Source organism: Oncorhynchus kisutch, linkage group LG17 (assembly GCF_002021735.2).
Source record: "Oncorhynchus kisutch isolate 150728-3 linkage group LG17, Okis_V2, whole genome shotgun sequence".
NCBI lineage: Eukaryota > Metazoa > Chordata > Actinopteri > Salmoniformes > Salmonidae > Oncorhynchus > Oncorhynchus kisutch.
The window spans coordinates 69,303,137-69,447,315 of NC_034190.2; the positions used below are offsets into that span (position 1 = coordinate 69,303,137).

Here is a 144,179-nt window from a genome sequence, read left to right on the forward strand (position 1 = left end):
TAAAAAGAATACTCCAATATTGGTGTTCAACATCAGGTATGATGGTACACTCAGATTCACCATATGACAGGACTCACGCGCAGAGATCCATAGCATGCACACGGAATAGGCCAAGAACATAAACAACAGTTGAGTGTTCTTTTCAGAGAGATGTGCTCTTATTTTACATGGAATTCATAAGACTTCCGGAAGGTGTAAATGGAAGACCATGCCGTAGCTACAACATTCATTTAGAAACACATGAAAAGGCACCATGCCACCTCTGTGCTGGTTATCACACAGGTCCAACTGATGGAGAACAAAATACCAAGCAAGGATGAAGGAAAAGAAACAAGACCACAAGCAGGGGGAAAGCTAGAAAAATCCTCCCATATTTACTAACCCACATTCACCAACTTGAGGGGGTAAATAATTACTGCATAGTACTCCCCCCCCCCACACTATAGACTGTGTTTTCACACTATTTTTCCTCATGACCTTCATTGAATTACACATTTCTGCCCTTCACGTACCAGAACTTAAATCTTTAGAATCAAATTGACAACTGTTTGCATTTATAACAGGGTAGACTTTTTTTTTGCCCTTTCTCTTCTCTCTAACTGGTACTTAAATTAATAGCGTTATTTGGTTTTGGAGATTACAGTCAAACTGAACTAGACCGGTAATAAGTCAAATCCAATTAATGTTTTTCACTCAATGTAGCAAATATGGCAAAATCCCAAAACAATCTCAGGGAAACCTTGAGTTGTTCGCCATCAACATTGGATGTGTGCTTCCAGACACCCAAGGATATGTGTGTGCTTATCCAAAATGGCACCCTATTCTCTAAACAGTGTACTGCTTTTGACCAAGGACCAACTTTGGTCAAAGGTTGTACACTATGTAGAGAATACGGTGCCATTTTGGATGCACACCATAATAGTAAAATCAGCAGAGATTTGATCAGTTCCACTGAGAAATGGAACTCCAGGGGGGTCACGTGTCATAACTTAGTAGATACTGCAAGATATTGGTTCCTTTGCTTTAAAGTTAAGGCTTGGCTGTGAATGAAAATTTTACATTTGCCTTCTATGAAAGATACTTCAAGTAAGAATAGGGGCATCCATCGAGGTAAATCTATTCCCTGTTAACCACACATCTGCCAACATTAAAAACTGTTCCTATAATAATTACAAAACCAGCTCTTACAAAGAAATAAACATACATTTTGATCATTGCCGACTTGTTACAAAGTCTGTCCAATTATAAATACTTTAACAAATCTTGCATCCATTCTTTTTTCCAGACTACCATGTCTGTTCTGATTGCTTTCCTCTTCCTAGTTTCCACCCTATGATCAGTACTAAGTAGTAATGCAAACCATTAGTCACCACTGATATTAGGACCTGTATCTGTGACAGAAATGTTTCAAATCAGAGCTTATTACCATTTTTATTTTACTTTCTAACCATGGCTATCTGGGTAAATAAGTCCCAACAAACACGACAAAGAAATGAGTTACTGACCAAATATGACTATTATGCTTGAAGGCAAATAAAGGTTTCTATGGCACTAAATGGATGTAGCTAGGTGTATTTTCCTTTAAAAAAAACAGGCTATCAATTAATGCAAAAAAATTAAAGCAACTACAGCGTAGTCTAATTTTCTGTTCAAAATATATTGTAAGGCTATCTCAATGGTATTAAGAGAGATGAATGTTCAAACCCTCTAACCTGCTGTTTCCATTGTCAATGCATGACAAACACATAGGGACCTATAGGTATAGCTCGATCACATTCAAGAGACAAGACCCATTACAGGAAGACTAAACTTACATGACAGTTATTTCATGCTGCTACTTGTATAATTTCATGAATGTCAGAGCAGTACTTCAAAAGGTCAGGAGAAAATAATTGTTCCAATTTGACCCCATATTCACATTTGCCAGTGAAGTCATGGGTCATATTTGGAGTCAGTGTGTACATTCCATGTTCTCGGAATGTATCTTTTTCATTTTCGTTTTTTAATCCAATGTACTTGGCAAATAAGGCCTTAACTGTGACCTAAGATTTGCACAATAACTCACGCAAATCTTCAATTGGTATGCATGTCAATTGTAAGTCGCTCTGGATAAGAGCATCTGATAAATTACTAAAATGCTTTGTTGGATTAGCTTAAATACAGTAGAAGGCAGTGCAATATTTGTGCTGCACACATTGTTCACACGCTCTTTATTGCTACAAATGAGAAATGTCCCATTTAATTGTTTCTTTAAAGTCAGAAGAATGATCTGAAGCTCCTTTATAATGAGTTCTCTGTCAAGCAATGGAACACATATGGATAGAGGTCCAGATGGGATATATGCAGGAGAACCGGTGCCATCTGCTGGACAAGGGCATTGCAAGAAGAAAACTATTTCTGACCTGCTAGCCAGACACACCTGTTGTTGGATTATTGATGTAATCAGTGTCTGTTATACAACATACAGATGTTGCTCAATGTGGAGTCATGGGAGGAGGATGCAAGCATGGTGAAAACAAGCCTAACTAAATCACTGGACTAACCAGAAGGACTAGTAACATACCCTGGACTGGCATCGAACAAACCACATTGTGATAACTGGATTTTGGACCATGTTGTGTGGACTGACCATTTTAGACCCTGAGAGTTTTGAAGTTAAATCTGTCAATAAAGCAACAGTACATACATACCTTGCAATCTTTGCCATGATCTGTTTTGCACCTCTTCTCTCCCACAAAGCAGACTTGCTCATGTAGCTACAACACATATGCACTATTCAGAGTGATAATGCACACGAAGACACTGAACGTGTTAAAGTGCATAACTACCTCAATAAGTGCCTTGGATCAGGGTTGAATGAATAACTATAGAACTGTATGCATATCACAAAATGTCAATATGACTTGCATGTTATCAATCCATGTGATATGCTTACTGGCTCCACACAGCCTGAGACTATTAAATGTTTACACATGACACCAAAGACTAAACACTCCCTTTGTTCCTCCTCTACCACAGAGAACACAGACTGTTGGGCACCACATGACTTGTTAGTCCATTAGATTAGGTCCTCATCTTTATCATCCTGAAAGAACTAAGGCATGTCATTTAGCTATCATCAAGAGATGTTATGGTGAAGCATTAAATAAATATGTGAAATGTAGCTGTCCACTGATGATGCAATAGAAATGGTAGTGTAAAAAATATTTAAATAAAGTTGAGCAATGAGCTCCAGTGGTCTGATACAATCTACAATGTAGTACCACCAGACAAGATACACGTATAACAAAAGGAATACCACGTAGCAAAAAGGAATTACACTTTTTGGCTTTACTAAAAACACAAGTACTACTACTGCCCATATGAGTGTAACATTTGTTTTTTCAGTTCATTCCTACAGTAACCCTGCCAACCTACCGGGCTTTCAATTATCTCTAGTAAGTCATAACTTCTATCTGGAGACATGACCAATCAAGCCCAACCAAGGAATCCTCTTCTTACCAGATTCACAGGTCTAATTAAGTGGGTGAGATCCTAGGGTTAGTCTTATTTTGCCATCCTGCATTCATACTGCCAAGATGTCATATGGTTCTAAATGAGATGCCATGGTGGCAATCAATTTAAATGTTTTCTTGGCACAGAAAAATGCCTTGACACAGCGACTACAGCCTTTAGTCTATAACAGATCATGTCCATGTAGCTAGGCCTAGTGTCAGAACTAAAATAAAGTGAACATCAAACACGATTACCAAGGAAACAAAAGCCCTTGAGACTATGATTGTCTTTTCAATAACGTTCAAATGCCAGAAAGTAAATATTGCTTATATTATACAAAAATGAAAGAGCATTTCAATCTCATACCAGGACTGACCATTGTACTAGTCAAGATACAAGCGTTGAGAGGAACAGTGGTATTGCTCCATCTCTTAATTTCTGAAGAACACCGAACAAAAATATTAAACGCAACATGTAAAGTGTTGGTCCCATGTTTCATGAGCAGAAAAATGAGATCCCCAAAATGTTCCAATCGCACAAAAAGTATTCCTCAATTTTTGGGCACAAATTTGTTTACATCCCTGTTAGTGAGCATTTATTCTTTGCTAACATAATGCATCCAACTGACCGGTGTGGCATATCAAGAAGCTGATTAAACAGCATGATCATTACACATGTGCACCTTGTGCTGGGGACAATAAAAGGCCATGAAAATGTGCAGTTGTGTCACACAACAAAATGCCACAGATGTTTTTTCAGGGACTGTGCAATTGGCATGCTGACTGCAGGAATGTCCATGAGCTGTTGCCAGAGAATTTAATATTAACTTCTCTACCATAAGCCACCAACATCGTTTTAGAGAATTTGGCAATATGTCCAACCGGCCTCACAACTACAGACCACGTGTAACCATCTCAGCCCAGCACCTCCACATTTGGGTTCTTTACCTGTGGTATCATCGGAGACCACACGTTGATGTCAACGTTGTGAACAAAGTGCCCCATGGTGGTGGTGGGGTTATGGTATGGCAGGCATAAGCTACAGACAATGAACACATTGTATTTTATCAATGGCAATTTGAATACACAGAGACAGCGTGACGAGATCCTGAGGCCCATCGGGGTGCCATATCTCAAGAATCTGTACACAATTCCTGGAAGCTGCAAAATGTCCCAGTTCTTCCATGACCTGCATACTCACTAGACATGTCACCCATTGAACATGTTTGGGATGCTCTGGATCTGTACACCCAGTCATGAAATCCACAGATCGGGGCCTAATGAATTGATTTAAATTGACGGATTTCCTTATATGAATTGTAAAATATGAATTTATATGACCTCAGTAAAATCTTTGAAATTGTTGCATGTTCGATTTATATTTTTGTTCAGTATAAATTCAATTTCAGATTGAACAAGGCCAAATTTGGGGAAATAATCCCATTCAATGTACCAAAGTCTTTTGAGAATGATAAGAAAAAAAAAGAGAAATCAATTGAAATGGCTGGTAAAATGACTGAGCAGTAATCTCAGAATACAAGAGAAAGTGCTCACAATACAAGAGGCTTCACTGAGGTGCAATGGGGCGAGCCCGCTCCCAAAGGCAAACTAAATTACCAAGGCCTCATTGCTACTACTCTCCCTGTCTAACTAAACGTTCAGCAGCTGCAAAATTATTTATCGAGGTATCTCAAGATCGATCTATCGTCTTTCTCTATACAGTACATCTCAAATAAATATTTTTGTTTTGCCATAGTAGTGATGATCACCTTTGGTCATAACTGATATGCTTTGAACCACATTCTAGCTTAGTAAACACAAAACTGTGTTGTAGACAATACTTCAGCATTGAGAATAAATTGATGCTAAAATCCCAACCCGAGCACTGTACTCCTTTGCAAGGAGACATGCTTACATATACATTTTTCAAACTTTAGCAGCTCTATGAAATTGACAAACTATTTTAGGCTAAAAGTTTAAATATAGGCTACTACACAAGGTACATATTATAATCATAAAAAAAAAAGTCAGAATAGATATATTTTAGCATTGCACTCTTGGGCAGGACTTTCTTCTGTATGGTTCCTTCATCAAGTCCTCTACCCTACTTTAACCCGTTTGATCATTCTCCTTTGGGGAAGGCTGTGCATTCCTATTCAAGGCCACCACTACTAGTCCTAGTTTCTGATATAATATTAAATACTGAATGATAATGAGAAGTGACTAAACAAGAGACTACAAACAAACACAAAAAGGAAAATAAAAAGTCCTTTAAGCTGTCAGTCATTTTTCCGTGCTGACAAGTACCTATTTGCGGGACATTTTTTAAAGGGATTGATTATTTAGATGATTTTTGTGGTTGGTTATTAGCAACCATTTAGGGACAAACAGCAGTATTCCAGTGACATTACAGAAAGAGAGATCAGTCTCTCTGTGTTAAGCACTAACTATTACAGAGCTGAGATAGATGCTGTGGGCTCTATTTGCATATAGGTTTGACTGCACTTCAGGAGAAGACCATACGCGCACACATACGCACAGGCGTGTAGGTGGGTGTACTCAAGGGAGTCACCCTGTGGTGGTGGTTGTAGTGGTGTCAGATTGTAGGTGTAGGATGACCTCACTCAGAAAGGCACCCGTCCAGGCCGATGGCGGCGCCATGGTGGTCTTTGACTTAGCCGTGGTGATGGTGAAGGCTTCCGTTGGGCAGGGGTGTGCAGGCTGCGGTGATGCCGCAGTGCTTCAGTAGGTTGAGACCAGGGGAGATGGAGGAGGAGACAGATATGGAGGAGACAGAGATGGAGGTGCAGGGGCAGGAGGAAGAGGAGCAGGAGCACGAGGAAGGGTCCAGAGGTGGGAAAGGTTTCATGGTAGAGAGGATCAGAGCCAGGCAGTCAGCCACGTCCTTGTTGGGGGCGCAGGCCAGGGCTGGAGTGTGGCCTGGTCAACAACAAAAACACCATCAGACCAGATACACTAGAAAGCTGTTGTCTATGGCCTATGCTCGAGGAGGAGAAAAAAGCCTAAGTAAGTAACAAATCAGAAATCAATTAGAAAGCCCATAGCATTATGTTAAAATGAAGACGAGGTTTTGAGAAAGATGTAATAGTGTCTCTCCTTACCCTCCTCATCCACTGCCAGCACTGTGGCTCCTCGACTCAGCAGTGCCTGGACCACAGTGGCCATACCGTTGCGTGCTGCTAGATGCAGGGGCATTTGCAGTGCAGCGTTGGTTGCATTGACGAGGGTAGCGTTATGGATCTCCCCCAGAATCAGCAGGGCACACATCTCATGAGCCTGCAAGACAAATACAGAAACATGCTTACATCAACCATCATCAATACATTCACTTCATTAATCTCCGTTCATCAGAGAGGTGCTGAAAGCTTGAATGCTATGTTATTATGCTCCATTTCTTTCTGAGCTCTGATGATATTGTGAGGGCTGCTTACCTTGCTGCAGGCCAGATGCAGGGCAGTGTTTCCATTGTCGTCCAGCAGTGTCAGGTCAGCCTTGGCCCGTTGCAGGAGGATGGCTGGGGACACCAGGGGAGAATCAAGAGATAAATGACACAGGATTCCTCTTTACAGATCTACCCAACACATAATGAATTCACTCCAATCAAGTGGTAGTTCATTCTTCTTCAGAGACTGATGAGAGAGAATCTGCTAAACTCTATCCTTTATCAAAACATCAACGAAAATGTGTTCCGTAGACTTACCCACGGTGCCACTCTGTCCGTTGTCAGCAGCAACCATGAGAGCAGAGCGCCCGGTGTGGTCCACGGCGTTGATCTCAGCGCCGTGGCGTAGGACCAGCTGCAGCCCCGACACATCCTCGGCGCACGCTGCGGCATGAAGTGGGGTCCTACAGGCAAAGAGAGGCAGCCTGACCTTGGTGAGCTCAGTCTCGCATGACAATGAAACAGGAGATCAAATCTAGAGTCCACACTGAGCACAGAGGTACAGCTCAGAAGACATGACAATGAAACAGGAGATCAAATCTGGAGTCCACACTGAGCACAGAGGTACAGCTCAGAAGACATGACAATGAAACAGGAGATCAAATCTGGAGTCCACACTGAGCACAGAGGTACAGCTCAGAAGACATGACAATGAAACAGGAGATACCCAGGTAAACATCTAGTAAGGTAATGACACCTTGCCCTCAATTGACTTACCTTCCTTTAGTATCCCTGGTGTTAACCATCTGTACACCAGCAGATTCCAACAGCATCTCTGCAGCTCCACTACGGCCATTCATTCTGCAGCATCACACAACATCAAAAGATCACCACATAGACGTGTTGACTGACAACTTCACAAAAAAATATGCGCGCGTCGATGTGGCCGGAAGGTGTGCGTTGTTACGATTCTGAAAGGTCAGATAGCTAGCAACAATGACAAGAAGCTGCCCTGTGGGGAATCATTGGTGGCTCGTTTCATCATTTTTGATACCATGTCTTGTTTTGAGGTGTTTTGACTGATGTCTATGCTAATATGGCTAAAATTAGCTACCTAGCTAACCAACAATTGTATTTGAGACAAGTGCTCATTGTGCAAATGTATTTATGTTTTCAATAAACATTTGGAGACTAAATATAGTTTACATGTCAACAGTCTAAGCCAACCCTGTAGTTTAGCAACTGTCAGTTTTGTTGCTAAACAACCAACCCATTTATAGAACCCATCATTACTGATCCTTTCCCAAACACATTGTCGTAATAATGTATTATCATGTTTAAAACATTGATGAGAGAATACTCACAGAGCACAGTGCAATGGGGTAAAGCGGTTTCCCTCTTGGCTACTACATGTTTTGTGTTCAAGTAAAACCTCCAAACAGCCTTCATGCCCTGATAGGAGAAAAAAAAAGTATGTTCATCTTGAATTACAAAGACACTACAAAACAAACTGTTTTCCCCCCACATTTCATTTATACATGTAATATACACCCTTCTTGAAAGAGGGTGTTTTGGGATGTAACCAATAACCACACAGACCTTGGTAGGCGGCCCAGTGTGATGGCGTGTACTCTTCGTGGTCCAATAGGGAGTCCAGAGGATCGGAGCGTGTGGCGGCACGCAGCAGACTGGCCAGGATGTCAGTGTAGCGGTGGGAGGCAGCGTAATGCAGGGGGGTACGACCCTGGCCGTCCCGACACAGGGCAGATGCCTCGTGATCCAGCAGGGCTGTCACACAGTCCTCACGGCCCACCACCGCCTATGGGACAGGTTCCAAAGAGTTACACAGCTATATTTCTAACTTTTACAGTGCTTTAATAATTATTTCAAACTAATGTTGCAGTGTTCCTCTGTACCACACAACAACCAGACAGGCTAGGTGTAGCTGAAGAATTTGACCTTTTTCTCAGCTGAGTAATGTGAAAAGCCTCTAGGCGTGTAGCTCACCCCTCTGTGCAAGGCTGTGCTGCCCCCCTTGTCCTTGGCGTCAGGCCAGGCCCCCTTCTCCAACAGCAGGTGGACACAGTCTGTATGGCCACCTAGCACGGCCAGCATCAGAGGGGTCCTGAGGAGGAAGACAGGGAAGACCACACACACACACACACACACACACAGTCATTTATATTACAACATCAACAACAATGCATTCTAGCAGACAGGATGTACGATTTTGTCAATCTTCCATGAACAACCTAAACTGTATTGCTAACACTGTATCTATATGGAGTTATTCAAAGTAAATAACACATTTACATTACAAAAACAAAGTTTCCTGCCAGGTAGCAAGAAAGAGAGACCACTCACTGTCCCTGTGTGTCTGTGACGTTGGTAAGGTCTGCCTCCTCCCCGCTTTCCACCAGCATGTGGAGACATTCCGTGTGGCCGTTGGCAGCTGATATGAAACAAATATTCAATCACACATTCAACCCTGACTGCTTTGTTTCTAAGCTATTCCATACCTGCTAATATCGAACAATATACAGGGACACATACTTGCATGTATTCATTACACATGGCAAATAAACTTTAACTCATTTCAACCCACATCTGGTTCTGAGGGGGGGACCGTACCTGCGACGTGTAGAGGGGTCCACATGTGTCTGTTCTCGTTGAGGAGGCAGGAGGCCCCCTGGGCTAGCAGGACCTCTACACAGCGGGCGTAACCTCTCTGGGAAGCCAAGTAGAGCACAGAGCGGCCCGAGGCATCTTGCACATCTACGTAGGCAGCAGTCTCTGTCAGCACACTCAGCGCCTGCCAGTGGCCATTATCAGCCTGAGGGGGAGAGGAGATGGGATACGACAGGAAGCTGTCATGTTTTGGCTGCTCTATATGAACATGGCATCTTCTCCATACGAAACACACACTCAGTCTCAAGCTACAAAGTAACAGAGAGGATTTTAGGAATGAAAAGCACACTTACAGCTAAATGCAACGGACTCACTGGAATACTGCTCTCAATGTCTCCTAGGGCATTAAAGGACATTTCCAGGAGCTAAAGGGACAAGAGTCACAATGTAATAGTATCCACAGATACAGCAAAGTCATGATGAAAAACAATTGACCTAAATGGCTGGAGCTATACAAGTTACTGAACACAAACAGAAGGACTTACCAGTTCCAGGTTCTGCTTGTTGCCGTGGGAAGCAGCATAATGAACAGCACTGTAACCTTTAGAGTTGACCAGGGATGGGTCTGCACCGTTGTCCAACAGATGCTCCAAGCAACTAGTAACAAAAACAGACAATAGCCACAGTCAAGTAGGGGTCATGAAATAAACAACATATTTTGAGTTCTTTAAATCAGTAGAAAATTATACAAATTTTAAAAAGATACAAAATAATGGTTGCAGACAGTAAACTAACAAATAGGACTCCTTATCTCCATCCTCCTCGCTCTGAAGAGTCCCAGGGAAATGTCGGTCCATTCTGGAAGTGCAGAATGAACACGTTTATTCACAAATTCAACACAGCTATGTTTCCTGAAAGCGTCTTGGTGTATTTGTCGATGGAGTGCGAGTTCCTACCTGCAGAAGGCCTGGGAGGCAGCAGAGTAGTGCAGGGGAGTGCAGCCTGTACGGTCTGGCTCATTGACCTCAGCGCCAGCACTCACTAGGGTCACAGTGCATTGGTACCTCCCATTAGCAGCTGCATAGTGCAACGGAGTCCTGAGAGACCAAGAGAAGGCCCAACTAATAATCAGTGCATCAATCAAATGTATTCATAAAGTACTTTTTACATTAGCTGTTCACAAAGAGCTTTTACAGTACCCAGGCGATCTCAAATTACTGACTATTCCATTTAACATTTACTATCTCGTACTCACACCAGCATGAGTACAAACACAGACAAAGAAAATAATCAGTGGCAAAAACTCACCTTCCCGATTGGTCCCTCTGATTCAAGTCAGTACCACTGCTTAAGAGCAAGTTGAGACATTCAACGTTTCTGTCAGCAGCGGAGAAGTGAGTAATAAGATGAGAATGACAGACTCATTTGGGTATATTATCCAATAGTTCAGAATGGGTCCAGTTTTGGAGTGTGGTTCTGTGTCTTACCCTCCAGAAGCAGCAGCATGTAGACAGGTCCTTCCAAAGTTGTCTGGAGTGTTTATGTCAAACCCGGCTGATAGTACGTGCTCCTTACTCATAGATGAAACAATACTGTACAGCTGACCTGAGGGAGAGGAAGAGTCAACCAGGAGTGATCCATCAAATACAGATATAATGTACACTACCGTTCAAAAGTTTGGGGTCACTTAGAAATGTCCTTGTTTTTGAAAGAAAATCTACTTTTTTGTCCATTTAAAATAACATAAAATTGATCAGAAATACAGTGTAGACATTGTTAATGTTGTAAATGACTATTGTAGCTGGAAACAGCAGTTTTTTTAAAATGGAATATCTACATAAGGGTACAGAGGCCCATTATCAGCAACTATCACTCCTGTGTTCCAATGGCACGTTGTGTTAGCTAATCCAAGTTTATAATTTTAAAAAGGCCTATTGATCATTAGAAAACCCCTTTGCAATTGTTAGCACAGCTGAAAAATGTTGTTCTGATTAAAGAAGCAATAAAACTGGCCTTCTTTAGACTAGTTGAGTATCTGGAGCATCAGCATATCTGGGTTTGATTACAGGCTCAAAATGGCCAGAAACAAAGACTTTCTTCTGAAATAAAAGGGTTTTCAAATGATCAACTAACCCTTTAAAATTATAAACTTGGATTAGCTGACACAACGTGCCATTGGAACACAGGAGTGATGGTTGCTGAAAAATGGCTTCTGTACACCTATGTAGATATTCCTAAATCAGCCATTACCAGCTACAATAGTCATTTACAACATTAACAATGTCTACACTGTATTTCTGATCAATTTGATGTTATTTTAAATGGACATAAAAGTGTTTTCCTTTCAAAAACAAGGACATTTTGTAAGTGACCCCAAACTTTTGAACGGTAGTGTATGTATGTAAGTACCAACCTGAGGAGAGTAGCTTGCGACAACAGTCTGAAAACCCATAGAGCACAGCCAGGTGCAGCGGGAACATCCCATGAATCCCTTGTCTGGCTGTATCTGCACCGTTGGTCATCAGAGTACTGATCAGTAGTTCATGGCCGTACTTAGCAGCAACATGGAGGGGGGTATTGCCATATTTATCCACACTGTCAATCTCTCCACCTAACAACAAACAAGAAACATAGAATCAGAGACCCAGTGGGACAGGACTTGTATAAAGCATCCTAACATGTCATTCAGTTAGAGGGGTTGTCATGGTTACCGTTTTGGATGAGGATCTGAGAGCGTGTGAAGCGTCCATGAATGGCTGCCATGTGCAGGGGGCTCTTCCCTGCATTACTCTAGCGAAGGGAGAAGAGAAATATGACAAACTAGTCTGGCAGAAAACAGATAAATCCTCCCATCGCCACCCATTAAACAACATATAAGGCTACTGATTGCATTAGCCTCAGAGTAGAGCTGCTGATCTAGGATCCGTTTTTCATTTTTAGATCATAATGAATAAGATTACATGGACAGGTGGGGACATAATACGAGATCAGTATTCCTACTCATTGACACTTTATGAATAAGGGCCCAGACCTGCTGGTTGACGTCGGCCCCATTGTTGACCAGCAGCTCCAGGCAGAGGGCCCCGTTGGTGGACACAGCGGCCAGGTGCAGTGGGGTATAGCCACTCCTGTTGGGCTGGTTGACGTTAGCTCCTTGGTTCACCAGCTCATTGGCCACAGCCTCTTGGCCTGTGTAGCAGGCCACATGCAGAGCAGTGTTCCCAAAGGCATTGGGCTCATCCAGCTGAAAGAGTACAAGATCACACAAGACATAAGGAGCAAGCTAAGCAACAAACAAACAAACACACAAAGGCGGAGGTTTACATAAACTGATTTGAATGACTCCAACCTAAGTGTATCATCCACTCCACAAATGTCTTGTTAACAAACTTTAGTTTTGGCAAGTCAGTTAAGACATCTACTTTGTGCATGAAACAAGTCATTTTTCCAACAATTGTTTACAGACAGATTATTTCACTTATAATTCCCTGTATCACAATTCCAGTGGGTCAGAAGTTGACTGTACCTTTAAATAGCTTGGAAAATTCCAGAAAATTATGTCATGTCCATCATTTGAGTCAATTGGAGGTGTACCCGTGGATGTATTTCAAGGCCTACCTTCAAACTCAGTGCCTCTTTGCTTGACATCATGGGAAAATCAAAAGAAATCAGCCAAGACCTCAGAAAAAAAATTGTAGACCTCCACAAGTCTGATTCATCCTTGGGAGCAATTTCCAAACACCTGAAGGTACCACGTTCACTTGTACAAACTATAGTACGCAAGTGTAAACACCATGGGATCACGCAGCCGTCATACCACTCAGGAAGGAGACGCCTTCTGTCTCCTAGAGATGAATGTACTTTGATGCGAAAAGTGCAATTCAATCCCAGAACAACAGCAAAGGACCCTGTGAAGATGCTGGAGGAAACAGGTACAAAAGTAACTATATCCACAGTAAAACGATTCCTATATCGACTTAACCTGAAAGGCCGCTAAGCAAGGAAGAAGCCACTGCCATAAAAAAGCCAGACTATGGTTTGCAACTGCACATGGGGACAAAGATCGTACTTTTTGGTGAAACAAAAATAGAACTATTTGGCCATAAATACCATCGTTATGTTTGGAGGAAAAAGGGGGAGGCTTGCAAGCCGAAGAAAACCATCCCAACTGTGAACCACGGGGGTGGCAGCATCATGTTGTGGGGTGCTTTGCTGCAGGAGGGACTGGTGCACTTCACAAAATAGATTGCATCATGAGGAAGCTAAATTATGTGGATATATTGAAGCAACATCAAGACATCAGTCAGGAAGTTAAAGCTTGGTCGCAAATGGGTCTTCCAAATGGACAATGACCCCCAAGCACAATTCCAAAGTTGTGGCAAAGGACAACAAAGTCAAGGTATTGGAGTGGCCATCACAAAGCCCTGACCTCAATCCTATAGAACATTTGTGGGCAGAACTGAAAGTGTGTGTGCGAGTAAGGAGGCCTACAAACCTGACTCAGTTACACCAGCTATGTCAGGAGGAATGGGCCAAAATTCCCCCAACTTATTGTGGGAAGCTTGTGGAAGGCTACCCAAAACGTCTGACCCACGTTAAAGAATTTAAAGGCAATGCTACCAAATTCAAATTGAGTGTATGTAAACTTCTGACCCACTGAGAATGTGATGAAAGAAATAAAAGCTGAAATAAATCATTATATTACTACATACTATTATTCTGACATTTCACATCCTTAAAATAAAGTGGTGATCCTAACTGACCTAAGACAGTGACTTTTTACTAGGATTAAATGTCAGGAATTGTGAAAGTCTGAGTTTAAATGTATTTGGCTACGGTATGTAAACTTCCGACTTCAACTGTACGCATATATATGGTCAAACTATCTCTATCTATATATATAGATAGAGAGATCTATAGAGATATCTCTCTCTATCTATATAGAGAGATCTATAGAGATATCTCTCTCTATCTATATAGAGAGATCTATAGAGATATCTCTCTCTATCTATATAGATAGATCTATAGAGATATCTCTCTCTATCTATATAGATAGATCTATAGAGATATCTCTCTCTATCTATATAGATAGATCTATAGAGATATCTCTCTCTATCTATATAGATAGATCTATAGAGATATCTCTCTCTATCTATATAGATAGATCTATAGAGATATCTCTCTCTATCTATATAGATAGATCTATAGAGATATCTCTCTCTATCTATATAGATAGATCTATAGAGATATCTCTCTCTATCTATATAGATAGATCTATAGAGATATCTCTCTATAGATCTATCTATCTATATAGATAGATCTATAGAGATATCTCTCTATATCTATCTATCTATATAGATAGATCTATAGAGATATCTCTCTATATCTATCTATCTATATAGATAGATCTATAGAGATATCTCTCTATATCTATCTATCTATATAGATAGATCTATAGAGATATCTCTCTATATCTATCTATCTATATAGATAGATCTATAGAGATATCTCTCTATATCTATCTATCTATATAGATAGATCTATAGAGATATCTCTCTATATCTATCTATCTATATAGATAGATCTATAGAGATATCTCTCTATATCTATCTATATAGATAGATCTATAGAGATATCTCTCTATATCTATCTCTAGATCTATAGAGATATCTCTCTATATCCATCTATATCTATATAGATAGATCTATAGAGATATCTCTCTATATCTATCTATATCTATCTATCTATCTATATAGATAGATCTATAGAGATATCTCTCTATATCTATCTCTAGATCTATAGAGATATCTCTCTATATCCATCTATATCTATATAGATAGATCTATAGAGATATCTCTCTATATATATATATATATATATATATATATCTATAGAGAGAGACAGTGGATTATCTTTGAATAGAATTCAATTTATGCATATATATATATAATTATATTCAAAGATAATCCACTGTCTCTTCTGGTAATGGTCAAACTAAAACTCAATTAATATTACTTCCTATGGCTATCTTGAGCATCCGTTTACCCATAAGGCCATATTGAGACAGCTCCCAAGTATGTGCATTGTCCAGCTGACTAATGACAAATATCACCTACGCTCACAGATCTGTATCTCGTTGACAGTGCCTAAGGCCCGTACAGAGCTAGGTAAAAAAGCATTCCAGTACCCTGCCTCCTCTACTTGGAATGAGCGACAAAAGGACTTGAAACTACAGGAGCTCACCCCCTAGAATAATTTTAAAGCCAGGGTAAAATCTTTGGTGGAAAATGAATTGGGCGGCAGTCAATGGTTTGACCCCTAGCTGAACTGCTCCTCCCAAAACCAATGTGCCTATTCAAATGTGTCAGATGTTTTTTTTTTAAATGTAGTACTTTGTGTTGTAAATGTTTGAAACTTTGTGTACTGCTATATTGGCCAGGTTTCTCTTGTAAAAGAGATGTTTAAACTCAATGAGACTAACCTGGTAAAATAAATACAATTTGACCTCTACACTCACCTCAGCCCCGAGCCTCAGTAGGTACTTGACTATGTCAATGTGTCCGCTGGCAGCGGCAGCATGGAGAGGGGTGTAGCCCTGCTTGTCCTTGCAGCCCTTGTCTGCACTCCGAGACACTAGCAGCTTCAACACCTCCAGATGCCCTATAAGTCACATAGGAGAGGCAGTGTGAGTACTGTTTTAATGTCACCCTCTAGTGAGGAGTACATCCATAATGTTCACCCAACTTAAAATTGGGAAACACTGAATATTTATCACCTGCCATTCAAGCCAATGTTATGAAATTCTGATAATTCAGTACTCTAAGAAAATCACGTGAAGAGTTTTCCCAGTGCAGAGTCCACCTCACCTAAGTACGCTGCCCAGTGGATAGGCTGTCTCTCTCTCTTATCATTGGTACTCAAGTTGGCCCCTTTATTCAGCAGCAACTTCACCATCTGAGGACAGACAAGAGGAAAAATTACATGTAAACAGAGTTTCATTATACACTAAAGCATCTCAGAGTAGGCATGCTGATCTATAACCAGGTTTTCCTTCAAAATTATAATGAACAAGATGGGAGAACTGATCCTAGAGTTGGATGGTGGTTGGAAGAGCACGCTTACTTGAAATGGAAAAGCGTTGCGGTAGCTTTTGATAAAGAATAACATGAAGATGAAGCAGCTGCTTTATAAGTGGGATGCAGTGTTGAGTGCTACAATCCAAGGGGTTCGTGCTGATTGTACACAACCTAGTCAGTTGTACACAACCTAGTCAGTTGTACACAACCTAGTCAGTTGTACACAACCTAGTCAGTTGTACACAACCTAGTCAGTTGTACACAACCTAGTCAGTTGTACACAACCTAGTCAGTTGTACACAACCTAGTCAGTTGTACACAACCTAGTCAGTTGTACACAACCTAGTCAGTTGTACACAACCTAGTCAGTTGTACACAACCTAGTCAGTTGTACACAACCTAGTCAGTTGTACACAACCTAGTCAGTTGTACACAACCTAGTCAGTTGTACACAACCTAGTCAGTTGTACACAACCTAGTCAGTTGTACACAACCTAGTCAGTTGTACAACTGAAGGCCTTCAACTGAAATGTGTCTTCTGCATTTAACCCAACCCCTCTGAAGTAGTGGTATGTGTTAATTGTAGGAGTGCCCATGGGGCTGGGGATCAGAAAGGTCCTGTGCGAGAGAGGTAGGATGATGTTTCCAGGGTTAGAGTAGTGCAGAAGTTGTCACATGCTGAGGCAGTGAATTAAGTAGAGGAAGATGGGTCAAGGGGGAGGGATCCTGAGAAGAGTGGTGTGAGTAGTGGGGAGGCAGGTAGCCTAGTGGTTAGAGCGTTGGGTCAGTAACCGTAAGGTTGCTAGATCGAATCTCTGAGCTGACAAGGTAAAAATCTGTCGTTCTGCCCCGAACAAGGCAGTTAACCCACTGTTCCTAGGCTGTCATTGTAAATAAGAATTTGTTCTTAACTGACTTGCCTAATAAAGGTTTATTAAAAAATGTATACAAATAATTGTAGATATGAACCAGTACAGAGGGATAAAACAAGTAATATATGTTTCAGTAAGATAGGATTTTTGGCGTTTATAGCTATGGTTATCAACTGTACTGCAGGGATGGAACGTAAGTCGCAGAAAATAGAGGTTTTGGTGGCAGCTGCAGAGGTATTGGGGTGTGCGAGACTTGACATCAGAAGAGTTACAGGGTGTGTTAAGTGGTGGTGTCCCATCCTTTCAGGTAGTTGGCGTGAAGTAGGACTAAATCGATTTAAATAGTGGAGTAGGGTGGGAATTTTTTGTGAGTAGTGTAGTATTTGTTAAAAAAAATTCAAGCAAAGTATAAGGGAGTTTTACTCCAGTCTAGTAGGTGGAGGTAATGCAACATATTGGATGCCAACCGCCTTAAACCTCATCAAAGTATAAGGGAGTTTTACTCCAGTCTAGTAGGTGGAGGTAATGCAACATATTGGATGCCAACCGCCTTAAACCTCATCAAAGAACTGATCTTAGATCCACAGTTCCACTCTGAAATGGTTTGTAAAAACAGCCCTGTTCCAAGAGCACACAGTATTGCCAGCCCTCACCTCCATGTATCCGCTCTGAGCAGCGTGGTGCAAGGCGGTTCTGCCAGTGCGGTCTGCCATGTTCAGATTGCTCAGCTGGGGGAGCAGGGCCTCTGCACAGCGCGTGGCTCTATTGGCAGCTGCAACATGCAGTGGAGTCTGCCAGAACTTGTCTCGTGCATTGGCCTCTGCTCCCTGCCGCAGAAGTAGCCCCACTGCCCTCTGGAGAGAGAAGGAATCAAACTGGCCTTGAGAAAACACTTCTTGTCAACACCCAAACAGTACCAAACATTGATACAGTGCTTTATAGTCTTCACATTAGAGAGATGATCAACACTGCTTACTTCATTCCGGGAGGCAGCAGCTCTGTGCAATGGAGTTAACCACACATGGTCCTTAGCATTTACATTTGCACCTATGAGTGTACAAAACAAGGAGCAATATTAGAGGGCCTTGACAAGTACAGTTGAGTCATTTCTTTCAAGTTTCAGTCAGACTAATGAACAATGAACAGACACTACACATTGTTACTACAACTGTACATAGACCAAAACCCCCTTTTCATTGAAAATATAACAGATCAGGCGTGGGGAGTTCTGTTTAGTTAACATAACTACCAGTGGTTGGTCAATTTTGGTCACAATCACCTGCATTGATGAGGAGGTCCATTATATGAACATCCCCCAAACAGGCAGCAGCATGTAGTGCTGTACGGCGCTCTTGGTCCTGTGGGAAAAGTTAAGACAAATGAACCATCTACATTAAGACGCAAAATCCATCTCCCTCTTACACTGGCAGCCACAAATAAGTATATTGATGAGATACTGGGCCGGGAGGTAGCCTAGTGGTTAGAGCGTTGGACTAGTAACCTAAAGGTTGCAAGATCGAACCCCGAGCTGACAAGGTAACAATCTGTCGTTCTGCCCCTGAAACGTATTAGCCCACTGTTCCTAGGCTCTCATTAAAACTAAGAATTTGCTCTTAACGGGCTTGCCTAAAAATAAAAAAAACCTTTAGGCCTTCTTTTGACATTCTACTGTTTGTAGATATATAAATTAGGTTTTAGGGAAATACAAAAGAATAACCTAATCACTTGAATTGGGAAAAGGATCCACCTGGCACCCCTCTACTTGCAATAACTGGAGAAATGTTGCGATACAGTAGCTAGCTATAACGTTACAATATCAACACACAATATACCAGAGCCAGTGCTGTGGCACCACAAACATACCAGTGCATTGACGTCCTCTTTCTTGTTGTGCAATAGTAGTTGAATTTCATCGGCATTTCGATTAAAAACTGCTTGGACCAGTGGAAGCTGGAGATAAGCACAGGAGAACGTCAGACTGTGTGGTTAGCAAGGAATCGCAGCTAGTTATTAACCGTTGGCAGACAGCATCAGGCCGCGCCGAGGTTTAGCTAACAATCCTACGACACATTGCTTGCAGATACTTGCATCAGTAACGTTATGGAACTGGTCAACTTTAAGGAAAATGCAATCAAAACATTTGATTAGCTAACTAGCCAGCCAAATAGCCAGGCTTTTCATCTAACGTTAGCTAGTTAGCATGCTAACTAATTGCTAGATCACCTGGTCTGTAATATTGTGTACTCCCATCTCCCAAAGTCAGCCAGGACGGAGCTCCTTCATTAGAGTGGAACTGCAAGGTATATTAAACGATAGTTAACTCATGTAGATAGTTAGTTATTAATACGAAAGTTCGTGATCTGTGTTTGCTGTCCGTCTCTGCTTGATGTTTGTTTGTTAGTTAGTTCTGCTATCACGCACATGCGCAGTTCCACGTCCCCCGTTTTGCCCTCCCAGACAATGTGAAAGCCTGGCAATGTTTGAGAAGAATTACAATTATATACTAAATGCATTTCAAAATAATCTCTCCATTTTAAAATTGTACTCGTTTATTATATAAGAAATCATTGCTTACTCCCAGTAATGTTCTTTGGGAGCAGGGCGGTTTGGGATTGTAATACCTCCGACACAGTTGGTGGCAGCAATGCACTGATAGGACAGTTTCTCTGTTTTAGAACAGTGTGTCCCTGGCCATGAGCCTGACCAATACCGGTGTTTACTTTACTAAACAGATACGGTCGAGATAAAGAGTTGTCGCCGTATGGGGAAAAACTTGAACGCGCATTTTATGCACCTTCAGCGTCCCAGGACATCGAGCTTGGAATAAATAAACGACTTATGTAAACGCGGCCTTTTTGGTTGCGTCTACTTGGATAAGTGAACTGAAGCTTATCTACACGGTGTCTGACGTTGATGGATGCCTTGAAATAGGACTGGGAAAGGCTTCAAATAGCTAATCCGAAATTGGCTAAAGTCGGTGTTTTAACAGAAACCTACAGATCCGGTCTCCGTGAACCGTTATTCTACTTGAGGTTCTGATAAAGTAACCCAAAATACAATGGCAGCAACTGCCCGGCGAATACAGATGGGTGTGCGGACATTCAGTGAGTTTTTGGAGATTGCTGTAGGCTCTGGGCGCTCACCATGTCACACCGCGGGGTCAAGAGAACATATGAGACAGACTATCAGGTGAGATTAATAAATTGATAACTTCATGTGACACAATTAACCAATCAGTGCTGTGCATGCGCATTGTGCTTATCTTTGAATCCCCTTTGGTGCAGGTTTTTGTTCCAGCAAAGCACTTACACATCTGGTTCAAATAGGTCCACACTGAAGAACATTCTGTTTTTTCAGAGAATATAAACAATTAGTAACTTGTGTTCTTCCTATTAATCATCAAATTGGCATTAAGGCCTAAAAAGTTCCCTTTTCAATCCTATCAATGTCACCATTGTTGTATATGCATATTGTGGCTTTCTTCGTGTTGGTTTCACTTTGTCAGTAGTGCTCTCTGTAATTTTGTCTATGACTGTAATTAAACTTTTTATGACTGTCACACAGTTATTTGTAGTGAGCACATTCAGACCCCAATAGCAAAACATGCCAGCTCTGCAAGCCACCTCACGTAACCTGACTGAGTGGGTCGCATTACACATAGTTCCATTCATGTGTTTACTCAGAATATAGTAGCTTGTCCTAGACATTGAAGGTTAGGACACTACTGGCAACCTTTTCCCCCTGCAGGCAATATATTATTTCTGCCCTGACTCTAAAGGCAGGAAGCCTGTCTGGAAAAGTGTGTGTGTGTTAGAGATGTTACACTCCAGTATTTTTAACATGATCCTTTCTCTCCCTTCCCTATCAGACACTTGTCATCATGTGGTATTGTAATGACTAGGACTCCCAGAGTGCTTTGCCATCAGCGGAATTGGGACACAATGACATCAGTTCCCCACAGCAGAACCTTCATGGGGTTCACAAATAAGAGAAAGGAGTACTCCGAGCGGAGGATACTGGGGTAAGATGCTACCATACATGAAATAGAATATATTGTCGGACTTGCTATTCCTGTATGTAGTTTTTAAAATTTATTTTACCTTTTATTTAACTAGGCAAGTCAGTTAAGAACAAATTCTTATTTTCAATGACGGCCTAGGAACAGTGGGTTAACGGCCTTTCCAGGGGCAGAACGACAGATTTGTACCTTGTCAGCTCGGGGATTTGAACTTGTAACCTTCCGGTTACTAGTCTAACACTCTAACCACTAGGCTACCCTGCCATTACAAGCTTGAATGAGAGCTTGAATGAGAGCTTGAATGAGAGCTTGAATGAGAGCTTGAATGAGAGCTTGAATGAGAGCTTGAATGAGAGCTTGAGAATGAGAGCTTGAGAATGAGAGCTTGAGAATGAGAGCTTGAGAATGAGAGCTTGAGAATGAGAGCTTGAGAATGAGAGCTTGAGAATGAGAGCTTGAGAATGAGAGCTTGAGAACAAGAGCTTGAATGAGAGCTTGAGAACAAGAGCTTGAATGCATAGATAGATTTCATATTAAAGGAAAAAATAGGGCTTAGCCTATTTGAAACACGAAGTGGAAGGGATGTAATGTTGTTTTCAAACTCCTTTTGCTATGCTGCTTCAGGTACTCTATGCTGGAGATGTATGATGTGGTAGCCAACGTGGATGACTACAAACTCTTTGTCCCCTGGTGTAAGAAGTCCCAGACCATCATGAAGAGGGCAGGCCACTCCAAAGCTCAGCTAGAGGTGGGATTCCCACCCATCGTAGAGCGATACACATCCATGATCAGCGTGGTGCGACCCCACATGGTCAAAGTAAGTCCCTCCTGTTTAATTATGGTTTAAAAATCCCAGTAACTTCCAGATTTCGTGCTTATTCCCTCCTGGTTTCAGGAATCTTCCAACTAGGATTTCTTGAAAACCTGGGATTCTTGAGAAAGTTACCAGATTTTTTGCAATCCCATTTAGTCCCGCTTAATTGAGGATTCATGAATTATGATGAGATATGTGATGATCATTGTTGGTTTGGTGATAGATTACTCTAAGTAACCCTTTCTTATTGGATTACATTTTTTAGGCGGTGTGCACAGATGGAACACTTTTTAACCATCTGGAGACGATATGGCGCTTCAGTCCTGGAATCCCTGGTTATCCCCGCACCTGCACTGTGGACGTTTCGGTGAATATGACAGCCCCAGCTTGCAGCCCTTCTGTTTATCTCATGCTGCCAACCTCTCAGTTTCTTCTAATCTTGCTCTCTATTTGTGCATAGACCTTGTGCATGTGAATAGTCTTAAGTTATATCCGTTAACAGAGCTTATCCTTTGCTTATCCTCTTTCTCTTTTGTATGTCTTCTCCGACTGACATTCTGCCCTCTCCTTCCTTCCTGCCACACAGATCTCGTTTGAGTTCCGCTCCTTGCTCCACTCTCAGTTAGCAACTGTGTTTTTTGACGAGGTGGTAAAGAAAAATGTGTCTGCCTTCGAGCGCCGGGCCGGCACGCTCTACGGCCCACAGACTCGCGTCCCACGGGAGTTAATGTTCCATGAGGTACACCAAACGTGAGGTCCATCTGCCATTGTGTGCCCTTGTCCCAAAACAGCCTGCACCTTCACCCTGGCTGTCCCCTGTATCACCTAGCTGGACCTGCATGACACTACACCACCAACCATCTCCATTGCCACCCAGGTGCCATTAGCCTGGTCCCAGAACTGTTTGTGCCATTTTGCCAACTCCTAGGGTCACACTGGCGTGAGACAGCACTGAGATCTTGGACCATCTGGGACCAGGCTAAGATGCCACTTCGTGCAACCTCACATCACAGAGTAAGGACCAAGCAACCAGTGTGGGCATCAGCCCAGCTAAACACCCTTCACAACTAGTTGAAAGTCCCATATCTTAGCCTGGATCATGTCTTGTAAAGATCTGCCATCTACCTCCTCACAAGGGTTACTCTTCAATGTTGCATTGGTGCTTGTGCACACTTTAAATAGAAGAATCCTTCTTCCAAATCTAGTTGTAAAACAAAAAAGCCACTACACATATTGGAACAGATTTAATGTATTGCTGTGTAAGCGTGAGTGAACAGGACACAATATTGAGTCAACCAATGACATGGACCATTTTGAGTCTGTCATACAGTATGTCTGTTGATGCTTCAGATTGTTGAAGAATGGATGCAGGTGCACTCCACTTACCTGCCACATTAAAGCCGTACATTCATGTCAAATTAATTTATCTTAGAAATATTTTAAATGTACAGTATTGCTTATACCAAGAAGTGCTTCTTTAAAATGTATTTGTTTTGAAGATATTGATTAGAAATATACACTGAGTATACAAAACATTAGGAACACCTACTCTTTCCATGAGAGTTTTCACCTGGTCAGTCTATGATCCCTTATTGATGGAACCTGTTAAATTCACTTCAATCAGTGTAGATGAAGGGGAGGAGAGAGGTTAAAGAAGGATTTTTAAGCCTTGAGACAATTGAGACATGGATTGTGTATGTGTGTCATTCAGAGGGTGAATGGGCAAGACAAAAAAGTGAAGTGCCTTTGAACGGGGTATGGTAGTAGGTACACCAGTTGGTGTCAAGAACTGCAACACTGCTGGGTTTTTCACACTCAATTTTCCGTGTGTATCGAGAATGGTCCACCAACCCAAGGACATCCAGCCAACTTGACACAACTGTGGGAAGCATAGGAGTCAACATGGGCCAGCTTCCCTGTGGAACGCTTTTGACATCTTGTAGAGTCCATGCCCTGACAAATTGAGTCTGTTCTGTGGGGGGGTGCAACTCAATATTAGGAAGGTGCTCCTAATATGTTATAACTGTGTGTGTGTGTACAGTCGTGGCCAAAAGTTTTGAGAATGTCTGTTTCAAAGTCTGCTGCCTCAGTTTGTATGATGGCAATTTGCATATACTCCAGAATGTTATGAAGAGTGATCAGATTAATTGCAATTAATTGCAAATTAACTGAAACCCCAAAAAACATTTCCACTGCATTTCAGCCCTGCCACAAAAGGACCAGCTGACATCATGTCAATGATTATCTCGTTAACATAGGTGTGAGTGTTGACGAGGACAAGGCTGGAGATCACTCTGTCATGCTGATTGAGTTTGAATAACAGACTGGAAGCTTCAAAAGGAGGATGGTGCTTGGAATCATTGTTCTTCCTCTGTCAATCATGGTTACCCACAAGGAAACACGTGCTGTCATCATTGCTTTGCACAAAAAGGGCTTCACAAGCAAGGATATTGTTGCCAGTAAGATTGCACCCTAATCAACCATTTATCGGATCATCAAGAACTTCAAGCCACTTCTCTCCAGGAAAAACATCAGGGACAGACTGATATTCTGCAAAAAGGTACAGGGATTGGACTGCTGAGGACTGGGGTAAAGCCATTTTCTCTGATGAATCCCCTTTCCGATTGTTTGGGGCATCCGGGAAAAAAGCAAGGCCGGAGAAAACAAGGTGAGCGCTGCCATCGGTCCTGTGTCATGTCAAAAGTAAAGCATCCTGAGACCATTTATATGTGGGGTTGCTTCTCAGCCAAGGGAGGTGGCTCACTCACAATTTTGCCTAAGAACACAGCCATGACTAAAGAATGGTACCAACACATCCTCCGAGAGCAACTTCTCCCAACCATCCAGGAACAGTTTGGTGATGAACAATGCCTTTTCCAGCATGATGGAGCACCTTGCCACCTTGAAGTGGCTCGGGGAACAAAACATCAATATTTTGGGTCCAGTGCCAGGAAACTCCCTAGACCTTTAATCCAATTGACAACTTCTGGTCAATCCTCAAGAGGCGGGTGGACAAACAAAAACCCACAAATTCTGACAAACTCCAAACATTGACTATACAAGAATGGGCTGCCATCAGTGGCCCAGAAGTTAATTGACAGCATGCCAGGGCAGATTGCTTGTCTTGAAAAAGAAGGGTCAAAAACTGCAAATATTGACTCTTTGCATCAACTTCATGTAATTGTCAATAAGCCGTTGACACTTATGAATTGCTTGTAATTTACTTCAGTATTCCATAGTAACATCTGACAAAAATATCTTAAGACACTGAAGCAGCAAACTGTGGAAATTAATATTTGTGCCATTTTCAAAACTTTTGACCACGACTATTGTGGTCACATAGAAATGTCCTTTCCTTTTTGTCCATTTTAAAATGGCATCAAATTGATCAGAAATACAGTGTAGACATTGTTAATGTTGTAACTGACTATTGTAGCTGGACATCTAGACAGAGTTGCAAAGAAAAAGCCAAATCTCAAACTGGTCAATAAAAATAAAAGATTAAGATGAGCAAAAGAACACAGACACTGGACAGAGGAACTCTGCCTAGAAGGCCAGCATCCCGGAGTTGCCTCTTCACTGTTGATGTTGAGACTGGTGTTTTGCAGTACTAGTTAATGAAGCTGCCAGTTGAGGACTTGTTTCTGTTTCTCAAACTAGAAACTAATGTACTTGTCCTCTTGCTCAGTTGTGCACCGGGGCCTCCCACCCCTCTTTCTATTCTGGTTAGAGACAGTTTGCGCTGTTCTGTGAAGGGAGTAGTACACACCGTTGTACGAGATCTTCAGTTTCTTGACAATTTCTCAACTAGTCTAAAGAAGGCCAGTTATTGCTTATTTAATCAGGATGACAGTTTTCAGCTGTGCTAACATATTTGCAAAAGTGTGCCATGTGCCATTGGAACACAGGAGGGATGGTTGCTGATAATGGGCCTCTAGAAATTCCATAAAAAATCTGACGAGTCATTTACAACATTAACGATGTCTACACCGTATTTCTGATCAATTTGATGTTATTTTAATGGACAAAAGTGTTTTCCTTTCAAAAACAAGGACATTTCTAAGTGACCCCAAACTTTTGAACGGTAATGTGTGTGTGTGTGTGTAATTAATATATATGTATGTATGTGTATATGTATACATGCATACAGTTGAAGTCAGAAGTTTACATACCTTAGCCAAATACATTTAAATTCAGTTTTTCACAATTCCTGACATTTAATGATTTATTTCAGCTTTTATTTTTTTCATCACATTCCCAGTGGGTCAGAAGTTTACATACACTCAATTAGTATTTGGTAGCATTGCCTTTTAAATTGTTTAATGTGGGTCAAACGTTTCAGGTAGCCTTCCACAAGCTTCCCACAATAAGTTGGGTGAATTTTGGCCCATTCCTCCTGACATAGCCGGTGTAACTGAGTCAGGTTTGAAGGCCTCCTTGCTCGCACACGCTTTATCAGTTCTGCCCACAAATGTTCTATAGGATTGAGGTCAGGGCTTTGTGATGGCCACTCCAATTCCTTGACTTTGTTGTCCTTAAGCCATTTTGCTACAACTTTGGAATTGTGCTTGGGGGTCATTGTCCATTTGGAAGACCCATTTGCGAGCAAGCTTTAACTTCCTGATTGATGTCTTCGAGACGTTACTTCAATATATCCACATAATTTTCCATCCTCATGATGCCATCCATTTTGTGAAGTGCACCAGTCCCTCCTGCAGCAAAGCACCCCCACAACATGATGCTGCCACCCCTGTGCTTCACGGTTGGGATGGTGTTCTTTGGCTTGCAAGCCTCCCTCTTTTTCCTCTAAACATAACGATGGTCATTATGAACAAACAGTTCTATTTTTGATTTATCAAAGTAGATGTTCTGACTTGGCAAAACTATAGTTTGTTAACAAGAAATTTGTGGAGTGGTTGCAAAACGAGTTAATGACTGCAACCTCAGTGTATGTAAACTTCCGACTTCAACTGTGTGTGTGTGTGTGTGTGTGTGTGTGTGTGGGCGCGCGCACACACACACATATATCAACACACAGTACCCGTCAAAAGTTGACACACCTACTCATGTGCATGTTTTTCTTTATTGTTACTAATAGTAAAGACATCACAATTATGAAATAACACATGGAATCATGTAGTAACCAAAAGTGTTAAACAAATCCAAATATATTTTATATTTGAGATTCTTCAAAGTAGCCACCCTTTGCCTTGATAACAGCTTTGCACATTCTTGGCATTCTCTCAACCAGCTTCACCTGTAATGCTTTTTCAACAGTTTTGAAGGAGTTCCCACATATGGTTAGCACTTCTTGGCTCCTTCTCCTTCACTCTGCGTTCCAACTAATCCCAAACCATCTCAATTGGGTTGAGGTCGGTTGATTGTGGAGGCCAGGTCATCTGATGCAACACTATCATTCTCCTTGGTCAAATAGCCCTTACACAGCCTGCAGGTGTGTTGGGTCATTGTCCTGTTGAAAAACAAATGATAGTCCCACTAAGAGCAAACCAGAGGTGATGGCGTATCGCTGCAGAATGCTGTGGTAGCCATGCTGGTTAAGTGTGCTTTGAATGCTAAATAAATCACGAACAGTGGCACCAGCAAATAACCATCACACCTCCTCCATGCTTCGCGGTGGGAACCACACATGCAGAGATCATCCATTCATCGACTTTGCGTCTCACAGACACAGCGGCTGGAACCAAAACTCTCACATTTGGACTCATCAGCCCGAAGTACAGATCTCCTTCAGTCTAATGTCCAATGCGTGTGCTTCTTGGCACAAGCAAGTCTCTCTTCTTATTATTGGTGTCCTGTTAGTAGTGGTTTCTTTGCAGAAATTCAACCATTTAGGCCTGATTCACGCAGTCTCTTCTGAACAGTTGTTGTTGAGATGTCTGTTTCCTGTGGCGGTCCTCATGAGAGCCAGTTTCATCATAGCGCTTGATGGGTTTTATGACTGCACTTGAAGAAACTTTAAATTTTCCAGATTGACTGACCTTCATGTCTTAAAGTAATGGATTGTTGTTTCTCTTTGCTTATTTGAGCTGTTCTTGCCATAATATGGACTTAGCCCTATTTGGTAAAATACCATCTTTTGTATACCACCCCTACCTTGTCATAACTGATTGGCTCAAATGCAAGAAAAAGGAAAGAAATTCCACATTAACTTTTTACAAGGCACACTTATTACTTGAAATGCATTCCAGATGACTATCTCATGAAGTTGGTTGAGAGAATGCCAAGAGTGTGCAAAGCTGTCTTCAATGCAAAGGGTTGCTACTTTGAAGAAACTCAAATAAAATATTTTGATTTGTTTAACAGGTTACTACATGATCCCATGTGTTATTTCATAGTGTTTAAGTCTTTACTATTATTCTACAATGTAGAATAATATAAATAAATTAAGAAAAACCCTGGAATGTGTAGGTGTCAACTTTTTACTGGTAATGTTGAGATATATATAAAAATAGCTTTCCTTCATTTTTGTGTGTGCAGAGAGAATGTTGTTCAAGTGCTTTATTTTTCTTGGAGAGAAAAAAAGGTTTTAAATGTAGTCTGCGCCTTTTAAATGTTGAGCTTGTATGTAAATATGGAGAAAAGGTGCTTTGTCGATATGCTGTGAAAATTCTATAAAGTGTGTCAAGATGGCTGTGTCAAGACAAGCTACCTAGCGCGTTCATAAATTAGACAAGACAAAGTTATTTTATTGCAGTATTTATGCATGAAAGATATGGCTACTTGTGTAGGATGTTTTCTTTTGAATTGTATTTGTTGGGTTTGCCTACGTTTTAATGGGAAAACAGGCACATATTTTAGTTATTGTGTAATAAAGGACTCAAAGTCTAACAGATCATGTGTAATGTACTGGTATGTATTTGCCATTTTGCTATGATGGTGGAATTTACTCTAGGAGGTCATGAAAGGTTAACATAGGAAGCTATTTTAAGTGTGTCTTTTAGATTCAAGACTATTCATTTGTTCTCAAGCAAGACTCACCAAGACTTAAAACCACTGTTGCAATACTTCAAAGCAACTTCCTTTTTGTATTTGTTTTTAATGTTCAAAAGCAACCAATAAGTTGCTAGTGGTCATCCAGTTTGATGTAACAGTATTGCACCTCCAGCCTTCCTAAGAACTGCTGTATTCATTGCTTTTCATTTTCTGTCAGGTGTTGATATAGGGCAATTGTATTTGTGTGCATGATGTGTGTATTGTAAATAAAGATGGAGGTGGAATTGTGAATCATGTTACTGTATTCCTAATTAGGCCTACCTTTTACTTATTCTGCCAATTAGATCTAAAGTGAGCAATAATGGACAAACGGGTGTTGAGAAGCAGTGTGAGCATATAATGTTTGAGTTTGGCGTGCTGATCAAATTGGTTTTACCTAAGTTAAGTTGTTTTTAGTGTTCATTTACACTTCTGTAACCATGGTATCAGTTGGAGAACAAACACTACTTGTGCTCTACTTTTTTTCTTTCAATTAGAATTTCAGCAAAATGTTACATTCTGGTTGACCATGAGCAGCTGGTCACTGCTCACTACAAAATCACACGTATCAATGCAATGGAATATTGGGAATGTGCATCCATACAATGTAGTCTAAATACATATTGCCATAACTCCTTATCGAGTCATTTCCTTCAGTGTCAAGCACAGAAGCTGAAGAGGGAAAAAAACTCAAATCGAATCACATTTTGTCACGTGCCGAATGAAACAGGTGAAGTGTGAGAGTGGTGGGGTGGGGGGGGGGGGGGGGTTCCACTATGTGTGGATGCTGCCTTTTCAAAGGGAAACCAGAGTAGGGTGGTGGTATCTGGGCCAGTTATTAATAACAGCACAGAGAGATGGGTCCTTTAACCATCTGCCAGTTATTACACATATCTCCCAAACACCACCACACCTATACAAATGAAATCACAACGTAAACGTAAAGACTACCACGTTGGGTAATACTGTAGTTAAACTGATTGTAGGACATTAACTAAAGTTCACTAAACAAAGCCCCACTTCCTTGTGATTCAGCTGTCTAGCCATGTATACAGAAACAGACAAGGCCTGGTGCAGTGGGGGCTCATGCAACAGCGGCTGAGTGGTTGTTTCAGTGTGTAACATTATCCCCGGTCTGGTCTCATGACTGCAGTTCTCCAGAGCCAGAAACAAGAGAGCCAGAGGTGAGACTGCTGGGCTTATTTGACATAAGGTAAGCTGGCTGGTTGTGTATTTTTATTTTTTAACATGCACAAGGGTATTCTCATTCCTTAATTTCAAAACCTGGAAATGCCAGTCCAAATATGATTATGTACAGTTCATCCAGGACATTGAGACAGGAGGACAATCTGCCAGGACTGGATTACCAGCGACTTTGCAATTTTCCATTTGTTATTGAAATAACCTTGTCAGTTTTCAACCTCTTTTCACACCATGAGTAAACATGAACATGACACCAAGTGTTAATAAAAACATTTATTGGTTTCCCATTTGTTCTAAGCGCCTTTCACCCATTTGACCCATCCAGTCTTCCCCTGGTTCCACACGTTCTTTAGACCCTCTATGATCAGAAATAACCACGCTCCACAAGACAAACCAAGAAGAATGAACACAGAAAAACATCAAGCCAAGAGGCGTAGAAATCGGAGGGGACTGACATCAGTGAAGTCTGACAGACATTGAATGAGTTGTTCCAGAAAGCAGTGGTAGAAGTGCAACAGCTGCTATATAGTATGTTGTGTTGATAAACATAAGCACAGGAAAAGCTGCTATGTGCCTGCAACCAATATCTGCTGCCTGAGAGCAAGCTTGAAAACAGTCAAAGCAAACACCCCCTAAACAGCAGAAAAAGCCCATATAAAACAGGCAATAGATTTATTTACAAGAATAACTTTCAAAACGACACATAAAACAGAAAGATGTAATGAGCGAGGTTGGAATCACACAGCTGTATGACTGAGGCAATACTTTTTGAAAATAGCTCATTCATTCAAGCTATACATAACTATATACAAAGTATACATTAAAACCACAAATGATTATCTTTATACATGAGAGGTTTATCATTCAACACCCAAAAAAGGACAAATCTAACAGAGGTTTTACTATTGCTAAGAACTAAGGATTCTAAACCAACAAGTGCTCATTTTGAAGTAGCAGCAGCTCGATCACTGAAGCGCTTTTCTGGGGCATTAGTAACATAACCCCTCAGGCCTTATTGCTTAAGTATAGTGTATGCTATATGACCATTATACTACGGCTAAGGGCTGTTCTTAGGCCCAACACAATGCCTATACAACAAACCACCAAGGTGCCTTATTACTATTAAAACTGGTTACCAACGTAATAATAGCAGTAAAAACAAACGTTTTGTCATACGCGTGATATACCACGGCTGTCAGCCAATCAGCATTCATAGCTCGAACCACCCAGTTTATCAACAAAATTAAGACAGGACCTCAACAGATACATAGCCCCGACTGCACACTTATGTCCAAGCTTGCATTCATGTACATACTAAAAATCAGAAGACATTCTCCTCCCAATCCTTCAAAGATGACAAGTCTGTTGTTATTAAATCAGGCCTTTTTTGTACTCCAAGCTTCAATTCAGAGCTCTATCATATACATCCTACCCACACAAATCCCACATTACAAAAGATGCCCAGACAGAAATTGAAAGGAAAGAATGTAAGACACAATTGAAAAACAAAAGGTTATTTTGATCATAGAGGTGTGTTCAAGGTTGAATCCATTGAAGTCAGGGAATCAAGCCAGACGAATGAATGAATGAAATCTATATATATTAATTTTAAATAAAGGGGGCAGCACCCTTTCTTTCCTGATTTGCATCCTTCTTCAGCAAAATTGAACATCTTCCGTGGAAGTTAAATACTTTTACAGAGAAGGACCTTTTTCTTTACTGGAGTGTTCTTGGGAGTGAAATCAGAATGGTTAGTGACATTGGGGGAAATGTATAGATACATGGGGTGAGGGTTTCAGGCAACAACAAAAAAATATGTTTCCCTGTTTTAGATTTGGCCAGGCTTTCCAGTCAATCAAAGCTTCAGCAACTAATACCAGCAGAATGTGACCGAAATTAAAAGTAACTTGCTTCCTTATTAATTGTGCTTGCTTTTTGAAGGGGTTAATCTTGATGTCAAACTACCACAATTTAAATCTCAATTGATGACCATTTGGCATTTGTCTATAACTCCCCACATAATTATATGTTTACGTAGTCTGGAAACCAAACGGATATGCTCCAATTGAAACAATAGTAAAACAGTATACGAGTTTGGATTTCATGCTACTTTTTATGCCCCTTCACATCTTCAATCTGTTGGTGGCCCTGTCCTCCCAGGCACATGGGGAAATCTGATGATGCTACAAGACCACATTAACCTACTGTGCTGTTATTGTCTTGAGTCAGGAACAGAGGTAGGTGGGAGCTCTGTAGTAATGAGGTGGAGTGACAGACTGGGCAACCCAGGCCAGCATACGAGAGGCATGGGGTTAGCAAACACTGGACATAAATTAAAGTATCTGTAATCTCTAGGCAGGTGAATTGTATATACACTGAGCGTACGAAACATTAAGGACACATGCTCTTTCCATGACAGACTGACCAGGTGAAAGCTATTATCCCTTATTGATTAACTTGTTGAATTCGCTTCAATCAATCAATGTAGATGAAGGAGATGAGACAAGTTAAAGGATTTTTAAGCCTTGAGACAATTGATACATGGATTGTGAATATGTGCCATTCATAGGGTGCATGGCCAAGACAAAAGATTAAATGCCTTTGAACGGGGTATGGTAGTAGGTACCCGGTGCACTGGTTTGAGTGTGTCAAGAACTGCAACACTGCCGGATTTTTCTCGCTCAACAGCTTCCTGTGTGTATCAAGAATGGTCCACAACCCAAAGGACATCCAGGCAACTTGACACAACTGTGGGAAGCATTGGAGTCAGCATGGGCCAGCCTCCCTGTGGAATTCTTTCGACACCTTGTAGAGTCCATGCCCTGACAAATTGAGGCTGTTCTGAGGGCAAAGGGGGGGGGTCAACTTAATATTAGGAAGGAGTTCTTGTTTTTTTACACTCAGTGTATGAGTATGTGTTTCGCATCTCTCTTCATCTTCCAAATGTGGAGGCATAGCGGGGATATATAATATAGGATATCTATGAATACCTAACTGTCTCACACCAAACAATGTAAATATCAAACGCCCTTTTTGGGGATTTTTGATTAATAATAATAAATTAAAAATGTGTACTGTCTCTTTGAATCTCTTTCATGGGGATGGGGGCGAGGTCAGCTTTTATTTGTTATTTCCTCCCTTCTCTCCCTCTTCAGCCTGACTTGTTGGCCCCCACCAGGGTCATGAGTCCGTCCGTGCTCATGGACTTGGGGCGTTCCAGGGGGAAGCCCAGGGCTCGGCTCCAGATCAGCTGGGCCAGCACTCCCAGGGCTCGGGACACGCCGAACAACACAGTGTAGTAGTTCATCTCTGTCATCCCATAATACTGTAGTGGAGAGAGGTCAGGGGGAAGGCCAGGGAGAGGTCAAATATGTTTTGTTACAGAGGGTCAACAAAAATGGAATGATTAAAAGACTAAACTAAAACACACAGGTGCTGTGTTTTGTGATGCTTATAATTGAAGTATAATTGTAATGCTGACTAGTCTAAATACATTTAGAATGCATTTTCAAATTCAACTTCCATCGAAGTTTCAGAATGGATCTGCATTACATTGCAATACGTAACATTACAATAGGACATTGCTGAGCAGAATGCCTGAATAAAGAATATTGCTTACCTGCAGCAGCACTCCACTGTGGGCATCTACGTTGGGCCAGGGGTTCTTGGCCTTACCCTGCTCTAGCAGCACTGGGGGCACGATCTTGTAGAGCTGGTGCACCAGCTTGAACATGGGGTCATTGGGCAGGTGCTTAAAGGCAAACTCCTGCTGGCATTGGTACCTGGGGTCAGTCTTCCTCAGGACAGCATGCCCGTAGCCTGGCACCACCTACGGCAGAGAGAGAGGGTGTGAGGAGTAGGGTTGAAAACTTCCCCCAAATCTCCTGTGTTCTTCAGAATCCCCGTTCCTGATTCCCAGGACTAGGGACTTTTTGGTAAGATGCGTCGTAATAGTGAAGCCAGACGCACTCTTACCCTGCCAGACTTGAGTGTGTTCCAGATGTAATCCCTCATCTTCTCATCAGACACCTCCCCTCCCATCTCCTTCTGCAGGGCCGTCAGCCACACCAGTACCTCCTGTAGGGCACACAGAAACACACTGTTATAACCTCAGCAAGTCTAAAACAGAAACTCTATAAAAGCACTGTTGTGCTAATGTTAAGGAAAAGCCAGTTACGCCAACATGATTATCGTTCTGTCCATCCATGTGACTGTGCAGAGCAAAGGACAGGATTGACACAGACCTGGTTGGCCAGCCCATGCAGAGGTCCAGCCAGCCCGTTCAGAGCAGCACTGAAGGAGAGGTAAGGGTCGGACAGAGCACTGCCCACCAGGTGACTTGTGTGGGCGCTGACGTTGCCTCCCTCATGGTCACTGAAACCAAAGGGTCACATTAATTTTAATGCATAGTAATTCATTACAAAATTGTACCTCACATTATTGATTACTACTAACAAACATTTATACAGAGCTATATTGAAAAACAGACTTATCCCCCCCAAAACTGTAGAATAATTCTAATGCAACATATAAACACTAGGGGGCAGAGAATTTTTATATTTGAGGGTTTCACAATTCTCAAAATTTAGTGGCAAAGGGGAAGGAACTACAGCCAAAAAAAGACAAAATGGCAACCCCCCCCTCCCCCCAAAAGTAAAATAAATCAATGACTTATAATGGTTAATAATATGAATACCTGGGATTTATAGAGTGCTTTTCAATGACCCAAAGGCACTTAAACTGTAATTATGCTTAATATATAAATCCTTCAGGGCTGGTTTCAATGGAGATTCTTCAGTGGAGATTCTTCAGTGGAGATTCTTAACCTGAAACTGGCCCATAGTAAAATACCTGTGGATGGTGAGGTAGAGCCTCATAAGTTCAGTGAACTCAGCAGAGTTGCTGTATCCCAGCATGTTGGCGAAGTTAGCGGACCAGTCCTGGTTGGAGTCAATAGCGCCAATGCTGCTGCCCTCACGGTACAGGTTACGGTAGATCTTGGCAGCAACACATGGCAACTTGGCAATTAAGTCCATGGAGTCCTCATAGATGAACTGGAATAGAGTAGATTAACTGAATAGATGAACAGGAATGGAGTAGATTAACTGAATAGTGAAGGGTAGGTGGTTTAATCAACAGTCAGTAGACTGTCTCCCACAGGATCTCACTGAAAGACATGATAAATCCCACACACGATTACCTCGGTAGGTGATTTCCTGTTGATGTTTTGGTCTGTGAGTTTTTTCAAGTCTCGGTTGAACTCTGGGGCTGTAATTCCCTGCTCTACACAAACAGTGTGGTTGTGTTTCTATTTACTTAAATTTAGCCTCATCTTTAACCAGGATGTCGAGGAAGAGATGAATATGCTCTTGTTCAAGGAAGACCTGGTGTGCGTGTTAAAATTCACATTTAAAAGAACAGACACTTGAAAGGTACTTTAAAATAAGTCAAGGTTTAGTGAAGATGACTCATTGATCTGGCATCACACACTGGTTTAATGCCTTTTACCACACCTCTGCCTGTACTGCATTGTCGTGTGAGGAATGCAGACCTAGGTTCAAATCATATTTAAAATCTTTCAAATACTTTGAGCGTCGACTTTAGCCTGCCTGAAGCGCCAGATGTGCAAGGTTTACACCTTAATGGCTATTCTGTTTGTTCTATTTCACCAGGCACGCTCAATCAAACACATAAAGTATTTTTTTAAATGTCAAATACCATTTGAACCCAGGTCTGTGAAGAATACATGCTGAGATCTGTCTGTGTGTGACTTACCTCCCAGTACTTGGCCTTGTTGACGCCCTCGGAGTAGGCCCGGGCAAAGCTGCTCTCACTGTTCAGAGCTGTGATAGCGGCGCTGAACTGGGACATTGGGTGAAGGTTGGTAGGGAAGTTATCTAGCATGGTGACGACGTGGGAGGGGAGTGCTGCCCGCTTAGCCCATTCTTTGGACAACCAGCTCACCTGGAGAGATGCAAACATGATCGGTGAGTACAAGTAGGGCCTATAAAAAAATTGAGCCAGGAAATATTCTTCAATCCCAAACATTATAAATCCCCATCACTTTGCTATGGTTGTAGAACTTCAATGCCTTCCTCCTAAACCATAAAGAGTAGGTGTGTCCAAACTTTTAACTGGTACCATAAAACCTGTAATATAGGAATTTCCTCCAGCTGAGCCATATTAGGGTGGAATTAGACCTCATCTCGTGGTGGCTTCAAGAAAGAGCTGCAGCAAACACCAAATGCCAAGGATGTGTGTTGGAGTTGAGTTGTTGCAGTAATACCCACAATTTGTGGCCCAAAAACGATAAGCTAGCTTTGTAGTGGGAACGGTTTGTCCAGTTGGAGCGAGTGGATTGGATGAAGGGAACCACGGGAACGTCTACTGTATGCAGTGCTCATTTAACCACAGAGGACTTTGATAGCTATAACCAGTGGAAGGCAGGATTCGGAATGAGTGACTGACACCAGGTGCTGTGCCGAGCGTGAATGTTGAGCCAGCAACCTCTGTTCCCTACCGGTACATCACGAGAGTCAGCAGTAATGAGATAAACCGGGTAAATTCAATGTGGATTTACCTCCCTATATCGCTATTGGATTAACGGACTCCCTCAGGCTGGTGAAAAGGCCTTTTCCTCGGCTCTTTTTGGTCATTAACTCAGCTGTCAATCGGTAAGTCTCCACGATCTATTTTATACAGTGGGGCAAAAAAGTATTGTCAGCCACCAATAGTGCAAGTTCTCCCACTTAAAAAGATGAGGCCTGCAATTTTCATCATAGGTACACTTCAACTATGACAGACAAAATGAGAAAAAAAAATCCAGAAAAATCACATTGTAGGATTTATTATTTGCAGATTATGGTGAAAAATAAGTATTTGGTCACCTACAAACAAGCAAGATTTCTGGCTCACAGACCTGTAACTTCTTTAAGAGGCTCATCTGTCCTCCACTCGTTACCTGTATTAATGGCACCTGTTTGAACTTGTTATCAGTATAAAAGACACCTGTCCACAACCTCAAACAGTCACACTCCAAACTCTACTATGGCCAAGACCAAAGAGCTGTCAAAGGACACCAGAAACAAAACTGTAGACCTGCACCAGCCTGGGAAGACTGAATCTGCAAAAGGTAAGCAGCTTGGTTTGAACAAATCAACTGTGGGAGCAATTATTAGGAAATGGAAGACATACAAGACCACTGATAATCTCCCTCGATCTGGGGCTCCACGACAAAGAATGCTGAGTTGCATCCAAAGAACACCATACCTACTGTGAAGCATGGGGGTGGAAACATCATGCTTTGGGGCTGTTTTTCTGCAAAGGGACCAGGACGACTGATCCGTGTAAAGGAAAGAATGAATGGGGCCATGTATCGTGAGATTGAGTGAAAACCTCCTTCCATCAGCAAGGGCATTGAAGATTAAACGTGGCTGGGTCTTTCAGCATGACAATGATCCCAAACACACCGCCTGGGCAACGAAGGAGTGGCTTCGTAAGAAGCATTTCAAGGTCCTGGAGTGGCCTAGCCAGTCTCCAGATCTCAACCCCATAGAAAATCTTTGGAGGGAGTTGAAAGTCCGTGTTGCACAGCAACAGCCCCAAAACATCACTGCTCTAGAGGAGATCTGCATGGAGGAATGGGCCAAAATACCAGCAACAGTGTGTGAAAACCTTGTGAAGACTTACAGAAAACATTTGACCTCTGTCATTGCCAACAAAGGGTATATAACAAAGTATTGAGAAACTTTTGTTATTGACCAAATACTTATTTTCCACCATCATTTGCAAATAAATTAATAAAAAAATCCTACAATGTAATTTTGTGTACCTATGATGAAAATTACAGGCCTCATCTTTTTAAGTGGGAGAACTTGCACAATCGGTGGCTGACTAAATACTTTTTTGCTCCACTGTATCTGTTAGATTTATATATTTTTTTCCTGCTTGTGCTAGAATAGTTGGTGTTGTTCTCTGGCTTACCACTTAGCTATGTTGACCGTGGTGGTTTTCCAACTAGACTAGTTAGCTGGCTATGCTAGCAAGCAGGCTAAATAAGTAACCTTAGCTGGCTGGCTAAGATAACTGCATATACGGCAACATTATTTGATAATTGTTTAGATGGTGTTATATTTGTTCAAAACTTGTTTACTTTAAATGTTTCTGTTAGCTAGGTGTTGATCGCAACTGGCTGACTCATGCAGTGCTAACCTAACGTTAGCAGGCTAGTAGGGCTAACGTTAGCAGGCTAGTTGGCTAGCATCTTTGCAAGCTGATTTCTATCAATAAATTCATATATTAATTGGGTTAGAATTTTTTTTTATTGAAACCAGTAGTTATGAAGGTGCAAACGATTTGATTTAATTTGAAGTTATACATTAAGTTATTTCTGTTGAAGTTTACATTATAGGGAATAGGCTGACTGGCTGGGTCCTCCATATAAAACGTCACAATCCACAAAAAACACTTTCCCGGCATGACTTCAGCATTCTGATCGGTTTTATGTAATAACTTAAAAAATATAAGTGAGGTCTAACATTGTATTAGAACTTTACGTGCGTATACTAATGCAAATCCATGTTACATGTGGTTATGTTTATGCTACCCTTTAACCTCCTTTCCACTTGACCAGACTAAATCTTTACATTCAGTTTAAATTAGCCCTAGCCCCATCTCACCTGTTCCTCTGTGGGGACCTGTCCTGTGACCAGCAGCCAAAAGAGGCCCTCAGGCAATGGCTCCTGACCTCCTGGAGCCTTGGGCAACAGCTGCTGACACTCTGGAATGCTGTAGCCACGGAAGCGGATGCCCTAAAGACAAATTTGACACAATTTAGTACTTTCAAGGCACTGACACCCCTTGACTTTTTCCACATTTTGTTGTCTTACAGCCTGAATTTAAAATGGATTAAATGTAGATGTTTTGTCACTGGCCTACACACACAATATATATAAAAGAGGAAATATGTTTTTCAAAATTAACACAATCATTTAATAAAGAAAAAACAAAATGTTATAAGTATTCAACCCGTTTGTTATGGCAAGCCTAAATAAGTTCAGGAGTAAAAAATTGTTTTTTTAAATTGCTTAACAAGTCACATAATAAGTTGCATTGACTCACTATGTGCAATAATTGTGTTTCACATGATATTTGAATAATCTCTTTACCCACACGTACAATTATTTGTAAGGTCCCTCAGTCAAGCAGTGAATTACAAGCACAGATTCAACCACAAAGACCAGGGAGGTTGTTCAATGCCTTGCAAAGAACGGCACCTATTGGTAGATGGGTAAAAAAATAAAAATAAAAATTAAGAAGACCCTTTGAGTATAGGTTAGTTATTAATTACACTTTGGATGGTAACTCAGTTGCCGGAGGATGGAAACTGCTCATGGCTGTCACCCTAAGGCCAAATGCTGTGATAGGAGAAAACTGAGGATGGGACCAACAAAATTGTAGTTACTCAACAATACTAACCTAATTGACAGGGTGAAAAGAAGGAAGCTGTACAGAATAAAACAATTCAAAAACATGCATCCTGCTTGCAATAAGGCATTAAAACCTCTTGAGCTTATGGGGGCGCTATTTCATTTTTGGATAAAAAGACGTTCCCGTTTTAAGCACAATATTTTGTCACAAAAAGATGCTCGACTATGCATATAATTGGTAGCTTTGGAAAGAAGACAGTCTGACGTTTCCAGAACTGCAAAGATGTTCACTGTGAGTGCCCCAGAACTCATGCTACAGGCGAAACCAAGATGTTTCTGCAACCAGGAAATGAACAGGATTTCTGAGGCTCCGATTTGCATTATCTCCTTATATGGCTGTGAATGCGACAGGAATGAGCCTACCCTTTCTATCGTTTCCCCAAGGGGTCTGGAGCATTGTGACGTATTTGCAGGCATATCATTGGAAGATTGACCATAAGAGACTACATTTTCCAAGTGTCCGCACGGTGTCCTGCGTGGAAATTGGTGCGCAAAACTCAGGTGCTGGTATTTTTCCATGGGATTCTGAGAAAAACCATGCTTCCACGAACGGCATATCAATGAAGAGATATGTGAAAAAACACCTTGAGGATTGATTCAAACAACGTTTGCCATGTTTCGGTCGATATTATGGAGTTAATTCGGAAAAAAGTTCGACGTTTTGGTGACTGAATTTTCGGTTCGTTTCGGTAGCCAAATGTGTAGTAACAAAACGGAGCGATTTGTCCTACACAAAGAATCTTTCAGGAAAAACTGGACATCTGCTATGTAACTGAGAGTCTCCTCATTGAAACATCTGAAGTTCTTCAAAGGTAAATTATTTTATTTGATTCCTTTGCTGGTTTTTGTGAAAATGTTATGTGCTAAATGCTACGCTAAATGCTAAGCTAGCCATCAACACTCTTACACAAATGATTGATTTTCTATGGTTCAAAAGCATATTTTGAAAATCTGAGATGACAGTGTTGTTAAGAAAAGGCTAAGCTTGAGAGCAGGCATATTTATTTCATTTCATTTGCGATTTTTAGAAATCGTTAACGTTGCGTTATGGTAATGAGCCTGAGGGTGTAGTCACGCTCCCGGATCCGGTATCGGTAGTTCAGAGAGGTTAAAGTAATACTAGAAAAAAAATATGTCAAAGCAATTACCTTTTTGTCCCGAATACAAAGTTGTTTGGGGAAAACCCAATACAACTAATTACTGAGTACCACTCTGTTTAAAGCTGCATCATGTTATGGGTGTGCTTGTAATTGTTTATTTTTTATCCTGAAAAACTCCCCAGTCCTTAACAGAATGAAGCTAAGCACAGGCAAAATCCTAAAGGAAAACCTGGTTCAGTCTGCTTTCCAACAGACACTGGGAGATTAATTCACCTTTCAGCAGGACAATGACCTAACAGACAAGGCCAAATCTACACTGGAGTTGCTTACAAAGACAGTGAATGTTCCGAGTGGTCGAGTTACAGTTTTGACTTAAATATACATGAAAATCTATGGCAAGACCTGAAAGTGGTTGTCTAGCAATGAACAACCACCAATTTGACAGAGCTTGAATAATTTTTATAATAATAAAAAGGGCAAATGGTGTACAATCCAGGTGTGGAAAGCTCTTAGAGACTTACCCAGAAAGACTGTAGTCTCTGCCAAAGGTGCTTCTACAAAGTATTGACTCGAGTGTGAATACTTATTTCTGTATTTCATTTTCAATAAAATGTGCAAAAATGTCTAAAAACATGTTTTCACCTTGTCATTAAGGGGTATTGTGTGTAGATGGGTGAGAATAATTGTTTTCATCAATTTTGAATTCAGGCTGTAATACAAAATGTGGAATAAGACAATGAGTCTGAATACATTCTGAAGGCACTGTAAGTAACCATATGGCTTATCTACGAGGGCCAAGAGTGCTCAGCTTGACACATCAATTATTCTGTGGGTGATACTGTTTAGTGGATTATTTGTGTTGTGATGGCAGGAAACACACCTCATCAGGATCCAGCACTGAGGTCTCATACACCAGACCCTTCATGCCCCTCATCCCACCATAGACCTATGAAACAACAGAAATTACACTCTGTACAGAAAGCTCAATATAGACTAGACTATTTATCTCTGATCAAAGTCCAGAAATAAGTGTCTCAATTCAAAATGTGTAAAGATGACCCTGATCTTAATTAATCTACATTCTTCATAGTCATAAAAAGGGTGAAGATGTCATGTGAATGATAAACATGTGGATGACGTTCACTGTAAGAGCTGAGGTGTGTGTAACCCTGGAGTGAGTCTGCTGTGATTTCTGGTGTGGGAGGCAAGAGCTGTGACTCAGCTTTATATTTTAGTTATTTTTTGTTGCATTAGTCCGCTGTTGGTACAGTCTCAAAATGTTTTGAATATCAGCAATCAAGTTTTCAAGAAGCAAAGTGTCATCGGACACATGTGGCTGTGCTTAGCTGGCAGGGAACAGGCTGAGTAGTGGTACATTACATGACCGTTAGTATGCTAAAAGGGGAATAGATGAGGGGCAACATCAGACCCAATCACGTAGCAGCCGGTTTATAATACAGTAATATGAATCCATTTCTACATATTGATAAACTAAAGACCCTCACCACACATAATTTTGTTAATGGAATTTAGAAAATTATTTTACCATTGCTTTTCTGATCTTTGTGGTGTGGTGGTTCATTTCTTTACTATCAAATGAGGAGACAACCTTATCACACAAGTCAGAGTTATACTTAAACTAAATCTTTAAACCACTTATTAATAATGGAGCATGATGGCTGGTCGACAAATCACCCTCAGATGATTCGTTGAGAGCCCCGAGACAAAAGTACAAAGGTCTTTTATAGCCAAGATAGACCCCTTTCAACCTACATGATGAACAGATGTATTGAATGGGTCACAAGGTTAAGATTTGTATAAAAGATACTTATAATTCACAGCAGACAGTATCTGCTGTAAAAACAGATTTCATTGTGTAGAGATCAGTGTTTTACCAACATTATGTTCTGAGATAATGAATATGGCTCAATTACTTACCATATCAACAGTGATCGATCCAATGTTGGTTTTACCATACTGCTGTTTGAAGCTCTTGATCCTACTTTGCTCTTTTGGGATGAGGTCTGATAGAACATCCTTTAAATTCTGCAAAAACACAGACATGTCTCTGAAAGCTCAGTCAAAATAAAATTTGTTGAAAACCAGCATATTAAAAAAAAAGGTCAACTACAGAGAACCTAGTGAAAACTGTGATAACACTGCCAAGTCTGTGTTAGTTAAACAACCAATATATCCAAAACATAGGTTGAAAAACAGGCTTATAAAGTTATCAGCATGGTCCATAATGGCAAAGAGAACAAAGAAGGAAATCTTTTGTCAATCCCTATTAATATCATGCTTCACCAACAATTACGTTAATAATGAGCAAACTGACAATGAGTGGCCTTGAAGAGGTGGTCAGAGTACTTACTGTTGATGAGCTGGCATGTCTGGATGCCACAATGACACATGAGGCATTCTGCAGAGAGGAAAATGCAAGTGTCAGAAAACATGAGCCTGAGGGAGGGTCTGTGGTCAAAACAGAGACTTGGTTAGCAGAGTGTAAAGGGGGTATTAGAGAAGCTTCAAATTAGCTGCGAAGGACAACTGCACTCTGATTTCCAATACCTGCAGCTAGACTACTAGAAGTAGGCCTAATTTAATCATTGAGCTGATATCAGTATTTCATGGTACTTTCTCGCCGCTTCTCAGTTAGCCTAAATATCCAACCCCATAGACTCAACATCCACGACAGAGTGGGAAGATCGGGTAATTGGTTCTGTATAGATAACTGCTATCTGGTCCGGCAATCCGCAATGTCTGCCTTCACTGCAGATAACAGCGAAGACCATTATACTGTTGTCAGAGGTAAATGGGAGCAGCTGGTATAATGATGAAAGAAAATGAACCTAGAGGGTTTATAGCAAAAAGCTAGCAATATTTCTCAATTTCAATTAACCATAATGTATTTGTTTCTCCAGCTATGGCAGATGACCCTAAGGACTTGGTCACTAGAACTAGGAGATTGAGTCGGATTAACAGGAATGTTCTTGAGTAAATAAATAAAAATACAAAAATCAGCCCAGGCAGGATGAAAGTTCTTGCCTGGATGCCAGTAATCTTGTAGCTTAGCAGGTGATTACTACCAGTAGTCTGAAACCAGACCAGAGAGGAAGAGGCGAAGCGAAAGGTTTCACTCTCGCAAAAATATGTCCAAAATAAGCCCAATGCGTTTCTATGGGTTTGTTTTTTTATTTAAGCTTGTCACCGGCCTTCCTGCCTTTGGGACAACGGCTCCCATTGTTAGGGCAAAGACATGAGCATCTCGTCATTATATACAGATCTCTGACCAGACTCAGTCAGATTGTCAAAGTCAATGGAAGGGGGATGGAGCCAGGGGGTCAACGCAAGGGACATCTGGCTACAAGATTCCCCAAAAAACACGCCACTTCGATACAGCCACAACCGGTGACTATTTCATAGTAGGTTAGGATAATTAAAGTTGGCAGATTAGGAAAAGTAGGTTAACTCTTTTGGGGTAGGGGGCAGCATTTTCACTTTTGGAGGAATAGCGTGCCCAGAGTGAACTGCCTCCTACTCTGTCCCAGATGCTAATATATGCATATTATTATGAGTATTGGATAGAAAATACTGAAGTTTCTAAAAATGGTTTGAATGACGTCTGAGTATAACAGAACTCATATGGCAGGCAAAAACCTGAGAAAAATCCAACCAGGAAGTGGGATATCTGAGGTTTGTAGTTTTTAAAAGCTTGGCCTACCGAATACACAGTGGGATATGGATAAAGTTGCACTTCCTACGGCTTCCACTAATGTCAGCCGTCTTTAGAAACTTGAATGAGGATTCTACTATAAAGGAGGGGCTCATGAGACCTGAGTCAGTGGTCTGGCAGAGTGCCTTGGTCTCATGATGTGCGCTCCCGACAGAGTTAGCTCTCGTTCCATTGCTTTTCTTCAGACATAGGAATTCTCCGGTTGGAACATTATTGATGTTTTATGTTAAAAACATCCCAAAGATAAGTCAAACGATGTATGTAGGAATCTGTTTCTACGACCTGTAACGGAACTTTGAATTGTCTGGACGAAGCGCCTGCGCCTCATGAAGATGGATTACTGGGCTGAACACGCTAACAACAAGTGGCTATTTGGACAGAAATGATGGACTTTATGGAACAAATCAGTCATTTGTCGTCGAACTGGGATTCCTGGGAGTGCCTTCTGATGAAGATCAAAGGTAAGTGAATATTTATGGCGTAATTTCTAACTTCTGTTGACTCCAATGGCGGATATTCCTCTGGCTGTTTTGGGTTCTGAGCACCTCTCTCAGATTATGCTTTTTCCGTAAAGTAAAAAAAAAAAAATCTGACACAGCGGTTGCATTAAGGAGCAGAATCTTTAATTCTGTGAATAACAGTTGTATCTTTTATCAATGTTTATTATGAGTATTTCTGCAAAATCACCGGATGTTTTCGAATCAAACATGACTGCACGTAACGCGCCAATGTAAACTGAGATTTTTGGATATAAATATGCACTTTATCGAACATATGTATTGTGTAACATACTGTATTGTGTAACATGAGCTCCTATGAGTGTCATCTAATGATGATCAAAGGTTAGTGATTAATTTTATCTATATTTCTGCTTTTTGTGACCCCTCTCTTTGGCTGGGAAAATGGCTTTGTGTTTTTTACTTGGCTATGACCTATCATAATCATATGTGGTGCTTTCGCTGTAAAGCATTTTTGAAATCGGACACGATGGGTAGATTAACAAGATGTTTATCTTTCATTTGCTGTATTGGACTTGTTAATGTGTGAAAGTTACATATTTCTAAAATATGTTGTCGAGGGGTTCCGCTAGCGGAACGCCTGCCCTAGAAAGTTTAAGGTTGATCAAAAAGGGTTAGGAAAAGTTTTAGGTTTAGCAAAAACCTGGGACGAAAAGTCACTTCCGGGCATAGCATGTGTTTTTAGGGAGTCCCATCTGGCTACGTTCCCATTAGGTGGAACTCTACTTCAGATGTGGGTAGCCTACCTTCCCATAGCAGCTATAATCCAACGTTAAAACAGTGATCAATCATTAGATTTTTAATGGAAGGCCAGCTTCCCGAAGTCACCTATTCACTATTGACGTTGAGACTGGTGTTTTGCATGTACCATTTAATTAAGCTGCCAGTTGAGGACTTGTTTCGGTTTCTCAAACTAGACACTAATGTACTTGTCCTCAGTTGTGCACCGGGACCTCACACTCTTTCTATTCTGGTTAGAGACAGTTTGCGCTGGTCTGTGAAGGGAGTAGTACACAGCGTTGTACGAGATCTTCAGTTTCTTGGCAATTTCTTGCATGGAATAGCCTTCATTTCTCAGAACATGAATAGACTGACGAGTTTCAGAAGAAAGTTATTTGTTTCTGGCCATTTTGAGCCTGTAATCAAACCCACAAATGTTGATGCTCCAGATACTCAACTGGTCTAAAGAAGGCCAGTTTTATTGCTTATTTAATCAGGACGACAGTTTTCAGCTGTGCTAACATATTTGCAAAAGGGTTTTAATAGTAATTTACTACATTAACAATATCCACACTGTATTTCTGATCAATTTGATGTTATTTGAATGGACAAAAAAACTAACAAAAAAATCAGCTTAAAAAAAATATGTAAACAAGGACATTTCTAAGTGACCCCAAACCTTTGAACTGTAGCGTGTGATTAATATATATATATTTTAATTTTTTTAAATGGCACAGGAGACACCCGTCTTAGTCACACCCATCTCAGTGAACTAATCCTTTGGAGGCCGCTTGGATGGCACAGTCCAAGAAGGGGACTGTACAATGCACATTCATTGTTTCATAAGTTAAGTGTGTGAATTGTTTGCTATCACCAGTAGTACATTTACCTAGTGGTTAGCGTCGGGCCAGTAACCGAAAGATCGAATCCCCGAGCTGACGAAGTAAAAATCTGTCATTCTGCCCGTGAGCAAGGTAGTTAACCCACTGCTCCCCAGGTGCCGAAGACGTGGATGTCGATTAAACCTGTTACGGCTAGACGTTCCGGAACATCCGGTGAAATTGCAGAGCGTGATATTCAAATTAAATTTGAAATATTTAACTTTCATAAAATCACAAGTGCAATACACCAAAATAAAGCTTAACTTCTTGTTAATCCAGCCTCCGTGTCAGATTTCAAAAAGGCTTTACGGCGAAAGCAAACCATGCGATTATCTGAGGACAGCGCCTCATCATACAAATGCATAACAAATCATTTTCAACCAGGGAGGTGCGACACGAAAGTCAGAAATAACGATATAATTCATGCCTTACCTTTGAAGATCTTCTGTTGGCACTCCAAAATGTCCCATAAACATCACAGATAGTCCTTTTGTTCGATAAATTCCTTCGTTATATCCCAAAATGTAAATGTATTTGTCGCGTTTGATTCAGAAATACACCGGTTCCAACTCGCCCAACATGACCTAATAAGTTAACTGTACACTTGGTCCAAACAACTTTCCTAATCCAACTTTAGGTATCCCCCTTTCCGTTACCATTAATTCCTAGAAAAGCTAAATATACACTAACTGTACACTATTTTTTATTGGTTTTATCACATTTGCAGCCGATTGTATTTTTCAGTTACAACACTTTTCTGGCATCCTCCTTCCGATACACAGTTGTTCATAGATGCTAGATTGCCATGTTACAGCGGTTCTAATTGGCTATATGGCCGTGTGTGAATCCTAACGCTATAAAAAGGTGTATTCATTTAACCTTTTATGAAAAATAATTATAGATTGTACAGTACAGAAGCAAACTTCCAAAAGGTTACCAAAACCGTATCGCAAGCAAGGATTATTAACGTGTCATGTCGACAAAGTGCTGGGACTATTGTACACAGTTCCACAATGTCATCAATGCTTCAACGGAGAAGAGGGAGCCCTCTTTGGTGAACGAGAGGTACATCTGTCTGAGGATTGAAAGTTAACAGTCCCTCAAATAAGAAGTCACAAGTTAACGTGATTTGTCAGCTATCTGGGCCATAGAAATCTGAGCAGGAGGGTAATTGGGTGAAGGCAGTACTGTAGGTTACAATCTAGTTACAGCCGGTGTTCCAAGGACACTCAGACAGTCTTACTCCTGACCAGGGAGGTAGTTGCTTGGAAACCCAATGGGCAAAAATGAGCATTTGAGTCAGGAAAGTTTCCTCACAACTTCCAGAATGTCAAATAAAATTAGATTTTAACATACTTTACCAGTTGTCCTTGCAGTTGGTCCTTTTGGCGGTCCACAGGAAAGTATAATTACATCAACTTTTGAAAGTGCTGGTAGTGCTCAGACTTCTATCACCTGAAGCATATGCACGAGCCTCATGTCTACTTGCCAAGCTCCTGCACGTGTTTACATGGTTCTGTACATGCTTCAGGTGATAGAAACCTGAGCACACTACCAGCTTTGAAAAGTTAATGTAATTCATATTTCTTGTGGATATTGCTTCACATTCCTACCGCCAAAAGGACCAACTGCACAGACAACCGGTAAAGTTTGTTAGAATATAATTGTATTCAACATTCAGGCTTTTAGAGGTCGTGAAAGGAAACTTTCCTGATTCAAAACACTCATTTCTGCCCGACATAGAATTCAATGCAATTTAACGTTGGGTTTCCAGGCAAGAGGTAGCAGTGGCACCCAGGAATCAACAGACCTCTGTGGAATGCATGAAATCAAGACAGAATTCAAATCAGTGTGTGTTATTGAAACTTCAGTGTTGCACATGCATAGACTTATTACATAATTGGATAGTTAACTGGCTAGTTATACTGAATAAAGATCAACACAATGTGCAACAACTTCAAATATTTTACTGAGTTACAGTTCATAAGGAAATCAGTCCATTAAAAATAAATTAGGCTCTGATCGATGGATTTCACATGACCGGGAATACAGATGGTCACAGATACCTTCAAAAAAAAGTAGGGGCATGGGTAGCCTAGTGGTTAGAGTGTTGGACTAGTAACCGGAAGGTTGCGAGTTCAAACCCATGAGCTGACAAGGTACAAATCTGTCGTTCTGCCCCTGAACAGGCAGTTAACCCACTGTTCCTAGGCCATCATTGAAAATAAGAATTTGTTCTTAACTGACTTGCCTAGTTAAATAAAGGTAAAATATATATATATATATATTTTTTTAAATCAGAAAAACAGTCCGTATCTGGTGTGAACACCATTTGCCTCATGCAACACGACATCTCCTTCGCATAGAGTTGACCAGGCTGTTGATTGTGGCCTGTGGAATGTTGTCCCACTCTTCTTCAATGGCTGTGCTAAGTTGCTGGATATTGGCGGGAACTGGAACACGCTGTTGACACATCGATTAAGAGGATCCCAAACATGCTCAATGGGTGACATGTCTGGTGAGTATGCAGGCCATTTTCAGCTTCCAGGAATTGTGTACAGATCCTTGCGACATGGGGCCGTGCATTATCATGCAGAAATATGAGTTGATGGTGGCGGATGAATGGCATGACAATAGGCCTCATTATCTCTTCACAGCATCTCTGTGCTTTCAAATGGCCATAGATAAAACTGCAATTGTGTTCATTGGCAGTAACTTATGCCTGCCCATACCATAACCACACCGCCACCATGGGGCACTCTATTCACAACGTTGACATCAGCAAACTGTTTGCACATAACATACATGTTGTCTGCGTTTGAGGACAGTTGGACGTATTGCAGAATATTTTAAAATGACATTGGAGGCAGCTTATGGTAGAGAAATTAACATTCAATTTTCCAGTAACAGCTCTGGTGGACATTCCTGCAGTCAGCATGCCAATTGCACACTCCCTCAAAACTTAGCATTGTGTGACAAAAACACCTTTTAAAGTAGTCTTTTATTGCCCCCAACAAGATGCACCCATGTAATGATCCTGCTGTTTAATCAAGTTCTTGATATGCCACACCTGTCCGCTGAATGGATTATCTTGGCAAAGTAGAAATTCTCACTAACAGGGATGTAAATACATTTTTTTTAAAATAAGTGTCCACATAATTTGAGAGAAAAGCTTTGTGCATATGGAACATTTCTGGGATCTTTTAAACTCATGAAACACAGGACCAATACTTTACAAGTTGCGTTTATATATTTTTTTTCAGTGTAGATTGTGACATAAATGGAGACTTGGCAACAATACAGCACCCGGAAATGAACAAACCTAGATAGCCAATACAACAGAAACGAATAGTTAGGACATGTACTTATGAATGGAAATGTTAGCACTGAAGGTCAAATGAGGGGAAGTGGAAGAGCAGGTTAGCTAGCCAGCCAATTAACTTGCCACTGCTGACAGTAGGTAGCTAATATAAGACTATGCATTATTTTGGATGATCTAAACAAGCAGTTTAAAATAACTTCCATGTGAGAGGTGGGATAGCTAACTAACGTTAGCTGTCAAACGTCAACCTCCTGCACAATCAATATCCTGTTAACGTTATCCGTCACTGTCAACTGGCTAGCTCGCAGCTAACCTAAAAAACGTCGAGAAACAGTAGTTCCAACGCATTTAAAAGATAGAGGACCATCGTTGGTAAGCTTCAAAACAGTCTGGCGATGTGTAGGAACTAGCATACATGAATGCGCTTGACTACAACCGACATTTTTCCTGGAGAGCGAACAAGCCGGCTAGCTAGTTGTTGAAGTTTACTTGATAGTTTCTAGCAAATTAACGTTTGCACTGACGCCCACTCTACTTCGAAGAGGCTCCTTGCCTCGGCTTACCTTTGACTGAAGGAGTCTTGGCGCTAGCCTGCTGATACTGGTAGCCAGAAACGACATGATGTCTGTGGGAAAATATATTTATTCTGAAAGACAGTGCCCAGCGAAGCTAGTTGAAGGTGCCCCTACAGAAAAAGCACGACTGAAGGTTGAAGAGGGATTCGGGCCCGCAAGTAGGCGTATCGTTGATTGGATGGTGGTTGCAGGAAAATGTAACCTCATTGGCCAGTTGAGCCTCGTGTGTCTCTATCACTCGAAACGATTGGCTAAGGCAAACGGAAGACTGGGATGGAACTCATTTCCGTTTCATTCTGTCACACAATTTAAATGAATTGTTTCTGGACATGACCATAAAAATTACAGGTGTAGATCGGAAATAATTTGATAAATATCAGCAATATTTTACTTTTGATACTTAGGATATTTTAGCGATTGCATTTAGTTTTGATCCTTAACTATATTTAAATCCCAAATACTTTTAGTGAAGTAGTATTTTACTGTCTGACTTGGTTGGCCCTGTCCGGGGGTATCGTCGGACGGGGCCACAGTGTCTCCCGACCCCTCCTGTCTCAGCCTCCAGTATTTGTGCTGCAATAGTTCATGTGTCGGGGGCTACAGTCAGTCAGTCTGTTATATCTGGAGTATTTCTCTTGTCTTATAAGCTCTCCCTCCCGGAGGACCTGAGCCCTGGGACCATGCCTCAGGACAACCTGGCCTGATGATTCCTTGCTATCCCCAGTCTACCTAGTTGTGCTGCTGCTCCAGTTTCAACTGTTATGCCTGCGGCGATGGAACCCTGACCTGTTCACCGGACGTGCTACCTTGTCCCGGACCTGCTGTTTTTCGACTCTCTCTACCGCACCTGCTATCTCTAACTCTGAATGCTTGGCTATGAAAAGCCAACTGACATTTACTTCTTTGAACTTCTTGGCCATGTACTGTTATAATCTCCACCCAGCACAGCCAGAAGAGGACTGGCCACCACTCAGGTCCTGGTTTCTTTCTAGGTTCTTGCCTTTCTAGGGAGTTTTTCCTTGCCACCGTGCTTATACATCTGCATTGCTTGCTGTTTGGGGTTTTATGCTGGGTTTCTGTATAGTACTTTGTGACATCGGCTGACGTAAAAAGGGCTTTATTTGAATGATTGATTTTCACTTTAGTAACTTTCTATTAAGGTGTCTATACTTTTACTCAAGTATGAGAATTGGTTACTTTTTCCACCACTGGACATATTGCACTTATCCAATTCTTGCCAAATCTATTGGGTCTAGGTTAAAAACACCTGGTACCAACGAGACCGGTTCAAGAAATTATACTTGACACAACAGACAGTTATTCATTCACTATTTCAATTCTGATACTTTAGCCGAGGCTCCACCTTTCCTCTCCAAAGCAGCCAGTGATGGAACACACACAACAATATTTCTGTAAAACAAGGAATTGATTCTTTATCGTAAAGGATTTAGTAAAACAAAAAAAATGAAAAATGTAAAGTTGGCTATTCAATTGCAAACAGACTACATGCAGTGCACCATAGATGTTCCACAACTTTGATTGGGAGTCCACGTTGCTGGGGGAGATGTATACTTTTCAGTGAGGTGTTAAGCTTTTGCAGCACACATTAAGAAAGTATGCGTGACTATCAAAGGAAATTAATTTAAGAAAAAACTAAAACATAACTACTGAAATAAACTTCTAACAAATGTGCTTCATATTATATTTACTTGGGTTTGTTCATTCTTATTATATCCATCCAAAGTTACCAAATACAACATGGAACTGTTGAAAATAATCATGCAAGAGGCATACAGTCTATAAGTCCGGATACATCTCTGAATTGGCATGGTGAATACACTTGTAAACATACCATGTATTTGGCACATTAAAAGTGACACTAAGTCCATAACATATATGTGTTACATAACAGCGTAGCAGGCTGATTTTAGCTGTAATAAATTAAGCAAAGTTAAGATATGCAGGATAACGAAACATAGAAGAATGCATTGTAAACCACTCCGCTTCATGCAGCCATTACGACATGCATGTTCAGGCGATTTTGTAAACTTTAAGAAGAATCAACATTTGGCCTGGCCATGGTCACTTCTTGGATAATGGATCCACACAGTGTAAACAATCAGGGACAACACAATTCAAACAGTACAAACAATGGTGGGAAGAAATTGTATATTTCCAAAGTTGCTGTGAACTGATAACAGTAGGCTATGATCTGATATTCTTGGTCCACACTCCCGTGGTCTTGTGTCTAGTCAGTGGCTGTGGGAAGAGACTAGTGTTTAGTAGTAGTCTGACTGAGTAGTCGTCACTTCTCAGTATGTTTCTCCAGTGTCAGAGGTGGGAGTACTCAGTCATCCTCATCTGGCTCCTCTATGGAGGCCAGGAGGGGGTTGTGTCTCAGGCAGGTCTGGAGGTAGTGCACCAAGGTCCGTTGGGAATGCTGGATGCTGCGCCGCTCCTTCAGGATGTGGCCCTCATCTGGGTACAGCTGCAGGGAGTAGTTGGCCTCCACCTTCACCAAGCGGCTCAGGAGCTCTGCACTGTGCTGGAAGTGGACCCGTGCTGCGTCACCCAAAGCCAAGAAACACACACATAAGACATAAACAAACACATACAAGTTATTATTAATAAGTTCAGCAGTTGAATTGCATATTGATAAAAAAGGGGACAAATTTAGCTGTTAAAATCATAGCCAAATCTCACCGTCTGCAGTCCCATGCAGTAAGAGGAAATTCTCGTCTTTAAGCTTGTGAACATCTTCCAATACAGATGCAGTCTGAGGAAACAAAACAGAGAGAGAAAGCCCTTACAATAACCTATTGCCTTATGCTTCCTACCATGCATGATCACACGAGGTATGAGGATCCTCACCAGGTAAGTGTGCTCCTCCTTTGCTGGGAGACCTAGATACCTCTCTGAGAAGGCAGCACCTATACATGAAAGCAAAATAGATTACTTTTAATGGTTTCCTTTTCAACATAGGCTCTTGTGTGTTTTTTCACTATTGTATAGTCTTCACTTACTGTAGAGTTTGAAATCTGTTATGGGAGCCACAGCGGCTGCACATTTAAACAGCTGATCAGTCGCAGCTAGCATCTTGAGGGATAAATAAGCACCAAATGCCTGTAGGGAAAGACACAAGTGCCATTAAACAGAGAGTCTTTATAATATATGCTTTTGCAACATTATACTTTTGAAACTCATGTGATCACGTGGTCGTGGCCAGAATATAGGTCACTTGTTGCCATAGTAAACATAATAGTAACCTTGCCATACAGGGCAATCCGCTGATCGTCAATGTAAGGCAATTGCATCAACCACCTGTGGAGAAAAAACAAAATAGGTCATACATTTATTTATGGATAATTTCTACAATATGTCAACAAAATGTAATGGCCAATAATAACACTGTAGAAAACTAACTCTACGACTCCTAGTTGATCTTTGACTCTGAGGGAGCTGAGCTTGCGGGGATCCACACTGCTGATCTTCTGCCCCCGGCCGACCCCACTTCTTCCATCCACCCAGGCTAACGCCATGTCATGTGTGCTGGCGAGCACCTCAGGCCATCCCATAGTAAACTCCTCCGTCACCGACTGACTGCCTGGAACTCCGTCTCTGCATGACAACAGGAGGAACAGGATCAGCTGAGCAAAGGGCAAAGGTTAAACAACTAAGCCGTGGTTTAGCCTGCTGGTAAACTATGGGGAAATCAATGTCTGTTAAAAGTTATGTAACAGGCCGTAAAACTGTCAAAGTGAATCCTTGATATAGGCTCACATTAAGAGGCTTCATACAATGGCATAAGCATGTTATAACACGATTGATCAGCTGTGTTTATAACTTACACAATGATGAGTAGAGGGAGAAGGTGGGCTTCATAACCCTGGGGCAGAGACAGCTTCAGGTGTAGATCTAAAAGGAAAACGAACAGAGGGCCCACACTCAGTCTCAGATAAGATATACAGTGATATACACTGAACCAGAGCTCATCAGTATTCTCCGCCTGAAACACCTGTAGGCATCAAACTAAAGCACCAGTAAATGAGCTCCCCTGAGTCCTATGCGTGACACTTAAACAATGAGTTAACAGTAGCTCATTGAGAATGTGTAGGCCTACAGTTGACACCCACACACACACAAAGCACACATACATGTGCGCACGCACACACTTTGTTCTCCTCCCAAAGGAAAAGTATGAATCATGCTCTCGCTACCATGGAGACCTAATCACTAAATGAAACAATTACTTTCTTTATGGATATGCTGCTATATTTGGCTTGTTATTTACATGCCTGGCCAAGCAGAACCAGTCTGTTCTGTGACTGTTTGAACCCAAAGCAGCCTCTGTTCTGTGACTGTTTGAACCCAAAGCAGTCTCTGTTTTGTGACTGTTTGAACCCAAAGCAGTCTCTGTTTTGTGACTGTTTGAACCCAAAGCAGTCTCTGTTTTGTGACTGTTTGAACCCAAAGCAGTCTCTGTTTTGTGACTGTTTGAACCCAAAGCAGTCTCTGTTTTGTGACTGTTTGAACCCAAAGCAGTCTCTGTTTTGTGACTGTTTGAACCCAAAGCAGTCTCTGTTTTGTGACTGTTTGAACCCAAAGCAGTCTCTGTTTTGTGACTGTTTGAACCCAAAGCAGCCTCTGTTTTGTGACTGTTTGAACCTAAAGCAGTCTCTGTTTTGTGACTGTTTGAACCCAAAGCAGTCTCTGTTTTGTGACTGTTTGAACCCAAAGCAGTCTCTGTTTTGTGACTGTTTGAACCTAAAGCAGTCTCTGTTTTGTGACTGTTTGAACCTAAGGCAGTCTCTGTTTTGTGACTGAAGCGAATGTAAAATTATGTCAGTGAATGCTAATTATAATTTTAGACTGCTCTGTGTGTGTGTGGGCCCAGGGTGGTTTCACACACTTACCATGGTTGTCAGCTGCGAGTGTCTTGAAGACAGTCTCTGGGAGTCTCTTCCCTTCTAGGGTCTCAGAGAGAGGTGTGTTGTCCTCCAGAACTATGTATCCTAAAGGTGATCAAACAAAATACATTTACACAGTCTATTCACGGTCATGCAGCTATCCACCTCCTTTCTGAATTCCAATAACTGTCTGAAACTGTTCTACATTATATGTTCGTTTGCCCATGTTGCCCTCTACTGGCTATTGTTGAAAGTGTCTGATGGTAAAAAGTGGAAAAGGTTCAAGATTAAGATTCAGAGTGTTTAATAGATTAGTCAGACAAACCAGACTCACTGGTGGGGTCCTTCGTGTTGTGTACTGTCACCTTGGGGACTCCGGGGCCTAGGGAAACATGGGCCACAGCGATAGAAAAAGTATACATGTTTGATTATTGTTAAAATGCTGTTTTATTTCAAGCGGTAGGGTGTGTGGTGTGCGAGCATGCCTGCGTTTGAGTGCATGTGTACAGAGCTCCTACCTAGGCAATAAAGTGTGAAATATGTCTGATTGGGGCTGAACACGGCTTTGAAAAAGCTACAGTCATCTAGAAGGTTGCAGGTCAGACACTGGCGTTGGAAGATCCCTTCAAAGTCCGCACTGAAAGAAAGGAAGACAACAGAGTGACCAAACATACCTTAAAGAATAGTGGATGAGGAAGGTTTGGGTCTGAAACTATTTGGCTGTCCCAATCAATACATTAAGGTTGTAAATTACACCTTAATTAAACAAATAATACAATGATAGCTATGCTAAAATACATTACTGAGTTGACTCCTCAAACACAAATAGGACTGACTTCTCAACACAAATAGGACTGACTTCTCGACACAAATAGGACTGACTTCTCAAACAAGAATAGGACTCTTCAAGGGTGAAAAAAAGGCAACTATTTAAATAAAACCACTATCTCCGGCCTCTCAGTAACTCTCGCTCTCCAAGGGAAGTACCAAAAAAGAATGCACAGAAAATCACCTTTAAACCAGACACCAATCTCTCCCTCTACTCTATCATCTGGTGAGGCCAAAAGCAGACTAATTAAAAAACACAATATAAAACATAAGGCGAATGACTGGGGGACTGAGCACATTAATCACAGGTCGTGGATCAGTTTTTATGTCTGTGTCCCAAATGGCACCCTATTCCCTATATACTGTAGGGCAATATAGGGAATAAGGTGCCACTTGAGATGCTGTCGTTACGTCCCAGTGACTCATCCTCTAGCACAGCACCATCCCATCCACTGCGTTGGCTTGGTCACCTCTGATTAACATGTTAGGTGGTCTGCCTGGAGCGCCCTTCGAGAGGAACGGCTTCGGCTGCTGCACAATTTAACCCTTCAGCTCACGCTTCACTTCTCTGATCATCTACCTTCTCATGAAACCAGAAAATTGTTGAGCCACCATTCCTTTGACTTGAATTAGAAATAGATAGTTTTGTTTCATTGGCTGATAAACTAATATTTTCATCTTAAAAATTGGAAATTACATTCAGTAAAAAAAAGGTATGTTTCAGGAACTAAAATGTTTTGATTTGGGAGATAAAAAATTAAATTTTACTTCATCAGTCAAGTCAAGCACGCCTACGAAGGATGAAATTCTGGGTAAAGTAGTTTTGACAGGATGGCCTCACCTGTACAGGTGTCTGCTCTGTCTGGATTCTTCTGTGCTGAGGAAGTAGCTGCAAACAGAGAGGACAAAGTGATGCAGTCAATAGAAGACATTCAATCGAGTTGGTCCCCCTTTGCTACTATAACAGCCTCCACTCTTCTGGGAAGGCTTTCCACTAGATGGTGGAACATTGCTGATAGAACTTGCTTCCATTCAGCTACAAGAACATTAGTGAGGTCGGACACTGATGTTGGGCGATTAGGCCTGGCTCGCAGACGGCGTCCCAATTCATCCCAAAGGTGTTCTTTGGGGTTGAGGTCAGGGCACAGTCAAGTTATTCCGCACTGATCTCAACAAACCATTTCTGTATGGACCTTGCTTTGTGCATCGGGGCATTGTCATGCTAAAACCGGAAAGGGCCTTCCCCAAACTGTTGCCACAAAGTTGGAAGCACAGAATCGTCAAGAACGTCATTGTATGCTGTAGCGTTGAGATTTATCTTCACTAGAACCAAGGGTCCTAGAGAGAACCATGAAAAACAGCCTCAGAATGATTTCTCCTCCACCAAACTTTACAGTTAGCACTATGCATTCGGGCAGGTAGAATTCTCCTGGCATCCGCCAAACCCAGATTTGTCTGTCGGACTGCCAGATGGTGAAGCGTGATTAATCACTCCAGAGAACGCCTTTCCACTGTTCCAGAGTCCAGTGGTGGCAAGCTTTACACCACTCCAGCCGATGCTTGGAATTCCGCATAGTGATCTTAGGCTTGTGTGCGGCTGCTCGGCCACGGAAACCCATTTCATGAAGCTCCCGACTAACAGTTATTGTGGTGACGTTGCTTCCAGAGGCAGTTTGAAACTTGGTAGTGAGTGTTGCAACCGAGGACAGACCATTTTTATGCACTACGCGCTTCAGCACTCGGCAGTCCCGTTCTGTGAGCTTGTGTGGCTCACACATCTACACAATAACAGCATTTACAGTTGACCGGGGCAGCTCTAGCAGGGCAGAAATTTGACAAATTGACTTGTTGGAAAGGTAGCATCCTATGACGGTGCCACGTTGAAAGTCACTGAGCTCTTCAGTAAGGCCATTCTACTGCTAATGTTTGTCTATGGAGATCGCATGGCTGTGTGCTAGAGTTTATACACCTGTCAGCAACAGGCGGGGCTGAAAGAACTGAATCCACTCATTTGAAAGGGTGTCCACATACTTTTGTATAAATAGTATATGTTAGTTAGTCCATATGGACACTATGATATCTTTGATTTATTTACACACTTCACTCAACACATTCATGGGATTAGTTGATTCTCAGACAATGTCGATAAGGCTGAATTACAGAACTTTTCCAGTGATTTGAGTTTGACTCCATTGTCGAATCAGCAAAATTAGTATGAAAGCTGTGCTATATGAGTGTCTTGCTTGGAGGCAAACGGCCGTGCCAGCCACCACATGGGCAATTGGGACTGCCTGCATCCGTCCGGTTCCCATCATGCTCTGTGATGATGATGATGATGATGATGATGATGCTGCCACACACACCGCACACACACAACTCAATTTGTCTAAGCATGAAGGACTTGTGACTCTGCCCTGCTCAGTCTATGACCATCTAATCATGTCTTGTTCAGTTTCAGCTGACTTGCCCTGTGCAAAGTCAGATATTTTTTAAGTGAATACTACATTGCCTCTTTTAGTTAAGGATCAAGGGGTAGTTATTTTAAAAGGCAATAATACCTTTGTGTTTTTGTGTCTAAATCATCGTTCTACAACAGTAGCCTACTTGTCATTTCTGCTAATTATATCAACACACACAGTTGCTCTCCACATAGCATCACATGCAGAGGCTCTCTATATAGCATCACATGCAGAGGCTCTCACATACATTTTCCTATTGTCCTCATCCAGGGCACACAGCACAGTGACATCCCAGTTCCCGGACGTCAGAAAGCGAGGAGGGACAGGGGGGATGGCAGGCTGTGTCACATAGAATGAGAGAGAAAAAGAGGGGGGTGAATACAGAAACAGACAGACTGCCAGTGGAATGCAGAGTCATCCAGAGAAAGATGTAATAAGATGTGAAGGGCCTCCCGAGTGGTACAGAGGTCTAAGGTACTGCATCACAGTGCTAGCTGTGCCACTAGAGATCCTGGTTCGAGTCCAGGCTCTGTTGCAGCCAGCCGCGAACGGGAGACCCATGGAGCAGCGCACAATAGGCCCAGCGTCATCTGGGTTAGGGAAGGGTTTGTCTGGCAGGGATGTCCTTGTCCAATCGCATTCTAGCGACTCCTGTGGCGGGCCAGGTGCAATGCATGCTGACAGGGTCACCAGGTGCACTGTGTTTCCTCCGACACATTGGTGTGGCTGGCTTCCGGGTTAATTAAGTGGGCATTGTGTCAAGAAGCAGTGCGGCATGGCGGGTCGTGTTTCGGAGGATGCATGGCTCTCAACCTTCGCCTCTCCCGAGTCCGTACGGGAGTTGCAGCGATGACTGCAACTACCAATTGGATACCACGAAAAAGGGGTTAAAACAACACAAAAAAAAGATGTGAAGAGAGTAACCGACAGATACAGAGAGGGAGATGTAGATAAGAACATTGTCAGGGAAACAGCTATTCAGAAACAGTTACAGATACCTAAAATAATCACTGCCAAGACTTCAGCTCTCTGACATTAAGATCTGTATAATCACATGTTGTTTTATGCCACCCTGACCTTGCCGGATGAATCAAACTGAATTCTTCCACTGCTCTATGTTCGCTACATACTTCAGTCTGAGACTACCATCGTTGAAGTCATTTGTGGTGACGTCAAAATGACATGACCACAAACTAATCAGACGTACCAAATCTAATGACGAATTTTCAAAACGCTCACATGGTTTCTAGCTCTGGCCCAACCCATCGGTTCCTGTGACTAATCAGAAAGGTTAGAATATCTTCAGAGTGACACAGCAGTCTAAGGCACTGCTTCGAAGTGCAAGTGGCGTCACTACAGATCCGGGTTTGATCATGCTGTGTCTCATGCGGCCATGACTGAGAGACTCATGAGGCGGAGCACAATTGGCCCAGCGTAGTCCAGGTTAGGGAAGGGTTTGGCTGGCTGGCATGTCCTTGTCCCATCGCGCTCTAGAGACTCCTGTGGCGGGCCGGGCGAATGCATGCTGACACAGTCGCCAGTTGGACAGTGGCTTCCGGGTTAAGCAAGCGGTGTGTCTAGAAGTTGTGCGGCTTGGCAGGGTTGTGTTTCGGAGGATACATGGCTCTCGACATTCGCCTCTCCCGAGTTGCAGCGATGGGATTAGACTAACTACCAATTGGATATCACGAAATTGGGGAAATAATGGGGTAAAAAGTAGAAAATATAATATGTTTGTGTTCTAGAAATTGTTAGGGAGGTACTTGTATCCACACTCGTTGTAGAGAAGAAACAAACGTCAGTGGGCGTGGCAGAGTAAGGAGTTTGGGTAGCCAGGCAAACCCTGACCCTATTGAAGATTTAACAAGCAGTCTGGCATTAAACCATTGGAGGATGACACAGGGGTATAAACGTTTGAGTGCCCTCACACTGACCTGGGCTGGCAGACTGGCAATGTGGCGGAACTCCCCCCGGGCACCCTGCTTGGCTGGCAACGTCAAATAAAACCAAGAGCCATCAGATGAAAACAATGGCACCTCCTGTTGGACAAATGAGACAGGCATGGTCAACAATACCAATCCAGGAAATATCACAGGCCAATAAGACTGGGTCAGTATACCAGTTTCAATTAGTAGCAGCTTTTATGAAATGAGAAATGCCTACCTGTCGTTGGTTTTGCATTAAGTCCATGACCATTGTGTGTTTCTGTGGATTTGATATGGAGATACGAAATAAAGAAAACGTTTCAGCATAATTAAACAGCCAAAGTTAATATTATATAATGAATCCATAAGGACTGGCTGGAGAGAGATGGCAAATAAATGCTGCAGCGAATCATTGGAAATGTATCACAAGCAGTATAATTGACCTTATTTAAGCTGGAAGGGAGAGAATATGACATCTTAAAGGAAAAAGGTTGGTATTTGTTTCATTAGTCCCAAAATGTTCTCCTTGTCAGCAATCTAGTGTTCAAGCTATGCCAGTTTCAAAATACAGAAAGCAATTAGCATCATATGATGCTGTGTTTTGCATCATACGTGGATGATTTCTGTATTTTTTTAAAAGTGACATATGTTGAAAAGTTGAGTGCTGACAGGCAAAACATTTTGGGACTATGTCAACAATTGACTAATTAAACAAATACCCCCCAAAAAATTGTGGTGGAGTTTTCCTTTAAGGAAATCAATCCAAACACCCCAGTGTATAGCTTATGGGATGGAAATGCTATAAAATTAATGAATGGCAGAGAGAAGGGTCAGGACAACCACCCATTGGATTACTGTGGAGTAACCTTTCACCTCTCACCTTTGAGCATGCCCCAGTGGTGGCCTCACACACACAGAGCTCTGATTGGTTCTGGGCCCGGTTCAACCAACGTACCGCCAACTGAGTACTGCTGATCCATGTCACCATGGAGATGTAGCGGTCTCTAGGGAGACATTTAGGGAAACAGACAGAAAGAGAAAGTCTCTTGGATGGCACAACACAGATGTAAAGGGGATTTTCTAGGTGAAACAAATAGGAAAGCAGTCGTTGGTAAAGGCAATCAGAAATAAATCTGGTTTAATACAAGTTGCAACAGGGAGACAACCTCCAGCATGGGAGCATAGAAACATAACGAGCCGTCTCTGAGCATGCCCTTATTAAATCCTAATCTGTAAACACATAACAAAAGACATAACACAAGGTACTGAACCACACAGTCTCACACAATACAATAATAACCAGTGTATCCTCTGAACTGGCTCCTTTAAAGCCAATGTAGGCTTGATCCACAAATGTGGTCGGAGGCTCTGTGTGGAGGGTGTGACGCAATTGTGGAGCATCCGGGGGCATGCAGATGCCAAATCCAGCTCTGTACCGCATCGCTGTGCGCCTCCCAAATTTTGTAACAATGCGGAGGGCTCTATATAACTTCTTGAAGCGCTGCATTAACATAATTGGTTGAGAGTAGGTGGGTTCAGGAGGTCCTGTATAAACACAAACTCCCTTCCTTGACAACTTCCTTCACAACAGCGCTGCTCTGCTACAGGAAACTCAAGAAGCATGAATGCCCTGACTTTTTGTCACGCCCTGACCATAGAGAGCATTTTTATTCTCTATTTTGGTTAGGTCGGGTGTGACTAGGGTGGGTGATCTAGTGCATTTATTTCTATGTTGGCCTGGTATGGTTCCCAATCAGAGGCAGCTGTTTATCGTTGTCTCTGATTGGGGATCATATTTAGGTAACCATTTCCCCACTGGTTTTTGTGGGATCTTGTTTGCGTGTAGTTGCCTGTGAGCACTCCATGACTTCACGTTTCGGTTGCTGTTTTTTTGTGAGTTTCCTTTATTAAACATGAGGAACCCAAATCACGCTGCACGTTGGTCTGAGTAGATTTCCAGTTCGTACGACGATCGTGACACTTTTGCAGAGGCCGTATCACCGTAAATGCTGCAGAGCCTTTTAGACTGGCGCCAATATCATCAGCAGATAGGAGTCTAAGATTCAAATCTAGAATTCAAGTCTAGTGACCATCAACCTTGCACAAACAGAATCATGTGTATTACAGAAAGGAAAATGTCACGATCGTCGTATGGAATGGACCAAGGTGCAGCGTGGTGAGCGTACATTTTTCTTAATTTGCAAATGTCGCCAACAAAACAATAATACAACAAAAACGAACGTGAAGCTCCGTAAGGCTATACATGCACAAACGAAGACAACTACCCACAACTACCAACAGGAAAAAAGGTTGCCTAAGTATGATTCCCAATCAGAGACAACGATAGACAGCTGTCCCTGTTTGAGAACCATACCCGGCCAAAACATAGAAACAAACAGATTGCCCACACCAAATTACACCCCGACCTAACCAAATAGAGAAATAAAACTGCTCTCTAAGGTCAGGGCGTGACAGAAAAGTATAATACATTGTTTTAATCACTTAACTCAATATTAAATTAATATTCATCTTAAATTTCCCATTAGAACAGATAAAAACATTAATGACGATGTCAGTTGGTTAAATTTTGGATGTAGTACCTGGCCCTGACAGAGTCTGGAGGGATCATCTCTAGATTGTGAGCTGGACCATAGAGATTCACCACAAACAGACTGACAGTGGGGATGGTGGAGCCAGCCTGTACACACACACATATAGGATCAGAGTATTAGATTCGTTAGATAACATGACAGGCTGAGAGAACATAATCAGAGCATTCATACATTTTATCATATGAGATCAGTGTCGTTTACCTTGGGGTAAGGAAAGAACACATTGGAGGGATAGACCCCACCTAAGAAGTGAGGTATCTCCATTAGCGGTGTGGCAGAGTTGTTGATGGTGAGGTATGCCAAGCGAGCTCCATCTTTCGACCACCAGTTGGCAGAGAAAGTCAAGAGCACTTCCTCTATAAACAATTTTACAGATGAACAAAGCAATCATGTGTCAAAACTATTTCAAATACACATGTTACTCATGGAAGTCCAATTGTTACACATTGAAAATAGTGCAAAACATGTATCAAAGCCATATACTATCTGCAATGTCATTCATCTCAGGGAACAGCTTTCAATATGGAAAATCCAATTTAACCAACCAATCAGTGTCTATGTCATCGTGATAGAGGAAGGGTTAGAGTATCTCTTACCCTCATAAATCCAGTCACTCAGCCCGTTGACCACCAGCCCCGCTCTGCCTGTAGCTGTGAGGCGGAGAGGTTTACTGGTCACTTCTGTCTGGTAATAGATATCGCCTTCAAACACATAGGCCTGGCAGCAACAGAAACAGCACTAATCCATTAGCAAAGCAAGGCACACCGTGCTCAGTGTTGGCTGGCCCAATCAAATGTCTGATTGGCTCCAAGTGGGAATGCATCAGCCAGCTAAGTCACAAGTCAATACATCTCAACTTTCCACTGAAAGATTTTCATTGTTAGTTGAACACAAACATTGCACTGAAAAACACTTTACATTCAAAACACATAATCCAATATTAATCTAAAACAAACACTGTGAAATAAATCACAGAAAAAAATCCTTAGAACTCAAATATTAACCACCGCTGAATAAAGGCGTTATAGATTTGTGGTCTCAAATGCATTTCTAGCCCACCAGATATTGAGGTGGAATGCAGGATGAGTGAGTAAAGGTGTGTGTGTGTCTATGAGTGAATGCTGCAGCTGTACATAGTCCATCGGTAAATAGCCCACCCAATTTACCTACCTCATCCCCATACTGTTTTTATTTATTTACTTTTCTGCTCTTTTGCACACCAGTATCTCTTCCTGCACATGACCATCTGATCATTTATCACTCCAGTGTTAATCTGCTAAAATGTAATTATTTGCCTTCCTCCTCATGCCTTTTGCACACAATGGATATAGACTCTTTTTTTTCTTTTTTTCTACTGTGTTATTGACTTGTTTATTATTTACTCCATGTGTCACTCTGTATTGTTGTCCGTTCACACTGCTTTGCTTTATCTTGGCCAGGTCGCAGTTGTAAATGATAACTTGTTCTCAACTAGCCTACCTGGTTAAATAAAGGCGAAATAAAAAAAATAAAAAAATGAGAGCAGCTGCCTTACCAGCTGGTTCCCCTGCAGTCCCCAGGCTGCATACTGTATCAATGCCTTCTCCCCCGCTGGAGGGTTAAGCTCCAACAGAACCCTGGGACACACACAGACACACACACAGACACAGTCCCTCAATTAGGATTCGACTGGCCTCTAAAGCCACACAAAAAAATGTAGAGAGAAGATCTGTCCATGCTTGTTTGTAAGCACTTGAGAGATGTCGTAAAAAAGACACGATGCAAATGCTAAAACCAAACAGACGGAGGTCAGTCATGCAATGGAATAAGACCTCTTTCAATCCATTGAAACAACACTCTTATCCTCTTAAAAACAGGCAGACATATTGCGACAACACATTCCCAGGCATTTCATATTTTGTTGGAGAGCAGGTCATTCTGAATTCCTTTAATTGGCATTAGTGCTCCTCATACTGTAGACCCAAGGCCCAAGCTTCAAATCGACAGACACAGGAGCGCCCTTCCTCACTGGTGGGCCAGCAGATAGGAATCTCTGATAGTAAACCTAGAATTGATGTTGACCAGCCAGAGAGGACAATTACTGTATAAGAGTAATGGATGTCTGACATAACAGATTAAGTTTATTCAGATGAAAGAAATACACATTTGGTGGTGCTTGGCCAGTCGAGGCCAGGGCCCAATTGCATCAGCAATGCACATGCCTAGTGCAGCCCATGCATTAGCATTCATGGCTCTACTGTACCTACCCTTTAGCCACATTGTAGATGGCATAAGAGGCTGTGAAGGACTGAGAGAAAATCTGGAAGAAGTGAAGGAGATGATGGGCACATTGGTCCCAGAGTTACACAAACACACACACACACACACACACACACACACACACACACACACACACACAGCCCTGAAAAACCATCATTAAATGTACAGTTAGACCATAAGACAATCTAAATATGCACATTAACAACAATTGGAAGTCAGTGGCTAGTCCATGAAACCAGGTCAGCAATTCCATCAATCGCATTGCATCATCACAAACTTCAGTTCTGATTATCCAATCGAACAGCGCAGACATTGATAACCCAGTCTATACTAACAGAGAACAGGAGACATTAGAGGCATGATGTCATGTGAGGATGAGAGAGAAAAGGGGGACAGAGAAAGACATCCTCACTAAGTAACATCATTACAGCCAATATCCCTCCAATTGAGAAAGATTGAGAGTGGCAACTCAGCTTGACCAGTGGTCAGCTAGGCATGTCGAAAAGTAGACCCAAATCAATGAGCGTGCCCTGAAAGTATTTTTTTAAACTGCACTATTGGTTAGGGGCTCATAAGTAAGCACTTCACTGTAAGGTCTACACCTCTTGTATTCAGCGGATGTGACTAATAAAATTGGATTTGAAGTGTAAACTAACTCTTTGTGTGTGTGTGTGTGTGTGTGTGTGTGTGTGTGTGTGTGTGTGTGTGTGTGTGTGTGTGTGTGTGTGTGTGTGTGTGTGAGAGACATTCTATAGAGGACATTCTATAATTTTTTACTTAATCTGTCTAGTACTGTCTTTTTGCTAACTAGGGCCATCTACTCTAAGTGCTGCCGTCTTCCCAGTAGACTACTTGGTGTGTGAACTGCTGACTGCTCATGACTTGCAGATAGTTGTGTTTTCTGACTATGTTTTCTCTCATAGTCCAAGAGCATCTGGTCATCGCACCAGTGGCACAGGGCTACTCATTTCTCCTAAGTGGAGATTTTCTCTTTTATCCCTCTCTCACCAGTCCATTTCCTCATTTCAATTTCATGCTTTCACTGTCACTTGTCCACTCAAGCTTAACACTGTTATCATCTATTGCCCACCAGGTGCCCTTAGAGACCTCCTCAATGAGCTTGACACCTTGATAAGCTAATTTCCTGATGATGGCTCACCACTCTTCCTTCTTGGAGACTTCAACCTCCCTAGCCGCTCAGGCCCTAACCAGATGGTCATGCGCCTTCACAATCTTCACTCTCTCTCTCCCACTACTCTCTTCTCTTCTATTCCATCAGCTCTCCCTTCTGCTAAATCCTTCTCCCTCATGTCTCCTGATTCTGCCTCTTCGACCCTACTCTCCTCCCTTTCCGCATACTATGACTAGCACTGTCCATTTTCCTCCTGGCTGGGTCATCCCTACCCTCCTTCTCCGTAGCTGAGTGACTCATTGCAGAACAGGGCTGTGGGCAGCTGAGCGAAAAGGGAGGAAAACTAAACTTCTGGAAGACCTATTATCCTTTCACTCCCTCCTCTCTACCTTCTCTTCCTCTGTATCCGCTGCTAAAGCCACATTCTATCACTATAAATGTAAATATTTTGCTCTAACCCTAGGAAGCGCTTTTCCACCTTAATCCTCCACCCCCCCTCCTCCCTTTCTGCGGACAACTTTGTCAACAACTTTGAAAAGAAGGTTGAAGACATCCACTCCTCATTCACTCAGTCTATTGGGTCCACTGGTCCCACTTACACAGAACTCCCCTACGCCTTGACCTCTTTTTCCCCTCTCTCCAGATGAAATCCTGCGACTACTGCCGCCCGACAACCTCCTCCATTTTCCCTCATCAACTCATCCCTGAACACTGGCTCTATCCCCTCTGGCTTCAAAATGGCAAGAGTCGCTCCCCTCCTTAAGAAATCAATACTCGGGGGGCCTCCAGAGTGTCGCAGTGGTCTAAAGCAGTGGTCTAACTGCATCGCAATGCTTGAGGCGTCACTAAAGACCCGGGTTTGATCCCAAGCTGTGTGACAACCGGCCGTGACTGAGAGTCCCATAGGGCGATGCACAATTGGCCTAGCATTGTCCGGGTTTGGGAGTGTTTGGCAGGGGGGGGGGGGGGGTCACACAGCGGTGTTTCCTCTGTCACATTGGTGCAGCTGGCTTCCGGGTGAAGCAGGCGGCTGTTAAGAAGCACTGTTTGGCGGGTCATGTTTCGGAGGACGCATGACTTGACCTTCGCCTCTCCCGAGCCTGTTGGGGAGTTGTAGCGATGAGATTGGAACGCAATTGGATATCACGAAATCAGGGGAAAAAAGGGGGTAAAATACACTACCGTTCAAAAGTTTGGGGTCACTTAGAAATGTCTTTGTTTTATAGAGAATATCTACAGAGGCTCATTATCAGCAACCATCACTCCTGTGTTCCAATGGCACGTTGTGTTAGCTAATCCAAGTCTATCATTTTAAAAGGCTAATTGATCATTAGAAAAACCCCTTTGCAATTATGTTAGCACAGCTGAAAACTGTTGTTCTAATTAAAGAAGCAATAAAACTGGCCTTCTTTAGACTAGTTGAGTATCTGGAGCATCAGCATTTGTGGGTTCGATTACAGGCTCAAAATGGCCAGAAACAAAGGTCTTTCTTCTGAAACTCGTCAGTCTATTCTTGTTCTGAGAAATGAAGGCTATTCCATTCCAATTGCCAAGAAACTGAAGATCTCTTACAACGCTGTGTACTACTCCCTTCACAGAACAGCGCAAACTGGCACTAACCAGAATAGAAATTGGAGTGGGAGGCCCCGGAGGGTCTGAGCCAGCGGAGTTGACTGTTATTCGTGTGTGCGTGTGTGTGCATGCATGTGTGTGTGTGCATGTGTGAGGGTGTGTGTAGCATACATGCATGTGTGCTACAATTTGTGTGAGTGGGTGTGTATGAGTGTCTGCATGGCCTTTTAAAACTCAAATACACTACAAGTTTGCATGTCCTGCTGTGAAGGAAAATTCTCAGCAACAAAAGGGTGATCAAATTAAGATCCTACATCTGCTCAACCTTGTGTGTGTCTAAGAGAGAGAGAGGGAATTAATTCTAATGTGGAGTAATAAATCCTTCCCCATTGTTCCACCAGGTTCTCTGCTTGTCTCCCCCCCATTACTACAGTGGGGCAAAAAAGTATTTAGTCAGCCACCAATTGTATTTTCCACCATAATTTGCAAATAAATTCATTAAAAATCCTACAATGTGATTTTCTGGAAAAAATGTTTTTCTCATTTTGTCTGTCATAGTTGAAGTGTACCTATGATGAAAATTACAGGCCTCTCATCTTTTTAAGTGGGAGAACTTGCACAATTGGTGGTTGACTAAATACTTTTTTGCCCCACTGTATATCCCCAACTCCAAATGGAGGAGCCACGCTGTAAACAGACCAGAGTGTGTGTGCTCACGTGGGACATGGCGACAATGGGACAGCAATGGAGATACAACCGTACTTGTACGAGGTGAGATATTGATAGGTATTGTTGTGCTGCAGTACACACCATAAATAAGGATAGAGTTCTTCCCCCAGTCCATTTTTTGTGCAAAACATACATTTCTCTCAGGTAGTGCCTCAACATGCTGTACAGTCATGGCCAAAAGTTGAGAATGACACAAATATCAATTTTCACAAAGTCTGCTGCCTCAGTGTCTTTAGATATTTTTGTCAGATGTTACTATGGAATACTGAAGTATAATTACAAGCATTTCGTAAGTGTCAAAGGCTTTTATTGACAATTACATGAAGTTGATGCAAAGAGTCAATATTTTCAGTGTTGACCCTTCTTTTTCAAGATCTCTGCAATCCGCCCTGGCATGCTGTCAATTAACTTCTGGGCCACATCCTGACTGATGGCAGCCCATTCTTGCATAATCAATGCTTGGAGTTTGTCCGAATTTGTGGGGTTTTGTTTGTCCATCCGCCTCTTGAGGATTGACCGCAAGTTGTCAATGGGATTAAGGTCTGGGGAGTTTCCTGGCCATGGACACAAAATATTGAGTTAGTTATCACTTTTGCCTTATGGCAAACTGTTCCTGGGTGGTTGGGAGAAGTTGCTCTCGGAGGATGTGTTGGTACCATTATTTAGTCATGGCTGTGTTCTTAGGCAAAATTGTGAGTGAGCTCACTCCCTTGGCTGAGAAGCAACCCCACACATGAATGGTCTCAGGATGCTTTACTGTTAGCATTACACAGGACTGATGGTAGCGCTCACCTTGTCTTCTCCGGACAAGCTTTTTTCTGGATGCCCCAAACAATCGGAAAGGGGATTTATCAGAGAAAATGGCTTTACCCCAGTCCTCAGCAGTCCAATCCCTGTACCTTTTTGCAGAATATCAGTCTGTCCCTGATGTTTTTCCTGGAGAGAAGTGGCTTCTTTGCTGCCCTTCTTGACACCAGGCCATCCTCTAAAAGTCTTCACCTCACTGTGCGTGTAGATGCACTCACACCTGCCTGCTGCCAATCCTGAGCAAGCTCTGTACTGGTGGTGCCCCGATCCCGCAGCTGAATCAACTTTAGGAGACGGTCCTGGCGCTTGCTTGACTTTCTTGGGCGCTCTGAAGCCTTCTTCACAACAATTTAACTACTCTCCTTGAAGTTCCTGATGATCTGATAAGAGGTTGATTTAGGTGCAGTCTTACTGGCAGCAATATCCTTGCTTGTGAAGCCCTTTTTGTGCAAAGCAATGATGACGGCACGTGTTTCCTTGCAGGTACCCATGTTTGACAGAGGAAGAACAATGATTCCAAGCACCACCCTCCTTTTGAAGCTTCCAGTCTGTTATTCAAACTCAATCAGCATGACAGAGTGATCGCCAGCCTTGTCCTCGTCAACACTCACACCTGTGTTAACGAGAGAATCACTGACATGATATCAGCTGGTCCTTTTGTGGCAGGGCTGAAATGCAGTAGAAATGTTTTGGGGGGATTCAGTTCATTTGCATGGCAGAGAGGAACTTTGCAATTAATTGCAATTCATCTGATCACTCTTCATAACATTCTGGAGTATATGCAAATTGACATCATACAAACTGAGGCAGCAGACTTTGTTAAAATTTTTAATTTGTGTCATTCTCAAAACTTTTGGCCACGGCTATATGTTATACCAGCACCTAGTTGTCTGTAACTGCAGAGCAGACTCAACTCTCCATTTTCTTTTCCCTTCTCTCTAAATTGCACAGTCTTACATTTACATTATATTTTAGTCATTTAGCAGACACTCTTATCCTGAGCAACTTAGAATTAGTGCATTCATCTTAAGATAGCTAGGTGAGACAACCACATCACATTTTCTCTCTTGGCAGTTTCCACCTGTCTAACTCCTGTTGCATTTCCTCATCTCCATCCTTCCTCTCCTTCCCCTCTTTTTGGGTAAAACAAAGGGAATAACTCTCATAAGCACTGACGCACACATGCATATGCACACGCCTAATTAGTCTAACTACTGATGTAGGATCTTCATTTGATCATCCTGTTCGGAATTTTAAAACCTGTAGTGTATTTGAGGTTTAAAACGTCTTCTGAAGTTTACGAATTCACATTTCCTGTTTTTATTTTCCTGCCATAGCATACTGGATCAAATTAAGAACCTACATCTAATCACACACAAAACCAATTTGTCTGACTATTGATGATTTTAAGGAGCAATTTAACCCCTCTGCTACATAGGAACGCTGTTCTCTCCCATATGCAGCCCCCACCATCCCTACTCCTAACTATATCCCCCCCTTTCAAAATAAATGTATTTCCATCCACTAGGCACAAATCTCCCCCAAAGCCCCACCAGCTACATCTAGCTAATATGAAATCCAGGGGAGAAGCCTTTCAACTTAACAAACAGCCCACTAATCCATTTCCCACCACTGCAGCCCTCTCCATTTCCCACCACTGCAGCCCTCTCCATTTCCCACCACTGCAGCCCTCTTCTCTAAGCATCCATCCTCCTGATTCTTTTACACCCCTTCTGATTGACTTCCATTGGACAGGATGATCTAAGGGCAACTGGTGCGTTTCACATGTTTTTATCCCCTATCTCTACTGCGTCTGTCTCTCTATTCTCTCTGTCCCTCTCTCTCACTTTGCCATTCTCAGCGGCATACAGATCCTCTCCCCAATAAGAAAGCCGGTGCTTGCTGCATACTGCTTCAGTCAGCAGAAAAACCCCAGAGATAGAGAGAAAAAAGTGAGTTATAGATAGATAGAAAGACTTGAGGGAGTGAGAGAGAAGCAAAGCAGAAAGAGAGCAAAAGATAGAGAAAGACTGAAGGTATAACCCCGCACATCCACCACAGACACCACACTGTTCACAAACATAAAATTGCACATGTAGCCAGGTGACATACAAGTGTGCATACATTTACTCACTCAAACTCTGTGCATATAGATGGGGATGGAACATCCTGCTGATGCAACAGTAAAAATGCAAACAGAGAATTGTAGACAAACCAACACACAGGTACTGTAGCGCTAAAACCTATTGATTCATATATATGAAGCATGTACTGACGCATGTACTGATGCATGTACTGAAGATCATCAGTTACTAGATCGTTTAATCAGACTGAATGAGCTCTGCTATCTATATCTCTCGAGAGGTGCATCGGTCCAAGGCACTGCTTCTCAGTGCTAAAGGCGTCACTACAGACCCTTGTTCGAATCCAGGCTGTATCACAACCGGCCATGATTGGGAGTCCCATAGGGCAGCGCACAATTGGCCCAGCGTAGTCTGGGTTTGGCCAGGGTAGGCCGTCATTGTAAGTAAGAATTTGTTCTTAACTGACTTGCCTAGTTAAATAAAGGTAAAAGATATACATACACACCATCTAAAAAGCAATATTAACGTGCAAAAAATTATACTTGTGTTTTTGCTTCCCCATTTTACAACAGTGCTAATCTGATCAACTACTAAATGAGGAGAACAGATCCTAGAAGAAAAAGAGAACGAGAGAGGGGGAGAGAGGATAAGAGAGAGGGGAAGAGGGAGAGAGAGGGTAAGGGAGAGAGAGGGGAAGAGGATAAGAGAGAGGGGAAGAGGGAGAGAGAGGATAAGGGAGAGAGAGGGGAAGAGGGAGGGAAAGGATAAGGGAGAGAGAGCAGATTGTATACAGTCAGAACAGCCCGGCTGTTTTGACAGGAATTTTTAATAAGGCAAAAATTGTGCTGAGGGCTTATTTTTTTCCTAATCATTTTTTCCTCCTCTCCCATTACCTGTATATTACACCATTTGCTCACTCCTTTGGGGAAACAGGAAACTATGTATTAAGCAAAAGGTTATTTACAGAAGGAGTAGGTCAGTTGGGGAGACAGAGAATGCTATCATAAGGCAAAGAGAGAAATGGGAAAATGCATGTGTTGTTAGAGGTGCTTGTTATGCTGGAGTTTGCCTCAAACCACCTGCAAGTGTGCATTAGACATTAGGCTCTCATAAGCTTCTCCTTTACTTTCCCCGCAGGGCGATTTCATTACCGCATGCAGCTCCAACTTTACCACGCTATCTCTCCCTCCCCCTGCCCTGCTATCTACATCAAACGCTCTCTCAGCCATTCATACCCTCCATCCTTCTACACCCCGTAGCCTAGTGGTTAGAGCATTGGGCTAGTAACCGGAAGGTTGTGAGTTCAAACCCCCGAGCTGACAAGGTACAAATCTGTTGTTCTGCCCCTGAACAGGCAGTTAACCCACTGTTCCCAGGCCGTCATTGAAAATAAGAATGTGTTCTTAACTGACTTGCCTGGTTAAATAAAGGTAAAATAAAAAAAATAAAAAAAATTTACCCAGTCTGAAGATTGCCAGTAATTTCACTAGTGGCTGTTGTTTGAATAGCATGTAGAGCAACAGACTGCTGCAGTACTGTAGCAGCATCACTAGTTTCCCTTTCTCTCTCCATATTTCTCCCTCTCCATATTTCTCTCTCCCTCCCTCTCCCTCTCCATATTTCTCTCTCCCTATTTCTCTCTCCCTCCCTCTCCCTCTTTCTCTCTCCCTCCCTCTCTCTCTCCCTCTCCATATTTCTCTCTCTCCCTCTCCATATTTCTCTCTCTCCCTCTCCATATTTCTCTCTCTCCCTCTCCATATTTCTCTCTCTCCCTCTCCATATTTCTCTCTCTCCCTCTCCATATTTCTCCCTCTCCCTCTCCATATTTCTCCCTCTCCATATTTCTCCCTCTCCCTCTCCATATTTCTCCCTCTCCCTCTCCATATTTCTCCCTCTCCCTCTCCATATTTCTCCCTCTCCCTCTCCATATTTCTCCCTCTCCCTCTCCATATTTCTCCCTCTCCCTCTCCATATTTCTCCCTCTCCCTCTCCATATTTCTCCCTCTCCCTCTCCATATTTCTCTCTCCCTCCCTCTCCATATTTCTCTCTCTCTCCCTCCCTCTCTCTCTCTCTCCCTCTCCATATTTCTCCCTCTCCCTCTCCATATTTCTCTCTCCCTCCCTCTCCCTATTTCTCTCTCCCTCTCCATATCTCTCTCCCTCCCTCTCCCTCCCCATATTTCTCTCGCTCTCCCTCTCCATATTTCTCCCTCCCTCCCTCCCTCCCTCCCTCCCTCCCTCCCTCCCCATATTTCTCTCTCTCCCTCTCCCTCTCCATATTTCTCTCTCTCTCCCTCCCTCTCCCTCCATCTTTCTCTCTCTCTCTCTCTCTCTCTCCCTCCATCTTTCTCTCTCTCTCTCTCTAACTGTTTCATAAGGGGATTTACTCTAAAGGCTGGATTAGAATGCATGGCATCATTGTACTACAGTCACAATGCAGTTGGGAAAATAGACCTGTCATTAGTCGCAAACGGAAACAGATTTGACTCAATTGATTTTCTCTGATGGTCTGGAATCAGTTTGTGGCGTTGCTGTGTAAAACTAATGTGTTCAATGAAAGCGAGTGTGAAACCCTTGTTGCAATCAAATAATCTTTGGTGTCTTTGGAGAATTGCTTTGACAGTGAGTATGATTATTGATAAAGATTTACACTGTAAAAAGATGGTTCTTCTGAGCATTTTATTTGGTCATAACCAGAGTCACTCACCGGTTGAATGTTGTATGCCAACAGGACAAACCTCTTGTCTGCAGACACATGGAACTTTGTGTAAGTCAAATCCTGTAGAAAACATGGTAAGATAAACATGTCAACAACATCCCTAGATCTAATATGAGACTTAACCTTCAAGAACAACATCCCTGGAGCTAAGTAGTTGTAGATAATGTCAGAGATAGGACTGCACTTGGGAAGCCATGGCCATAGTTATAGTAGGTCTGCATATATCATGAGCAGAATGCTAATTACTGTTGTAGGCTTACAGCTACAGTGTGGGATTAACATGGCAACAGAGATGATACACCAAGTGAGAATCTGGCGAGAGCCGGAGAGGAGACAGCATCTCCCCATCTTGACAACAGAACCCTGCTTAGCTCCTAGGCAATGACCCACATAAGTCTGTCAGTGTCGCACAGAGCCAGGCGGTGTTGTTCAAAGTGAGGCTCTTGCTTGAAAAATCTCTTTGAAGCCGTATGTTGAAGGCTTCAAATGAACAGAGAGGGAACCAAATAGACCCAAAAGAGCTTAAACTGTCACTGCATATCTATATAACTGTATAGTTACTACTGCTCTCTACTGGTTTAACAGTCGTTCTATAGTTCTTTCTCCATCTGGGAGGACCACTCAGTCTCTATTGAATTTGCCTGGTTGACTCCGTATATGAGCCGATCAATAGTGGAATACAGCTCCTCTCCTGCAGGGCCGTTACGGCCGTTACTCACTAAAGAGCTGTTGTCCAGCAGGGTAGCTGTGATGTTGGAGTGGAGGCTGTAGGACAGGACATGACCCTCTCTGGTTCTGAGCGCAACCTCATTCTCTGGAAGGGACAACACAGGCCGAAGGGAAATGGTTACCTTTTGGTTGGTTCACTCAATATAACATGAATGGGAGCTTGCCTTGGCTTCCCTATACATGTTCTATCTCGTTCCCCCGCTTTAGGGTATCAAGGCTCTTACCATCCAACCAGGTCACACAGGGGTCGTGAACTGTATACTTCTCACTTTCCAGATCATCCATGGTGAGACGGGATCGCAGAAACAGGTGAGAGTCATCTTCCAGAGAAAGAGAGAAAGCAAGAGAAATGAGAAAGTGGGAGAAAACAAATGGGCAAAAACACTCCACTTGTCATTTCCACCCGGAATGAACAAGAGGCTTCCTCTATTCACACAGAGCCAAGGCACAGCTGGTGCTGCGGCGGCTCAGCTTGTTCTTAGCATAGCACTGGAGTCTCGTCTTTTGTCTGAGTCTCTTTTCATTGCAGGGGAATTTTGTATTTGTCAGTGTTGATTTGTTTTGTCAAATTGTGAATGTCATTGTTGATATGTTTATCTGATGGAGAGTCTCTGTTCTCACTCCTCCCACTGCATCCTCTCTCCTTCTCTCCGTCCCTCTCTCTCTTTCTCTCTCTCTGTTCTTCAAGCCTCCTTCTCACTCACCCCCTTCACCCCTCCTTGCCTTTATTCTCCTTCTCACCCTCCTGCATTCTTTTTCTCTATTTGTTTCTCTACATTTGTATTTTTCTCCCCATTCCTTCTCTTCCCTCCCCCATTCCTTCTCTTCCCTCTCCCATTATGTGTTTCATCTTACCAGGTGTGAGCATGATGACTGAAAGGCTGACCAGTGATAGAACACCAACGATCACCATCATGGCGATTGCAATGCCCTTCCAGTTCCGAGGTGGACCGGCTGAAGCATGCATGTCCTAACAAGAGAAGCACACAGACACACACACACATACAGACACACAGTGATGAGTGTAATGTCCACACACACAGCCGAGGGAGAGAACATTAGTGCCGCTTCATTTCCACAGCCTCACAGTGAGTATTTCGCTCTCAGACAAGCAGATCTGCGGCATAGGCAACAGGCAGTCTCTGGGGAAATAACAGTTTCGTACAGCCTCTCACTATGACAGAAAAATGTGTAATTTAGACTTCTCCTTTGCCAGGGAAAATGTTTAATTAATTGCAGACTATCATTTCTGTCATGGTTTAATTTCTCAAATCTGTCGCCTCATTTCACCTGTAACAGCTTTAATGGGGCACATGGTAGGGGTTGGGAGGAAGAGTGGAAGGGTGCACGTTCTTGGGCACAGCGGTCTTGGGCACAAGGACTATGGTGGTCTGCTTGAAACATGTAGGTATTACAGACTGGGTCAGGGAGAGGTTGTAAATGTCAGTGAAGACACTTGTCAGCTGGTCAGAGCATGCGCTGAGCCTGCGGCCTGTTTAAAAGTCTTACTCACATCGACAATGGAGATCGTGATCACACAGTCATCTAGAGCAGCTGGTGCTCTCATGCATGGTTCAGTGTTGCTTGCCTCAAAGCGAGCATAGACGAAATTTAGCTTGTTTGGTAGGCTTGCATCACTGGGCAGCTCTCGGCTGGGTTTCCCTTTGTAATCCGTAATGGTTTGCAAGTCCTGCCACATCTGAAGAGTATCAGAGCCGGTGTAGTATTTGGTATTTTATTAGGATCCCTATTAGCTGTTGCAAAAGCAGTAGCTACTCTTCCTGGGGTTCACACAAAACATGAAACATGATATACTGTACGTGTGTTGAGTATTCTCTCAAGATTAGCCTATGAAGTGTGGAACTATGTACAGATATCATTCCCTTTCTGGTTCTACTGGTAACAATAATATGCTCCATGGCCCTTTTCTTGTTGTTATGTCAACTGTTTGATTTGACTTTTATGATTGTGTCTTGTGTGATTGTGGTTTAAGTTTTTTCAGTATGCAGATAGGTTGAGAGCATGTGAGGTTGTGGATTGTACATTGCATAAATGGAGATGTGTGTGTGTGTGTGTGTGTGAATGCAACAGTGGCTGTATAGTGGTGGTTCGGAGACAGCTGGTGTAACACAGGGCTGGATGGAGGATCAGCAATATGTCAACCAGCAATCCCCATGGCTGTTCCCGTCCTCCATCAAGGCCTGCGGGAAGGTGAGGGTGATGGAAAACAGCAGCCGGCCATGGCTCTGTGGCTTTGAGGACAGGGCCAGGCCATGAGGTTTATGGCTGCATTGTGATTGCGCTCTCACACTCCAATGAATATAATGCCCCGGTGTCTTGTCTCAGACAGCTACACACTATATATGAGGACTCTGGAATCGTCTGCAGTTGTATTTAATCGTGACTGATACTGTGGCTCCCTTATTCCAGTAGAGCTTTGAGGAGCATTGGAGGAGAATATACAGATGTAATATTCCTACAGCAGCTGTTTCTTGTACTGTAATGTTCCATCTTATTTATGTTTCACCTTGTGTTCTTGAGCTTTTTGTTAAATTAATTCCCATCATCACACCTCATCATGTTGGTCTTCTAGGTAGCTAACTCACCTTTCATGGAACGTGCACCCTTCCACACAGGTCCAGAGCTCCAGACCAATAAGTCCTCCCCTGATGTGCTCCTTTCTTTGACTGTACAGTGCCTTGCGAAAGTATTCAGCCCCCTTGAACTTTGCGACCTTTTGCCACATTTCAGGCTTCAAACATAAAGATATAAAACTGTATTTTTTTGTGAAGAATCAACAACAAGTGGGACACAATCATGAAGTGGAACGACATTTATTGGATATTTCAAACTTTTTTAACAAATCAAAAACTGAAAAATTGGGTGTGCAAAATTATTCAGCCCCTTTACTTTCAGTGCAGCAAACTCTCTCCAGAAGTTCAGTGAGGATCTCTGAATGATCCAATGTTGACCTAAATGACTAATGATGATAAATACAATCCACCTGTGTGTAATCAAGTCTCCGTATAAATGCACCTGCACTGTGATAGTCTCAGAGGTCCGTTAAAAGCGCAGAGAGCATCATGAAGAACAAGGAACACACCAGGCAGGTCCGAGATACTGTTGTGAAGAAGTTTAAAGCCGGATTTGGATACAAAAATATTTCCCAAGCTTTAAACATCCCAAGGAGCACTGTGCAAGCGATAATATTGAAATGGAAGGAGTATCAGACCACTTCAAATCTACCAAGACCTGGCCGTCCCTCTAAACTTTCAGCTCATACAAGGAGAAGACTGATCAGAGATGCAGCCAAGAGGCCCATGATCACTCTGGATGAACTGCAGAGATCTACAGCTGAGGTGGGAGACTCTGTCCATAGGACAACAATCAGTCGTATATTGCACAAATCTGGCCTTTATGGAAAAGTGGCAAGAAGAAAGCCATTTCTTAAAGATATCCATAAAAAGTGTCATTTAAAGTTTGCCACAAGCCACCTGGGAGACACACCAAACATGTGGAAGAAGGTGCTCTGGTCAGATGAAACCAAAATTGAACTTTTTGGCAACAATGCAAAACGTTATGTTTGGCGTAAAAGCAACACAGCTCATCACCCTGAACACCATCCCCACTGTCAAACATGGTGGTGGCAGCATCATGGTTTGGGCCTGCTTTTCTTCAGCAGGGACAGGGAAGATGGTTAAAATTGATGGGAAGATGGATGGAGCCAAATACAGGACCATTCTGGAAGAAAACCTGATGGAGTCTGCAAAAGACCTGAGACTGGGACAGAGATTTGTCTTCCAACAAGACAATGATCCAAAACATAAAGCAAAATCTACAATGGAATGGTTCAAAAATAAACATATCCAGGTGTTAGAATGGCCAAGTCAAAGTCCAGACCTGAATCCAATCGAGAATCTGTGGAAAGAACTGAAAACTGCTGTTCACAAATGCTCTCCATCCAACCTCACTGAGCTCGAGCTGTTTTGCAAGGAGGAATGGGGAAAAATTTCAGTCTCTCGATGTGCAAAACTGATAGAGACATACCCCAAGTGACTTACAGCTGTAATCGCAGCAAAAGGTGGCGCTACAAAGTATTAACTTAAGGGGGCCGAATAATTTTGCACTCCAAATTTTTCAGTTTTTGATTTGTTAAAAAAGTTTGAAATATCCAATAGATGTCGTTCCACTTCATGATTGTGTCCCACTTGTTGTTGATTCTTCACAAAAAAATACAGTTTTATATCTTTATGTTTGAAGCCTGAAATGTGGCAAAAGGTCGCAAAGTTCAAGGGGGCCGAATAATTTCGCAAGGCACTGTAGCTGCTATACTCTATCTCTGTAATTCTCTCTGTTCTCTCAACACAGTGCACAGTCCTGTGCTGTACAACAGTGGACCCGATCAACATCATTCCCTCTGATTGGGTGTTATGGAAGATATGGAAGAAAAGAGACCCAGGCAGGCAGACACACACAGGTTAATGTAATTTCCCTTCGCTCTTCTGATTCGACCACAGATATTGTTTTGATTTCAAAATCCTTCCCTAATTACTACTGCATGCAACACTCTGCTGAAACATCCCCTCTAATGGGATGCACCACCACATGAAGCACATCAGATAGAGCGGGAGAACCCTGTGCATGCTGGCTGGGGGAAGAGGGAGTTATGTCAAAGTTGCAAATGAGACACAGATACAGGAGACGGGAAGATAATCTCAAGGGTGGAAACACACAGTCACCATATTCTGGGTGGGTTTCAATAATGGCGACACTACATCTGAGGAATCAAGGATTCAGCACAGCACTGATTGCCAGAAGAGGTGGACAGGTGAGGGGTTAGATTGACATGTGAATATCACCAGTGCACACTTTTTGGTGACCCGATAAAAGGAATCAGGACAATAAAACAACTGCAATGTATAATACACTGCTCTGTGAGCCATCCATCCGAGAGAGAGTCAAGAGGAGCCTATGATAAAGCTTTGATGATGCTGTCAGTCAAACCAACCCACAGGCAGTCTATACTCTAGTCTATAGACTAAATGGAGCTTCGTACTGTATGTGCAACCAAACATGTATCTCTTGGGGGGAGACCTCTGCAAACATTTGCAGTGCTGACTACGTTTGTAGCGTCAGTGAGAGATAACAGAGTTCCCCTCCCACCATGGCCAACAGACAGAGCAGACCGAGGGAATTCCCCTCAACCAACCAAATAGGATCGGTACAGTGTGCAGCTGAACAAGGTCCAGCGGGAAACAATTCATAGAAAGCGAGCAGCCGGTAAAATGGACTTGAGATGGGTCACTAGAAAGCCTCTCTCCCCACAAATTATGACACATCCTTGTGTAATCCCTGGTCCGATAACCTGACCCCTTCTTCATTGAGAAACTCAACTAACGGTTACAGATAAAACACATGCTGAAACACATACTGTATGTAGACTGTAATCAAAACACCTTAATTGTATGGTTGGCTACAGACTTTAAAAGGGAAACCACACAAAATAGAATTGCTCAATTTGCTCCCAATGCACCAGAGGTAGTTCATAAATTAGACTCTGGGGATCTCCTTGTCTGTCTGTCTTTGGAACATGCGGTGAAAATAACACAATAAATCATCGGGAGCAGAATCACAGCTAATGAAGCCATTGTTGAGACATGCTGACTGACTCTCATCTACATATCCAAATCCCACCAGCTACATAATTCTGCAGCAAGCAATCACTAGTAACCAGAAAGAAAAACAAGATGTACCAAGACATGATATTTGACATGACATTTGAAGATCAAGCAAGCCAGTCAACCATTACATTTTAAGAGACAAAACTGTAATAGGAACTATTTTTTGGAAGATACAATAAGCCTACCAGCATCTTGTTTTAACGACTCACTGTAATTGATCGCACGGGACAAAAGCAGATGAACCATTAACACATAACTTTTATTTGAATGCATTGCCATGTCAATATCTCTTTGGTACCTCAGTTAAATAGTAGCCATTATGAAGCAGTTTCCCACTTTCTGACTGGTTTAAATAGATATAACTGGGGTGATGTGCAAGGACCTCAACAGCACTGCCAGTGCTCCGCTATAAACTTCAAAGGATTTGAAAGCTGTATCGCCACGCCATGATTGACGTGACCTTTTGGATAATAAAATGTAAATAAACACAGTGCCGCCATATATGCCACCATTTATTTGGCAGAATTTTCTCACTTGCCTCTCACATCCTAAAAGGTTGTAGGTAGTAGGCTTTGGATTTGGGTTGAGGAGGATGCCACTTTTGCCCTAATATCATATACTCAGCAGCACCTGCCACAGTTGCATGGAAAAATCCACTGCTTTAAGCCTCCTCTGCTGTGAGCCCTGCAGCCCTTTTCTCTATTCCCTTTCATGCATCCCACCAAGCAATAGCAAATGACTGTACAAAAAGGCTCTCAGTACACTATATGGCTGCTGAACCTATCCCACTCCTCTACATAGCTGTGTCCGCCCTGGAGAGAAGGGAGTGTGATACTGCTGTAAACTATGAGGGAGAGGAGAAGTACATAAAAGGGATGACAGGTAGTCTAGCGGTTAAGCGCGTTGGGCCAGTAACTGAAAGGTCGCTGGTTTGAATCCCTGAGCTGACTAGGTGAAAAATCTGTTGGTGTGCCCTTGAGCAAGGCACTTAACACTAATTGCTCTGGAGAAGAGCGTCTGCTAAATAATTGATATGAGAGAGAGGTGCATGTTCTGACACAGGACTGATACAGTTGAAGTCGGAAGTTTACATACACTTAGGTTGGAGTCAATAAAACTTGTTTTTCAACCACTAACAAATTTCTTGTTAAACTTTAGTTTTGGCAAGTCGGTTAGGACATCCACTTTGTGCATGACACAAATCATTTTTCCAACAATTGTTTACAGACAGATTATTTCACTTATAATTCACTGTATCACAATTCCAGTGGGTCAGAAGTTTACATACACTAAGTTGACTGTGCCTTTAAACAGCTTGGAAAATTCCAGAAAATTATGTCATGGCTGTAAAAACTTTTGATAGGCTAATTGACATCATTTGAGTCAATTGGAGGCGTACCTGGGGATGTATTTCAAGGCCTACCTTCAACCTCAGTGCCTCTTTGCTTGACATCATGGGAAAATCAAAAGAAATCAGCCAATACCTCAGAAAAAAATATTGTAGACCTCCACAAGTCTGGTTCATCCTTGGGAGCAATTTCCAAACACCTGAAGGTACCACGTTCATCTGTACAAACAAAAGTATGCAAGTATAAACACCATGGGACCACGCAGCCGTCATACCACTCAGGAAGGAGACGCCTTCGGTCTCCTAGAGATGAACATACTTTAGTGCGAAAAGTGCAGATCAATCCCAGAACAGCAGCAAAGGACCTTGTGAAGATGCTGGAGGAAACAGGTACAAAAGTATCTATATCCACAGTAAAACAAGTCCTATATCAACAAAACCTGAAAGGCCGCTCAGCAAGGAAGAGGCCACTGCTCCAAAACCGCCATAAAAAAGCCAGACTATGGTTTGCAACTGTACACAGGGACAAATATTGTACTTTTTGGAGAAATGTCCTCTGGTCTGATGAAACAAAAATAGAGCTGTTTGGGCATAATGACCATCGTTATGTTTGGAGGAAAAAGAGGGACGCTTGCAAGCCGAAGAACACCATCCCAACCGTGACGCACGGGGGTGGCAGCATCATGTTGTGGGGGTGCTTTGCTGCAGGAGGGACTGGTGCACCTCATAATATAGATGGCATCATGAGGAAGGAGAATTATGTGGATATATTGAAGCATCTCAAGACATCAGTCAGGAAGTTAAAGCTTGGATGAAAATGGGTCTTACAAATGGACAATTACCCCAAGCATACTTCCAAAGTTGTGGCAAAATGGCTTAAGGACAACAAATTCAAGGTATTGGAGTGGCCATCACAAAGCCCTGACCTCAACCCTGTAGAAACTTTGTGGGCAGACCTGAAAAAGCATGTGCGAGCAATGAGGCCTTACAAACCTGACTCAGTTACACCAGCTCTGTCAGGAGGAATGGGCCAAAATTCACCCAACTTATTGTGGGAAGTTTGTGAAACCTAACCGAAACGTTTGACCCAAGTTAAACCATTTTAAAGGCAATGCTACCAAATACTAATTGAGTATATGTAAACTTCTGACCCACTGGGAAAGTGATGAAAGAAATAAAAGCTGAAATAAATCATTCTCTCTACTATTATTCTCACATTTCACATTCGTAAAAGAAAGTTGTTTTCCAAACTGACCTAAAACAGGGAATTTCTACAAGGATTAAGTGTCAGGAATTGTTAAACTGAATTTACATTTATTTGGCTAAGGTGTGTGTAAACTTCCGACTTCAACTGTAAATTCCTTGTTTAACCTACAAAATGTAATGGATCAATTCTAAATTGTTGGGAGACATAAAACATTCCCCACTGACCACTTCAGACAGGAAAATATACCAATGCAACCTAACACAGCACTGCCTAAAAACAATGTTGTTGACAGTCTGACACATGATTTGTAAACCAAATGAATAGTGCAGCTCTGAACTGAAAATGCCGTCACGGCTGAATTGTTGCTGTCGCTGAGAAGGTAATGGGTATTCTTAATTAGACTTGGCAAGGCTATAAAGTACTGCTGTAGTGGAGATGGAAAGCATATCGCAACACTAACTAATATCCAGGAGCAATGTATTTCTCTGATTATTAATTAAAAACAGTATGTATGCAGCTATCAGCAAGTGTCCACCAAGAAGCAACCAACTACAGTCACATTTGGTTACTTTTACATTTCTGGAGCGTCAGCAATTCTGCAACCTATTGACAGCCTGCAAGTAGAGATAGCTACATGCAAAAACTGTTGCAACTTCTCTGTTTGAATAGGCTCACAGAGCTGCTGAATGACCATGCAGTGGACATTATTCAGTACATGGGGGGAAATTAATATGACATTAAAAACAGTGACAAAAAGTGTGAAATGAAAATGCTGGTAAAATAAGGTCTGGTGTTAAATAAGTCAACTTTGCTATTCAGATTTTAAATCAACTTAATTGAGGCTATACACTTCACATAATTACAGAATACATTTGATTGTCCATCACCTGCTGCAAGTTGTGTGCCTCATTCACACTTCGATTGCAGATCTCTCTTTATCCACCTGCTGTGGGCTATAAATACATTTATAAAGTAGGCCTATATGCCCTTTGGCATGGGTAAGCCATGACTACAGCATTTTAATTGCTATAACCGCAACCGACACGCAGTATGACTTGTTTTAAAATATAGCCTACATAATTTAACTGAATCAGTTTACCAACAACAACAAAAAATCACTACATCAAAACAGTTTGCGATAGAAGAGGGGAATACCGGTATTGGGGTTACCACTGCGACCACTGCAGTGCACACAGAAGCTTGTTCAAGAGATGCCTGTATTGATTAGATATATTAAGTACGAATAAAAGAGCACAAAGGAAAGACAGATATTAATTGATAATCACATCATGTTGATTTAAATGTAAAAACTATTTCTGACTGGTCACAGAGATATAAAAATAAAAAACAGGCGCATTTAGACTATCCTTCAAATTCATACGCTCACATGTAGACACACGCACACCTCTGCGACTGTAATGTTATCGCCATGCTCATCAGAGAGATTTATGCAATGAGATAAACGCAGATCCTGCTCTATGATAAAAAATTCAAAAACAATCCTGGGAACATAAAAAAAAAAAATACGAAACAATATTTAGTAGAGCCATTTACCAGGTCCGTGCCCATGTTCTGTTGAGTAGTGGCAATCATCTTTGCTGTCTTCAACAAGCTTCTTCCTGGAATTAAATCATGCTCCTTTCAGCAGTTGATCTGGATGAATGCACTTGCGATGTTCACAAGTTGTCCAAATAAAAATGCTCTCGCTCTCTTTCTCTCTCTCTCTCTCCTTCTACAGTATCTCCGCGGGAGGGAGTGTATGTGTGTGTGTGTGTTCTGTTTATGGCCATTTGCTTGCTTCCTCACTGATTACAAAGTAATCAGATTACGTTACTGAGTTTGGCTAATCCAAAAGTTATGTTATTGATTACAATTTTGGACAGGTAATTGTGCCGGTGGAAAGTAACCTACCCAACCCAGTTGATAAACTCTGAAATTAATCAAGACACAGTCGTAACCTCTGGCTCAGCAATATTCTATGGCTGTAAGTAGTCATGTTGGAGCAACACATATGCCATGTAAATCACGGTTCTGACTAGATGGAGCACAGCTATGACCGGGAGTGACTTTTCGTAGCAGGGGAGCATTTTAACTAACCTTTATCCTAAACTTAACCTAATTATCCTAACCTGCCACGTTAATTCCCCTAACCTGCTACGAAAAAGTAACTTCTAGTCAAAACCATAAATCACAGCTACTGAGTTCAAATAGCCTAATAATGATAGAAATATCAATATGTTAATATGATATCAATCAATATGATATAACAAGAATGAGAATTCATGTTAATACTAATGCTCAATAATTATTGTCATAATATTCACCATTATAATGTAATATGGATTAGATTTTCCCAGATGTTCATAAATATTTCACCCATTTTATTCACTCTTGTATGCTGCATTTGAAGCTGATTTGAGTTTTGCGTTTTCCCATGAGAGAGAAGCTAAATGACTGCTCTGTGGGGAGGAAAGACTGGCCTGGTGGATACTGGATCAGAGCTAACATCAGTCGTTTAAATGAGGCAGTCGTCACTAGTTACCACAACCACAAGGCATTAACGCCACCTATTTAAAAATGTATCTTCATAAAATCTGATTTTAAACCCAACCACACTGTTAACCTTATGCCTATACTTAAATTAAGACCAATCTTTTTTTTTTACAATATAGCTAATTTTTACATTGTGGCTGTGGTAACCGCCATGTGCGCGTTGATTTACAGCTAGGTGAAAAACGTCAGTTGATATTCATTGGCTAGTGGGTAAATTTGAAATGCAACGCGCCTGCCTTGCTTCTTGTACACACTTTCAGGAGTTTAGTGTGAGATAACCCAAACAAAAGAATAACAAACTTGATCATCCAGTGCAAAAACAGAGGTCAAAACATTTGGCTGTGCAAAGATTTTTCTGTTTTGTCTGCCTTTTTTCATTAGTGTGGTGGACTCAAACGGTATGTAGTGGCAGCTAACTTTAGCATGCTAGTAGCTAACTGTTAGCTTTACAGTAGTTTTTAAAATTACACATCACCAGCAATGTTGGCTAGCTACTGTAGCCAGCTAACGTTAGCGTCTGAGCTAAATCTACTGTTGCTTTCCTTCCATCTAAATTGTATGTTGTATGTGCAGGTTTTAGCTAATTTGGGTGATTTATGTGGCAAATTTGGTTTGCTAATATTGGGAAATTGCATCTTTTATTTATTCTGTGCTATTTTTTGGATTAGGAAAAGACAGTTGATCTGTTCATCATAGTTGGCTATGATGAATTATCAGCCAGGGTTCACCACCACCAGACACTTTCGCCCATCCGCAATTAGCCTGGGGACGAGGTTATTCACCTATTGACATTTAGCAAACTTATTTTCAGAGGTTTCTATGTGCCCTTATTTTTCTCAGAAGATGGACGCTCCTGTGTTAAACCTACACAGCTTGTTTGACAATCTGCGGTCTCATGTTGACATACTCAATGAGAGCATTGAACCCCGTAAGTAATTGTATTTAATTTGATTTGACATGGAGATTAATAGTATAGACAATGCTAGACAATATATATTCAAAGCTACCACACCTTTATTGTGCATTTTCTCGTATCAGAGTTCATCCAGATGGCCCTCAACTTTGAGGACTGTCGTCGTAGATGGCTCAGGTTTGAGCAGGACCTAGGGTCCTACAAGGAAGTGCTTGCCAAAGCAGAAACTGAGAGGGGAGCCCTGGAAGTCAAACTCAATGCTCGCAATCAAGTCGACGTGGAGAGCCGCAGGCGCCAGAAGGCAGAGGCTAACTGTGAGAAGTTGGTGTGTATTCACAGCAAGTCTAATTCATATTTTATTTTATTCTCGTCACTGGTACCCTCAGACTGGTTCACTCTTCTCTGAAGAAACTGTTGAATGGCTTTAAACAACTCCTCTCACCTTCCTTCTCCCTGCGTTCTGTTGCGTTACAGGACCGTCAGATCCAGCTGATTCGGGAGCTTCTGATCACTGAGGGCTCCAGCAACAGCCTCCAGCTGAATGAAGAGCAGCGTTCTGCTCTGGCTTTCCTCAACGCTCGATCTCAGGCAGCACGAGCCAACCTTAACACCAGCAAAAGTTAATGATCCCTTGCTAGTGTCTTGCTCCTCTTCCAGAGTTTGAAAGCTTATCAAAGCATTTTCTGTTACTATAACACTTCAGATGTTGATATGTTATTTCATTTTGTTTTCCATAGATTGCAGACCATAGATGAGTCTGCCTCCATTTTATCAGACATCAGACATCAGCTACGATAAAACAGATGACTCTCTGGTAAGCTTGTATCTTTGTCTTGTCTAAATTCTTGAGCCTCTGAATCATCAATTATGTTACTCATAGCCAAACCATTAGCAGGGAGAAGGGCTAAGACAACCAATACAATATGTAATTGAGACGATAATGTGCTATATACACTACATGACCAAAACAATGTGGACACCTGCTCATTGAACCGCTCATCCCAAAATCATGGGCATTAATATGGAGTTGGTCCCCCCCTTTTTGCTGCTATAACAGCCTCCACACTTCTGGGAAGGCTTTCCACTAGATATTGGAACATTGCTGCGGGGACTTGCTTCCATTCAGCCACAAGAGCATTAGTGAGGTCTGGCACTGATATTGGGCGATTAGGCCTGGCTCGCAGTTGACGTTCCAATTCATCCCAAAGGTGTTCGTTGGTGTTGAAGTCAGGGCTCTGTAGGCCGGTCAAGTTTTTCCACACCGATCGCGACAAACCATTCCTGTATGGGCCTTGCTTTGTGCATGGGGGCATTGTCATGTTGAAACAGGAAAGGGCCTTCGCCCAAACTGTTGCCACGAAGTTGGAAGCACAGAATGTCGTGTGCTGTAGTGTTAAGATTTCCCTTCACTGGAACTAAGGGGCCTAGCCCGAATCATGGAAAAACAGCCCCAGACCATTATTCCTCCTTCACCAAACTTTACATTTGGCACTATGCATTTAGGCAGGTAGCGTTCTCCTGGCATCTGCCAAACCCCGATTAGTCTGTCCGACTGCCAGATGGTGAAGGGTTCATCACTGCGTTTCCACTGCTCCAGAGTCCAATGTCGGCAAGCTTTACACCACTCCAGCCAACACTTGGCATTGCGCATGGTGATCTTAGGCTTGTGTGCGGCTGCTCGGCCATGGAAACCCGTTTCTTGAAGCACCCGACAAACAGTTATTGTGCTGATGTTGCTTCCAGAGGCAGTTTAGAATTTGGCAGTGAGTGTTGCAACCGAGGACAGACTATTTCTACGCGTTACACACTAGGTGGTCCCGTTCTGTGAGCTTGTGTGCCTACCACTTCGCGGCTGAGCCGTTGTTACTTCTATACGTTTCCACTTCACAATAACTGGGGCAGCTCTAGCAGGGCAGAAATGTTGCATGGCTGTGTTTTAAATTTTAGACACCTGTCAGCAACGGGTGTTGCTGAAGTAGCCTAATCCACTCATTTGAAGGGTTGTCCACATACTTTTGTGTGTATATATAGTGTATTTGCAATAATGAACCCGTTCCGTTCGTTTGATTAACCATTCCAGGACTGGGACTCATCCATCATGAGAACTGTGCGGCTGAAGAAACGTGAAAAAAGGGTAAACAAAGTGTATTGGATGCAAAATATTTGCCAGCCATTTCTTGAACATCTATGTGTGGAGTTTTTAAGATGTTAGCCCTCTTCATTACAGCGCTCTACCTCTAGAAATTTCACTGACGGCCCCCCAAGTGCTTCCAAAAGGTCTCGATCAACAGGCAGAACGTCTGACAAGGTAAAGATTTTAGTTTAATTTCTATAGATAACTGAGAGCTGTTACTCAATATACTGTTGAAGTTTACAGTGACTTGACTGATGTTATGTTTCATGGTCGTAGGGAAATGAGTCTCTTGTGGCCAAAACCACAGTGACCGTGCCTGCTGACGGAGGACCCATCGAAGCCGTCTCTACTATTGAGGCTGTTCCCTACTGGACCCGGAGCAGGAGAAAAACTGGTAAGAGCTTTTACTCATTTACTGTGGATTTGATCAACTTTAAAATGGAGGATTGTATTTTACTCAGCGTTAGTATTGTATGTTGAAGCATGATAGGATATTCAGTTGGAAAGATGCAGGCAGCTAGGCTATATTAGTTTATCCTTGACAATGTGACAAATGTATGTTCATAACTCATCAGAACTGCATTGTCAGACTCTGATCTGTATTTGACCTTTGTCTGTCTGTCCTGTCTAGCTACACTGGAGTGGGACTCTGAGTCAGACAAGTCTGAGGATGTCATGCCCAACCGGCCAGAGAGCGACAGCAGGCCTCAGGAACCCAGGGCAACGGGAGCGTCCGTAATCACAAATTTGTCTCCAAAGCGGTAGGAATGTAATTTGTTTTCAGACAGAGAGGGTTAATGCATGGGTGACTTGAGATTAATTTAGCAAGGCAGAAAATGTTGGTTCTTATTTTCGAGTTAAAAGCTTTATTCTACCGCATGCACAGGTAATCAAGCCTGAGTCATGTGTGCCTTGTGGCAAGAGGATCAAGTTTGCGAAGATCTCCCTGAAGTGTCGTGACTGCAGACTGGTCACCCACCCAGAGTGTCGTGAACTCTGTCCCCTGCCATGCATCCCCATCCTGGGTGGCACTCCTGTCAAAATTGGAGAGGTAAGGGGAAAATTCCATTGTACTTCTCTTCTTGTATTCCAATACTTTTATTCTGATGTAAATCTGTTTTTCTTCAAAGATCTCATGAGTTTAGTTCAGTGGGATAAACATTCTCTTTTACTTTTATTTCCTTCCCAGGGCACACTTGCAGACTACGTCTCCCATGTCCAATCTCCCATGATTCCCTCTTTGGTGGTGCACTGTGTCAATGAGATTGAGCAGAGGGGCCTACATGAGGTGAGTGTTTTTGTCTCAATCTCACACTGGGCTGAATCATTACTGCCTTTTATGGCTTAGTTTGGGCGGCAGGTAGCCTAGTGGTTAGAGCGTTGGGCCAGTAACCAAAAGGTTGCTAGATCAAATCCCAGAGATGACAAGGCAAAAAAAATGTTGTTCTGCCCCTGAACAAGGCAGTTAATCCACTGTTCCTAGGCCGTAATTGTAAATAAGAATTTGTTCTTAACTGACTTGCCTAGTTAAATAAAGGTTAAAATATAATAAAAACAATTAGTTTATACAGTAGAATTTATAGCTTCTGTATTTCACGCTTTCTAAGGCTTTAAGTTTCACCATGCTCTTTTCACTCCCAGACCGGCCTCTATCGGCTGTCTGGTTCTGACCGCACAGTGAAGGAACTGAAGGATAAGTTCTTGCGAGGGAAGACTGTCCCGCTGCTCAGCAAGGTGGAAGATATCCACTGCATCACTGGCCTCCTCAAGGACTTCCTAAGGAACCTCAAAGAGCCCCTCCTTACTTTCCGCCTCAACCGCACCTTCATGGAGGCTGCAGGTAGGTGTTGGCTCTATAGCGATAAAACAACTTTATCAGTCTCTGGTTTGTTCGGCCAGTGGTCGACTGAATAAAGGTGTCTTTTGGTTGTTTTGCATAGCCATTTTGTGTTGGGGCACGCTGAATGTTTTGGTTAGTAATAGTTAATGTGGTATATTTCAGTGTTCATTCATGGTATTCTTAGTCACCAGTAACTATAGTTACTAAGTCTATGCAATGTCACATTATTCCTCTACAGTAAAACATTTTTTTCCCCTGCTACTCAATTTCTGTGATCTCTACATTGCACTCTTTGTCCTCAGAGCTTGTGGATGAGGATAACAGCATTGCCCTGATGTACCAGACCATCAGTGACCTGCCACAGGCCAACAGAGCCACCCTGGCCTTCATGGCCATTCATCTCCAGAGGTGAGCATCTGCTGTGCATTTAACTATGAGCTCTGCTTACTCACTTAATTGTATATGAACAACCAAGCCTTTCTTGACATGTCTTGTAGAAAGAGGCCATGCTTGTTGCATTCTGTGACGGGTGTTTTTCCCTACATCCTTATTGACCACCATAAACTCTTTCAGGGTCATGCAGTGCCTGACCCAGAGCCCATGACAATCATACAGGACACCAAACGCCAGCCCAAGGTAAGACACATTACAACAACACAGCTCTTGTTTTAATTGGCAGTATTTCTTCACAAAAACACATGGGCTGCAAAAGTGACAGTTTGCCATTTTTGTTCAAAAACAATGTCTTAGTTGTTAGATCGGTTTTGCCTGCTTGGAAGATGACGACGCAATAGGCTATAATTCGTTTCAATTCAATACAACTGTATTTTTCCCCTCATGAGTGATTTATAGTAGTTATTGTTTTTCTATTGTTACCCAGGTTATTGAGCGTCTGCTGGGCCTGCCGGTGGAGTACTGGAGCCAGTTCATGATGGTGGACCTTGACCAGCTGCAACCTGATCACATGATCATCAAGAACGCTAACTATTATACCCCTGACCAGAAAGGTGAGCGAGTGCTCGATTCCAGGATGTATCACATCCGGCCATGATTGGGAGTCCCATAGGAAGGCACACAATTGGCCCAGCGTCTCCGGGTTTGGCCAGGGTAGTCATTGTAAATAAGAATTTGTTTTTAACTGACTTGCCTAGTTAAATAAAAGGTTACACACACCTCATTGACCAAAAAGTTATATTGTGCATTTACATATGTCCCCATTACCAGTAAAACATAATTAAAACCTATTTCTTTCACTTACTTGCTGTTTCGTTGTTCATTTGTTTCCTTGTCAACCAGGATTTGTATGGAATGCCGTTTGGGTCTTCGCATGTCAAAAAACATGCATGTCAAATAACCTTGTTGACCAATCAGGACCTGAATATGACTGCACGTCACATAATTTAACGTGTTCAGTCATTTTTAAGTAGTTATTACACATTGATTGCACTATCACTCATATTTCATATGTCACAACGATTCATCAATGCGTATTTTATGATACTGTTAAAGTTTTCTCGCGCACCTACAGGGCTGGTCAGAAATAAAAGCTAGCTAGTTCATGGATGCAAACAATGTTCTTCCCCAAAAACATAGCAAAACGAAATCTGTTTTAGGAGCTATAGTTGAAGTCTGAGGTTTACATACACTTAGGTTGGCGTTTTCAACCACTTCACAAATTTCTTGTTAACAAACTATAGTTTTGGCAAGTCGGTTAGGACATCCACTTTGTGCATGACAAGTATTTTTTTCCAACAATTGTTTACAGACAGATTATTTCACTTATAATTCGGTGGGTCAGAAGTTTACATACACTAAGTTAGTTGGCTGTGCCTTGAAAAATCTTTGAAAATGCCAGAAAATTATGTCATGGCTTTAGAAGCTTCTGATAGGCTAATTTACATCATTTGAGTCCATTGGAGGTGTACCCGGGGATGTATTTCAAGGCCTACCTTCAAACTCAGTGCCTCTTTGCTTGACGTCATGGGAAAATCTAAAGAAATCAGCCAAGACCTCAGAAAACAAATTGTAGACCTCTGGTAAATCCTTGAGAGCAATTTCCAAAAATCCTGAAGGTACCACGTTCATCTGTACAAACAATAGTATGTAAGTATAAACACCATGGGACCACACAGCTGTCATACCGCTCAGGAAAGAGATGCTGTCTCCTAGAGTACTTTGGTGCGAGAAGTGCAAATCAATCCCAGAACAACAGCAAAGGACCTTGTGAAGATGCTGGAGGAAACGGGTACAAAAGCATTTATATAAAAGTAAAATGGTTTCACATCGACATACCCTGAAAGGCCGCTCAGCAAGGAAGAAGCCACAACTCCAAAACCGCCATTAAAAAAAGCCAGACTACAGTTTACAACTGCACATGGGGACAAAGATTGTACTTTTTGGAGAAATGTCCTCTGGTCTGATGAAACAAAAATAGATCTGTTTGCCTATAATGACCATCGTTATGATATTAGGAAAAGGGGGAGGCTTGCAAGCCGAAGAGCACCATCCCAAACGTGAAGCACGAGGTTGGCAGCATCATGTTGTGGGGGTGCTTTGCTGCAGGAGGGACTGGTGCACTTCACAAAATAGATGGCATCATGAGGCAGGACAATTATGTGTATATATTCAAGCGACATCTCAAAACATCAGTCAGGAAGCTTGGTTGCAAATGGGTCTTCCAAATGGACAATGACCCAAGCATACTTCCCAAAGTTGTGGCAAAATGGCTTAAGGAGAACAGTCAAGGTATTGGAGTGGCCATCACAAAGCCCGGACCTCAATCACATAGAACATTTCTGGGCAGAACTGAAAAGGCGTGTACGAGCAAGGAGGCCTACAAACCTGACTCAGTTACACCAGCTCTGTCAGGAGGAATGGGCCAAAATTCACCACAACTTATTGTGGGAAGCTTGTGGAAGGCTAGCTGAAACGTTTGACCCAAGTTTAACAATTTGAAGGCAATGCTACCAAATACTAATTGAGTGTATGTAAACTTCTGACCCACTGAGAATGTGATGAAAGAAATAAGTCTCTCTACTATTATTCTGACATTTAACATTCTTAAATAGTGGTGATCCAAACTGACCTAAAACAGGGAATTTTTACTTGGATTAAATGTCAGGAATTGTGAAACTGAGTTTAAATGTATTTGGCTTATGTGTATGTAAACTTCCGACTTCAACTGTATATAGCTAGCGGTCATCTGAAATAATCCATATATATATATATATATAAGACAGTTATTTTTTATTTAATGGTGGTCGGACCTATCTATGTGAAGCTAGCCACAATAGTGGACTTTGCGATTAGCTTTCAAAATAAAAGTATGTCATTGACAGTGATGCAAATGAATACGAATAGATCAGGTTGCAATGTTATATAAAATCAACAAAACACAATCAAAAGACTTTGTTAATTTGACAAATCTGTTGAAATCACACTCTGTATAGTACTTTAGAATTCCATTGGGGGCATACTTATTTCACTGTACAGCCTTACCTATGGATTGTGGATCAATGACATGGGGTATCAGTCAGCTCATATTGTGGGACTCTGAAACAACTGTGAATTGAGCCACATGTATTGGAAAACTGTTCCAGAAGGTAAAACAATACTGCATAGATGTTTTGGAGTCTGATAACTCTGAGGAGGACATTGGGAAAACATATATTGGGTATTGAGTAGACTGATACCTAAGGATTGGGGATCATTGAGGTAAAGCTGTACAGTGCAATATAAAAGTCAGTAGACACAATAGGCTGACTGGGTAGGTGATTTCACACAGTCCTGCAATAAGAGCTACAATGCTAATATTTGCGATGCAGCTTGCTGGCTGCTTATAACGTTAGCTTTGGGCAACAGGGTTAAGTAGCTGGCTAGCTATGTATTTTCATGAACTGAAGTTCAATTTCAATAGGTCGAACAACAAGTAGCTACCTAGCTAATACTTACTCACAAGGATTCCTAAATCATTGCAAAAAATAATGAAAATGACTGCAGTTTTTACTGGTCATTGTTTTCAGGCTGGTTGTATTGTTGCTAGCTAGATACCAAGCTAAAGCTAGCTAGCTACCCCAGAAGTTGCAGTCAAACAAATAATGCTTCATTACCAACGCGGTATTGTAAACACATCGTTTGTGGCCGGTGTTTGCTTGTTTACAGGCTTTTTTTTGTACAGCTTTGACAGTGCTACTAATAGTAGTGGTGGCGCTTGGCTTGCACGTGCAAATGCAGAACGCACAACACAACATTCTATAATAGAACTGTGTTATTTGACGTGTCAAATTAAAAGCTTATTTTAACGTGTCAAATAGTGTTATTTGACATGTATATTTTTCAACACGTAAATACCCAAATGGCGTTCCATAGTTGGTCGTGAAGCTATTACTGTGTAACTCTGGTAGGAAAACATCTGAAAAATAGCACACTTGGTAGTGTGTACTGGTGCTCGACCAGTCACGAAAGCCAACATCACCCACGACAGAGAACGGTTGATTTTCAAGGGCAATGAATTTCATTATCTTGGCTTTAATGGATTTCGCCTTTGAGTTGTCTCGCTGAAATTTTCTTACTCTTTCAAATGACTGCTAGGTTAGAAATTCTGTGTAGCGTCATTACGTCATGTACCTACGTTTTACATAGGTATGCACGTCAGCTTTGACATTGGTTTTGCACATCATCGTTAAACTAGACATCGGGGCGATACCAATGTTGGCATTTTTAGCTAATTTCGGCCGATTCCAATATGTTCACCGATATAGGATGCATCCCTACAAATCTCTATTAGGTTCTTGTGTTATTATGTTGAAGATTTAAGGATTTTAATTTATTTATAAGAACTAATGAAAATATACAGCTTGGTAACGTAATGTGACTAATGTTGACTGTGTTAATATTGTTCCAAGTGAGCATGCTGGGTCCCCTCACAACTCCAGAGCACCACCAGATGAACAAAACCCCGTCCTCCAGCTCCTTGGGCCAACGCATGAGGTCCACCCTGAGCAAGACCACGCCCAAGTAAGCACTCTGTGCTGTCATGCATTTAAATTATTCAGCATTTTGTGTTGTAGGTCACTGCAATGTGTATGAAGATCCTGTCTGAAGGACTTGAGTTGTCACTAGTCTCGAAGCAAACACCATTGGTCTATAAACCTGACAGTCTGGAGTACATTTTCACCTAATTATCAGCTTGTAAAGGTGAATGACATGAGTAAGTTTTTCACCCAAGTCTTAATTCACTTCCTTATAACTTTGGTTTCTGTTGACTAATGCTAATACTGCCTGACTAATATGTGTGTGGTGTTATAACTTTCAGATTTGGGAGTAAGAGTAAGTCTGCTGTGGTAGTGGGAATCCCCAGTCGCCCAGGAAACTTCTTTGCATCTCCGCTCCTCAAGTAATCCAAAGCAGCCGCAGGGCAGCTCTATTCACCTAATGGGAAATAAATGCAATACCTAGCAATAGATTGATAAACGTATATATTTTTTTTAAATTTTACATGACTGAGACTAATGCTTCCACAGACGCTGTAAACACCTATTTTGTGTTTTTATATTTCAAAATGCTACGGTTTTAGTATATAACAGGATATTTTTCCAACCAAAAGGGAAGGTCTCTTTTGGAGCTCTGATTTAAAAAATTAAAAAAATAAAAGATTAAATGTTAAATCAAGATTTAACATAACCTCAGGCAATGAAACCTACTAGGTTTGTAGATACAATGAGGTTTGCGGTATCTTTCTGTGATTTATTTACAAAGAATGTTGAACATTGGTTGAGAATACACACGTCTGAAATTTGGCAGGTGATTGTCTTATATCTAACACGCAATTTAACTTGCACATTACCAGTTAGAAAACAACATTCCATAGAGCTTTTTATGCCGAACTTGAATGGAGTTATTATTGCATGTGGCATTTAAAAAAATATTTTCCTGTTAATTTATATAATCACCTTTCGTAACGTCTACATGCTTAAGCAGTTTGATTGTACATGTTTCACTCAATTTGTCTTTTACATACTCAAGACTAGCCACAGTGTAGTAATATTAATTTGGCACATTTGATAAATGTCTGCAGCATTCTTTAGCAATAATCAACTAACTTTAAGGTAACCATGCAGCTGTATGCTTGGTGACTTGAGCAAATTTTGCAACTTGAGGATACATTTGAAAGAAATTCACCTTCCCTTGTTTCCTTTCCTGAGTGTTCTAAAAATATAACTTACAGTATTGGCCAATATGACTGTTTGCACAATGGGAGGTTGGTTCTGACTAATGTTCTGCACCTCTAACTGCATAGAACGCTTGAATGTTGCATCAGAGAACCAGAGTGTAGAAATAGTGGCATTTCAACAAGAACGTCAAATTTGCTTTGATCAAAGATTTTTGTGGACCAGTATTTCAAATGGTCTTTGTTTCATTATTGCATTTTCTGGTATTGCTGAAAACTTGAACAAAAGCACATGATGGTATACAGATCATTTTGAAGGCAGCAGGGGACCTGTCAGGTCTCTGCTCTACAATGTGTTCTGTTACACCAATCTTGACACTAGCTCCCAGGAAGGGAAAATGTCATTCTACAGTGTTAGGAATGAATTGGTCCTAGATGACATGCACAGAAACACTGTACAAGTAGGTCTACTGCATGAACTGCCTTTTTACATGCCTGGAATAGTAGTGTTGAGAAATGTTAAAGAGCATATGAATTTGCCTATGAACATAACAGTAAGCTATTGCATGAAAAGGAGTTTATATCAAAGCATTTGTTCCACATTTAGAATATCTGTCAAGACTGGGTGTTCTCTGAACAATGTTTCATACAATGAAGTTTTGGTGTGTGTGCTTTGAATGAGAGACTGTTGGAGAGAACCAGCACACTGGGTGCTTGATGATTAGTGGTCCTGTTCAGAAAGTTTCCCCTTGAGCCAGAACATCCTATTAGAAAGTGTGCAACATCAGAACTCGGGAATTGGCCAGAGGAGTGTTCTGGAAGGCAGAGTCTGAACCCCGCTTCTCCAGGATGGGAATGCCATTAACGTGACGCAGTAGGAACCAGACAAACAGAGGAGATGGCATACTGGGGACCCTTCATCACAGACGAAGCAGAGCCAGAGTCCAGACCACTGCATTATCTCCCCAAGGTAGTTAGGGTGCTGGCTGTCACCCCACAGCCCGCTCTGGATGCACTTTCCCTGGGGAGGCTGGATTGAGGCTATTCCCTGTGTAAATTAATATACTATAAAATGAACATACAAATACAGGAAGTTTATTCAATGTTTTGAGAGTGGTCGTGACTCCTGTTTACAGCACTTTGTAGTGAGAATGCATCCATGAGGATTATAAAAAAGTCAACCTCCCCTAAGGAAGCCCACCAGGCTGACTCGCAGCATTATCTGGGTCCCCTTTGAAGAGCCACTTGTGATGGCCTCTGTGACAAAGGCACGGCTCCATATCCCCCAGCCCAGATAGTCCCTCAGGCCCAAGGGCTCATCTCGCTGCTCACTGTTCAGCATGAGGGTGGGCAAGCGCGTCAAACACCCAGACAACTGAAAGGTAGAGGAATAAATAATTGACTAAACCATTGGTAGAATAGATCAAAGATGTCTAAATATGTTTTACATGTCAAGATTATGCACCTACTCAACAAGACCTTCACCTGGGACCAAAATAGAAGAAAACATTTGCAAAAGAGTACTGTATACTATCAGTGTGCAATGTTAACACTAATTTATGTTCTCTCCCATTTGGGCACAACCCTGATATCAGTGGCTATCCTAATCTCATAAATTTATAAGGAGCAAATAAGACTGAGCAGTGAGTTAAAGTGGATTCTCTAATGGGCTACATCGGGTTGCTTAAGGATGATGGAAATCACTGCTACTGTGGCTGAGTGAGAAAAATAAAAGTCGGTGACCATAATAATTCAAAGTACCTTGAACATTCCAGTACACAAAGAATATCCCTGGGCTGTCTCACATGGTTAAACCTGCGATCCTGGCCGTCCTTCACGATCCGCATGAAAAGGAATGTTCCAAGCCTGCAGAGGTTAGAACATGAGTACCGTTGTCACATTATCCCCAGCATTATTCATTAACCCAACCATAACGACTCACAACCATAAAGGGTTCTGCAACACTGTTGGCCTTAGCCTTGGCTAAGACTGCTGAACTGATACACAACTTTGTTGAATGAAAAGCAAATCAGCAGAGAACACTAAAGCTCTGCAGGTGTTTATAACTGTTTTGTTCTTCTCCACTGATGGGATTGGAAATTAGGTCACAGGAGGCTGCTGAGGGGAGGACGGCTCATAAAAATGGCTGTAATAGAGTGAATGGAATGGTATCAAACACATGGAAACTGTTGAAAGTGATATCATTCCATTCATTCCTTTCCAGCCATTACTATGAGCCTGTCCTCCCCAATTAAGGTGCCACTGGCCACCTGTGCACTAGATTGGAAACCCTTTCACCCCGACTCTGTCAAGCTTACCTTACTCCCCATGCTGTTACCAATCCAGTCTGCACATTTTGCCTCAAATGACAAGAGTCCCTCCCCAATAGCGACTCAGGTGGGCAAGTAATATAAATGTGCCAGACCCTAAAAAATAGACGTTTCACAGTAAGGCGTGTTCAATTAATATTTTACCCAGTAGCCTACAGACAGTGACAATTAGCTCCAAAGTTCAAGGGTAAAACTTTCAATGAGCACATACAGAGCAGAGGAGCAGCACAAGAAGACAAGTTAAAGAAGCTTGTCAAGAAATGCAATTAATTTGTTGCATTGACAAGGAATGCCCATTCAGTGTCTACAGGTAAGTTGCAGCGTTTCACATAACTGTAAAGTAAATAGCTAATTCTGAATGGCACATCCTGTCCTATCAGTTTTAACTTGCATTTTGACAGTTCATATGTAGACAGATCTGTTGTAACATATTATACTAGAATAAGGCAAAAGCTAACAATTGTCACATGCAATTGTCAAAATGCATGTGCCTACATGACTGTTGTTTTAAGGTTGTGACTGCTGTTTTTTGGTTTAAGGCAATTCCATGGTAACAGAGTGGTACAGTATGTTACAATATTGCTACGCCATTTTTGGCAAAAACATCTGCTATGGTAATGGCCAATTCCACGATAACAGAGTGATGCTGATACACCCCGATTTTTCACTTTAAAATGTATACCAAACAAAAAAGAATGATTGTGCATAGTTGTTTAACTTTGCAATGATTACTTTTAACAATTTCAACTGAACCTCTTGCAAAAACACATTTACTTGAAGAACAGTGCAGATTTAAAGTTTGGTAACAGAATGACAGTTTGCGGTTTGTGTTATCATAGGGTTACCAAACTTTGCATCAAAATAATGACACATGCAATAACTCAGTTCAAGGCTATCATAAAATGTTATGACAGAATGATGGCAAACTGTCATTATTACCAAATTTTGCATTTGTAAATGTGTTTTTGTACATTTTTCCATGGAAATTGTTAAACGTAGTCATTGTGCATATTTGTTTAGTTTGTTTAACTTTGCAATCATTCATTTTTGTTTGGTATACATTTTAAAGTAAACATCTGAGTTTCAGCATCACTCTTATCGTGGAATTTCCCTTTACCATAGCAAATGTTTGATGATCGACAAAGGGCGTAACAATATTGCATTGGTAAAATTTTAACATTGATCTACTATACAAAGTTAAGTCGGGTGAGCTACAGAGTAACAATTTGTGGTAAACATATCACGATACAAATTGACCAATCTCGCGCTACAATGTGGCAAATCATCTTGGACTTTGGATCATTGCTTTAGCATTCTTATTTATAGAGGCTTGCAAGGGTGACTAAATCAGTTGGTGGTAATGTTGAAGTAAACTGGGGTGTATTCATTACCTCTTGCAACGGAAACCGTTTAAATAAGTGGTTTTGTAACATTGATATTCATCAGATACAAAATGCTATACTTTCATTAATGGAAAAAAAATGCCTAATTCCATTGCAAACATTTGTTTGACCGTATTATTGTTGATTTAGAATAGGCCTATGCCCAAACCTAATAGATTCGATTACTTATTCAACCAATGGTTGAAATCGTAGCGATTCCCTGCAAACACGCCTCGGCATGAATTGGTGTGTTTCAAATCAACATGTTATATACCTGCTAAATCATAAAACTTCTCTGATTTGAGAGCTCCTGATATGGCCCATCCAGTCCACTGGATTCTCAGGTCTGTAGCTGCACATTTTGCTATCGTACTCCCTTTATCAGGTCCAGTAAATTATATAATATCAAATGGTATTCTGACATCGGACCAGCCCCATTATCTTGAAACAGTCCTGTGTAAAGTTCACTTCCATAGTATGTAGGCGTGGCCAACGACAATTTGATAAGACATAGGCGGCGTCTTCTTCTTTGGTGAGGTTTAACAACGGTTGGCATCCAATATGTTGCATTACGCCCCCAACTGAACTATAGTATAGCTCAATTACACTTTGTGATACAAAATCGTAAAGGGGAAGTGGGAAAAATGAAAAATATAAATACATTTTAATTACCCTACCAACTAACTCATTCAAACCCATCACCTTTACTTTAACCCAATCTTATCCTACCCCAGGCCAACGGCCTGAGAGGATTGGACACTACCACTCAGCACATGCTGTAACTCTTCTGAAGTAAAATCTCGTACTCCCAAATACTTTTCTGCAGCTGCCACCACAACATATTTTTTCTGTGATTTATGTTCAATTTCTGCAGTACAGTTGATAACCATTGCTATGAACGCTAAGAAGCCAACCTTACTGAAGCATACTGTATATCGTTCATTGGTCTATCCCTCTGTGCTAGCACAGATATCCACAGCAACACGTGCACCCCAATAGTTGACACACCACTTTATCCACCAAAACGACACAATCCTCTATCCCATGCCCTCCTGCACACTTCCCACATCCTGGAATTTCCCTCATACACACTGCTGTGACACGACTATAAATGTTGCACCTGAAACAGTGCAGTGGATTCGCCACAAAATCTTTAACAGGATAACTGATATATCCTATCATGACCTTGTCAGGTAAAGACTCTCACTCAAAAGGACTGACAGTGACTCCTCTGTTTCACCACACTCACCACCGGGTCTGCGGTGGGCGTCACAAACACCAGGAATCTTCAACTTCACCTCCACACTAAACACTACACCAGAAATAGCTCATTTTAATGGTGCCCTGTTCCTAAGAGCAAAGCAAGAAACAGATCTTGACCCAAGTTGTGTGACACGGAGTGCCAGCTAGTTCTGGTCAGAAAAACACAAACAAATATAACAAGTCCACTACAGTTTACCTTCACTGATTCAACTGCACCCAACTCTTTTCCCACCAACCCTGAAACCACAAATGGATCCACCAAAAGGCAAGGATCCACTTTATCCAGAAATGTCACTCCTACTGGACCAAATGTATCTTTATCATAACCATATGCATCAATGCAAGGCTCGGGCTCCAAGCTCCTCACAACAGCTTCTACCCCTTCCATTTCATCCCCAGAACTCAAACTGCCATCCAGCTCCACCTGTTTGAATTTGACACCAATCTTCCTTGACAACCTCTCACTTGTTATTTCTAGCTTCAACAGATTCAAACCCATCCTCTGCCTCCCTAGATCTCCTCTCTCTTTCTCTCCAATCCTCTGCCCTTAACCAATTACCCGACTCCTTCTGAAAATATTCAACTTTTCCAAGCTTAAAATCTATTTTTAGCATCGAGAGAGACATGCTAAGCCCTGTACTCCCTCCTCTTCAAACTCAAGCCATCACCAGTTCACCTTCCTTCCTCCCAGGCTAATAATGCAATACATTAATCAGACATAGGTGTGCTAAAAACACTGGGAACACAGGGGGACCCCCGAGTGGCGCTGCGGTCCAAGGCACTGCATCTCAGTGCTAGAGGTGTCGCTACAGACTCTGGTTCAATTCCAGGCTGTATCACAACCAGCCATGATTGGGAGTCCCATAGGGTGGCACACAATTGGCCCAGCATCATTAGGGTTTGGCTGAGGTAGGCTGTCATTGTAAATAAGAATTTGTTCTTAACTGACTTGCCTAGTTACATTTTTTAAATGTAGTCATTAAAACTGCCATACATGTTTGATGCACTTTTGATCTTGAGCCTAATAGGCATCCATCCCGACTAATGTCTTAACTTGCCTTTCCTCCACCTCTACATTTCCAGGGATAAAAAGCTCAACACCAGGGAAAAGGAGAAATTATGGCAGAGGGCAATGGTCCAAAAGGAGGCACTGGGGTCTTTGCGAAAAGATTCCAAAGACAGCTGAGCAGGGGCAAAGAGAAGGTATATTCTTTAACTTTCTCAATATAATGCACAATATTATTAAGTTGTTTGACATGTATCGTATTCCCTACTTTGTAGGTCTTGCAGAAGTTTGGAAAGACAGTGGAGACCAAAGATGAAATATTTGAACAATGCCTCCTAAATCTGAATGACCAACAGGTAGTCACCATGACAGTACAGTACTACACAGAGATCAGACCACACCATATGTATGAACCTGTAACGATAACCTTAAACGGATATGTGATTTATATTCTATAGAAAAGGCCTGTAAATGTGCCCCAGTAAATCCCATAGATGTATGTATAGCCTACAGACAAGATGAGTCACTCTATAATCTCTGTTTGCAGATTGATGGGAACCGGTTATACAAGGACCTGAAGATTTACCTTAGTTCTGTCAAAGGTAAACATTTGTTCAGTCCGTCTATGTTGTAAATTAAACGTGATCTGTATGATGTTGTCCATAAATTGCATGGTTTTCTATAGTTTTAGCACCATCAGTAGTGCCCCAGTCTGATAACATGTGATGCATGCTGTCGACTTTCCGCAGGAATGCGGGAAGCTTCCAAACGTCTTTCCCAGTCTCTGTATGGTGTCTATGAGCCGGACTGGGATGGAGAAGAGGAACTGGGGACCATTGTAGAGGTCAGTCATAGCACTGCTGTATTATTAAGAATGGCATGCATGACTGTTGATTATTATTATTATGCACATTTCTGTATAAAAAAAAACATACATTTTCTCCATATGCCAACAGGGTGAAGACCTCCTGTGGAATGATTATGAGGCGAAGCTGATAGATAAGGCACTTTGCACCATTGAGTCTTACATAAGCCAGTTCCCCGATGTCAGGGTAAGGATGGAAACACACACACACACACACACACACACTCCCTAAATATTTGATCTCACACGGGCATTATTCCTTTCCTCCAACCCCCCAGGAGAGGGTGGCCAAACGAGGCAGGAAGTTAGTCGACTATGATTCCTCCCGTCACCACTTGGAGGCGATGCAGAATGCTAAAAAGAAAGATGATGTCAAAATTGCTAAGGTCAGACAGACAAGATACCCCTGTCTACTTAATTTGCACAGCAATGATCATTTAAACAAAACTACAAACTCATCTCGTCATGGTGCTTCTCTCGGCACAGGCAGCTGAGGAGGTAAACAGAACCCAGATTGTCTTCGAGGACATCAACAGAGAGCTGAGGGATGAGCTCCCTACTCTCTATGACAGGTAACGAGTCAGAAGTCCGCATATAGCCAGATAGCAGAATGACAAATGCATCATCAGATCAAGTGTGTCAACAAAGAAAAAGTAGCGGACAATTTATATGAATAATGTTTTTTCTTCTCTTCATTTTGTTCCTTCCTGAAGTCGAATTGGATGCTATGTGTCAGTCTTCACAGCCATCTCAAATTTACGGGACACCTTCTTCAAGGAAATGACTACGGTATGTGCAGGTCATATTCTTCTCAATATCTGGGGTTGGAACACAGTGAAAAAAGCAGTTATGTGGGGCTTTGCTTTGGTTTATAAAAAACTTAACTGTTTTGTCAGCATTTAGGTAACAAAAGTCCTAGTTCTTTCAGTTTATATCTATTCTTAAACTGGTGTAATATCCTCTCTTTCAGTCCAACAGTTATTTACAGAATGTGATGAAGGACCTGAAGGATCAGCATCCAGACAAGGTGTTTGTCATCAAAGGGTTGAATCCGTAAGTTGGCTAGGATTTTACATCTCTCACCAACCCTGTTTTTTTTTTTTAAATGAACTTTCCTCCCATTTTGAGTCTATCTATGAGCTGTGGTCTGGGATGAACGAAATAGTGAGTTACATAAAGCATAACGGTAATTAAAGCAAAGCGTATCAACATGTAGTCATCCTATCCCTCCTCTCACATATCTTTCAGGACTGGCTCTCTGAAGAGGCGATCTTTCATGTCCCCCAGGTCATGGAGCGCTAGCTTCTCTGACTTCCATCAGAGTTATAGTCCGGGCAAGTCCGGCACCCTCACTAGAGACAGGTCCAGCTTCAGATCCCTTAGTAGTCCTCGCTACGATGAGTCATTAACCAGCACCCCTGCAGTCTCTCCACGGTCCCCACCTACTAAAGAGCCCTTTTCAGAGGCCCAAGACCTGGATGCAGACTCCAGTGAAGGCCCCACTGCAGAGAAGAAACCGGAATCTGAAAGCAGGGATAACACCACCACTAAAGGGGCCTCTGGCAGCGGCCAGAAGTCAGAAGAGAAACAGATGGAGGAAGAGAAGGATGTGAAAGAGGGAGAGCCTCCTTCAGACCAGTACTCCACCACCTCAGATAAGAAAGGAGAAGAAGAAGAAAGCTCTTCTGTGTTGACAGCGAGTACTTCCGATGTGACCAACTCCAATAACTCAGAGAACGTTGAGCTCCAATCCTCGGCCATAGACACACCCCAGCTGACCATAGAGAGCCCTGTGGCCCCTGAGGCCCACGGTGTGCAGAACGGAGCGGCTTCTGATGGCTCCGATGCTGACGTGCTTGTCCAAAAGGTGAGACACACACAACCTTTAATGACCTCTCGTATGTAGTACATTTGATTTACATGCCGGTCTACTCTAATCAAGACAGGCAGTATAATAATGGGATTCCATCGACTGCTGCTAGACCATTTGGATCTACTGGTATATAACTTTTCTTTTCTTTTACTTTTAGGCAGCAAAATTACATATCCAGGAGCAAGAGGGTGCGAAAAATACTGTGGTTTAATGAAGGATCTCTGAGGAAAAGGTTGTGACTGTCTAAAGTAACTGTAATTGAGTTATTATATTGAGTTTCTTATTTCCTGAGTTAACTGTCAAAATGTTTTGTATTTGTTCACAGAACGAGTTATAGTAATTAGGGAGAGTGGATGAATACTGCACAAGGGAAAATAGTATCAATATGAAAAGCCTTCTCAATATTACTGGAGGGATATAAGAATATCTCCTGTTTCCACCTGCTGTCTAAGATCTGGAAGCTCTTGCTTGTAGACAATATACTTTCAATACAAACGTTTTGTTTTTTAATTAATATAATCAATTGCACCTGAAAAACTTGATTTATTGATTAAACAAATAGCTTTTTATAATGTCTTGTTTAGTGTCAAAGCTGTTAATTGAAAAAATCTAATCAAATGACTAAATCAAACAGTGGTGTAAAGTACTTAAGTAAAAATACTTTAAAGTACTACTTAAGTAGTTTTGGGGGTATCTGTACTTTACTGTTTATATTTTTGACAACTTTTACTTTCACTTTATCACATTCCTGAAGAAAATTATGTATGTTTTACTCCATACATTTTCCCTGACACCCAAAAGGTACTTGTTACATTTTGAATGCTTAGCACGATAGGAAAATGATCCAATTCACACACTTCTCAAGAGAACATCCCTTGCCATCTCTACTGTCTCTGATCTGGTAAACTCACTAAACACAAATACATCACTTGTAAATTATGTCTGAGTGTAGGAGTGTGCCCCTGGCTATCCATAAATAAATAAAAACACAAATTGTGCCATCTGGTTTGTTTAATATTTGAAATGATTTATACTTTTACTTTTGATACTTAAGTATATTTAAAACCAAATACTTTTAGACTTTACTCAAGTAGTATTTTACTGGGTGACTTTCACTTGAGTCATTTTCTATTAAGGTATCTTTACTTTCACTTTAGTATGACAATTGGGTACTTTTTCCATCACTGAAATCAAAGGTGTCTTGATTAATTTCGTTTTTATATAAAATGTCTCAAACATCTTTGTCCCGATACGGTGCCTTTTATTTGTGAGCCTATAACTATGTTTCCGTCCATTTGGCACGGAAAACAGATTTTCATGCGAATATTATCAACAACAACAACAAAAAATACAGTGGGGCAAAAAAATATTTTGTCAGCCACCAATTGTGCAAGTTCTCCCACTTAAAAAGATGAGAGAGGCCTGTCATTTTCATCATAGGTACACTTCAACTATGACAGACAAAATGAGAAAAAGAAAATCCAGAAAGTCACATTGTAGGATTTTTAATGAATTTATTTGCAAATTATGGTGGAAAATAAGTATTTGGTCACCTACAAACAAGCAAGATTTCTGGCTCTCACAGACCTCCTCTGTCCTCCACTCGTTACCTGTATTAATGGCACCTGATTGAACTTGTTATCAGTATAAAAGACACCTCTCCACAACCTCAAATAGTCACACTCCAAACTCCACTATGGCCAAGACCAAAGAGCTGTCAAAGGACACCAGAAACACAATTGTAGACCTGCACCAGGCTGGGAAGACTGAATCTGCAATAGGTAAGCAGCTTGGTTTGAACAAATCAACTGTGGGAGCAATTATTAGGAAATGGAAGACATACAAGACCACTGATAATCTCCCTCGATCTGGGGCTCCACGACAAAGAATGCTGAGTTGCATCCAAAGAACACCATACCTACTGTGAAGCATGGGGGTGGAAACATCATGCTTTGGGGCTGTTTTTCTGCAAAGGGACCAGGACGACTGATCCGTGTAAAGGAAAGAATGAATGGGGCCATGTATCGTGAGATTGAGTGAAAACCTCCTTCCATCAGCAAGGGCATTGAAGATGAAACGTGGCTGGGTCTTTCAGCATGCCAATGATCCCAAACACACCGCCCGGGCAACGAAGGAGTGGCTTCGTAAGAAGCATTTCAAGGTCCTGGAGTGGCCTAGCCAGTCTCCAGATCTCAACCCCATAGAAAATCTTTGGAGGGAGTTGAAAGTCCGTGTTGCACAGCAACAGCCCCAAAACATCACTGCTCTAGAGGAGATCTGCATGGAGGAATGGGCCAAAATACCAGCAACAGTGTGTGGAAAAACTTGTGAAGACTTACAGAAAACATTTGACCTCTGTCATTGCCAACAAAGGGTATATAACAAAGTATTGAGAAACTTTTGTTATTGACCAAATACTTATTTTCCACCATCATTTGCAAATAAATTAATAAAAAAATCCTACAATGTAATTTTGTGTACCTATGATGAAAATTACAGGCCTCATCTTTTTAAGTGGGAGAACTTGCACAATCGGTGGCTGACTAAATACTTTTTTGCCCCACTGTATCTGTTAGATTTATATATTTTTTTCCTGCTTGTGCTAGAATAGTTGGTGTTGTTCTCTGGCTTACCACTTAGCTATGTTGACCGTGGTGGTTTTCCAACTAGACTAGTTAGCTGGCTATGCTAGCAAGCAGGCTAAATAAGTAACCTTAGCTGGCTGGCTAAGATAACTGCATATACGGCAACATTATTTGATAATTGTTTAGATGGTGTTATATTTGTTCAAAACTTGTTTACTTTAAATGTTTCTGTTAGCTAGGTGTTGATCGCAACTGGCTGACTCATGCAGTGCTAACCTAACGAATAATTTTGCACTCCCAATTTTTCATTTTTTGATTTGTTAAAAAAGTTTGAAATATCCAATAAATGTCGTTCCACTTCATGATTGTGTCCCACTTGTTGTTGATTCTTCACAAAAAAATACAGTTTTATATCTTTATGTTTGAAGCCTGAAATGTGGCAAAAGGTCGCAAAGTTCAAGGGGGCCGAATACTTTCGCAAGGCACTGTATCAATAAAACTGTTCCAATAAGGCATGACATAGATACAACATCCTGCTGAAACAAGGCTTGAATAATGTAGGTTGTAGGTTTTTGGCAAAGTGGGTGGGGTTATATCCTGCCTGTTTGGCCCTGTCCCGGGGTATCAGCAGATGGGGCCACAGTGTCTCCTGACCCCTCCTGTCTCAGCCTCCAGTATTTATGCTGCAGTAGTTTATGTGTCGGGGGGCTAGGGTCAGTCTGTAATATTTGGAATATTTCTCCTGTCTTATCTGGTGTCCTGTGTGAATTTAAGTATGCTCTCTCTAATTCTCTCTTTCTTTCTTGCTCTCTCTCTCTCTCAGAAGACCTGAGCCCTAGGACCATGCCTCAGGACTACCTGGCATGATGACTCCTTGCTGTCCCCAGTCCACCTGGCCATGCTGCTGCTCCAGTTTCAACTGTTCTGTCTGCGGCTATGGAACCCTGACCTGTTCACCGGACGTGCTACCTGTCCCAGACCTGCTGTTTTCAACTCTCTAGAGACAGCAGGAGCGGTAGAGATACTCTTAATGATCGGCTATGAAAAACCAACTGACATTTACTCCTGAGGTGCTGACTTGCTGCACCCTCGACAACTACTGTGATTATTATTATTTGACCATGCTGGTCATTTATGAACATTTGAACATCTTGGCCATGTTCTGTTATAACCTCCACCCGGCACAGCCAGAAGAGGACTGGCCACCCCTCATAGCCTGGTTCCTCTCTAGGTTTCGGCCTTTCTAGGTAGTTTTCCTAGCCACCGTGCTTCTACACCTGCATTGCTTGCTGTTTGGGTTTTTAGGCTGGGTTTCTGTACAGCACTTTGAGATATCAGCTGATGTAAGAAGGGCTATATATATACATTTGATTTGAATAGCTCTATTGTTGTTGAATTGACCAATATAAGAAAAATATATATATATTGATGAGGCAACAGGGTTAATCATAGGTATCTTCTGAGGATCAGGTCTTGACACATTCCTGAATAATAAAGCAACACCTGGGAGAATGGCATCTAAAACAATTAGAAAATCTTTAAGTGTTACAGGGATTTTGTAAAGTGATAAGAATTCCTTATAATTAAGTAAAATACCCTCTACATTTACATGTTGGCTCATCAAAAGGATATTATTATCAAATTGATTTGTTGCAGATACAAGGCTTTGCGTTATGAAGTAGTATACATAAACATACCTTTTGTGGTAAAAATTCCAAGTACCGAATAAAAAGTACAAGTTAAATGAGTTTTCATCGCATTTTCAACTCTACTGATGGTTTTCTGACAATAGAAAAATGTTGCGTTATAGAGCGAGTGACTCTGGTATTGGCACGTGCGGTCTCGCCAGCGCACATATAGCCTAGATCAGGGTTTTCCAATTCAAACCTTTTCCTGGAGAGCTACACTGCTGTAGGTTTTTGCTCCAACCCCAGTTGTAACTAACCTGATTCAGTTTATCAACCAGCTAATTATTAGAATAAAGTGTGCTAGATTGGGGTTATGTTAAAACCTAGAGGGCCGTAACTCTCCAGGAACAGGGTTAGAGTCCTGGCCTACATTATGCGACTATTATAATGGACCAAAAAGTGAGATTATTAGTATTTCTCAAACGGCAGCCAAACACCGATTATTATGTCACCAAAAGACCCTCGATATTCACCTTGCACGTTCACCACCCTGTGAAATGAATAATAATGTACTTCATTTGTAGCCTAATAAACGACATGCTTTCCCGACGAGTCGTAGTGGGACTGCAACACATGTCACGTGATTCCAAATTTACTTCGATGAAATGGTAATTATATCAATATTTGTGCATAAAAGTGTTTCCACCGACATTTCTCGCATAATACATTTTAACAACACAAAAAGGTTCCACCTTGTCTAGCGTATTTAGTTTAGTTTACATTTGGGTAGTTTACCGAAACTTCCTGTTTCCATCACAGCTCTCCTTTTTTAAATTTTTTATTAACAACAAATCAATACATAAAGCACATGAGGGAACACAAGCATACATAGATTACAAACAATGGACAATCGCGCTAGGGGGTACAATATCACATTACAATTACACAAGCTCTCGTGAATTCGTTTTTATACGGTATGGCGTCAGAAAAGGAATCGCGATGGGAACCTGGTTTGCAATTTCACGGGGGCGAGCACACATGAGTCTCACGAACGCGCAAGGGATTACAGGAAAGTTTGAGCTGTGAGAATACACGTCTGTTTTTGTTCGTTGTTGGTAGTTTGCTTTATCGACTGTATTTTTGTACCTGTTGTTATTTTTGTAAGGACAAAAGTCGTGTGCCTGAAGGTGACCAGCAAGCAAATATTTCTCTCAGCAGATCCAGCTAGCTAAACTACTTCCTCAGGTAAAATTTGCGTAGACAACTGTGTGATGAACAATGGCAGCATTACACGTGTGATGTAGCCAGTAAACAGGCTATGCCAGGCGACACCCTGATTTAATACATCAATGCTTGATACGTGGAAATGATGAGAATATTCTAGCCTTTACTGCTTTTTATTACCCGTATAGGGCGGTAACTAAGTCAATTGACCCTAGAGACGATTTAGCATAGATACAAGGGGAAACTGGTTAGTCCATTACTGGGCGTTACAGGAAAGCCCCATACATATGGGAGCATTTAGCTACTAAAACTCAATTGGAAATGCAAATGGTAATTATAAATGTTATCATGTTTGCAATTCCTTTTCCTTAAATGGGTATGTATTTGTTTTAAAAAAAAATGGAATTGCAAAAAGCATTAATTGCCAATTTGAAAAATAAATAGCAGTGTTTGATTCATTTCCATGATACTATCCAGTACAACACTGGCACATCCAAAAACATAGTTTAAATGATAAATAATTTCTCATGTTTGCCATTTCATTTTCTTGTTGTGATAGCATGAATTGTGACAAATACATTATTTTTTTTCAATTGACAATGCTTTTCCATACTCTGGTTTAAGATTGATCATTTAAATTATGACAATCAAATTCGATAAATCAATCGTAATGCTTAATTTCGCTATTTCGTTTCCTCATTTGCATGATCGTTTTTTCGACTTGTGTTGATTGTCAAACACTGGGTGGAGTTGTGCTTGCTGGCGATGGTCATGTTCGGTTGTAGCTGTATCGATTGTGGTGTGTTTTTAGGCTATCCCGGCAACTACAATCAGTGTGAAACCCCACAGAAGAACAGGGTGCAGGAGGGGACAGTGGGGACTAGTAGCTAGCTAATTGGCTATAATATGTAGCTAGCTACCGGTAGGTTAGATGCATGTCACGTGACATGTATCTAACCTAGCGAGCAATTTACCTTGTGGACACCCCTTCAAATTAGTGGATTCGGCCATTTCAGCCACACCCGTTGCGAACAGGTGTATAAAATTGAGCACACAGCCATGCAATCTCCATAGACAAACATGAAGTAGTACAGTGGCCTTACTGAATAGCTCAGTGACTTTCAACGTGGCACCGTTTATAGGATGACACCTTTCCAACAAGTCAGTTAGTCAAATTTCTGCCCTTCCAGAGCTGCCCCGGTCAACTGTAAGTGCTGTTATTGTGAAGTGGAAACATCTAGGAGCAACAACGGCTCAGCCATGAAGTGGTAGGCCACACAAGCTCACAGAACGGTACCGCTGAAGCGCATACCGCATAAAAATAATCTGTCCTCAGTTGTAACACTTACTACTGAGTTTCAAACTGCCTATGGAAGCAACGCCAGCACAATACCTGTTCATTGGCAGCATCCTTAAATGCGTTTCCATGGCCAAGCAGCCACACATAAGCCTGAAATCACCATGCGCAATGCCAAGCTGGAGTGGTGTAAAGCTCGCCGCCATTGGACTCTGGAGCAGTGTAAACGTGTTCCCTGGAGTGATGAATCACGCTTCATCTGGCAGTCAGACAGAATCTGGGTTTGGCGTATGACAGGAGAACGCTACCTGCCCGACTGCAGAGTGCCAACTGTAAAGTTTGGTGGAGGAGGAATAATGGTCTGGGGCTGTTTTTCATGGTTCAAGCTAGGCCCATCAGTTCCAGTGAAGGGGAATCTTAATGCTACAGAATACAATGACATTCTAGACAATTCTGTGCTTCCATCTTTGTGGCAACAGTTTTTCTTTGTGGCAACAGGCCCTTTCCTGTTTCAGCATGACAATGCCCCTGTGCACAAAGTGAGGTCCATACAGAAATGGTTTGTTGAGATCGGTGTGGAAGAACTTGACTGGCCTGCACAGAGCCCTGACCTCAACCCCATCAAACACCTTTGGGATGAATTGGAACTCCAACTGTGAGCCAGGCCTAATCACCCAACATCAGTGCCCGACCTCGCTAATGCTCTTGTGGCTGAATGGAAGTCCCTACAGCAATGTTCCAACATCTAGTGCAAAGCCTTTCCAGAAGAGTGGAGACTGTTATAGCAGGAAAGGGGGACCAACTTCATATTAATGTTCATTAGAGGTCGACCAATTAATCGGCATGGCCGATTTTTTTATTAGGGCAGATTTCAAGTTTTCATAACAATCGGTAGTCTGCATTTTTGGACGCCAATTACATTGCAATCCACGAGGAGACTGCGTGGCAGGCTGACCACCTGTTATGCGACTGCAGCAAGTAGCCAAGGTAAGTTGCTAGCTAGCAATAAACTTTTATAAAAAACAATGAATCTTAACATAATCACTAGTTAACTACACATGGTTGATATTACTAGTTTAACTATCTTGTCCTGCGTTGCATATAATCAATGCGGTGCCTGTTAATTTATCATCGAATCACAGCCTACTTCGCCAAACTGGTGGTGATTTGACAAGCGCATTCGTGAAAAAAGCACGGTCATGGCACCAATGTACCTAACCATAAACATCAATGCCTTTCTTAAAATCAATACACAAGTATTTTTTTAAACCTGCGTATTTAGTTAAAAGAAATGCATGTTAGTAAGCAATATTAACTAGGGAAATTGTCACTTCTCTTGTGTTCTGTGCAAGCAGAGTCAGGGTATATGCAGCAGTTTGGGCTGCCTGGCTTGTTGCGAACTGTGTGAAGACCATTTCTTCCTAACAAAGACCGTAATTAGTTTGCCAGAATTGTACATAATTATGACATAACATTGAAGGTTGTGCAATGTAACAGCAATATTTAGACTTAGGGTTGCCGCCTGTTAGATAAAATACGTAACGGTTCCGTATTTCACTGAAAGGGCAAACGTTTTGTTTTCGGAATGATAGTTTCCGTATTTGACCATATTAATGACCTAAGGCTCGTATTGCTGTGTGTTAATTATAATATAATAGTCTATGATTTGATAGAGCAGTCTGACTGCACGGCGGTAGGCATGGCTTTTTTACATGGCACATATTGCACGTTTACTTTCTTCTCCAACACTGTTTTTGCATTATTTAAACCAAATTGAACATGTTTCATTATTTATTTGAGACTAAATGGATAATATAATACATAAATAAAGATAAAATAAGTGTTCATTCAGTATTGTTGTAATTTTCATTTTACAAGTGTGTGTGTATATATGTATATATGTATATCTCGTCCGATTTAATCGGGTATCGACTTTTTTGGTCCTCCAATAATCGGTATCGGCGTTGAAAAATCATAATCGGTCGACCTCTAATGCTCATAATTTTTGAATAACATGTTTGACTTTTGTTCCTGTAGTGTAGCTAGCTGGCTATGATGCACTACTGGCTAACGTTATTTGGCTTGTGTTAGATAGCTAGCCCACTGGCTAGTCTAGCGAGCTATAGCTACCTTCACAACAAGACATCGTGGAACACTTTTAGGTAAGTGGCTTTTTTTGTCTTGTCATTTCAGAGGAAGGTGCATTGAGGGCTACAGCGATATTACAATGAGGGGATTTGATTAAGCTGGGCGTGTTGGTGCAAATTGCACCGGATGAAAAGTCATTGTTTTGAAAACAGTCTGCCTCTCGGGTGTGAGCCTGGATCGCCGTTCAAAGCTCACTGCGAAGTCTGCTCAAACAAAAGTGTAGTATGTCAAGAACATTGAAAATCAAATGTTTTTTTGTCACATGCATCAAATACAAGTGTAGACCTTACTGTGAAATGCTTACTTACAAGCCCTGTTCACATGCAAAGTGTTTTCTCTTGGTTAAAACTAATATGATATTTATCTGCCTTCACAAGTAAACTTAGTTTGAAAATTTTAACATGTACTTTGATGGAAAACGTATGTCTCTGAACGATGAACCATGCTGTCTTGTTGACAATAGGACCTGGTGGTGCAGATTACTTTTCGATTTGAGCAGGGCGCTCCTCCCTCACCACTTTTGCCTATTCACGTCACGGGCCATAGCCCGGCGCATCCCGGTCCAGCTTAATTAAACTCCCTCAATTTAAGAGCAATACAGATTATATTAATATTGTAGTCCTATGATCCTCCCTCACTGAGTTTGTCATTTTGTTTATTGCAAGTAAAGCTTTTGTTTGAATGCCAGTAAATAATGTTGACGTTGCAGTATTTCATTATTATAGCCCACATGGGACAGTACCAGAGATTATAAGTGGGCAGATCTGATATGGACTGGAATCAATGATTCTTAAGAGTTCCTGTTGTCTGATTTTAAAATAAATCCCTTTCTATATTAGCTAATTTGCCCCAGACATGACAGTGTGCCTTTCAACTAATATATTTTGTGTTCAAACCCTAAGGAAACTGATGTCATTGCTGTGTATGGGACACCGCAGAAGGTCCTCCAGCAGATGCTGCCCCTCCTGTCTTCCAGATGCTGCTGCCCACCATCAGACGGGTTAGAAAGCAAGGGCTGGAGGGGCACCAAAATGGCTGAAAGATGCCCCACACCACCTGTGCTATAATACCTAATTGAACTGTAAATTGGGTGAATGATTGGTTATGACATGCACTAAACCGGAGCATACAGTTGTTGTACTATTTAAAAAAACAGTAGGATATGTGAATTGTGACTAGTGTACTTATCATGATTTGTACATTGATCTGTGTTTTAGATTTTCATCTAATCTTTTAGCATAATTTGCACTCCTTTTTTCACAGGCAGTTCTGGCTGATGACCTGTCTCCATGGCTGATAGAAACTAAGAAGGAATATCGTCCCCAATGATACCAATATTTCAAACTTTACTGATGAGGACGAGGGCAGACTTATGTTGTCACTGAACTGCTTGAAGTGTTCAGTTAAAATTACAGTGCCACTTTGTTACCACATGTTCTTGCTCTTCAATGAGGTTCTGCCAATCATATGTTGGAAACCTACAGTAGTAACTTTTTTGTTGAACACCAGTGATTCTAAGAATAACTGTTACTTGTAGGACCATGTCTCATCACAGGTCACCAAGGGTACAGTACGGTGTATATCCTTAATAAAACAATTTGTGATGGTTAATTTTGCATCTCATTTTCCAGTCGACATGGAACAAATCAATATGCAATATAGTTTTACCTACAGTATGACTTGCATAACCAACTCAGTGCCCTTGTGGTTAGTGTCCTCGCTGAGATTTAAAGGTTGGACAGCTCTATCCCTGGCCTAGTCATACTAAAGACTGTAAAAATGGGACCTGATGCATCTCTGCTTGGCACTATAGATGGATAGATAGGGGAGATAAGGCCATTCGAAAGACTAGCATCTTGTCCTGGGATGTACCACTAGTCGTAGACTGTTCTCTATGCTACCGCACGGCAAGCGGTACCGGAGTGCCAAGTCTAGGTCCAAGATGCTTCTACCCCCAAGCCATAAAACTACTGAGCATCTAATCAAATGGCTACCCAGACTACTTGCATTGCCCCCCCCTCCTTTTACGCTGCTGTTACTCTGTTATTATCGATGCATAAGTTACTTTAACTCTACCCTCATGTATATATTATCTCAACTAACCGGTGCCCCCAATCATTGACTCTTTAATTATTAGTTTTATTTTGTATGTATTTTTCTTAACTGCATTGTTGGTTAAGGGCTTGTAAGTAAGCATTTCTATGTAAGGTTGTATTCTGCGCATGTGACAAATAAAATTTGATTTGATGGTGCCATGCCATGACAACTGCAGTTTTTGTAAATACTGTCCCACCAAGGACTAACTCAGACTAACGTTAATGGCCAAAGGGGCTGTTCTCCCTCGCTCTCTGTCACTGTCAAATATGTATTTTATTTGTTTAGACCAGAATCATTTTTAGTAGGTTGTCTCTGTTCATCTCTTAAATGTGTTGACTTGCCTCACCATGGCCAGCTAGCTAGCATATCTAACCTAGCTAGTAGCTAACAGTGGAGGCTCCTGAGGGGAGGACGGCTCATAATGTCTGGAACGGCGCAAATGGAATGGCATCAAATCATGTGTTATTTATTTGATACCATTCCACTTTTGCTGCTCCAGCCATTACCACAAGCCTGTCCCCAATTAAGGTGCCACCTGTGGTAACTACATATACTAGCCATCATATTGCTTGCAGCAAGCACCATGCCTGAGCTGTCTCCTCATTTCTTGCTCACTCGCTGTCCTGGCCAGCATAGCAAAGATTATCTACACTGAGTGTACAAACTATTTGGAATACCTTCCTAATATTGAGTAGCACACCCTTTTGCCCTCCGAATATCCTCAAATCGTTAGGGCATGGACGACAAGGTGTCGAACGTATACTACAGGGATGCTGGCCCATGTTGACTCCAATGCTTCCCACAGTTGTCAAGTTGGCTGGATATCTTTTGGGTGGTGGACCATTCTTGATACACAAGGGAAACTTGAGTGTGGAAAAACCTGGCAGCGTTGCAGTTCTTGACACGCTCAAACTGGTGGGCCTGGCACCTACTACCATACCCCGTTCAAAGGCACTTAAATATTTTGTCTTACCCATTCATCCTCTGAATGGCACACTTACACAATCCATGTCTCAAGTCTTAAAAATCCTTCTTTAACCTGTCTCCTCCCCTTCATCTACACTGATGGAAGTGGATTTAAACAGGTGACATCAATAATTGATGATAGCTTTCACCTGGGCTGTATGCCATGGAAAGAGGTGTTCCTAATGTTTTGTACACTGTGTATATATGTGTATGTATATATATATATATATATATATACGGAGTTATTCAGTATATAGTACAGCTTCGCCTCTTCCTCTTTGATCCAGAAATACTTGAAGAAATTAAGAGTATTTCTGTCTGAGCATAGCTAGCAAGCCCAGCCCAGGCAACCACTTTCGCCTCACATTACCAAAGCACCGCCCACCGTGTTTGACAGGTCTAACACACATCGAAAAAGCAAAGGAGCAATGAGGAAACTAAATAGCAAAGTTGAGCATTGATTGATTTATAGAATGTTATTGATCATTTGAATTTTGTCACAATTCATGCAGTCACAAGTAAATTTAAGCTTTTACATTTAATTTTTAAACGTGTCAGTGTTGTACTGTGGAAATTAAATATGAAACACTTTGCTATTTATTTTTCAAATCAGCAGGCATTATGCATACTCAATCATGAAAACGATAATGCTTCAAATTTTGTCATAAATGCATACCCATTTGGAAAAGGAATTAGTTACGCATAGATTTATATTTTGCCCATTTATAATTTTTTATATTGAATAAAGCCACTAATAAACTTCATACACACTAACTGCCACCATAGATTTTTCAACTAACCTGTTCTTGGCTGTACTTTCATCGTTCTCGATTCAGTGAAAAAAATTATTTGCAGTTGCAGATGGTTCTACAAAAAAATTATATTAAATCCATGTTTTGTACCCTGCCATCTTAGCTGCCGCACATCTAGCATTTCCCAGCAGCTTTGCAGGAACTACTAGTTTTTATGCGGCATGCCCAGGTGTAGCATTAGATGGCAGTTCGTCACACAGTGCAACCAAAACAAAGATCTACACACATGCAAGAGGCATATCTCACTCAATACAAAACATGGATTTAATAGCTTTCTGAATTTTCTATGGTTTTTGTAGAACCACCTGCAACTGGAAACTGACATTTCTAAGATACTTTTTTTTCACCGACTAGAGTTTGAAGATTAGTTGAAAAATCTGTGGTGGTTTGTGTAGGGCTTTCCTACAAAGCCCAGTAATGCACACCAAACATCTTTGGCTGTACGCCAGATAATGTGATATGTATCTACAGAATTTAGTACTGTGTTGGTTAGGAATACAGTGCCTTTTATGTCTGAGTTTGTGTGTTGTGTAAACAATGACTGTACTAAGTACTGTACTTTTCATTTGTTCCATAGCTTGTGAATCTGACATCAATCACCATGACTTCTATTCCCATGACAGGTAAGTGGGACGTCCTTTTTTTTGTGTTAGAGAAATGCCATTTTATATGGCACTTATTTCACAAAGAAGACAATATATGTTTATTTGAATTTTGAAGTCCGTGTGTCAATGAAATACTGTAACCATATTTTCCTCTATAGAGTTGATGACACACAACTCTTTTTCATGACGGCTCTGTCTTTACTTCTGATTTAAGGCACTGCGTTATGTCAAATAGATTAAACATGGGCTGGACCTGTTTAGCCGTTTTGTAAGCAGATTACTGTGTAATAAAAAACAGTTCAGATTTCCCTGCATTGAGAAAATGATGCAGTTTCTCATGTTTATACTAGCACAGCCTACAGTATGAAACGGATTGTTTTATGTCTTCAGCAACAGAGATGAGACCTACATCGCTTCCCAGTCATACGGACTCCTCTGTCATTGGAAGTAGGCCTGATTTTATTTTCACTTTTCTTTTCACTTCTGTATGATAAAAACAAAAATGTGCAAAACCCTGTTTTAAAAGTAGACTCCACAAAATGTTGCCACAAGTAGCACCGCAGATATTGAGATAGATGCAAGACTTCACTCTTAGTATATGCGCATGTGCGGTTTACGTTCTGCATCTACGTCATATCCCTGAGTCTACCTTTAAAGCGTATGCATCTATCCTTAGCTGAACTTCTGTCCCTATTCTTAAAGCATTTCTCTCTCTTCTATTCTCTCTCTGTAGTTGTCATCGTACTTGTTCTACTGACGCTAGCTGGCCTGGGTTTCCTTCTGTACCGGTACTTGTGCCACAACAAGGGTGCCTACAGAACCACAGGAGAACCTGCCCCGGGGGAGGACTGTGATCTGGCCCACGGTGACATCGTAACTGATGAAAAGAAGGAGTACTTCATTTGAACTTGATGACGAGGAGGAATGTGAGAACTGTGGGTGGGTGTTTAACAAAATGTTCTCTGCCAAACTGACAATCTTTGATGGACATCTACCATATGTTTGCGGAATTGAAGACCTACATAGATTTTACCCAAGAGAATACACTATCACGTATAAGCTGAGCAAGTGATGAGATTAATTAGTAAAAGTGTGTGCACACTGATGGTTTCACAATTTAACAGTTGTGTGTGTAAAGTAAGAGAACTGTTTTAACACTGGTGGATGGAGGACTTCATGAGATTCTTGTGGGGGAATGTCTAAGATGGCATCATATAATTGTTATCAATCTGCTCCCCTGTGTCAACTCTGAAGGGTTTTCATTTTCTGATTGTATTGGTAAAAAATATATACACAGCGGGGAGAACAAGTATTTGATAACCTGCATATTCGACAGTGTTTCCTACTTATAAAGCATGTAGAGGTCTGTAAATTCTATCATAGGTACACTTCAACTGTGAGAGACGGAATCTAAAACAAAAATCACATTGTATGATTTTTAAGTAATTAATTTGCATTTTATTGCATGACATAAGTATTTGATACATCAGAAAAGCAGAACTTAATATTTGGTACAGAAACCTTTATTTGCAATTACAGAGACCTTCTCCAGATCCTTCAGGTTTCGGGGCTGTCGCTGGGCAATACGGACTTCCAGCTCCCTCCAAAGATTTTCTATTGGGTTCAGGTCTGGAGACTGGCTAGGCCACTCCAGGACCTTGAGATGCTTCTTATGGAGCCACTTCTTAGTTGCCCTGGCTGTGTGTTTCGGGTCGTTGTCATGCTGGAAGACCCAGCTACGACCCATCTTCAATGCTCTTACTGAGGGAAGGAGGTTGTTGGCCAAGATCTCGCGATACATGGCCCCATCCATCCTCCCCTCAATACAGTGCAGTCGTCCTGACCCCTTTGCAGAAATTCATCCCCAAAGAATAGTGTTTCCACCTCCATGCTTCACGGTTGGGATGGTGTTCTTGGGGTTGTACTCATCCTTCTTCTTCCTCCAAACACAGTGAGTGGAGTTTAGACCAAAAAGCTCTCTTTCCATCTCAGAACACATGACCTTCTCCCATTCCTCCTCTGGATCATCCAGATGGTCATTGGCAAACTTCAGACGGGCCTGGACATGCTGGCTTGAGCAGGGGGACCTTGCATGCGCTGCAGGATTTTAATCCATGACGGCATAGTGTTACTAATGGTTTTCTTTGAGACTGTGGTCCCAGCTCTCTTCAGGTCATTGACCAGGTCCTGCTGTGTAGTTCTGGGCTGATCCCTTACCTTCCTCATGATCATTGATGCCCCACGAGATGAGATCTTGCATGGAGCCCCAGACCGAGGGTGATTGACCGTCATCTTGAACTTCTTCCATTTTCTAATAATTGCGCCAACAGTTGTTGCCTTCTCACCAAGCTGCTTGCCTATTGTCCTGTAGCCCATCCCAGCCTTGTGCAGGTCTACAATTTAACCATGATGTCCTTACACAGCTCTCTGGTCTTGGCCATTGTGGAGAGGTTGGAGCCTGTTTGATTGTGTGGACAGGTGTATTTTATACAGGTAAGTTCAAACAGGTGCAGTTAATACAGGTAATGAGTGGAGAACAGGAGGGCTTCTTAAAGAAAAACTAACAGGTCTGTGAGAGCCAGAATTTTTACTGGTTGGTAGGTGATCAAATACTTATGTCATGCAATAAAATGCTAATTAATTACTTAAAAATCATACAATGTGATTTTCTGGATTTTTGTTTTAGATTCCATCTCTCACAGTTGAAGTGTACCTATGATAAAAATGACAGACCTCTACATGCTTTGTAAGTAGGAAACACTGTTGAATATGCAGGTTATCAAATACTTGTTCTCCCCACTGTATATATTTTCCTGGGGGCTAAATGGGAAATTGTATTTCTTGATCAGTAGAAGGCACTGATATTTCTTTTCTTCTCATGCCATTATACATAATTTACCAGTTCAAAACTGGGCAGCTAAATGGGAAATGTTGTTTTGTATCTGTTACTATTACCAAATACACCATCTTGTGTTTGTATGATCTTACTGAAGTATCTGCCAAAGGCAGTAAGTGGCATGAAAGACCTCAATTTGAGACTGCAGGTCTGACATGGCAATAAAGCTTGTTAGTTTTTAATCACTCAGTGTTCAATGTCCTTAATCCAGCTAGCTATAAGCCATAGGTGTTTATGCACGAAACATTTCTTCACCTCTTACGATTTATACAGGGCTGCTTGAGTCCTAATGCATGACACAAATCTGATTTTATAAATGATGGAAAAGCACTCGGAACAGGTAGCATTTCAAATTTCCAAAATATCCTTTATTCTAAATTTGTCACCTTAAATGTTGTTTAGTATAAAAAGTTAACTGCACCAGAGTTTTCTTCCAGACGCATGTCTCAAACCAAAGTGACACTTAGTAATCTTAAAAGAAAGTACTGTAGTCCATCAAATCACTTTAATACATATCCATATTATAAAAATGTTAAAGAGAATCCCTGAACTATAAATGTCCATAAATCCTTCAACAGAAACGTTTACTCCACACTGGCTGTGGTTGGCATGGCATCTACTGGTAAGCATTACGGTACATCATATTGCTAGGTCTAAGCTGCGTTATAAACATGAGTCAGGTCTGGGACAGAAAGAAACTAAACAAAATTGTATGAGCCTTTTTTGTGTAACATTTTGAAAGCTGTGACCCCTTTTTAAACCCTATGATGCATCAGTGTGTTTGGGAATGGGATACACATTTACAGCTGTGCAAAATGAGTGACATGACAACCATGTTTGGAATGGTAGCTAGTCATATGATCAGTGTAACCAAGAGCAGATGCAGTCTGATGATACAATGAGCAAACAGGTTGCATGCTAGGCTAGCAGGTTTCCAGACAGCTGATCAACTGACCAAAGTAACCTGGAATTCACATTTCAGTGAGGACTACATGTTTTAATGGAGGGCCACAAAGATCAAATCTAGGCTATTAAGTCGGATACCCAGTGACACATGAATTTTGATCATAACATACAAGACATGAGTTGCATTACAATACGGAAAAATAAAGAAATTGCACTGAATGTTAATGTTTAAACCAAAATATCAAATTCTTGAATCTAGGCGTTTTCACAAACTGGATCAAACCTAGTGATAGATATGACCTAAAAAGGTTATACGGTAGTTTAATTAGCAGCGCACATAAGTGTATTGGAAAAGAAACAGTTGTGAGCTCGACTGACACAATGCGTATTCATAAATAATGAAATTAACAATTAACAAGTCGGGTATGGGGAACAATTAACAAGTCGGGTATGGGGAACCATTTGCAAGTGATTTGCTGCAGTCCTAAAACATTTAGGAATCTCACCCTGAGTGAAAAGACACTTAAATGAAATTCCTTCAATAAGTTGTACAGGAAAGAGTAGCCTTTGCCTAGCGCTGTATTTGCAGGTTATTAGCATTTGAACTAAAAACAAGTAGCAAAATCTATCATTTCCAGAAGTGTACATAAATTAAATTGTGGCATTTCTATAAAAATTAGCAATGATACATCTTCACAAAATTCAAAGTTGTACAGAGCAAAAGTGCAAAAAGGCATGCAGAACCACCTAGTCACAATTACATTAAACATTTAAATCACCCCCTTACAAAATACAGCAACAAATGCCAGATCGAAAGTCTTAAGTACCTTCAAACCCATCATCACTGTTTGATATGTTTCCTTTTAAAATGTGCCATATTTGAATTATTATAATTAAGTCAATCAAACATTTTGTAGTGCAATCTAGACCATATCTTTGGTACAACCATCTCCGTGGTTATACTTACAAAGTAAGTAACTAGTAATTGATTCAAACAAATCACTTGAAGATGAGACAGAAAATAAACAAACTAGTTATATTTTAATTTAACCCGCAAAGGCTTCATAACACTGCAGCCCTTAAAACCTACTGATCTTAGGTTATTCTACCCTACATGACAGTACTTTGTGTTTTAAGAACAGGTTGTGGGTGCCATTATTTTACTTAACGAAACACTGGGATGATGTTCAACTCTGGGTATCCGACTTAGGGGGAAAAATATATATAACTGCAAAAATGTAAAGCCAACCAACCCTTTCGGTGATCCAAATCTCAATTTGGAAAATCACACTGAATTTCGTTCTTAAGTATTTTAAGTTAATTCGCTTTTATTTAAGTCACGGTGCTGTTTGGCACCCGATTATGTTCATCTACAGTTGCCCAAGAAGGTACAGTAAACCACCATGGCATGTAATAGTCTGGTTAGAATTTTGTAATCCATTCTTGTTTGTTTTGGTTCTTGTTTAACATACCAGTATTCTATGATACTACAATCCGGTGGCCGGAGAAACTGATTTTTTAGATAGGCCTACTGGGCATATTCAACATGCCATGCAACATCAAAAAGAAAAGAGAAAAAAGTATATGTGATGCACTGCTTGGATCATTAGCACTCTTTGTGAGGAAGACATGAGGCCGAGTCCAAATAAACATGAAAAACGGAAATAATAAAGTACAAAAATGGTGACAGTTAAGAGTTTAGATCAATGTCATTCACTCAAAAAGAAAATCTAGCCACTAACATATGAAATGTGTTTTGACTGAAGACAGCAGCACTATCCTTGTAAGGTCAGGGAACCGGTTCAGAAGCCCAAATTATGAATAAGTAATTAAGACTGACTCTGGATCGAAAGTGGAGTACTGTACCTTTTATCGGGGCTCTAAAGTATTACATTCCGTTAAGTGATATCAGTATTGTGGCATGGCCAAGCAGCCCGAAAGGGGTTGGCGGATGGGACAGGAGAGGGAGTCATCATTTTGAATGAGGGAGAGGAGTATGGGGAGAAGTTGTGGCAAATGCTGGCTGTTACCAGATGGTGTACCCACCATTGGAACCACCCATGAAGAAGTTGTTCTTGCGCTGTGTCATCATGACGTTGGCACCCTGCATGGCGGCCAGCTGAGCTGCATTAGGCATGTGGCCAGGAGGTGGGGGCTGTGATGTGTTTAGGTGAGGGAGAAAGAAAGTCACATGCATGAGTAACTTTACCAATATCTGTTAATCAACAACACAGGCAATATACTTGGCTCCTCCCTTGTACTTATTATGGTTATCGATTACTTTCCTCTCACGTGGTTGTCTAAGTCTAAAGTAGACACAAACTGAAAGGAAACAACAAAAACCAGCAAACACGCCACCCACCAGGAATTGAGCTTGACACCTCTGATATAGGCATGGTGTTTTGCAGATACTCACAGGGATGGAAGCACTGTTGCTTTGACCAAATCGAGCACCAGCATCATATCCTCCCTCCACTAGCACAGTGGAGCCAGGGGGATACATGGCTCCCATGGGGTAGTATGCCATGGGGACGTTGTGGCCCATTGGTCCAACAGCCATGGACTGGGGCAGTTGCATGTACATCTGAGTGCCAGGGTACTGGGCCATTTGCTGTAGCTGGCCAGCCTGAGATGGGTGCACATACCTGGGCTGATAAATCTTTGGAGTAATGAAAAGAGGATGAAAGGGGGAGTGTTAGACAGTCTGTCAGTGTGTTTGTATTGATATGATTGTGAATAATCTTCACAAAAGTAGATAACACATTTATTCCAAGTATAAATGTTTACCTCAGAGTATGCAGGTGGTGCGTCTGTGTAAGGGGGTGCCTGAGGAGACACTTGCATAGCAGGGGGGTAGATGGGTGCACTGCTCTGCTGTGGGTACACAGCTTGCTGGGGATAGGAACCTGTGATACACAAAATAATATTATGCTATTATCACTACCAACACTTTGTTTTACTCAAACGTCACACAATTGCAAAACATTATTGAATGCCAGATTGTTAATCTACGACCACTCTTCGTGGGGTCGGAATAAAACAGATTTTTCCAGTTCAGGGATACAATATGGGCGTCACTAGTTAACACAGCCACAGTCATAAACACCGTTAATTTCTACAATTTATCTTTAAAATCAGAACCTAACCCATACACCTAACCTTAAAAAAATTAAATCATTCAATGAAATCGTACGATGGGCAATTTTGACTTTGTGGCTGTGTTGTCTAATGGGAACAACAGTATTTTCAACCAAACTTCCGTTTCCACTGAAACGGATGTGGGAACTCCGCTCAGGCGTCTTTTTACGCCTGCTACATTAGGTTAATCTACAACAGACCGTTCTAACAAAAGAAATGTACCCATGACTGGCTAACAGAACAGAGAAATACTTCCTTCGTCAATATAATGATTACAGTTGGCTAGTTAGCCACGTTAATATAGTCAGAACAATACAGTTAATCAATTTACATAAGTGACTATGACAGGTCCTACTGTTAACTCATTAGCTAAATGGTGTTGTATTCATGGTTGAGGTCAGTGTACGCGGCTACGCGCTAAATAGCCTGTAAAAAACGCTAGCTAGCTAACGTTACGTATTTGGCAACAGATATAAGCTAGCTGGCTACTTACCGGTCGACTCTTACAATTTAAACAACTGTAGCTATTTATCCAATTCATAATGAAAACGACGACGGCCAGGTAGACCGCGCAGTCTAGCTTGCAGCTAACTAACGTTAGCCGCTGTTAGCTAGCTTATTCAACAATGATTTTGGACGTTAGCTAAATTACCTTTGTTGTTCATTGTCCTGAATTGGTGTGTGGTTTTCTGAGTCGAAGACGATGATTCTGAAGTTGTATGTATTTTTCTATCAGGACCGTTTTAATACTAAAAACGGAGATAACAGTTCAGAGTTACGTGACCGTTCACTTCCTTATTTTTCTCTGGATTTTCTGATTGTTGTGATGTGGATGCAGTTAGCTACGTAATGTGGGCTCCCTTCAATGGGGGGGGGGGGGGGGAATTCGATTATCTGTCCCGGATTACCCAGTTTGGAGGTGTTTGTTTTGGGTGAATGTAATTATATTCGTGTTGGGGCCGGGATGATTCCCGGGTGTGAGCGGTGAGCCAGGTGTGCCCCGTACAAAACCCACGGTGAAATCGGCTCAAAACAAAAGTGACATAGCCTAGGCTTGATTAAGCACGTGGACTAATGAGTAGGATTCATTGTTTTCCCATGCAAAAGTGATTGCTTCTGATAAAAACGCGGTATCTGCTTTCCAAATTAAGAACTCTAGTTTAAAAATTCAGACATATTTTATGGAAAAGAGATTTATGTTTCAGGACGATGCACCATGCCGCCTTATTGACATGACCGAGCGACGCACATTCCTGTTCGAATTATGCCCGTTTACGTCACGGGCCATAGACCGGTACACCCCGGCTCAGGTCAATAGAACTCCCTCAATGGCTCCGTTACTCCCATTCAATTGGTGAAAGTGTGTGAGCTGATGTAAATTGTTTTACATTATTTAACTGGCTCAATTTTGTTGGTATAATATATTTACTGCATGTTCCATGGTATGAGAAACATGGGCACCTTTACCAGACCTAGATACAAACTGTTCGATAACATTAATGAGAATGAAAAACAAATATTTGCAATAGTCAGCAAGAAGGAGCTAATCGTGGACACAGTCGTAAAGTGTTGTTGTGAGTGGACCATGATAGTTCATTAGTGATGTGGACCAGAGGAACTTGAAGCTCTCGATCCGCTCCACAACCCCGTCGACGTGGTTGGGGCGTGCTCGGCCTTCCGTTTCCTGAAGTCCACGATGTCGTGTCTTGCTGAATCATAGTGGAAACAGTAAGAAAACATTAACGACGTTGCGTTGGTCAAGTAGACCTCAGTTTAGCTTCTTAGTCAGCTAACTGACGTTAGCAGCTGTTAGCTAGCTAGAGAGCTCTTTTGTCTTGCTCCTGATAATGACAACGCCTCTTCCCCCTCAGCAGATTGAACATATTCGGCATGGGCCTTAATATCCTTAATTCATTTTTTATTTATTTAACCTTTATTAAACTAGACAAGTCAGTTAATAAGACAAAATATATTATTTATAATGATGGCCTACAGCTGCCAAACCCGGACGACGCTGGGCCAATTGTGCGCGCCCTATGGGACTCCCAATCACGGCCGGTTGTGTTACAGCCTGGAATCAAACTAGGTGTCTGTAGTGACGCCCGAAGCACTGATATGCAGTGCGCCCCCTCCCACACAAAAAAAGTTATACAGCTGAACCATAGAGAGCATCATGACTCTTTAACTCACTGCTTGGAATAGCAACTGATTGGCATCTGACCGCAAAAGCTGATGCTACTGTTTATAATCAATTCTGCCACGTCATCCCTAAAAAACCCATTTGAAATGGATAGTTTATCAACATCATTTATCAATTGGCAATATCTCACCACATCAACACTAATGGGTGATGACATAGCATATTTATTGAAAATATTTGTTATACATAATTCTGATCATTAGGTGACCGGTAGTCAATTCTTGGTAGGAATATTTTAGCTTTAATGATAGAGGACATTGTGATTGAACAGACAATAGAGAGCACTGGCTATGGGTTTAATGAAAGATTTTAAATAATCTTAGCTCTCCCTTTGAGATCCAGTGCACTACAAATTCATAAGACGTTTTCTTGCTCAATACAGGTTCAGTGGACCCACTTATTGTATGGGATGCCTTTAAATGTGCCGTTAAAGGCTTTTCAATGACATTTTCATTCCAAAAGGTCTCGTCAACGGAGAATAGAACATCTAACATTAGACATCAATGGTGTAGATAGGCTAAATGTATACAGAAGCACTGAATAATCTAGACGCAAAACAAAAAGTTTGAGGAACTTATTCAGGAAAGATCTGGTTTAATTTATCTAAAAAACAGACTAAATTGGATGGGGAATGGCGAAAATTCACCAAGTTTTAACCTTCAATATAGAAACGCTACCAAAAAGAACAGATTTTTCCAGTTCAGGGATACAATATGGGCGTCACTAGTTAACACAGCCACAGTCATAAACACCGTTAAAAAGAACCTAAAAAATATTAACAAACGATGGAAAAATCCTTCTCTCTCCAACAGAGATTTTGTTCTCTTGTCAAGTTCATACAACCTCACTTGACGAGGAGTTTTGTGACATCCTTCTCCCCACAACAACAATAGATCTTATGCATGCCTAATTAATTGCACAATTGATTCATTTCAGACGGGGAAACCCCTGGTCTTGACAGCATTCCAATAGAGATATATCAAACTTTGTATGAACTACTGAAATATCCATTACTATCATGTTTTAATTACTCATAAATGACAAAATGTCAGACATCCAAAATGAGGGGCTGATTCATCTCCTACTTAAGCAGGAGCCAGGGGAGCAATACAAAGACCCAGTCTCTTTTAAAAAATGTGGAGGCTCCTCACCTTTCAATGTTGTGATGCAAATCAATATTGGCAAAATCTATTGCTCATAGAATAAAAAACATCTTACCGGACCTTATTCGTTAGAAATTAGAAAACTACTTGAAATATTGGAAAACTATTTTATGAGAATGCAGGGAAGCCAGGTATAATCTTTATAGTGTATTTTGAGAAAGCTTTTTATACAGTATGTCTAGGATCTGTTTATACAGTGTCACGACTTCTGCCGAAGTTGGTCCATCTCCTTGTTCGAGCGGTGTTCGTTGGTCGACGTCACCGGTTTTCTACCCGCCACCGATCCACTTTTCATTTTCCATTTGTTTTGGCTTCATTGTACACACCTGGTTTCCATTCCCATAATTATATGTTCCTTATTTAACCCTCTGGTTCCCCCATGGTTTTGTGCGTGTTTGTTTGTTGTAAGTTGGTCTGTATTTGTGAGCTTGATTATATTCCTTCTTGGAATATTTGTTGTTTTGAGTAAAGTTAAGTGAATTACTCATCTCTGCGTCCTGCGCCTGCCTCCGCCTTACCTGCTACACCTAGACACCTTACAGAAACACGCACCTGAAAATGGAGTCAGCAGGTGCACAAAGCCCTCCTTTGTTAAAAGAGGAGCGTGTCCAGCAGCACGCAACCATGTTGCATAGTCTCTGCACAGCCATGGATCGCGTGCTGCAAACAATGGAGCGATGGGAGAGAGGAGGTTGTTCAGCGCCCCATCATCATCACAACAACCTGTCCACCCCTCCTTTACCTGGTCCCAGTGGGATTTGGCTTGCGCTCCCGAGGGAATATGATGGGACGGGTGCCAGGGGTTCCTACTTCAGCTGGAGCTCTACCTGGCGACCGTCCACCCGGCTCCTTCGGGACGTGAGAGAGTGTCCGCCCTCATCTCCTGTCTATCTGGGAAGGCTCTGGAGTGGGCCAACAATGTATGGGGAGAGGGCGACATGGCGTTGGACCACTATGAGGATTTCACCCGCTGCTTCCGGGCGGTTTTCGACCATCCGCCTGAGGGTAGAGCGGCGGGGGAATGCTTGTTTCACCTAAGGCAGGGGACGAGGAGTGCACAGGACTTTGCTTTGGACTTCCAAGCCCTGGCCGCCGGCGCGGGATGGAATGACAGGGCCCTGATCGACCATTAACGGTGGAGTCTGCGCGAGGACGTCCGTCGGGAGCTGGCCTGCAGGGACACCACCCTTACATTCGACCAGCCGGTGGACAACCTGCTGGCCACCCGCGGACGTCCAGATCGGGGTCCGTCAGTTCCATCCCCCAGCACCTCCGCTCCGACACCCATGGAGCTAGGAGGTGCTGCTCTTAGTGTGACCGGAGGGGGGACCATTCCCTGCACCATCTGTGGCCGCAGAGGGCACACTGCTAGTTGGTGCTGGGGGGGTTCCTCAGGGAGTCGAGGCATCAGGCAGGGCAGTGTCGTGTCACCCCAGGTGAGTAGGCACCAGACTCACCCAGAGCCCCCTGTTGCTCACATGTTTGTGTTTATAGAATATCCTGAGTTTTCCCCGCATTCCCAGCAGAAGGCGCTAGTAGATTCAGGCGCAGCTGGGAACTTTATTGACCGTTCATTTGCCCATAGTTTAGGGATCCCCATCGTTTCTGTTGATATGCCCTTCCTTGTGCACGCCTTAGATAGTCGACCATTAGGGTCAGGGCTGATTAGGGAGGCCACCGCTCCACTATGCATGGTTACGCAGGAGGGTCATGAGGAGAGAATCAGTCTCTTTCTTATTGATTCTCCTGCATTTCCCGTGGTGCTGGGCCTACCCTGGTTGGCCTATCATGGCCCCAATATTTTGTGGCAACAGAGGGCTCTCAAGGGATGGTCACGAAAGTGCTCGGGGAGGTGTGTAGGTGTTTCCATCGGTGCGTGCGACTACGGTGGAGAGTCCAGACCAGGTCTCCACCCTGCACATCCCCTCAGAATATGCCAATTTGGCTCTCGCCTTCTGTAAGAAGAAGGCAACTCAACTACCACCCCATCGACGGGGGGATTGTGCGATAAATCTCCTGGTATACGCAGCACTTCCCAGGAGTCACGTGTATCCTTTGTCACAGGAGGAGACGACGGCTATGGGAACATATGTCTCTGAATCTCTGGGGCAGGGATACATTCAGCCTTACACTTCACCTGCCTCTTCGAGTTTCTTTTTTGTGAAGAAGAAGGATGGAGGTCTGCGCCCGTGTATTGACTATCGAGGTATCAATCAGATTACTGTGAGGTACAGCTACCCGCTGCCTCTCATAGCCAGTGTGATCGAGTCAATACACGGGGCACGCTTCCTCACAAAATTGGATCTCAGGAGAGCTTACAATCTGGTGCGTATCCGGGAGAGGGACGAGTGGAAGACTGCATTTAGTACCACCTCTGGGCACTATGAGTACCTTGTCATGCCGTACGGATTGATGAATGCTCCATCAGTTTTCCAGGCATTTGTAGACAAGATTTTCCGGGACCTGCATGGGCAGGGTGTAGTGGTGTATATCGACAACATTATTTTATACTCCGCTGCATGCGCCGAGCATGTGTCCCTGGTGCGCAAGGTGCTTGGTCGACTGTTGGAGCATGACCTGTACGTCAAGGCTGAGAAATGTCTGTTCTTCCAACAGTCCATCTCCTTCCTAGGGTACCGCATTTCCACGTCAGGGGTGGAGGTGGAAAGGGACCACATTTCAGCCGTGCGTAATTGGCTGACTCCAACCACAGTAAAGGAGGTGCAGCGGTTCTTAGGGTTTATCAACTACTACCGGTGGTTTACTGGGGCTTTGGTCAGGTAGAGGCTCCCATTACCTCACTGCTGAAGGGGGGACCGGTGTGACTGCAGTGGTCAGCTGAGGCGGACAGGGCTTTTGGTCACCTGACGGCTTTGTTTACCTCGGTTCCCGTGCTGGCTCATCCGGATCCCTCCTTGGCATTCGTAGTGGAGGTGGACGCGTCCAAGGATAAGATATGAGCTGTGCTGTCTCAGCGCTTGGGTACGCAACCAAAGCTCCGCCCCTGTGCCTCCTTTTCGAAGAAGCTCCGCTAGGCGGAGCGAAACTATGATGTTGGGGACCGGGAGCTGTTGGCTGTCGTAAAGGCTCTGAAGGCGTGGAGGCATTGGCTTGAGGGGGCTAAACACCCTTTTCTCATCTGAACTGACCACTGCAATCTGGAGTACATCCAGGCGGCGAGGAGACTGAACCCTTGCCAAGCAAGATGTGCTATGTTTTTCACCATTTTGTTTTCACCCTATCCTACAGACCAGGTGCCCAAAACGCTAAGGCAGACACACTGTCCCGGGTGTATGAAACAGAGGAGCGGCCCATGGATCCCACTCCCATACTTCCGGCTTCTTGCCTGGTGGCACCGGTGGTGTGGGAGCTGGACATCGAGTGGGCGCTACGTACAGAGCCCACTCCCACCCAGTGTCCAGCTGGGCGTCTGTACGTTCTGTCTGCTGTCTGCGACTGTTTGACCTATTGGGCCCACACGTCACCCTCCTCTGGTCATCCTGGTATCGGTCGGACAGTGCGCTGTCTTAGTGGGAAGTACTGGTGGTCCACCTAGGCTAAGGACGTGAGGGCTTATGTTTCCTCCTTCTCGGTGTGCGCCCAGTGCAAGGCAGCTAGACACCTGCCCAGAGGGAAATTACAACCCCTACCCGTTCCACAACGGCCGTGGTCACACCTGTCGGTGGATTTCTTGATGGATCTTCCTCCGTCACAGGGAAACACCACGATCCTGGTCGTTGTGGATCGGTTTTCTAAGTCCTGCCGTCTCCTTCCTTTGCCCGGTCTCCCTACGGTCCTACAGACTGAGGAGGCCCTGTTCACTCACGTCTTCCGGCACTACAGGGTGCCTGAGGACATAGTTTCTGATCGGGGTCCCCAGTTCACGTCCAGGGTCTGGAGGGCGTTCATGGAACATCTGGGGGTCTCGGTCAGCCTCACCTCAGTTTTTCACCCCGAGAGTAACGTGCAGGTGGAAAGAGTTAACCAGGATGTGGGTAGGTTTCTGCGGTCCTATTGCCAGGACCAGCAGAGGGGGTTATCAGCCGGTTCTGGCACAGTGGCATCAGAGCCAGATCGAGGCACCTGCGGTGGATGAATGGTTTAGGCGCTCGGAGGAGACCTGGGACACCGCCCATGTGCACCTGCAAAGGGCCATAAGGCGGCAGAAGGTGAGCACCGCCCGCCACCGCAGTGAGGCCGGGTCTGGCTCTCGACCCTCCACCTGCCCTGCTGGAAGCTAGGTCCGCGGGTTGTGGGACCATTTAAAGTCCTGAGGAGACTGAACAAGGTTTGTTACAGGTTACAGCTCCCCCTGATTACCGTATTAACCCCTCGTTCCATGTGTCTCTCCTCAGGCCGGTGGTGGCTGGTCCACTCCAGGAATTTGAGGTGCGGGAGGTTCGTCTGCCCCCTCTGGACATCGAGGGGGCCCCGGCGTATGCTGTTCGAGCCATCATGGACTCAAGGTGTCGGGCGAGACGCCTTCAGTACCTCGTGGAGTGGGAGGGGTACGGTCCGGAGGAGAGATGCTTGGTGCCGGTGGAGGACATCCTGGACCCTTCATTGCTGCGGGAGTTTCACCGTCTCAAATCAAATTTATTTATATAACCCTTCTTACATCAGCTGATATCTCAGTGCTGTACAGAAACCCAGCCTAAAACCCCAAACAGCAAGCAATGCAGGTGTAGAAGCATGGTGGCTAGGAAAAACTCCAGAGAAAGGCCATAACCTAGGAAGAAACCTAGAGAGGAACCAGGCTACGAGGGGTGGCCAGTCCTCTTCTGGCTGTGCCGGGTGGAGATTATAACAGAACATGGCCAAGATGTTCAAATGTTCATAAATGACCAGCATGGTCAAATAATAATAATCACAGTAGTTGTCGAGGGTGCAGCAAGTCAGCACCTCAGGACTAAATGTCAGTTGGATTTTCATAGCCGATCATTAAGAGTATCTCTACCGCTCCTGCTGTCTCTAGGGAGTTGAAAACAGCCGGTCTGGGACAGGTAGCACGTCCGGTGAACAGGTCAGGGTTCCATAGCCGCAGGAAAAACAGGCCGTGCTGGAACAGCAGCACGGCCAGGTGGACTGGGAACAGCAAGGAGTCATCATGCCAGGTAGTCTTGAGGCATGGTCCTAGGGCTCAGGTCTTCTGAGAGAGAGAGACAGAAAGAGAGAATTAGAGAGGGCATACATAAATTCACACTGGATATGACAGGAGAAGTACTTCAGATATAACAAACTGACCCTAACAAGCCCCCCGACACATAAACTACTGCAGCATAAATACTGGAGGCTGAGACAGGAGGGGTCAGGAGACACTGTGGCCCCATCCGATGATACCCCTGGACAGGGCCAAACAGGAAGGATATAACCCCACCCACCTTGCCATAGCACAGCCCCCACACCACTAGAGGGATATCTTCAACCACCAACTTACCATCCTGAGACAAGGCTGAGTATAGCCCACAAAGATCTCTGCCACGGCACAACCCAAGGGTGGGCGCAGACCCAGACAGGAAGATCACGTCAGTGACTCAACCCACTCAAGTGACACACCCCTCCTTGGGACGGCATGAAAGAGCACCAGTGACTCAACCCCTGTCATAGGGTTAGAGGCAGAGAATCCCAGGGGAGAGAGGGGAACCGGCCAGGCAGAGACAGCAAGGGCGGTTCGTTGATCCAGAGCTTTTCCGTTCACCTTCACACTCCTGGGCCAGACTACACTCAATCATATGACCCACTGAAGAGATGAGCCTTCAGTAAAGACTTCAAGGTTGAGACCGAGTCTGCGTCTCTCACATGGGTAGGCAGACCATTCCATAAAAATGGAGCTCTATATAGGAGAAAGCCCTGCCTCCAGCTGTTTGCTTAGAAATTCTAGGGAGAATTAGGAGGCCTGCGTCTTGTGACAGTAGCGTACGTGTAGGTATGTACGGCAGGACCAAATCGGAAAGATGGGTAGGAGCAAGCCCATGTAATGCTTTGTAGGTTAGCAGTAAAACCTTGAAATCAGCCCTTGCTTTAACAGGAAGCCAATGTAGGGAGGCTAGCACTGGGGTAATATGATCAAATTTTTGGTTCTAGTCAGGATTCTAGCAGCCGTATTTAGCACTAACTGAAGTTTATTTAGTGCTTTATCCGGGTAGCCGGAAAGTAGAGCATTGCAGTAGTCTAACCTAGAAGTAACAAAAGCATGGATACATTTTTCTGTATCATTTTTGGACAGAAAGTTTCAAGAGGTCAAATATATAGTGAAAACAATACTGGTCCTAAAACAGAACCTTGAGAAACACCGCAATGTCAGAGGACAAACCATTCACAGAGACAAACTGATATCTTTCCGACAGATAAGATCTAAACCAGGCCAGAACTTGTCCGTGTAGACCAATTTGGGTTTCCAATCTCTCCAAAAGAATGTGGTGATCGATGGTATCAAAAGCATCACTAAGGTCTAGGAGCACGAGGACAGATGCAGAGCCTCAGTCTGACGCCATTAAAATTTAATTTACCACCTTCTCAGTGCTATGATGGGGTCTAAAACCAGTCTGAAGCATTTCGTATACATTGTTTCTCTTCAGGCAGGCAGTGAGTTGCGGCGCAACAGCTTTTTCAAAAATTTCTGAGAGGAATGGAAGATTCGATATAGGCCGCTAGTTTTTTATATTTTCTGGGTCAAGGTTTGGCTTTTTCAAGAGAGGCTTTATTACTGCCACTTTTAGTGAGTTTGGTACACATCCGGTGGATAGAGAGCCGTTTATTATGTTCAACATAGGAGGGCCAAGCACAGGAAGCAGCTCTTTCAGTAGTTTAGTTGGAATAGGGTCCAGTATGCAGCTTGAAGTTTTAGAGGCCATGATTATTTTCATCATTGTGTCAAGAGATATAGTACTAAAACACTTGAGTGTCTCTCTTGATCCTAGGTCCTGGCAGAGTTGTGCAGACTCAGGACAACTGAGCTTTGGAGGAATATGCAGATTTAAAGAGGAGTCTGTCATTTGCTTTCTAATGATCATGATCTTTTCCTCAAAGAAGTTCATGAATTTATTACTGCTGAAGTGAAAGCCATCCTCACTTGGGGAATGCTGCTTTTTAGTAAGCTTTGTGACAGTATCAAAAAGAAATTTAGGATTGTTCTTATTTTCCTCAATTAAGTTGGAAAAATAGGATGATCGAGCAGCAATGAGGGCTCTTCAATACTGCACGGTACTGTCTTTCCAAGCTAGTCGGAAGACTTCCAGTTTGGTGTGGCTCCATTTCCGTTCCAATTTTCTGGAAGCTTGCTTCAGAGCTCGGGTATTTTCTGTATACCAGGGAGCTTGTTTCTTATGACAAATGTTTTTAGGGGTGCAATTGCATCTAGGGTATTGCGCAATATTAAATTGATTACCTCAGTTAGGTGGTTAACTGATTTTTGTCCTCTGACGTCCTTGCGTAGGCAGAGAGAGTCTGGAAGGGCATCAAGGAATCTTTGTGTTGTCTGAGAATTTCTAGCACGACTTTTGATGCTCCTTGGTTGGGGTCTGAGCAGATTATTTGTTGCGATTGCAAACGTAATAAAATGGTGGTCCGATAGTCCAGCATTTTGAGGAAAAACATTAAGATCCACAACATTTATTCCATGGGACAAAACTAGGTCCAGAGTATGACTGTGACAGTGAGTAGGTCCAGAGACATGTTGGACAAAACCCACTGAGTCGATGATGGCTCTTTAAGCCGTTTTGAGTGGGTCTGTGGACTTTTCCATGTGAATATTAAAATCACCAAAAACTAGAATATTTTCTGATATGACTACAAGGTCCGATAGGAATTCAGTGAGGAGCGCTGTATATGGCCCAAGAGGCCTGTAAACAGTATCTATAAAAAGTGATTGAGTAGGCTGCATAGATTTCATGACTAGAAGCTCAAAAGACGAAAACATCATTTATCGTAAATATTAGCGACACCTCCGCCTTTGCGGGATGCACAGGGGATATGGTCACTAGTGTAACCAGGAGGTGAGGCCTCATTTAACACAGTAAATTCATCAGGCTTAAGCCATGTTTCAGTCAGGCCAATCACATCAAGATTATGATCAGTGATTAGTTCATTGACTACAACTACCTTTGAAGTGAGGGATCTAACATTAAGTAGCCCTATTTTGAGAGGTGAGGTATCACGATCTCTTTCAGTAATGACAGGAATGGAGGAGGTCTTTATCCTAGTGTGATTGCTAAGGCGAACACTGCCATGTTTAGTTTTTCCCAACATAGGTCGAAGCACAGACACGGTCTCAATGGGGATAGCTGAGCTGACTACACTGACTGTGCTAGTGGCAGACTCCACTAAGATGGCAGGCTGGCTAACAGCCTGTTGCCTGGCCTGCACCCTATCTCATTGTGGAGCTTGAGGAGTTAGAGCCCTGTCTATGTTGGTAGAAAAAGATGAGAGCACCCCTCCAGCTAGGATGGAGTCCGTCACTCCTCAGCAGGCCAGGCTTGGTCCTGTTTGTGGGTGAGTCCCAGATAGAGGGCCAATTATCTACAAATTCTATCTTTTGGGAGGGGCAGAAAACAGTTTTCAACCAGCGTTGAGTTGTGAGACTCCCCCTAACTGGGAGGGGGCCAGAGACAATTACTCTATGCTGACACATCTTTCTAGCTGATTTACACGCTAGGTGATCCACTCGTCCTCCGGGCCGTCCCCGAGGCTGGTGTCGGCGTGCTGCTGGAGCCGCGCGTCACGACTTCCGCCGAAGTAGGTCCCTCTCCTTGTTCGTTCGGCGGTCGATGTCACCGGTTTTCTAGCCGCCACCGATCCACTTTTCATTTTCCATTTGTTTTGTCTTCATTGTACACACCTGCTTTCTATTCCCATAATTATATGTTCCTTATTTAACCCTCTGGTTCCCCCCATGGTTTTGTGCGTGTTTGTTCGTTGTAAATTGGTCTGTATTTGTGAGCTTGATTATTTTCCTTCTTGGAATATTTGTTGTTTTGAGTCAAGTTACGTGAATTACTCATCTCTGTGTCCTGCGCCTGCCTCCGCCTTACCTGCTACACCTAGACACCTTAAAATACAGTGCATTCGGAAAGTATTCAGACCTCCTTCCACAAGCTTCACACAATAAGTTGGGTGAATTTTGGCCTATTCCTCCTGACAGAGCTGGTGTAACTGATTCAGGTTTGTCGGCCTCCTTGCTCGCACACACTTTTTCAGTTGTGCAACATGATGCTGCCAACCCCGTGTTTCGTTGTTGGGATGGTGTTCTTCAGTTTGCAAGCCTCCCCCTTTTTCCTCCAAACATAATGATGGTCATTATGGCCAAACAGTTCTATTTTTGTTTTATCAGATCAGAGGACATTTCTCCAAAAAGTACGATCTTTATCCCCTTGTGCAGTTGTAAACAGTAGTATGACTTTTTTTAATGGCGGTTTTGGAGCAGTGGCTTCTTCCTTGTTGAGCAGCCTTTCAGGTTATGTCGATATAGGACTTGATTGACTGTGGATATAGATACTTTTGTACCTGTTTCTTCCGGCATCTTTACAAAGTCCTTTGCTGTTGTTCTGGGATTGATTTACACTTTTCACACCAAAGTACATTCATCTTTAGGAGACAGAACGCGTCAACTTCCTGAGCGGTGTAACAGCTGTGTGGTCTCATGGTGTTTATACTTGCGTACTATTGTTTGTACAGATGAACGTGGTACCTTTAGGAGTTTGGAAAGTCTTGGCTGATTTATTTGGATTTTCTCATGATGTCAAGCAAAGAGACACTGAGTTTGAAGGTAGGCCTTGAAATACATCCACAGGTATACCTCCAATTGACTCAAATTATGTCAATTAGCCTATCAGAAGCTTCTAAAGCCATGACATCATTTCCTGGAATTTTCCAAGCTGTTTAAAGGCACAGTCAACTTAAATCTGACTTTTCCCAATTTAAACATATTTTTTACAAATGTTAAACCTACAGTACCTTATACATCCAGGTGTTTCTCCGTTTGTAACTCACCCACCAAAAATCTGCTGTTTTACATGTGTTATTTTTGCTGGTCTAATTCCTAAAATGGAAAAACAGAAGAATCTGTGTGCTCTATAGTGATAATAGTTCACATGCTGCTGTTCGATATCGCAGGTTTGTGGCATCGATGAAAAAATTATTAAATCTTTACTTCAAGGTCAGATGTTTATATGTTATGTATAAAAGGCATCTATGCATTGTTAACTATTTATTTTTCTTTGAATTGTTGGGGTATTGTTCAGGTATTTGACATAATTATTTTTTTTGTTTATTTTTTTTTACCCCCTTTTCTCCCCAATTTTGTTATATCCAATTGGTAGTTACAGTCTTGTCCCATCTCTGCAAATCCCACACGGACTCTGGAGAGGCAAAGGTAGAGAGGCATGCAGCCTCCGAAGCACGACCCCGTCAAGCTGCCCTGCTTCTTGACACACTGCTCTCTTAACCCGGAAGCCAGCCTCATCAAGGTGTTGGAGAAAACACCGTACAGCTGGTGACCAAAGTCAGCGTGCATGAGCCTGGCCGCCACAAGGAGTCGCTAGAGCCCGCCAAACCCTCCACTAACCCGGACGATGCTGGGCCAATTGTGCGCCGCCTCATGGGTCACACGGTCGCGACCGGCTTCTACACAGCCCGGGATTGAGCCCGGATCTGTAGTGACGCCTCTAGACCGCTGTTCCACTCAGGAGGCTTGACGTGATTGATGGGTGTCTAGGTGCATTGTTGTCAAGTAAATATGCTTATTCATTCATGATTATGGATACATTCTGCAACGAGTTAGCTGGCTTTGAATCTGCAACAGAACATGTCAACAAGTTAGTTCTGAATTGCTTTAATACAGCAGTGCATTCGGACACCATTAATTTAAATAGATTTCACCTCGATCATATACTGCATATAATTTTAAAGATGCACTGTCGCTTTAAGGCAGCCATGGCTCCTCTAGAGTCGAGGCCGACATTTTTCAATGCAAGATTTTCCTTGCATAAATTATGTTCATGACGTAGTGCTAAAGGCCACATTTTTAGTCATTTTGGTGGATTTTACAGCAGAAGTCGCTTTTAGGAGGCATATGGAGGAATATGTGGTTAATCTGAATTGCAGTACCAAAGGACCGTCATTAAATATTGAGAAAGAAAGGATCCTCACGTTTCCAACCCTCCTTATCAATGCAAATATATCTTTTGTGTGCAGCCTTAGCGCCTGACTGGTGCTGTGAGATGCATTTTTAATTATGTGTGACTAAAACAAACTGTGGAAAAGCTTTTTAAAAGGGGAGAACCACAGAAATAAGACATTTTTTTACGGTAAGTTGTTTGCTAAGATAGCATGCGTAAGATTACCATTGGCTATATAGCGCGACGAAATGGCGAGAGGAAATGATTTTTTTTCGTTAATATGCAATGCTCTTAATTAGCATAATTTATATATTTATGATAAATAGAGGGAAATACATCAAATGCAGTCCCCAAGCATGGAATTGCGGGTATTTTTTTTTGTCGCGCATATTTTATGGGTAACATCGTGTCCTCAAATAGGTTACAATGCGAGATTTATTGGGGCTAGATTAGGAGGCCAGAGTACGGGGATCAACACCTGCCGAAGTTTTGACAGATCTATAATTTCTGTGTTGTGGTGTGGTTCGCGCGACTTATCTTTTTGATATTACGTCAAAATATAAACATTTCGAATAGTCATTTGTCAGCTTTAATCATTCTAGAAGGCTAGATTTGTTGGGGACGTAGGCGGGCCTGTATTTTCTAGGCCGCTTATGATCAAGAAGCTGCCAATTCGTGGTGCATTATATGTTTAATTTGTCATGAAGACATAAATAAAGTAATACAGTCTATTATCACTCTGTGTAGCCCCCAGTATACAAGTACACTGGACTAAATATCCCAGGTGTGACTTCTATTTATATTGCTGTCACTTATGTGGCATCATATGATTTGTTGTTCTTATACCCCTTAACTCCAGCTAGAAACCAAATTGTCACACTATTAGATAGGCCCATAAGACACTAATGTGGGAGTGCTTGACGGTTTGCTATTGAACAGTCATTCTTTACATAGCTATAATAATAGTTTAATCTAGAGTAGCACAAATGTCTCCAACCATTAGGCCTACTTCATAGATTTAATAGAAAAAATATCAGCACACCACATAGATGGGGATAAAACTATTCACATAGGCAAGCCTAATAACTGGTAGTTTTGATGGTACAGTATTATCTTTCCTTACTCAGAATGTCAAGACAATGACTGCTTGGTGGTGAGAGCACTAAACCATGGATCCTCAGGATCTCCCTGCTACTGATGCGCCCCTCACTGTCAATGAACAGGTACCACTAACTGCTTTGCAAACATTACATGATTTCACATCAGTTATACACCCCTGCCCAAATGTCCTAACTCTCTGTGTTGCCTCTGCTTCATAGTCCCGTGTCATAAGCTATTGCCACATCCATGTCACCATGTATTTGGAATGATTAACCCCACACAATAATCTTGAGGTTGATATAGTAGCTAACCAAATGTTATCAATTAATACTGATTCGTTAACACTCCTAAGGTTTCTGCTATACTTTGTCATGCTTATTGATTCATTGTGTATGTCTACTCCATCTGTGTCCTTTGCACTCATAGTCAGCTAACTAAAGCAATGCCTTTTTTGAATTATGAGTGGGGCACTCAGAAAGCATTGTTTGAGCTGCTTGTTGGCTGATCTTTGTTGTAGTCATGTTTTTTTTCTCCCATTTGTGTGCATTGTGCCCTAACGTGTGTGCTTGGCCTCTCTGTTCTCCTTAGCCATTCACTGTCTGACTGCAGAAGTATTTTTTCAGCCATTAGGTTCCTGCACTTTGAAATACCCTGCCAAAGACAACCAGGTATGCATCCCTTCTTTCCTGCATTGCACTCTCTCTGTCTGCACCTTTCTCTCCAGCTCAGGTTTTCTCCCTGCCTCTCCTTCACATCTTTCATGGCTGGATCCACTCATACATCACGTGTTTGCTTTGTTATATTTACTAATGATATACAAATTGGATAATTAGGATATGGTACAGATAGGGACTAGCTGTCTGCCACTGTTGACAAGAACTATGACAGGTCATACTCCTATGGCATGGTTTGCTCATGTGTAAACTCATGTTCTGTTCCACATGTAACCAATACACATGGTCCTCTACCTGAGTTGTCTCAATACGTTGAGACAGAACGGTACTAAATTTAACTCAATACATCAGTGGAACGATACTGAGCCTAGTTAGATATTTATACCATATCATTGTATTATTACTACATGATTACCTCTCGGCCCTCCTCTTCATGACTCGGAACAAAAACATCCACGCTGCTGAGAATAGATCATTTATTGTGTATAGTTGCGTGACTTCTATTCATAAAGCGTCTCAGGAGTGCATATCTAGGATCAGGTCCCTTCTGTCCATCTTATCCGTTATGATCTGAGACACTTTATGAATGCGGACCCTGGTCTTGTGTTGTGTTCTCCAATGCTGTGCAGGTGATAGTGATGTCTGGTCATGAGACGATCCGAGTCCTGGAAGTGGAGGTAGATCAAGCCTCTCTTCCATCCTCAGTGCCTGATGGGAGGACTGATTCGGGGGGTGAAGATGGGGGTAATCAGGCCACGGAGGAACCTGAGGCAGGCATGCAGGACAGCCAGAGACCACCCCACAACGCTGGGGGAGTAGGTGAGCCCTTTGTAGGATACCGATATGGTAGGTTAGATTCCATGCAAAACAGATTATACTACATTTTGTTTACCGTTTCAGTTTTAAAAACAGAATTTAAGAGTGAGGTGTGGTGTGTGCTGATGGTAGAATAGCAGTGTGTTCTCTCTTTGTGCTGTCAGTGCTGGAGGACCAGGTGGTGTCTGTGGAGTCTGCAGACTCTGGTGTCCAGACTCTAGCACAGACTGCAGTTCCCATCAGCGTCTCCCTGTCGCAGTCACAGACCACCATGCCCATCACTGTGCAGAGCTTACAGGGCTTGCAGGGCTGTCAACAGGTGAGAACAATTAAACAAAAAAAACTTTTCAACTACTTTTAGTGTAGTCATCGGTCATCCTGTTTATTTTTTTCCCCCACCCTCTTCTCCTTTTCCTCTCCCATGCATCACACTTTACCTGTCTGGATCTCACCTCTTCCTCCCTCATAACCCTCTTCCTCCTCCTCCTACCATTTACCACCTCCTCCTTCTACCCCTCATCCTCCTCCTACCACCTCATACCCTTCCTTCCACCTCATATCCATCCTCCTCCCCCTGCTCCCACTCCTCCCCCTGCTCCCACTCCTCCTCCCCCTTCTCCCACCTCTCACCCCCCTTGATCCTCC

At 42.2% G+C, this 144,179-nt stretch overlaps 6 protein-coding genes and 2 pseudogenes across 12 annotated transcripts in view; 4 read left to right on the plus strand and 4 right to left on the minus strand.

Annotated features, from left to right (window-relative positions):
• Positions 1–4,643: 4,643 nt before the first annotated feature.
• Positions 4,644–19,909, minus strand: LOC109908207 (serine/threonine-protein phosphatase 6 regulatory ankyrin repeat subunit C). Its single transcript, XM_020506760.2, has 26 exons — positions 19,697–19,909; positions 19,337–19,423; positions 18,753–18,831; positions 18,450–18,520; positions 18,127–18,327; positions 16,392–16,479; positions 16,043–16,185; positions 12,557–12,769; positions 12,237–12,315; positions 11,939–12,136; positions 11,013–11,130; positions 10,834–10,902; positions 10,482–10,622; positions 10,321–10,383; positions 10,071–10,182; positions 9,879–9,950; positions 9,529–9,730; positions 9,262–9,349; positions 8,905–9,022; positions 8,497–8,716; positions 8,262–8,349; positions 7,675–7,758; positions 7,216–7,361; positions 6,947–7,029; positions 6,617–6,791; positions 4,644–6,434 (listed from the first exon to the last, which is right to left on the minus strand). The coding sequence occupies exons 1-26, from the start codon at positions 19,721–19,723 to the stop codon at positions 6,169–6,171; spliced, it is 3,231 nt and encodes a 1,076-aa protein (XP_020362349.1). The 5' UTR covers positions 19,724–19,909; the 3' UTR covers positions 4,644–6,168.
• A 223-nt stretch (positions 19,910–20,132) lies between these two features.
• Positions 20,133–23,723, plus strand: LOC109908573 (coenzyme Q-binding protein COQ10 homolog A, mitochondrial-like). The gene is made up of 5 exons (XM_020507238.2): positions 20,133–20,662; positions 21,342–21,494; positions 22,116–22,308; positions 22,571–22,672; positions 22,892–23,723. The coding sequence occupies exons 1-5, from the start codon at positions 20,532–20,534 to the stop codon at positions 23,057–23,059; spliced, it is 747 nt and encodes a 248-aa protein (XP_020362827.1). The 5' UTR covers positions 20,133–20,531; the 3' UTR covers positions 23,060–23,723.
• A 7,036-nt stretch (positions 23,724–30,759) lies between these two features.
• LOC109908208 (citrate synthase, mitochondrial) lies at positions 30,760–50,998 on the minus strand. Its single transcript, XM_020506762.2, has 11 exons — positions 50,827–50,998; positions 43,461–43,508; positions 43,028–43,135; positions 41,970–42,035; positions 39,180–39,311; positions 36,277–36,465; positions 35,353–35,555; positions 34,746–34,875; positions 34,477–34,578; positions 34,121–34,330; positions 30,760–33,826 (listed from the first exon to the last, which is right to left on the minus strand). Exons 1-11 carry the CDS (start codon positions 50,881–50,883, stop codon positions 33,653–33,655), a joined length of 1,419 nt encoding a protein of 472 aa, XP_020362351.1. The 5' UTR covers positions 50,884–50,998; the 3' UTR covers positions 30,760–33,652.
• A 942-nt stretch (positions 50,999–51,940) lies between these two features.
• Positions 51,941–85,586, minus strand: LOC109907046 (inactive dipeptidyl peptidase 10-like). The gene is made up of 25 exons (XM_031794478.1): positions 85,391–85,586; positions 76,456–76,570; positions 75,825–75,920; positions 75,591–75,685; positions 74,860–74,931; positions 65,816–65,868; positions 65,104–65,185; positions 64,166–64,286; positions 63,771–63,925; positions 63,558–63,655; positions 61,838–61,961; positions 61,196–61,237; positions 60,967–61,071; positions 59,280–59,371; positions 57,415–57,462; positions 56,264–56,382; positions 56,080–56,127; positions 55,752–55,850; positions 54,687–54,753; positions 54,262–54,456; positions 54,105–54,159; positions 53,862–53,961; positions 53,710–53,768; positions 53,542–53,614; positions 51,941–53,400 (listed from the first exon to the last, which is right to left on the minus strand). Exons 1-25 carry the CDS (start codon positions 85,427–85,429, stop codon positions 53,186–53,188), a joined length of 2,367 nt encoding a protein of 788 aa, XP_031650338.1. The 5' UTR covers positions 85,430–85,586; the 3' UTR covers positions 51,941–53,185.
• A 1,232-nt stretch (positions 85,587–86,818) lies between these two features.
• LOC109908210 (rac GTPase-activating protein 1-like) lies at positions 86,819–98,548 on the plus strand (annotated as a pseudogene).
• Positions 98,549–99,940: 1,392 nt separating this feature from the next.
• Positions 99,941–106,842, plus strand: LOC109908209 (bridging integrator 2-like; annotated as a pseudogene).
• Positions 106,843–122,768: 15,926 nt separating this feature from the next.
• On the minus strand, positions 122,769–127,695 carry LOC109908211 (DAZ-associated protein 2). The gene is made up of 4 exons (XM_020506763.2): positions 127,119–127,695; positions 126,116–126,234; positions 125,745–125,987; positions 122,769–125,483 (listed from the first exon to the last, which is right to left on the minus strand). The coding sequence occupies exons 1-4, from the start codon at positions 127,129–127,131 to the stop codon at positions 125,355–125,357; spliced, it is 504 nt and encodes a 167-aa protein (XP_020362352.1). The 5' UTR covers positions 127,132–127,695; the 3' UTR covers positions 122,769–125,354.
• A 13,057-nt stretch (positions 127,696–140,752) lies between these two features.
• LOC109908213 (POU domain, class 6, transcription factor 1) overlaps positions 140,753–144,179 on the plus strand; it is an 8,118-nt gene continuing 4,691 nt past the window's right edge. The window contains exons 1-5 of one of the 7 annotated variants that reach the window (XM_020506770.2): positions 140,753–141,132; positions 142,071–142,166; positions 142,668–142,712; positions 143,348–143,564; positions 143,699–143,853. In XM_020506770.2, the coding sequence (XP_020362359.1) occupies positions 142,113–142,166; positions 142,668–142,712; positions 143,348–143,564; positions 143,699–143,853 (471 nt within the window). In that variant the 5' untranslated portion in view covers positions 140,753–141,132; positions 142,071–142,112. Of the gene's footprint in view, positions 141,133–142,070; positions 142,167–142,632; positions 142,713–143,347; positions 143,565–143,698; positions 143,854–144,179 lie in introns of those variants that run through there. The other 6 variants (XM_020506765.2, XM_020506764.2, XM_020506766.2 and 3 more) reach the window with 6 other exon arrangements.

What these genes read in the sequence shown, in the direction of transcription:
- LOC109908207 (XM_020506760.2), bottom strand. Translation starts at nt 19,723, where the DNA reads ATGGGAGTACACAATATTACAGACCAG. An exon ending in CTCAGAGCGGATACATGGAG is followed by an intron (nt 16,480 to 18,126) that starts GTGAGGGCTGGC and finishes GTCTGTCCTCAG; the next exon opens with ATGGTGAAGTTGCTGCTGAA. An exon ending in ACCCCATTGCACTGTGCTCT is followed by an intron (nt 7,759 to 8,261) that starts GTGAGTATTCTC and finishes GTGATGCTGCAG; the next exon opens with AATGAATGGCCGTAGTGGAG.
- LOC109908573 (XM_020507238.2), top strand. Translation starts at nt 20,532, where the DNA reads ATGGCAGCAACTGCCCGGCGAATACAGATGGGTGTGCGGACATTCAGT. An exon ending in CATATGAGACAGACTATCAG is followed by an intron (nt 20,663 to 21,341) that starts GTGAGATTAATA and finishes CTTCCCTATCAG; the next exon opens with ACACTTGTCATCATGTGGTA. An exon ending in TCCGAGCGGAGGATACTGGG is followed by an intron (nt 21,495 to 22,115) that starts GTAAGATGCTAC and finishes ATGCTGCTTCAG; the next exon opens with GTACTCTATGCTGGAGATGT.
- LOC109908208 (XM_020506762.2), bottom strand. Translation starts at nt 50,883, where the DNA reads ATGTCGTTTCTGGCTACCAGTATCAGCAGGCTAGCGCCAAGACTCCTT. An exon ending in AGGTCCCCACAGAGGAACAG is followed by an intron (nt 36,466 to 39,179) that starts GTGAGATGGGGC and finishes GCATCTCTCCAG; the next exon opens with GTGAGCTGGTTGTCCAAAGA. An exon ending in TGCATGGGCTGGCCAACCAG is followed by an intron (nt 34,579 to 34,745) that starts GTCTGTGTCAAT and finishes TGTGCCCTACAG; the next exon opens with GAGGTACTGGTGTGGCTGAC.
- LOC109907046 (XM_031794478.1), bottom strand. Translation starts at nt 85,429, where the DNA reads ATGATTGCCACTACTCAACAGAACATGGGCACGGACCTG. An exon ending in CCACTGGGGCATGCTCAAAG is followed by an intron (nt 61,238 to 61,837) that starts GTGAGAGGTGAA and finishes TCAAATCCACAG; the next exon opens with AAACACACAATGGTCATGGA. An exon ending in TTTCACACTTTATTGCCTAG is followed by an intron (nt 56,128 to 56,263) that starts GTAGGAGCTCTG and finishes ATGTTTCCCTAG; the next exon opens with GCCCCGGAGTCCCCAAGGTG.
- LOC109908211 (XM_020506763.2), bottom strand. An exon ending in CACCACCTGCATACTCTGAG is followed by an intron (nt 125,988 to 126,115) that starts GTAAACATTTAT and finishes ATTACTCCAAAG; the next exon opens with ATTTATCAGCCCAGGTATGT. An exon ending in GCAACAGTGCTTCCATCCCT is followed by an intron (nt 125,484 to 125,744) that starts GTGAGTATCTGC and finishes AACACATCACAG; the next exon opens with CCCCCACCTCCTGGCCACAT.